Here is a 144,179-nt window from a genome sequence, read left to right as displayed (position 1 = left end):
TGGGACAGTAATGAACTGGATTTGCCGGGACTATTTAGATTTTAGAGATACGATCCCAAAATCCATGGTTTATGTAAACCCTGCCCAAAAGTTCAGACTGGAGGCAATCACGGGTGGATTAGAGTGGTCCTTGGTGGAACGAGAGGAGCAGAAGTTGCACACAAGAACGCTGCATGACTCAGAAGGAGTTAAAATGTTCTTGTAATTTCTTTGCCACGTCTTTGTCCGCTGGTTTAGTCGCAGGCAGCAGGAGTTGATTGTATTGCAGAAATTTCCCCTGCCAAGCATGGCTGGTTCACTAGAGCAGACAGTCCTAACGCCAGCTTTGTATAGGCCGTTGGCACTATCGGAGCGCTGGTACGGTCTGCCAAGAATTATTTCTCTGCAGTACGGAGACTGTTTAAGGTAGCTGTTTTACAGAAAAAGATTACGGCTGCAGCGGAGGGGGATCGTTACCAGATAATCATCTTTTACACAGCTAGATTTCTTTTCACTAGACTCTTTAGAAAACTCACATAAAAAAAATTTACTGTTACTTGAGAATTTTAAAGTGCCCCCGGAGCATCTAAGATGTGGCCAAAACTATGGAAGTATCAGCCATAGCATTGAAACCAAAGGCAAAGTAAATAATATTCACAACCCTGCCGGCTGTCAAGGATGTGATATATCAAGCGGCATCTGGGATATAACAGTCTGTTCTTAAAGACAATGTGTTGGAAGCAGGAAAAATGGGCAAAAGTAAAGATGAGGAACACTGGGACATATTGTGATGACTACATGGTTGGGGGACATCATCTCCAAAACGGCAGGTCTTGTGGGGTGTTACCGGTATACAGCAGGTCTTGTAGGATGTTCCTGGTATACGGCGGGTCTTGTGGGGTGTTACCATTATATAGCGGGTCTTGTGGGGTGTTACCATTATACAGGAGGACTTGTAGGGTGTTACCAGTATACAGCAGGTCTTGTGTGGTGTTCCCAGTATACGGCAGGTCTCATAGGGTGTTCCCGGTATACGGGAGGTCTTGTGAGGTGTTCCCAGTATACGACAGGTCTTGTGGGGTGTTCCTGGCATAGAACAAGTTTTGTGGAATGTCCTCAGTATTCAGCAGGTCTTGTGGGGTGTTCCAGGTATACGCCAGGCATTGTGGAGTCACCTCTGTATTCAGCAGGTCTTTTTGGGTTTTCCCTGAATAGAGCTGGTCTTGTGGGGTGTTCCCAGTATGCGTCAGGTCTTGCGGGGTGTTCCCAGTATACGGCAAGTCTTGTGGGGTGTTCCTGGTATACGGCAGGTCTTGTAGGGTGTTCCTGGTATACGGCGGGTCTTGTGGGGTGTTACCAGTATACAGCAGGTCTTGTGAGGTGTTCCCGGTATACGGCGGGTCTTGTTGGGTGTTCCCAGTATACGGCAGGTCTTATAGGGTGTGTCACACCAGGTGTGGGAAAGACTTAGTGCAACACAGAGGGAAGAGGGAAAAGTAGCCCAGATGCTAGGGAAAGGGGGGAATGGAGACCTCCTAGTCTGGTCCAGTGTCACCCTGTCTCAACTACCGTCCCTATATTGCCTTTTCAGCAATCGCCGCATGCGTGCCTCGCCCTGTCTTTCCCTGGCGTATGGCTACGGCTAGGGATGGGAGGAGATGAGTATTAGTCGATCTCCACTAAACTCTATAGACAAGGGTAGACAAACAGGGGGAGAATGCTTCGCTTTAGAAGACTCCAGAAAAATGCGAACTCGGCATCAAGCTTCAGAGAGGACAAAGTACTGCTCTTGCTAAGCCTTCACAAGTGGAAATAAATAAAGCCGGCACCTCCCTCTCAGACACACCAGGTATATATACACCCAGGCCAGGGAGCTAATTACCAGTGGGAGGTAGCCGCTAGGTCCTAGAGATAGCCTCTCATCTAAGAAGATGTCTATAATGCCAAACATAGAGATCTCCTGCAACCAACTGCGACTGTCTGTCACCTCTGATATACCCGTGACATGGTGTTCCCGGTATATGGCAGGTCTTCTGGGGTTACCTGATATATGGCAGCTCTTGTGTGGTGTTCCCAGTATACAGCATGTCTTGTGAGGTATTCCTAGTATACAGCAGGTCTTGTAGGGTGTTCCCGCTATACGGCAGGTCTTGTGAGGTGTTCCCAGTATACCGCAGGTCTTGGGGGGTGTTCCCGGTATACGGCAGGTCTTGTGGGGTGCTCCCAGTATACAGCAGGTCTTGGGGGGTGTTACCGGTATACGGCGGGTCTTGTGGGGTGTTACCAGTATACAACGGGTATTGTGGGGTGTTCCTGGTACACGACAGGTCTTGTGGGGTGTTCCTGGCATACGGCAGGTCTTTTGGGGTGTTCCCAGTATACGGCATGTCTTGTGAGGTGTTCCCAGTATATGGCAGGTCTTATAGGGTGTTCCTGGTATATGTCAGGTCTTGTTGGGTTTTCCCTGGCTAGAGCTGGTCTTGGGGGGTGTTCCCAGTATACGGCATGTCTTGTGAGGTGTTACAGGTATACTTCAGGTCTTGTTGGGTCTTCCTTGAATAGAGCTGGTCTTGGGGGGTGTTCCCAGTATACGGCAGGTCTTGTTGCGTGTTCCCGGTATATGGCAGGTCTTGCGGGGTGTTACCGGTATACAGCAGGTCTTGTGGGGTGTTTCTGGTATACGGCGGGTCTTGTTGGGTTTTCCTTGAATAGAGCTGGTCTTGGGGGGTGTTCCCAGTATACGGCAGGTCTTGTTGGGTGTTCCCATTATACGGCAGATCTTGTGGGGTGTTTCCGGTGTACGGCAGGTCTTGTGGGGTGTTCCTGGTATACGGCAGGTCTTGTGGGGTTTTCCTGGTATATGGGAAGTCTTGTCGGGAGCTCCTGGTATACGGCAGATTTTGTAAGGTCTTTTCCGTATGCGGCAGGTCTTGTAAGGTGTTCCTGGTATATGGCAGGTCTTGTGGGTTGTTCCTCGTATACAAAAGGTATTGTCGGGTGTTTCTAATACACAGCAGGTCTTATAAGATGTTTCCGGTATAGAAAAAGTCTTGTTTGATGTTGTCGGTATACGGAAAGTATTGTGAGGTATCCTCAGTATACAGCAGGTCTTTTAGGATGTTCCAGGTATACCATGGGTATTGTAGGGTGTTCCTGGTATACCATGGGTATTGTGGGGTGTTCCTGGTATACCACTGGTATTGTAGGGTGTTCCCAGTATACGACAGGTCTAATGAGGTGTTGCCGCTATGTGGCAGGTCTTGTAGGGTGATCCTGGTATATGGCGGATCTTATGGGGTGCTCCCAGTATACAGCAGGTATTGTGGGATTTTCCTGGGTTACAGTAGGTCTTGGGGGTGTTTCTGGAATATGGCAGTTCTTATGAGGTGTTCCCAGAATACAGCAAGTCTTGTGGCGTGTTCGCAGTATATGGCAGCTCTGATGGGGTGTTCCCAGTATACGGCCGGTCTTGCAGGGTGCTACCAGAATATGGCTGGTCTTTTGGCGTTCTCCTTGTATATGGCGGGTCTTGTGGGGTGCTCCCGGTATATGGCAGGCCTTCTGGGGTATTCCCGGTATACGGCAGATCTGTGGGGTGTTCTCAATATACGGCTGGTCTTGTGGGGTGTTCCCTGTATAAATTAGGTCTTCTTGGGTGTTCCCAGTATACGACAGGTCTTGTGAAGTGTCCTCAATATCAGACAAAAAATCTTGTGGGGTGTTCCTGGTTTATGGCAAGTCTAGTGGGGTGTTCCTAGTATACGGCTGAACTTGTGCGGTGTTCATGGAATACGGCAGGCCTGTGGGGTGTTCATAGTTTATGGCAGGTCTTGTGGGGTTTTCCTGGCATAGAACAGGTTTTGTGGAATGTCCTCGGTATTCAGCAGGTCTTGTGGGGTGTTCCAGGTATACGCCAGGCATTGTGGAGTCACCTCTGTATTCAGCAGGTCTTTTTGGGTTTTCCCTGAATAGAGCTGGTCTTGTGGGGTGTTCCCAGTATGCGTCAGGTCTTATGGGGTGTTCCCAGTATACGGCAGGTCTTGCGGGGTGTTCCTGGTATACGGCAGGTCTTGTGAAGTGTCCTCAGTATACAGGTGTTATGATGTGTTTCCGATATACAGCAGGTCTTGTTGGGTGTTTCCGGTATACGGAAAATCTTGTGGGGTGTACCTGGTTTACGGCAGGTCTAGTGGGATATTCCTAGTATATGGCAGAACTTGTGGGGTGTTTCTGGTATACGGTAGAACTTGTGTGGTGTTCCTGGTATACGGTAGAACCTGTGAGGTGTTCCTGGTATACGGTAGAACCTGTGAGGTGTTCCTGGTATACGGTAGGCCTGTGGGGTGTTCCTGGTATACGGTAGAAATTGTGGAGTGTTCCTGGCATACGGTAGAACCTGTGGGGTGTTCCTGGTATACGGTAGGCCTGTGGGGTGTTCCTAGTATACGGTAGGCCTGTGGGGTGTTCCTGGTATTCGGTAGACCTGTGGGGTGTTCCCAGTTTATGGCAGGTCATGTGGAGTCCCCTCTGTATTCAGCAGGGCTTGTGAAGTGTCCTTGGTATACGGCAGGCCTTGTGGTGTGTTCCAGGTATACGAGGATATTTGGGTTCTCCGGGGAAAAAGGCACACGTTATAGATGAAGAAGGCATACTTCTTTAATGGAGTAGATCCTTTTAGGAAGAAGCTATTAAATCCGTCACTGATCATCTGGTTACTGTTTTCAGATGAGGACCAGCACACATCAAAGCAAAAAAGACTATGCTGTTTTTTTTTCCTGCTTCCGAGCCCTGAGTCCTCTTGGCACTTTTCCGTTGTCTGCTGCTCTAGGTCTAGGACAATGTGACTTATCCTGATGTTCAGGACTAGTTGTAGGGCCTTTGTGCATTTTCTAAAATAACTCTCGGTCAAGATTCTAATAAAGGGGGAACCTATGAATGTACTGTCACCTCGTGTGGTGGAGAGTCCTAGTAATATACATTCTTGTCTTACTATCCCCTTCAGGGTGCTGCTATTTTGAGGACTTCAAGTACATAGTGATTTTTATTTAAAGACTGTATTTGTAGATCCATACTTGTTTTTCTGTCGACACAGTCATATAGGGCTTCTTTTTTTGTGGGATGAGTTGAATTTTTTAATGGCACCATTTTGCAGTACATATACCACTGTATATTGAAAACTGTATTATTTGGGGGGATAGAATTAGAATAAAAATCCCCAAAATTCTGCAGTTTTTCATTTTTTTTTTACCTTATGCAGCTTTATTCTACAGGTCAGTATGATTGTGATATTGTATATGCTATAAAGCAAATGAAGTAGTGGTGTGGTGTTCCATATGTGGATGGCGGCCGAAGAGGTGCCGATGCCCCACTACAGTGAGCTGTCCTAGGAAAGAAGCGTGAACTGACACCGTGCACGGTGAGGCTGTTCCAATATTATATTAAATTTGAACGCTCACAACAAATCACTGGTCGTCGGACATGTTGCACGCTTATTGAGATGTGTTATTGAAAGCTCTACTATTTTTCCTGACACTGTCTTGTTAAGTATACAGATGGGATACATCTGGTTTTTATGCCATATAAATTCCTGTTTATAACGAGTGCACATTTATGATAGGGGTCATTATACTATTTGGATGGCTATATGGAGCCTATTATACTGTTTGAAGGACTGTGAGGGGCCCATTATTCTGTTTGGTGGGCTATGTAGGGCCCATTAGTCTGTTTGGAGGGCTGTGTGGGGGATATTATACTGTTTGAAGGACTGTGAGGGTCCCATTATACTGTTTGAAGGACTGTGAGGGACCCATTATACTGGTTGAAGGGCTGTATGGGGGCCATTATACAGTGTGGATAGTTGTGTTGGGTCCATCATACTGTGTAGAAGGATGTGGGGGCCATTATACTGTAAAGAGGGCCATCATACTGTGTGGGAGGGCTGAGTGGGGGCCATCTTATTATGTGGGGGGGCCTGATACTGTGTGGAAGGACTGAGTCGGTCCATCCTACTTTGCATGCGGACCTTCATGCTGTGTGTGGGGGACTGTGGGGGCCATTGTTTGACCCTTGGGAGCCAATCCCTTTTATGTAACCACTTAGATGCCACAGTCATTATTGACCACATCATCTAGGGGGGTTAAACGCCTGGGAATCAGTGTTTTCGCTGACCATATGGGTTAATTACAAACGTATCATACAAGTTATCCACAATTGTCACAAAGTTCTAAGTAAATAGTTTTATTATTGTGGAGTTTACATTTCAATATATCACTTTACTAGAGCTCCATCTGCAGGTCTAATGTGATTAACACATGTGGATAATTTAGAGATCATGTACGTTTAATAACCAGGCAGCAGTCACATCCAGGCTATAAACCCTAACAGAACATATCTATATATATAATCGTCTTATCCCGTCTGTCTGCTGTCTGTCCAGGAAATCCCTCGTTGCTCATTGGTCCGGCAGCGGCCAATCAGCGCCGCGGGATTTCTGAAAAAAGATGGCGGCCGTTAGCGGCTCATCTGCGGGACGGAGCTCAGCGGCGATGCAGCCGACTGCCGGCGCCGCTGACCTCCATGCGGCTAGGGTGTCAAGGGAGGACCGGGGAGCGGTGCTGGGGGAGCGGGATACTTCTGCGAGCGCCCGCTCATGTCCCGGGTTCTCGCAGCGGAAGTAGCCGCACAGGCAGCGGCGCTCCCCGGTCCTCACCAATACGATTCCGCTCCCCGGTCCTCACCAATACGATTCGCTGATTGGTCGCGGTCTCTGCACCCGACCAATCAGTGATCTTGGCGCAAAATTTAAACACCGCTCTGCTGATTGGTCGCGGCCACATTTGAATAGCGGCCACGACCAATCACCGATGTTGACGCCACATTTAAACACTGCTGTGCTGATTGGTCGCAGACGCCAGCCGCGACCAATCAGCGAGATTGGCGCCAAATTTAAACAACGCTCTGCTGATTGGTCGCGGACGCCAGACGCGACCAATCAGCGAGATTGACGCCAAATTTAAACAACGCTCTGCTGATTGGTCGCGACCGCCAGCCGAGACCAATCAGCGATTTTGGCACAAAATTTAAACAACGCTCTGCTGATTGGTCGCGGCTGGCAGCCGCGAACAATCAGCGAGATTGGCGCCAAATTTAAACAACGCTCTGCTGATTGGTCGCGGCTGCCGGCCGCGACCAATCAGCATTATTGGCGCCAAATTTAAACCCCGCTCTGCTGATTGGTCGCGGTGGCCGGCCGCGACCAATCAGCAATTTTGGTGCCAAATTTAAACACCGCTCTGCTGATTGGTCGCGGTCGCCGGCCGCGACCAATCAGCAGTATTGGCGCCAAATTGAAACCTCGCTCTGCTGATTAGTCGCAACCACCGGCCATGACCAATCAGCGATATTGGCGCCAAATTTAAACACCGCTTCTCTGATTGGTCGCGGTGGCCGGCTGCGACCAATTAGCGATATTGCCGCCAAATTTAAACACTGCTCTGCTGATTGGTCGCGGTTACCGGTCACGAATAATCAGCATTATTGGCGCCACATTTAAACACCGCTCTGCTGATTGGTCGCGGCCGTGACCAATCACCATTATTGGCGCCAAATTTAAATACCGCTCTGCTGATTGGTCGCGACCGCCGGCCGCAACCAATCAGCATTATTGGCGCCAAATTTAAACACCGCTCTGCTGATTGCGCCCGGTCGGCCGCATACATATTCTAGAATACCCGATGCGTTAGAATCGGGCCACCATCTAGTGTAAAATGATTGTCTTAATTCCCTCCTGTAGGTGTAGCCAGAAATGGTGTGGGTAACATATACAGTATATATTGGCCCTTTCTCTGGTCGTGTAAGAGCTGTGTGCTGTAACCAATCAGATGTATTCCCCTGCTGCATCACCAAAACAGTTGGAAACTGCAGCTGCATCTCCCTCCTCCCATCATTTTTATAGATTTTTTGAAAATCTCTGCACTTACATTGATTAAAGGGGTTGTCCACTAGGGCAACCCCCTTCTCACTCTGAATGTTTGCCCCACCCATTAAAATTAAAACCCCTATACTCACCTCCCATGCCGGCGCCATTCCAACAGTGTCGGCAGTCAAACTCCCGGGCTCACGCGAGGTTCTTACGTCACGTGAGCCCTGCACCCAATCAGTGCTGGCATCACTGTCCATACCACTCTCTTCCTCTTGATTACTTATATGTCTGAAGGAGTCCTTGTAGTGAACAACCTCTTTAAATAAACAATTCTCTTCTTTTTTTCTCTGGCCTCCCCAGGACTCGAACCTACAACCTCTTGCATTGCAGACTGCAGCTAAATCTAAGAGTCACAGGCTGCACTGATCAGCATGGAAAAATTTGGTAATATTGACCTGTATTTCAGACTCTGAAAGCACAGGCAGATTATACTGATACATAGAAATACATTTGTACATAGAAATATATTTCTATGTCCCTGTATTCTAGAGGTGAAGAAAAAAATCTGATTTTTTTTCTTCCAATAAAATTACTAAAAAATTATGAAAAATAAAAAATGTCATTTTCTCTTTTGTTCTGAGACCTAGTCTTCTCAGGAATCAAGGAATTGAACCCACAACATGTATCATTGTAGGCAACAGTGAAAACTAAGCGCCACAGCTGACATGAGTTAGAGAATTTTGTATACATGAAGCTGCATTGCAGGCTCTGACCCCCAAGGCAGATTATACTGGTACATAGAGATACAGCTGTACATAGCAGTGTATTTCTATGTCCCGGTATTCTAGAGTTGAAGAAAAATTCAAATTTTTTTTCTTCCTAAAAACTACAAAAAAATAATGAAAAATAATTACAATAAAGCGATTTTTTAAAAAATAATACACATCACAAATCAGCAAATAAAAGACTGATTTGTGGTGTTCCTATAATTGTAGCGACCTGCACAACACAGCGATCAGATTATTTATGGTGATCGGTGAATGGTGTAAAAGAATGGCGTGATTGATTTTTTATTCTTCATTAAATTCATAAAAAATTTAATAAAAATGTAACGTTGTATTTTTAAGTGCAGAATCAAAGCTTTTCTGTACTATAAAAAAACAGTATTAAAAAAGCGGCTTCACATTATTTAACGGTAATACACGTGCAGATTTAATGGAACGGTGAGGGCGGGTTATCTAATGAGCAGTGAAGACTCTGCAGACCATGCAATGAAAATATGACACTTACAAACAGAAGCTGACGACTATTCCCTGCAAACTAATTACCGCAGCCAATGTTTACATTTCGTGCCATCTGTTTTCTTAAAAAAAAAAACTCCTATTCTTGTATTATTGCTGGAAAATCAACACAAAGGTGGTTTGGAATTGTCTCAGTGTGATTAATTTCATCCGAAATGTTTGTCACTAATTTAGCTGTTCATCTGGAAATGTAAATATTGTGAGTTATATTCAGTGCTGGATACGGGGGAGATGCTGTGCAAAGAAACTGACCACTAGGTGGCAGCAGCAGCATGTGGCAGCAGCATATACTATTATAGTGGATGATCTGAGATGTTAACCATGTCATGCCAGGAAAGCGACCCATATGTGTATACAGATATTGGGCCCTAGCATTACAGAACCTTTAAAAATGTTCATATCAACCCCATGTAATAATGTCCCCTGTCTCCTTCCTGTAATAATGTCCTCCTCCTGGCTCCTTCCTGATTTAATGTACAACGTCCAGGGCCCCTTTCTGAAATAATATCCCCCTGGCATCCTATAAGAATGTCTCCAATCCTGGGCCTCTGCTTGGTTTAATGTTCCCCATTCTGGACCTCTTCCTGGTATAAAGTCCCCCATCCTGGGCCCCTTCCTTGATTAATGTCCCTGATTCTGGGCCACTTCCTGGTATAAAGTCCTCCATCCTGAGCCCCTTCCTTGTTTAATGTCCCCCATTCTGGGCCACTTCCTCGTATAAAGTCCTCCATCCTGGGCCCCTTTCTTGATTAATGTCCCCCATTCTTGGCCACTTCCTGGTATAAAGTCTTCCTTCCTGGGCCCCTTCCTTGTTTAATGTCCGCCATTCTGGGCCACTTCCTGGTATAAAGTCCTCCATCCTGGACCCTTTCCTTGTTTAATGTCCCCCATTCTGGATCACTCCCTGGTATAATATCCCCCATCCTTGGCCCCTTGTTTAATGTCCCCTATTCTCTGCCACTTTCTGGTATGAAGTCCTCCATCCTGGGTCCCTTCCTTGTTTAATGTCCCCCATTCTGGGCCACTTCCTGGTATAAAGTCCTCCATCCTGGGCCCCTTCCTTGATTAATGTCCCCCATTCTTGGCCACTTCCTGGTATAAAGTCTTCCTTCCTGGGCCCCTTCCTTGTTTAATGTCCCCCATTCTGGGACACTTCCTGGTATAAAGTCCTCCATCCTGGACCCCTTCCTTGTTTAATGTCCCCCATTCTGGACCACTCCCTGGTATAATATCCCCCATCCTTGGCCCCTTGTTTAATGTCCCCTATTCTCTGCCACTTTCTGGTATGAAGTCCTCCATCCTGGGTCCCTTCCTTTTATAATGTCCCCTGTGACGAAACAGCATTTCTTCTTAATTATGCCAGACATAAATTCAGTAGGCCCAGAATGATTGACTATTGAATTTATATTTCTTTCTTCCATTGGTCAAGACACATGGGCTTTTGTCATGAGTTTGAATGTTGACTCTTCTTTGTGGCTGAGTTGAAATTTGCAAATTGATGAATGGCTGTCATTTACATCTTATATCAGCTCCTACAGTTTATTGTACTGTTATCTTTGCAAGACAAGGTCATTGAACAATGCTGTTCACCGCGACCAATCAGCACAGCGGTGTTTGAATGTGGAGCCAAGATCCGTGATTGGTCGCGGCCGATATTTAAATGTGGCGCCCAAATCGGTGATTGGTCGCGGGCAGCGTCGGCGACCAATCAGCATAGTAGTGTTTAACTTTTGCGGCAAGATGAGTGATTGGTCGCGGGCCAAGACCGCGACCAATCACCGATTTGTGCGGCACATTTAAATAGCGGCCGCGACCAATTGGATGTCAGCGCCGCTCCCCGGTCCTCCCTTCACACCCTAGTCGCATGGATGTCAGCGGCGCTGCCTGTGCGGATACTTCCGCTGCGAGAACCCGGGACATGAGCGGGCGCTCGCAGCAGAAGTATCCCGACTAGTGTTGAGCATTCCGATACTGAAATATCGGGTATCGACCGATATTCGCGGTATCGGAATTCCGATACTTAATTCCGATACTTTTGCAATATCGTATACCGGAATCGGAAGTTCCCATAATGCAATGAGCCAGTTTCATTTTATTCAGCCAATGAGGATCCTAAGAAGTGTGGGCACATCGTGTTAGGCATGTAGGCATCTTAACTAATGGCATGGCTGTGAATGGCTGCTGAAATGATGTCATGATGCACTATAAAAGCCGCCGCCGCCATTTTGAGCTCACTCTGCTGTGAATTCAGTTAGGGATAGGACGCTGTTGTTCTGAGGGACAGTTTTAGCTACCTATTTGGTCTATTCTGCTTTACCCAAGCTACTTTATAAATCGCTGTGCCTTGCAGCGCTAGTGCACAGTGCTCTGCATCTGTACTGTTCACCGCTGTCTGCAAGGTCTGGTGTGTGAGTGCAGCTCACCCTGTAGTGTGTGCTTCAACCACGTCTGGTTGTAGTGCACTCAGTGTGTGTCACTGCCTCATACATTGTCCTTTTTTGTCAATTCATAATTTTTCCTGATATCTCCTATTAGTGTGGTGGTTCCATCCGTATTCAGCTAAAATGGTTCCAAACACACTATATAGGAGTAGATAGAGAAATTTTTTTGGTCTTGCAGCGCTAGTGCACAGTGCTCTGCATCTGCACTGTTCACCGCTGTCTGCAAGGTCTGGTGTGTGAGTGCAGCTCTCCCTGTAGTGTGTGCTTCACCCACGTCTGGTTGTAGTGCACTCAGTGTGTGTCACTGCCTCATACATTGTCCTTTTTTGCCAATTCATAATTTTTCCTGATTTCTCCTATTAATGTGGTGGTTCCATCCGTATTCAGCTACATTGGTTCCAAACACACTATATAGGAGTAGTTAGAGGAGCCTTTCTGCAGCATTGTGCCCTGCAGCCCCAGCCAGATTAGTATTAGCCTATTTTTTGCAGCCTCATCTATTGCATTGTAGGTTACCTTCCTACATTGTAATAGCTACAAAAAGTTTGTGATACTATCGGTATTACATCTTTGGGCACATCCAGTGTCTTTTTGTGACAAAAAAACCTAAATAAAGTTCACCAAACACTCCACTTTACAGTTGTGTAGGCCACATTAGCTCATATTAAAGTCTAGTCCACACTTTATAAAATTAGTGTTTCTTATACCTGTTAGCAGCTGTTCAGGAATAAGCACACTAAGCCCTTAGTACTTTTCTGCCTATCTTTATCAGTCTACCAAGATGAAGAAGGCAGGGAGTAAGGCAGGTGGTCGTGGTCGTGGGCATGGGCGTGGAGTTTCTGCAGGGAGAGGATGTGAGGATTCTGTGCCTGCAGGGAGAGGACGTGGGGATTCTGTACCTGCTGCGGGCACCAGTGACTCAGCATCCCCCAGTTTTACCAGGGAACAGTCCTTTATGCGCAGCTTTGTAGGAGCTAGCCGTACCCCACTGCTGCAGGAGGACCAAATTGAAGCCGTTGTCGGATGGATGGCAGCTAACGCATCGACTTCAATTAGTTCCAGATCCTCTCAGGTCCTGAGCACAGAAGAGCACCCATCTGTCTCTTCACCACCTGCCAAATTGCCCAGGCAGTCAGAGAGCCCTGGACAGGAGCCATCTCTACTTCTGTTCTCTGAATCTCTTGGCTTGGAAAGAGGGGGCCAGCCAAGCAGAATTTGAGAATTTGAAGAAGAGGTAGTATGCAGTGATGCGCAACCGTTTTGTCTCTCTGAATCTGAAGAGGCGGGTGGGCCAGTGCCTATGGTCAGCAGCACACCTCAGTACGCATCTGATGATGAGACTCAGGTGCCACTTTCTGGTGCGTACTGTGCTGTCGAGACTACCCAGGAGAAGCAGTTGTTTGAAGAGGGTGGTGTAGATGATGAGGTCCTTGACCCATCATGGCGTGAGGGACAGGAAGGTGGTGGGAGCAGCTCTGAGGAAGAGATTCCCCGAACAGCCCAAAAAGGAGGGAGAGGGAGGGGGCAGACTGGGTTGCCTGTAGCCTCAACTTCGGCACCCATTAGGAGCATGGCTCTTCCAAAATCCAAAGCGGGCGCTCCCAAGACTTGCAGTGCCTGGTCCTTTTTTGACACAGTTGCAGATGACATTTGCTTTGTCAAATGCAAGCTGTGTAATCAGAAGGTGAAAAGAGGGAAAAGTGTCAGCAACCTCAATACCACAAATATGTGGAAACATGTGCGGACCAAGCACGTGGTGGAGTTACAAAAACACACTGAAGATCTAGGCCAACCTACAGCGCCACCTACCACCTCTTCAGCTCGTGTTGTAGCCTCTTCCTCCAGCTCACACACAGCTGGTTCGGCTTCCTCACAGGATCGCCATGGAAGAATCTCTGGCACTGTTGTACAGAGACACAGTGTAATTCCACCCACAGCACCACTTTCCCAGTCATCCTCACACTCCCGGGCCAGTCTACAGCCATCGTTAGCACAGGCATGGGAGAAAAGGCGCCCATACTCGGCAAACCACCCCCGAGCACAGGCTCTGAATGCTGGCATTGCTAAACTACTGGCCCTTGAAATGCTATCATTCAGGCTGGTGGACGTGTGGTTTGTGCCAGCGAATCTCCAGCCAGGCATGGTAGTGTGTGACAATGGCCGAAATCTGGTGGCAGCTCTGGGCCTAGGCAACCTCACTCACATCCCATGTCTGGCACATGTGCTCAACTTGGTCGTGCAGAGTTTTTTGAGGGACTATCCGGATCTTGATACACTGCTTCACAAGGTCCGCATAGAGTGCGCTCACTTGCGGCGTTCCAGCAACGCAAGATCACGCATTGCAGCTCTGCAGCGCCGATTACGTCTTCCGGAACATCGCATCATATGTGACCTACCCACCAGGTGGAATTCAACGTTACATATGTTAGAGAGGTTGTGTGAGCAGCAGGCAGCAGTAATGGAGTACCAGCTGCAGCAGGCGCAAACAAGTCGCAGTGCGCGCCGTTAACACTTCACCACCACTGAGTGGGCCTCTATGAAGGACATTTGCCACGTTTTGCGTGCCTTCGATTATTCCACGCGGATGGCGAGTGCAGATGATGCACTAGTCAGCATGACTATCCCCCTTATCTGCCTGCTTGAAAAAACACTGCAAGCACTAAGGGACGAGGTTTTGGAAGAGGTAGAGGATGAGGAGTCACAAATGCCATCTGCTTCTCTACAGTCTGCGCAACGTGGTTCCTCACAAAGGCCTAGGCAGGGGACACTTTGTGAGGGGGATGAGGAGGAGTCAATGGATGAGGAAGACATCTGTCCAGAGGAGGGAGGTACACAATGCTCTAGTAGTCTGTATCTAGAGCGAGGGTGGGGTGATGCAGAGCAGGCAGAGATCACGCCTCAAGCAGGGGACAGCGTTTCTTGGCCAGTTGGCAGTCTGCAGCACATGGTTGATTTCATGCTGCAGTGCCTGAGAAACGACCGCCGCATCGCCCACATTCTCAACACGGCTGATTATTGGGTGTCCACCTTCCTAGATCCTCGCTACCGGGACAACTTACAAAGCCTCATAACACCGTTGAACCGGGAGCGTAAAATGCGGGAGTACCAAGACGCACTGGTGCTTTCCATCATGTTCTCCATTCCAACCGAGAGCAGTGCTGCTAGTGCTTTACAAAGCAGCTCAGTGCGTCGAGGCAGTGGAGGAAGCTCCGCACAAAGAGGGAGCAGAAGCAGCGCCTCAGCACAAGGCAAGACCAGTATGGCCGAAATGTGGCAAAGTTTTGTGTCCCCGCCGCCACAAATGTCTACACCATCACAGACGGCTCCAGTCAGCAGGAGGCAACGTTTCCGTCAGATGGTGACAGACTACATGTTTTGCCCTCTTAGTGTACTCCCAGACGGCTCTTCTCCCTTCAAGTTTTGGGTCTGTAAGCGGGATACATGGCCAGAGCTTAGTCAGTATGCATTGGAGGTGCTAGCTTGCCCTGCTGCTAGTGTATTATCGGAACGTGTCTTTAGTGCCGCAGGTGGTGTACTAACAGACCGTCGCATGCGACTATCCTCCGATAACGTTGACCGGCTTACTTTTCTCAAAATGAACAAGGCCTGGATCTCTCATGAATTTGCCAGTCCTCTTCCAGAATAAATAATTGGTTGGCAACAGTATCCAGGTCTCCTGTTGTGTTCATGTTTCTACCACCTGAACTGTAATCCCTGAGCTCCAACACCGCCAGTTGGCGCTCGGAAGTGCCATCTGCACAGTCAACACTTGCTGCCGTGTTATTGGGGTTCAGTAACGTCAGCTGTTCCCCTGCTGTGCGGACGGCAATTTCTCCTGCTCTGTCCACATTCTCACTACTACAGATTTTAAAGTTGCTCCAATTACACCTCTGGCTCCTCTGTTTTCAGTATTATCCCTGAGCTCCAACACCGCCAGTTGGCGCTCAGAAGTGCCGTCTGCAGTCAACACTTGCTGCCGTGTTATTGGGGTTCAGTAACGTCAGCTGTTCCCCTGCTGTGTGTCCGGCAAATTCTCCTGCTTTGTCCACATCAACTGTACTACTGATTTAAAACTTGTTCCAATTACACCTCTGGCTCCTCTGTTTTTAGTATTTACCCTGGGCTCCAATACCGCTAGTTGCTGCTCAGAAGTGCCGTCTGCACAGTCAACGCTTGCTCCAGTGTTATTGGGGTTCAGTAACGTCAGCTGATCCCCAGCTGTGTGTCCGGCAAATTCTCCTGCTCTGTCCACATTCACACTACTACTGTACAGATTTTAAAGTTGATCCAATTACGCCTCTGGCTCCACTCTGTTTTTAGTATTTACCCTGGGTTCAAGCACCGCCAGCTGTTTCCCAGCAGAGTCTTTGGCACGGGTACTCCCTCCTGCCCAGCCTGGTTCCAGCACGCCAGCTGTTTCCGGGTAGTGTCAACGTCACTTTGCCTCCAATGTGTTGTCCTGTCGTGTTACGGTCGGGTTAGCCGACTCTATGGTGCCTGCAGTTTAGGTGACTCCTATGTGGGCTGCGGGATCTGGCAATGAAGGCTGGTTCCATAGTGCCAATAGGACAAGCACCCCCTGTAGGACTGTGGGTTTTGGTAACTGCGGCCGGCTCGCGGCCTTGAAACTTTTTTTTACATGGGTACCTTCTGCTACCCATCCGGGTTCCAGTACCGTCAGCTGGTTCTCGGCAGTGCCTTTGGATTAGCTGCCTCCTTCTCGGTATCCAAGTTCCACCAACGTCTGCTGGTCCTTGGTAGTGCTTTCTGGCACAGGTACCTCCTGCTTAGTAACCGAGTTCCAGTACTGTCAGCTGGTCTTCGGTAGTTCCATTGGCTCTTGTACCTTCTGATACCCATCCGGGTTCCAGTACCGTCAGCTGGTCCTCTGTAGTTCCATTTGCTCTTGTACCTTCTACTACCCATCCAGGTTCCAGTACCATCAGCTGGTTCTCGGCAGTGTCTTTGGCATGGGTACTCCCTCCTGCCCAGTCTGGTTCCAGCACGCCAGCTGTTTCCGGGTAGTGTCAACGTCACTTTGCCTCCAATGCCTTGTCCTGTCGTGTTGCGGTCGGGCTAGCCGACTCTATGGTGCTTGCAGTTTAGGTGACTCCTTTGTGGGCTGCGGGATCTGGCAATGAAGGCTGGTTCCATAGTGCCAATAAGACAAGCACCCCCTGTAGGACTGTGGGTTTTGGTAACTGCGGCAGGCTCGCGGCCTTGAAACTTTTTTTTACATGGGTACCTTCTGCTACCCATCCGGGTTCCAGTACCGTCAGCTGGTTCTCGGCAGTGCCTTTGGATTAGGTGCCTCCTTCTCTGTATCCAAGTTCCACCAACGTCTGCTGGTCCTTGGTAGTGCTTTCTGGCACAGGTACCTCCTGCTTACTAACCGAGTTCCAGTACCGTCAGCTGGTCTTCGGTAGTTCCATTGACTCTTGTACCTTCTGCTACCCATCCGGGTTCCAGTACCGTCAGCTGGTCCTCTGTAGTTCCATTTTCTCTTGTACCTTCTACTACCCATCCGGGTTCCAGTACCGACAGCTGGTTCTCGGCAGTGTCTTTGGCACGGGTACTCCCTCCTGCCCAGCCTGGTTCCGGCACGCCAGCTGTTTCCGGGTAGTGTCAACATCACTTTGCCTCCAATGCGTTGTCCTGTCGTGTTGCGGTCGGGTTAGCCGACTCTATAGTGCCTGCAGTTTAGGTGACTCCTTTGTGGGCTGCGGGATCTGGCAATGAAGGCTGGTTCCATAGTGCCAATAGGACAAGCACCGCCTGTAGGACTGTGGGTTTTGGTAACTGCGGCAGGTTCGCGGCCTTGAAACTTTTTTTTACATGGGTACCTTCTGCTACCCATCCGGGTTCCAGTACCGTCAGCTGGTTCTCGGCAGTGCCTTTGGATTAGGTGCCTCCTTCTCTGTATCCAAGTTCCACCAACGTCTGCTGGTCCTTGGTAGTGCTTTCTGGCACAGGTACCTCCTGCTTAGTAACCGAGTTCCAGTACCGTCAGCTGGTCTTCGGTAGTTCCATTGACTCTTGTACCTTCTGCTACCCATCCGGGTTCCAGTACCGTCAGCTGGTCCTCGGTAGTTCCATTTGCTCTTGTACCTTCTACTACCCATCCGGGTTCCAGTACCGTCAGCTGGTTCTCGGCAGTGTCTTTGGCACGGGTACTCCCTCCTGCCCAGTCTGGTTCCGGCACTCCAGCTGTTTCTGGGTAGTGTCAACATCACTTTGCCTCCAATGCGTTGTCCTGTCGTGTTGCGGTCGGGTTAGCCGACTCTATGGTGCCTGCAGTTTAGGTGACTCCTATGTGGGCTGCGGGATCTGGCAATAAAGGCTGGTTCCATAGTGCCAATAGGACAAGCACCCCCTGTAGGACTGTGGGTTTTGGTAACTGCGGCCGGCTCGCGGCCTTGAAACTTTTTTTTACATGGGTACCTTCTGCTACCCATCCGTGTTCCAGTACCGTCAGCTGGTTCTCGGCAGTGCCTTTGGATTAGGTGCCTCCTTCTCGGTATCCTAGTTCCACCAACGTCTGCTGGTCCTTGGTAGTGCTTTCTGGCACAGGTACCTCCTGCTTAGTAACCGAGTTCCAGTACCGTCAGCTGGTCTTCGGTAGTTCCATTGGCTCTTGTACCTTCTGCTACCCATCCGGGTTCCAGTACCGTCAGCTGGTCCTCGGTAGTTCCATTTGCTCTTGTACCTTCTACTACCCATCCGGGTTCCAGTACCGTCAGCTGGTTCTCGGCAGTGCCTTTGGATTAGGTGCCTCCTTCTCGGTATCCAAGTTCCACCAACGTCTGCTGGTCCTTGGTAGTGCTTTCTGGCACAGGTACCTCCTGCTTAGTAACCGAGTTCCAGTACCGTTAGCTGGTCCTCGGTAGTTCCATTGGCTCTTGTACCTTCTGCTACCCATCCGGGTTCCAGTACCGTCAGCTGGTCCTCGGTAGTTCCTCAGCCTTCTTGTACCTTCTGCTACATTTCCAAGTTCAAGCTTTTTGAAATGGTTCTTGGTAATCACTCTGGATCTCCCTGACGAGGACCCTGAAGACGACGACCCTGAAGACCAACCCGAAGAAGACGAGGACCCCGAAGACGACGACCCTGAAGACGAGGACCCTGAAGACCACCCCGAAGAAGACGAGGACCCTGAAGACCACCCCGAAGAAGACGAGGACCCGGAAGACGAGGACCCTGAAGACGAGGACCCTGAAGACCAACCCGAAGAAGACGAGGACCCCGAAGACGAGGACTCCGAAGACGACGACCCTGAAGACGACGACCCCAAAGACGACGACCCTGAAGACCACCCCGAAGAAGACCAAGAAGATGACCCTGAAGAAGTTGACCAAGAGGACAAAGAAGAGAAGACAACCACCAAGATACAGAAGAACAAGAGACAGAAAACCAAGAAGCAGAAGTACAAGAAGCTGCAGAACAAATAGCGGAAGAACATTAAGCATAAGACTAAAAATCAGAGCTAAAGATAATATCTAAATTATAAGCAGAAGATGACTAAGCAGTGTATGGGGGTGAGTCCGTTCCTCCTCGTGGTGCCCCTGGAAAAGACCTGCTGCTGCAGGCCAAACTGAACGCGGACAAATCCTGTTGTAAATCTTTTGTGACGGGCAGAACGAAAGGTGTAATGTCCAACCTTTTATAGATAACAACTACAGGAATGCCTGTCACAAATAAGAATATGATGAAGAAGAAGAATATGAAGAAGATGAAGAAGTAGAATATGAAGAAGAATAATAGTTGAATAAGAAGAATATGAAGAATGTAAAAAAAAGAATAATATGAAGAAGGTGAAGAAGAAGAAGATGAAGAAGGTGAAGAAGAAGTGGATGAAAAAGATGCTGATGCTGAGGATGATGAAGGAGAAAGTGTGGGAGAAGTAAAAAAGAAGGTGAAGAGCATGGAAGTAGTGAAACATAAATATCTGACAAAATATAAAAATATTTAACATAGTCAATATTTCCATAACTCAGAACGTCTTAAAAAAATATTAATTCCTGCTATTCCATTTGATTGGGCTAAACCTCTATGCCTTTATTACATAGTAACATAGTTTGTAAAGCCGAATAAAGACTTGCGTCCATCAAGTTCGACCTGTTAGTTCTTTAATTGCTAAAGTTGATCCAGAGGAGGGCAAAAAACCCAAATGATTTAGCCAATCTTCACCTGAGGAAAAATTCCCTCCCGACTCTGAAACCAGCAGTCAGAATAAATCCCTGTATCAACCTACTATTTTATTTTATTTTTAAGTATATGCTGAAATATGCCTGGTATCTAGAAATGCATCCAGTCCCCGCTTGAACTGGTGTAGTGAATCTGACATTACCGTCTCCTCACTCAGTGAATTCCATATTCTCACTGCTCTTACCGTAAAGAACCCCTTCCTATGCTGGTGCTGAAACCTTTTCTCTTCCAGTCTTAGTGAATACCCTCTTGTTACCGTAATATCCCTCCTTTTGAACAAATCCCGGGCAAGATCTCTATACTGTCCCCTAACATATTTGTACACATTTATTATGTCCCCCCTCAACCTTCTCTTTTCCAGGCTGAATAGTCCTAGTTTTGCCAACCTCTCTGGGTATTGCAGTCCCTCCATTCCCTTTATTAATTTTGTTGCCCTCCTTTGTACCTTTTCAAGCTCATTTATATCCTTTCTATATATTGGGGCCCCTAACTGAGCACAGTATTCCAAGTGTGGTCTGACCAGTGCTTTGTACAGTGGAAGAACAATGTTCTCATCCTTTGCAGCTATACCTCTTCTGATACATCCCATTACCCTGTTTGCCCTTACAGCAGCGGCCTGACTTTGGGCACTCCAATTTAGTTTGCTATCAATCAAGATGCCCAAGTCCTTCTCCATCTCTGAATTCCCCAATGATTTCCCATTCAGTGAGTACTGGTGACTTCCATTTTTCCTTCCCATATGTATGACCTTACATTTCTCCTCGTTAAACCTCATTTGCCATTTAATGCTCCACCTACCCAGCTTATCCAAATCCCTCTGTAGGTCTGCACTGTCCTCTTTTGTATTAATTGTTTTACATAACTTTGTGTCATCTGCAAATATTGATATTTTACTATTTATCCCGTTGACTATGTCGTTAATAAAGATATTAAATAACATTGGGCCTAGTACAGACCCCTGTGGTACCCCACTAGTGACGCTTACCCAATCAGAGTATATTCCATTTATAACCACCCTCTGCCTTCTATCCTTTAGCCAGTTAGCTACCCACTTGCAGACATTTTCCCCCAGCCCCATCATTCTCATTTTGTATACCAACCTATTATGTGGCACGCTATCGAACGCTTTTGAGAAGTCGAGATACACGACATCCATTGGTTCCCCCTGATCTACTTGAGAGCTAACCTCCTCGTAGAAGTCAATCAGGTTTGTTTGGCAGGAGCGATTCCTCATGAATCCATGTTGGTTCGGGATTAAAAGATTATTAGCATCAAGATGCTCCGTAATTGCCTCTTTAATGAAGCTTTCAAAAATTTTGCCCACAACGGACGTCAGACTCACCGGCCGATAGTTTCCGGCGTCACTTTTTGCTCCCTTTTTGAATATTGGCACTACATTCGCCTGTCGCCAATCAAGTGGTACAGACCCAGTCTCAACAGAGTCCTTAAATATAAGATATAACGGTCTGTCTATCACATTACTTAGTTCCCTTAGTACCCGTGGGTGTATGCCATCAGGTCCTGGTGATTTGTTTATTTTAATGTTACTGAGGCGTTTCTGTACCCCAGCTTGGGTTAGATTTGTCATACTTAGTGGAGGATTAAGTTTGTCACTTCTCATTTCGCCTGTTAGTTCTATTTCCTTTGTGAAAGTTGTCGAAAAAAAATTATTTAATAGATTAGCTTTATCCTCATCTTTCTCTATGATTTTGCCTTCCTCACTTTTTATCGGTCCAATATTATCCGATTTAATCCTTTTACTATTTATATACGTAAAGAACAGTTTGGGATTTGATCTACTTTCCCTAGCAATACGTCTCTCTGTTTCCTCCTTCGCTATTTTTATTTGTTTTTTACAGGTTCTCGTTTTTTCCTTGTAACACATTAGTGCCTCCTTACTGTTTTCCTGTTTTAATCTCTTGAATGCCTCTTTTTTGCTATTTAACGCCCCTTTTACGTTCTTGTTCAACCATATTGGTTTCCTCTTATTTCTGGCCCTTTTATTCCCATACGGTATATACCTCTCGCACTGAGTATTCAGAATTCTTTTGAAGGTTTCCCATTTACTATTCATATTCCATTGATTAAGTACTTTGTCCCAGTCAATAAGTTGAAGGTTTTCTATCAGCTGATCAAACTTCGCCCTCCTAAAGTTTAATGTTTTTGTTGTTCCCTTATTGATAACCCTACTGAAGGGCATTTTGAAGTCGATAATATTATGGTCGCTATTACCTAGGTGTCCCCCTATCTGTACCTCAGTTATTCTATCAGGCCTATTAGTCAATATTAAGTCCAACACGGCCTTCCCTCTCGTTGGTTCCTGCACTAGTTGGGAGAGATAATTATCCTTAATATTTGTCAAGAACCTTTTTCCTTTCTGAGATCTACAGGTTTCTGTTTCCCAGTCAATATCCGGGTAGTTGAAATCCCCCATTACAATCACTTCATTATGTTTTGCTACTTTGTCTATTTGTCCTAATAGCAGATTCTCATTCTCCTCTGTTATATTTGGTGGCTTATAGCAGACCCCCAGTAATATTTTATTATTATTTTTTGCCCCCTCTATCTCTACCCACATGGACTCGACCCCCTCTTCTCCCTCTCCTATATCTTCCCTTAGTCTGGGTTTTAGACATGACTTTACATATAAGCAGACTCCTCCGCCTTTCCCCTGTTTCCGGTCCCTTCTAAATAAACTATAATCTAATAAATTTACCGCCCAGTCGTAGCTATCGTCTAGCCAAGTCTCTGTTATACCTACGATGTCATACCTCTCCTCCGATATAAGCGCCTGCAGCTCATCCGCCTTATTGGTCAGGCTTCTTGAGTTGGTCAGCATGCAAGATAAAACTTTGGGGTTATTTAGCATCCTATTCTTCTCTAACGATCTAACTGTACTATCCCCACCCCCCTCTCCACCCTCATTATATTCACTTCTCCCCTTCCCCCTTGCTTGCCTTACATCCCACCTATTTCCTAGTTTAAAAACTCCTCCAACCTATTAGCCTAATAGTGTCTCCCCCACCTCCCCCAATACATTCTACATTATTCTTAGTTGTTTTCCTTCATGTAGAATTAACCTGCAAGGAAAGAAAGGGTTTATTTTCATTCCGATATTTCTGTCCCATTGACTTGCATTGGTTTCCGGTATCGGAATCGGCGATATCCGATACTTTTGGGGTATCGGCCCGATCCAATCCGATACGATATTTGCCGATATCGGAAGGTATCGCTCAACACTAATCCCGACCCGCAGCGCCGCTCCCGGTCCTCCCTTGACACCCTAGCCGCTGATGTCCCCACAGTATCTGCATGGTGTTACAAAGGTCCGGACATTTGCGTTAAAAATCGCTGATTGGTCGCTGGCGCTGGCCGCGACCAATCAGCGATATGGGCAGCAAATTTAAACGTCGCTCTGCTGATTAATCGCGGCCGCTGCCCGCGTCCAATCAGCGATTTGGGCGCCAAATTTAAACTCGCTCTCCACTACTCACTAACACGGTTCGCTGATATGGGCGGCAAATTTAAACGCCGCTCTGCTGATTGGTCACGGCCGCCAGCCGCAACCAATCAGCGAGATTAGCGCCAAATTTAAACATCGCTCTGCTGATTGGTCGCGGCCGCCGGCCAGTCACGACCAATCAGTGAGATTAGCCAAATTTAAACAACGCTCTGCTGAATGGTCCGGGCTGCCGGCCGACCGCGACCAATCAGCGAGATTGGCGCCAAATTTAAACACGGCTCTGCTGATTGGTCGCGGCTGCCAGTCGAGACCAATCAGCGAGATTGGCGCCAAATTTAAACAACGCTCTGCTGATTGGTCGCGGCCGCCGGCCGCAACCAATCAGCATTATTGGCGCCAAATTGAAACACCGTTTAGCTGATTGGTCGCGGTCGCCGGCCGCGACCAATTAGCATTATGGGCGCCAAATTTAAACACTGCTTTGCTGATTGGTTGCGGTCGCCGGCCGCGACCAATCAGCATTATTGGCGCCAAATTTAAACACCACTTTGCTGATTTGTCGCAGTCGCCGGCCGCGACCAATCAGCATTATTGGCACCAAATTTAAACAACGCTTTGCTGATTGGTCGCGGTCGCCAGCCACGACCAATCTGCATTATTGGCGCCAAATTTAAACACCGCTTTGCTGATTGGTCGCGGTCGCCGGCCGCGACCAATCAGCGATATTGACGCCAAATTTAAACACTCCTCTGCTGATTGGTCGCAGTTGCCGGCCGCGAACAATCAGCGATATTGGCGCCAAATTTAAACACCCCTCTGCTGAATGAACACGACCACCGGCCGCGAACAATGAGCGACATTGGCGCCAAATTTAAACACCGCTCTGCTAATTGGTCGCGACCGCTGGAAGCAACCAATCAGCATTATTGGCGCCAAATTTAAACACCGTTTTGCTGAGTGGTCGCGACTAATCAGCAGTATTGGCGCAAAATTTAAAACTCGCTCTGCTGATTAGTCGCAAACACCGGCCGTGACCAATCAGCGATATTGGCGCCAAATTTTAACACCGCTTCGCTGATTGGTCGCGGTTGCCAGCCGCGACTAATTAGCATTATTGGCGCCAAATTTAAACACCGCTTTACTGATTTGTCGCGGTGGCCGGCCGCGACCAATCAGCGATATTGGCGCCTAATTTAAACACCGCTCTGCTCATTGGTCGCGGCCGTGACCAATCACCATTATTGGCGCCAAATTTAAATACCGCTCTGCTGATTGGTCGCGACCACCAGCCGCAAGCCATCAGCATTATTGGCGCCAAATTTAAACACCGCTTCGCTGATTGGTCACGGTTGCCGGCCGCGACTAATCAGCATTATTGGCGCCAAATTTAAACACCGCTTTTCTGATTTGTCGCGGTGGCCGGCCACGAGCAATCAGCGATATTGGCGCCAAATTTAAACACCGCTCTGCTCATTGGTCACGGCCGTGACCAATCACCACTATTGGCGCCAAATTTAAATACCGCTCTGCTGATTAGTCGTGACCGTCGGCCGTGACCAATCTGCGATATAGGCGCCAAATTTTAACACCGCTTTGCTGATTGGTCACAGTTGCCGGCCTCGACCAATCAGCGATTTTGGCGCCAAATTTAAACACCGCTCTGCTGATTGCGCCCGGTCGGCCGCATACATATTCTAGAATACCCGATGCGTTAGAATCGGGCCACCATCTAGTTTTGGTATAATGTCCCCCATCCTGGGCCCCTTCCAGTAATAATGTCCATCACCTCTCTCCTTACTGTAATAATGTCCATCTCCGCGCCCCTTACTGTAATAATGACACCCTCCATCCTGGGCCCCATCCTATAACATTGACCGCCATCATGACCCTCTTCCTAGTATAATGTCCCCCATCAAGACCCTCTTCATAGTATAATGTCCCCCATCCTTGCACAGTGTCCCCCATCCTAGATCCCTTCCTGGTATATTTTCCCCCTTTCCTTGACCCCTTCCATAGTTTCCATCTCCTGACCCTTCACTGTAATAATGCCCCCTTCTATCATGGGCCCGATTCGATAACAATGATCTCCATGCCTGAGCCTCTTCCTAGTATAATGTCCTGGGCCCCTTCCTGGTATATCGCCCCCATTCCTGGGCCCCTTCCAATAATAGTTTTCATCTCCTGGCCCCTTACTGTAATAATGTCACCTTCCATCCTGTGCCCCATCCTATAACAATGTCCCCCATCTTGACCCTCTTCCTAGTATAATGTCCCTCATCCTGGTATAATGTCCCCCATCCTGGGCCCCTTCCTGGTATATTGCCCCCCTTCCTGGGCCCCTTACAATAATAGTTTCCATCTCCTGGCCCCTTACTGTAATAATGCCCCCTTCCATCAGCCCCCTTCCATCATGGGCCACATTCTATAACAATGTTCTCCATGCTTGAGCCTCTTCCTAGTATAATGTCTCCCATCCTGGGTCTCTTCCAGCAATAATGTCCCTCGTTCTTCTCCAGCACATTTTAAAAATAAACAAACGATTATTCTTACCTTCCTCCTCTTCCATGACGGGCAGCATCCTCTTCTATTTTATGATATTATATATGATATTAATGACCAAACCTTGGTATAGGTCATCCATATCAAATTGGTGAAGGTCCAACAGCAAGAACCCCCACCGATCAGCTGTTATGACCTCCGGCAGCGGCCACAGCCCTAGTCCCCGCCGTACACTGATTTGTCGGGTTGCCAGGTGTCAACCCACCACCGATCTGATATTGATGACCTATACTATGGATATATCATCAATATTGATGTACTAGAAAACTCCTAGTGGTTCTCCAATTTCTAATGAGATTTGCCCGCTTTCTGAATAGGTGCATTCATTGCGTGAAATAGCCCCCTGTAGTACAGCGACTAAGGGGCAGCAAAAAAAAAAGATCAGATAGAGTATCCCTTTGTTAAGGAGGCTGACCGACTGCTGATTTCAATGCCTAAACCAGCCTCCTTATCTTGATATTCATCTTCCATGAGAAGGAGGCTGGCTTACCTATTGAAATGAGCAGTCAGGCAACCCCCTTCGCACACAATACTGGTCATGTACCGACACTGGACCACGAAAGAGATTCTCTAAAAATTATAGTGTTGGCCCACTCAAAAACTACCGGCTGGTAAGTGTAACCTCAATTGTGGTTTTCTAGGAGAAGCTATCCTGGAGTTTCTCAAGAAATATGAGATTATGATTGACCGGTCTGGTCAGGCCAATCTGATCGGAATCTATGAGGAGGTACGTACTTGACTTGACCAGGATAAGGTGTGGATCGTGGATATTGCCCATCTGTTGCCTAGTGGGGTAATGCAGAGGTCAGTACTTAGAAGGGTCCTAGTTCCTAGTGGGGTACCGCAGAGGTTAGTACTTGGAGGAGTTTTAGTTACTAGTGGGGTATCACTGAGATCAGTATTGGAGAGGGTCGGTTTTTAGTTGGGTACCTCAGGGGTCGTTATTGGAGGGATCCCAGTTACTAGCGTGGTATCAGAGTGGTCAGTATTGGAGGGGCTCTCAGTTACTAGAGGGGTACCGCAGGGGCCAGTACTTGGAGAGGTCCTAGTTACTAGTGGGGTACCACAGAGGTCAGTATTAGAGGGGGTCAATTATTAGTTGGGTACCACATTGTTCGGGATTAGTGGTGTCACAGAATTTGAATACCAAAGGGGTCAGTATTTCAGGGGTCAGTTACTAGTGGCATGCCACCAAGGTCAGTACTGGAGGGGACCCAGTTACTAGTGGGGTACCACAGGGGTCAGTACTGAAGTAGTCAGTTACTACTGGGTATCACAGGGGTCAGTATTGAAGGCATCACAATTACTAGTGGGTACCACAAGAGTCAGTATTGGAGTATTGGTGGGGTCCCAATTACTGGTGGGATGTTAGAGTGGTCAGTATTGGAGGGGGTCCCAGTTACTAGAGGGGTACCACATATGGCAGTACTTGTAGGGGTCCTAGTTACTAGTGGGGTATCACAGGGGTGAGTATTGGAGGGGGTCAGTTATTATTTGGGTACCACATTGTTCAATATTGGTGGTGTCACAGAATTTGGGGTACCACAGGGGTCAGTATCGAAGGCGTCACAATTACTAGTGGGTACCACAAGGGTCAGTATTGGAGTATTGGAGGGGTCCCAATTACTAGTGGGTACCACAGGGGTCAGTATTGGAGGGGTCTCAATAACTAGTGGGGTATCAGAGTGGTCAGTATTGGAGGGGGTCCCAGTTACTAGTGGGGTACTGCATAAGGCAGTACTTGTAGGGGACCTAGTTACTAGTAGGGTATCACAGTGGCCAGTATTTGAGGGGTCAGTTACTAGTGGGGTACCGCCAAGGTCAGTACTGGAGGGGTCCTAGTGAGGTAATGCCGAGTTCAGTCTTGGAGGGGTGCCTGTTACTATTGGCTACCACAGGGGTCAGTATTGGAAGGGTCCCAGTTACTATTTGGGTACCACGGGGGTCAACATTGGAGGGGTAAAAGAATTTGGATATCACAGGGGTCAGTTACTAGTGGGATATCCACATAAGTCAGTATTGAAGAGGTCAGTTACTTGTGGGGTACCACAGGGATTAGTATTGGGCCATCCTCTACAGGTTTCCTGAAACACAAAAAAATAGAAAATTACATTTTCATCACCCAGGAATATATTTGACCCGATATAAGAATGTTCTTATGCGCAATTCTTTTGGATTGGGCTTTGTCGCTTATTAGAAAGGAAGAAAATGAAGAAGAAACAGAACCTACTCAATCCTTGGATCTTTTCATCATGAAACACAATTGGGTTGTCCCACAGACACAGATTGTAATGGCTAATGACCTCTATAGTGGGGTACCTGTTTATGGTATTACTCCCCTGTGCACTGTCTACCCCTATAAAATAAACCTGGATTTTTATTATGCCAGTTTTATCACATAAATAACAAGTGGGCGTACACATGAGATGACGGGTGACTGTGTGCGGGTCTTCTGTCGATAGAAGATTAATTGTTCACATCTTCAGAGGAACCGCTGATTATAAGGGTGGTGTATGAGCAGAGTCACTGGAGTCTTGTAGAAAATGAACAAACTTATGTAATATTCAAAGATGGTTCAAAATAACAAAAAGGTGGAGTTCCCCTTTAAATGTTAACATAATTACGCATGAACCACTTTTCCTCCCTCTCTAAAAAGTATTTAATTCTAAATTATTTATAATATGTCATCACAACTGAGGTCCTCATTGCACAGAGACAGCTGGGACTTGTAGTGCCTCTATATATATGGATAATATATTTTGCAAACAGATGGAGTTGCCCATAAAAAAACACACAGCACACAGGAGTTGAGTAATATGAGTGGCTTTACTATTGGTTTTAAATAACAGAAGGGGCACCGCCCGCAGGTATAGTGCCACTATATACAACCAAAACTTGTACCAATAGTATAAACAGGGAAGAAACTTTTAAAAACTATGAAAAATATAAATAACACAACAGAAAAACTGCAGAATAAAAACCACAAGAGAAGCCAAGACTAATGGCCACTGTGTGCCATCTGTGTCCCTAAGGTGGAGTGGTGCACACGGATGGGACAGTCTAGACTACTGGCCAGTGCCCACTAAATGCCATCTGGGTTCCTGGAGGTGGAGTGGTGCACAGGGATGTGACAGTTTGGATTGATGGCCAGTGCCCACTCAATGCCATCTGGGGATCTGAATGTGGAGTGGTGCACAGGGATGTGACAGTCTGGACTACTGGCCAGTGCCCACTCAACGCCATCTGGGCTCCTGGAGGTGGAGTGGTGCACAAGAATGTAACAGTCTGGACTACTGGCCAGTGCCCACTCAATGTCATCTGGGCTCCTGGAGGTGGAGTGGTGCACAGGGATGGGACAGTCTGGACTTCTGGCCAGTGCCCACTCAATGTCATCTGGGCTCCTGGAGGTGGAGTGGTGCACAGAGATGTGACAGTCTGGACTACTGGCCAGTGCCCACTCAATTCCATCTGGGCTCCTGGAGGTGGAGTGGTGCACAGGGATGTGACAGTCTGGACTACTGTCCACTGCCTACTCAATGCCATCTGTGTCCCTGAGGTGGAGTGGTGCACAGGGATGTGACAGTCTGGACTGCTGCCCACTGCCTACTCAATGTCATCCGGGTTCCTGGAGGTGGAGTGGTGCACAGGGATTTGACAGTCTTTACTACTGGCCAGTGCCCACTCAATGCCATCTGTGTCCCTGAGGTGGAGTGGTGCACAGGGATGTGACAGTTTGGACTGATGGCCAGTGCCCACTCATGCCATCTGGGCATCTGAATGGGAAGTGGTGTACAGGGATGTGACAGTCTGGACTACTGGCCAGTGCCCACTCAATGTCATCTGGGCTCCTGTATGTGGAGTGGTGCACAGGGATGTGACAGTGTGACTACTGGCCAGTGCCCACTCAATGCCATCTGTACTCTTGAAGTGGAGTGGTGCACAGGGATGTGTCAGTTTGGATTGATGGCCAGTGCCCGCTAAATGCCATCTGGGCTCCTGGAGGTGGAGTGATGCACAGGGATGTGACAGACTGGGCAACTGACCAGTGCCCACTCAATGCCATCTGTGTCCCTGAGGTGGAGTGGTGCACAGGGATGTGACAGTGTGGACTGATGGCCAGTGCCCACTCAATGCCATCTCGGCACCTGGATGTGGAGTGGTGTACAGGGATGTGACAGTCTGGACTACTGGCCAGTGCCCACTCAAGGTCATCTGGGCTCCTGGATGTGGAGTGGTGTACAGGGATGTGACAGTCTGGGCTACTGGCCTGTGCCCACTCAATGCCATCTGTGTCCCTGAGGTGGAGTGGTGCACAGGGATGTGACAGTCTGGACCACTGGCCAGTGCCCACTCAATGTCATCTGGGCTCTTAGAGGTGGAGTGGTGCACAGGGATGTGACAGTTTGGACTGATTGCCAGTGCCCACACAATGTCATCTGGGCTCCTGGAGGTGGAGTAGTGCACAGGGATGTGACAGTCTGGACTACTGGCCAGTGCCCACTCAATGTCATCTGGGCTCCTGGATGTGGAGTGGTGCACAGGGATGTGACAGTCTGGACTACTGGCCAGTGCCCACTCAATGTCATCTGGGCTCTTGGATGTGGAGTGGTGCACAGGGATGTGACAGTCTGGATTGATGGCCAGTGCCCACTCAATGCCATCTGGGCTCCTGGAGGTGGAGTGGTGCACAGGGATGTGACAGTTTGGACTGATGGCCAGTGCCCACTCAATGTCATCTTGGCTCCTGGAGGTGGAGTGGTGCACAGGGATGTGACAGTCTGGATTGATGGCCAGTGCCAACTCAATGCCATCTGTGTCCCTGAGGTGGAGTGGTGCACAGGGATGTGAGAGTCTGGACTACTGGCCAGTGCCCACTCAATGTCATCTGGGCTCCTGGAGGTGGAGTGGTGCGCAGGGATGTGACAGTCTGAAGTCAGAGGGGATGGTCTTCAGGTCCTACTCATCATCAGTATCATGGTGCAACCAACTAGTTCTGGTTGCCATCCTGGCGTCTACCTGCTGAGTGGAATACAGAGGTATAAGTGTTTGAAGTGAAAGGGCAAAATCTTCGGGTGTGTGCATTGCTACCCGTGGCACCACACTGAGGACAAACATAACTCCTTAGGACTGGGCAGATCACTTTTCCATCGCGGTCCTTGAGGCAGTGTGCAGTGTAGATGTTGAATGCCTCCCCATTTTGCTTACAGAAGGAGCACTGTGTAAATTCCAGATCCTTGGTTAGGATGCGTGGGTCACAGTTTCTGGAAGCAAGATACTCTGGTGACAGAGGCCATCTGCTCTGCTTCATTCCTTTTCTGCATGGTTCACTTTCTGATGCTTTCTTGGAGTCTTCCTGACTCTGAGCGCTTTTGGCCACATGTTGTGCAATGCCAGCCCTTGCTTTCTCTGCTTTTAGTGCATCATTAGTAGTGGGTGGTAAAGTGCCATGGTATCCTGCAGCTTCTTGTCTTCTAACACAAGCTGGCCCCAGGCTGGTCTGAGCTGCTTTCTTGAAGGCTTCCTGGCTCTGAGCTGCTCTCTTTGGGATCCTTGTATCATCTTGTGCCAATTGGCATCGTGCCACAACAGTTGTGCGCATAGGAAGCTTCAGTGCATCATTGGTGGGTGGTAAAGTTTCATAGTATTCTGCTGCTTTTTGGCTTCTGACACAACCTGGCACCAGGCTGGTCAGAGTTGCATTCTTGGAGGCTTCCTGGCCTTGACTTCTCTTTAGGATCCTTGTATCATCTTGTGCCCTATGTGACCATGGCATCACAGCTGTGCGCCTAGGATGCTTCAGTGCATGATCTGCTGCTGCTTCTTGGCTACTGGCACATGCTGGTACCAAGTTGGTCTGAGTTGCTTTCTTGGAGGTTTCCTGGCCTTGACCTCTCTTTAGGATCCTTGTATCATCTTGTGCCCTATGTGACCATGGCACCACAGCTGTGCGCCTAGGATGCTTCAGTGCATGATCTGCTGCTGCTTCTTGGCTACTGGCACATGCTGGTACCAAGTTGGTCTGAGTTGCTTTCTTGGAGGTTTCCTGGCCTTGAGCTCTCTTTGGGATCCTTGTATCATCTTGTGCCCTATGTGACCATGGCACCACAGCTATGCACCTAGGAGGCTTCAGTGCATCATCTGCTGCTGCTTCTTGGCTACTGGCACCTGCTGGCACCAAGCTGGTCTGAGTTGGTTTCTTGGAGGTTTCCTGGCCTTGAGTTCTCTTTGGGATCCTTGCATCATCTTGTGTCCTACACAACCATGGCACCACAGCTGTGGGCTTATGAGGCTTCAGTTCATAATTGGTAGGTGGTAAAGTCCCATAATATGCTGCTTCTTGTCTTCTGACATAAGCTGACTCTAGACTGGTCCCCGTTGCTTTCTTGGAGGCTTCTTGACCCTGAGTTCTCGGTGGGATCCTTGTCCTATCTTGCGCCGTACCCATCCATGGCACCACAGCGGTGGGCATAGGAGGCTGCAGGGCATCATCTGCTGATGCTTCTTGTCCGCTGGCACCTGCTGGCACATGGCCGCTGCTTGGAGTTGTATTAATGTCAGCACTAAGGCCCAGATAGTCTCTCCACATGTTGAATGCCATATTTTCCCCTCTTTGCAGCTTCTGGTGTGTCTGCAAGGGGACACAAGATTCAGTACACCATGCACACTCACCTCCTCCCAACCCCCCAGACAAGGGGGAAATCTGATAACTATTAACCCCAGAACTGCCCGTTGCTGTTGTTTGCTGAGATAGGATGCACCAGTTACTTTTAACCCTTTAGTGACGCCCGTGCAATTTCAGGGGTTCACAAACTATCAGGATACAAACATAACTTCTTACCAGACGGTGGAAAAGTAATAGTGCCGATGGGTTCAGTACTGCAGTGCGAACACAAGATGGCGCCCGAGCACCCGGCGAGAGCTGCGCGGAGACGGAATGTTTACATCCTGTCAGTGGATATTATGTAACCCCTTCCTGCCCGCGGAGCCTGTGAGGCGGCTGTGCCGGGGTGAGTCCGGGGTCAGCCCGAGGGTGAGAGCTGCTGATGGTGGCTCTTGCTTACTCATTCCTACATGGGTTATGGTTTGTACTTTCTATTTCATCAATCCCTAGTAATTTCATTATTTTATAAGACCCTAAAGGCTGAGATGCCCCCAATAATGGCTGTGGGTAAAAATGTGTCCGCGATATAAGGGGGGGGGGGGGGGGTTATCCCACCACCCATCTCCCCAGACACCATCATAGGACTCCATAATACTGACCATCCCGCAGAGATGGAGCCGCCATTTGTTGAGTTGGAAGAAGCACGGCCTGTCTGCGCTGTGTGTACTGTGCCTTAAGGCCCCGTCACACTAAGCGACGCTACGGCGATCCCGACACCGATACGACCTGTCAGGGATCGCTGCTGCGTCGCTATGTGGTCGCTGGTGAGCTGTCAAACAGGCAGATCTTCCCAACGATGCAGCGACCCGTAGCGACCTGTATAACGATGCACGCCTATGTGTTTCTGTGTCTGAGTCGCCAACGAGGTCGTTGGTAAGGTGTCAAACACAGCGATGCCTGCTACCCAGCGGGACCGCAACGATCAAAGAAAGGTCCAGACCATTCCGACACGACCAGCGACCTCACAGCAGGGGCCTGGTCGCTGCCAAGTGTCAGACGTAGCGAGATCGCTGGTGAGGTCGCTGTACCGTCACAAAACTTGTGACCCAGCAGCGATCTCGCTTAGTGTGACGGGGGCTTTAGACGACATCAGGCGCGAGGCCCCAATTATCGCACCTCTGTAATAGTAATGGGCGTTACATAAGGGCCCCCTAAGCTCCAGGACCCAGTATTATCTATCTATTATCTGTGCCAACAGGAAGTTGATATCACCAACCATTCCCATTTAATTTAGGTGTATCCATATAAATGGCCCACCCTGTATTATCTATCTATTATCTATCTATTATCTATCTATTAGGGCTCTTTCACATGTCAGTATCTCCGGTATGAGTGGTGACAGTTACTGGAGACACTGACACACGTATGTCAGTGTGTTTTTACGGACCGTGTGTCCATGTGCTCCACACGGAGACGAGTCTGTTTTTTTGCGGATACACGGTCTGCAAAAGTGACTCACGCTGAACACACACGGATGACATCCATGTGTCATCAGTGTGATACAGACTGGCGCCTGGGAATCAGAGCTACAATTAGCATTGTTCTCAAGCGCCGGGTGCTGAACATTTTTGTCATCATGGTTCCCTGCCGGTTCTGCAATCAGCACCAATTTGGGACCATGATGAAGGTAGTAGTAGTCTGATCCCGCAGTGTCTCCATTTGTACAAATAGGAATAAAAGAATAAAATCCACGTACTCACCTCTCTTAGGTGTCCCCCGCTGTAATCCATGTGATCGCTGCTGCCCAGCAGCCAGGGAGAATCAGCGGCTCTGGAGCTGCGCTCAATGAGTGACAGTGACTGCAGCTCCGGCTCATTCTCCCCGCTCCTCGGCAGCAACGGTCGCATGGATTACAGCGGGGGACACCTAGTAGAGGTGAGTACATGGATTTTATTCTTTTAGTCTTATTTTTACAGGTGGAGACACAGCGGGAGAAGACACTGCTACCCTCATCATGGTCTCTGCTGGTGCTGATCACAGCTCTGGCAGGGAACCATGATGAGGGCAGCGTTCAGCACCGGCGCTTGGGAACAGCGCTAACTGTACACTGATTCCTAGGTGCCAACCGTGTGATCCTGATGCGGCACATGGGTGGCACACGTGTGACACACACGGACACACAGGACACGGATATCTCCGGTACCGGAAATATTCGGACTTTAGAAACTGGCCTTACAAGTATGTCATGATTGTCATACGTCACAGGCTCAATAAGGCTTCCTCAGACAGTCTTAAGACAACCTGCTCCATCTGGTAGGTTCCAAAATAACCCCGACCTTCACCCTTAACCCCTTTACGACATTTGATGTAACTGTATGTCATAATCGGGAAGGGATTCCCGCAAAACGACATGCAGTTACATTATGCTGGCACATAAGCTGTGCTCACATGATCGCCACCAGGAGCTCGGCTTAAGTGATAGCAGAACTCCAGCTGTCACAGCCAGTGTCGGAGCCTGCACTGCCCCCCACGGTTTAATTTCCTAAATGCCACGATCAGTAGTGATCCTTGGTAGCTCCTACTGTGTATGAAGGCCCGCTCTACTGCAGAGTTAAACTTTATCGACGAGCTGCACACGCCGATACAGTTAAAGATGGCGGTCTGTCTTGTAGGCCCCTCGAAGTCGCACTATTTGCCCCTCCCCAGTAGCTGCGCTAGTGTTTAAGAGTTGCAGTCCATTGACACTGTTTATGGTGAGTTAGCCACTGAAGACTTAGGCTATGTGCGCATGTTGAGTATATGACTGCAGAAATTTCTACAACATTTTCTGCATGACTAGGAATTATATGGCAGCAAAAACGCTGAGGAAAAAACATGCGTCTTTGGTGCATTTTTGCATGCATTTTTTATGCCTTTTTGTACATCAATGAATGTTTTTTGGAGCTAAATAAAGATATTTAAAAAAATAAATGTGGGACATTGCTTTAACCCTTGAATTATCGTCAGACCTGGGGTGAGTATATTGGTTAATATAAATGATTAAAGAATGTGTCTGTTTTATTTCAAATAAAGTGTTTTATTCTCGGTGTGTGTTTATTTAACTCTTTACTTACAGGTTTAGTAATGAGGGTGTCTGGCTGACACATCTTCATTACTAAACCTAGGGCTTGGTGTCAGTGACACCTAATCCCATTACCCCAATGCAACTGCACCAGGGCATCAGGAAGAGCCTGGGCTAAATGCCAGAATTGGCACTTCAAATATGAAGTGCTATTTCTGGGGCAACTGAGGGCTGGTATTTTTAGCCTAGCAAGGGGCCATTAGGCCAACATGTTCCCTGGCTATTAATAGCAGCTCACAGCTGTTTGGTTAGCCTTTACTGGCTAGTTTACAGGGGGATCCCAGAAAAAATTGATGTAGGGTCCCCCTATAAAATCTAACCTGTAGAGGCTAACCAGACAGCTGTGGGCTGATATTTATAGCCAGGGAAGGGGCCATGGATATTGGCCCCTTCCGAGGCTAATAACATCAGCCCTAATTCGCTTCAGAAATGGCACATCAATAAGGTGCGCCAAATCTGGCGCTTAGCCTCCACTCTTCCCACTTGCTGTGGTGCGGTGGCAAGTGGGGTAATACGGTTGTGGGTTCGTGTCAGCCTTGTATTGGCAGCTTATAAAATAAACTTGGCACTCTCATGACTCAAATAAATGATTTTATACTTTAATTAGGAAAGCAAGTGGAGTACAAAGACAAACGTTTCAGTCCCAATGGACCTTCATCGGTGTACAGTATAGTTGGATAGAAGCACATGGGGCAGAAGACCAGATGGTGCAGTAGCTTAGTAAAAGTGGAGGCAAAGTGAAAGTTCTGGCAAGGGAACGCGGTGTCCACGCTTGTTCCTGGAGGTGCCAATCATTCATTTGAGTCATCAGAGTGCCAAGTTTATTTTATACGCAGTTTTGGGTTGGTACCCTACTTGAACACCTTTATACCCCAGGAGTGCTGTAGTTTTTGATACCACTTGTATTGGCAACTGACATGAAGTCCAGGGGTTAGTAATGGGGGTGTCTATTAGACGCCCCCATTACTAACCCCTTAGTAAAAGTTTTGAAATAAAGACTCTTCATGTAAAAATTCCTTTATTTGAAATAAAAGTCCACATGGTTTTACACATTTATTTAAGGATAAAAAACAGAGTTATACTCATCTAACACCTAATACCAGAAGTCATTGTCCATTGTGAAAAAAAACAGAAAATAAAAAAGCATATTTATACTCACCTAACACATAATCCATTGAAGCCATTGTCCCCTGTAAAAAAAACAAAAGTAAAAAACTACCATATCCCTCACCTTTCCAAAGTGATGAAATAATGCAGAGTGTCCCATGAGGATCTGGATCAGTTATAGAGCAGTCACATCAGAAATCACTGATGTGACTGTTACACACTGACACAGGCAGTGTGTAGCGCTGAGCTGCCATAAGAGAGGTCACTTGAGTTCATCAGCTGATGAACCACGGTGACCTCACGGCACCACCGCTGTGTGAGAACTTTCTCATGCAGCGGCGGTGCTGTAACTGAGATCATCGGAGCTCATCGCCTGATGAACTCCTGTGACCTCTCTCACGGCAGCTCAACGCTATACACTGCGGGAGTGATCACGCTCCTATCAGTGTGTAGCCGGCTGCTGAGTAGAACAGTCACATCTACTGATGTGACTGTTCTACTAGTGATCCTATCGCCATGGAACTGTGTGAATTACGTGAATTACGGCAGATAGGTGAGTACATGGTAGTTTATTATTTTTTCTTTTTTGCAGGTTACATATAGTTACATAGTTACATAGTTTATAAGGCCGAAAAAAGACAAGCGTCCATCGAGTTCAGCCTATTTCTTGTGCACTGCAGCTATTCCGCAGCGTTGATCCAGGGGAAGGCAAAAAAAAACCATGCGGTATAGGCCAATTTACATCATTGAGGAAAAATTCACTTCCCGACTCCAATCTGGCAGTCAGATTAAATCCCTGGATTAATTAACTATCACTAAGCATAAGATGTAATTTTATTGTTCTCAAGAAAGGCGTCCAGGCCTCTCTTGAACTCATTAAGTGAGTTGGACATCACCACTTCCTCTCCCAGAGAGTTCCAGAGTCTCACGGCTCTGACCATAAAGAATCCCCTTCTATGCTGGTGCAGGAACCTCCTTTCCTCCAGACGCATAGTGTGCCCCCTCGTCTTTGTCACCATCCTTGGTATAAACAGGTCATGGGAGAGATCTCTGTACTGCCCCCTGATGTATTTATACATGTTTATGAGGTCTCCCCTAAGCCTTCTCTTTTCCAACGTAAATAGGCCTAATTTTGACAACCTCTCTGGGTATTCTAGTGCCTCCATTCCCTTTATTACCTTAGTCGCCCTCCTTTGTACCCTCTCTAGCTCCAATATGTCTTTCCTGAGCACCGGAGCCCAGAACTGTGCACAATATTCTAAGTGCGGCCTTACCAGAGCTTTATACAGAGGAAGAACAATGCTCTCATCATATGCCCCTATTCCTCTTCTGATGCATGCCATGACTCTATTTGCCTTCGCAGCTGCTGCCTGACACTGGGCACTCCAATTTAATTTGCTATTAACCAAGACGCCCAGGTCCTTCTCCATGTCAGATTTCCCCAACGGTTTCCCATTTAATATGTATAGGTGACTGCTGTTTTTCTTTCCCATGTGCATGACCTTACATTAATCGGCATTGAACCCCATTTGCCATTTTTTGGCCCAACTCCCCAATTTATCTAAATCCTCCTGTAGCTGTGCCCTATCCTCATCTGTATTAACTACTTTACAAAGTTTAGTATCATCTGCAAATATTGCTATTTTACTATGCAACCCTTCCACTAGATCATTAATAAAGCTAAATGATTAATAAATCTGAAATGAGATTTGGGGATTAGGTGTTAGGTGAGTATATGGTTGTTTATTTTTTTATTTTTTACAGGGGACAAGGGCTTCAGGGATTTGATGTTTGGTGATGTGTTTTTTATTTCAATATTTATTTATTTTAACTTTTTTTTTTCTTTACTTTGAGTACAGACGCCGGCTGATGACAGCTCCCATCAGCGGCGCCTGCTCTCGTTATCAGCGACAGCAAACGTAGGCTGATGGGAGTAGTAGTCTCTCATCAGCTGACATCTTTTTTTGCATTTTTTTTTGCATTTTTGCCACGTTTTTTTACCCATTGACATCAATTGAGTCAGTAAAATATGCAGCAAAAATCCACAGCAAATCTGCAAACATTTTTATACCTGCGTTTATGCTGCGTATTTGACAGACTCAATTCATGTCAATGGGTAAAAAACGCGGAAAAAAACGCACAAAGAATTGACATGCTGCAGATTTAACAGCAAAGCAAATCCTGAAAGGAAAAATACTGATCATGTGCACAGCACTTCAGGGTTCTCATTGACTTTGCTGGCGCCAATTGAAAGCTGCAAATCTGCACAGTGTGCACACAGGCTTAAAGGGGCTATTTGGAACATCATTTTTTTTTCTATGGGGCTAAGCACTTATTGGCAGGCAGTTTCTACCTACCTGCCTGTGCTGCCCTGCGACGACCTCTCCGGGGTCATAGCGGTCAGAGGACTGTTCCTGCTGGCGATTCTCCTGCTTCCTGTGAAAGTTCAGCTCCTTCTCTTCCGTTCTGCTCTGTCGATGAACCATCACTGCCGATGTCATGTTGATTGACAGCTGGCTCAGCCTATCACAGCGGGGAACTGGCTGGCAATCAACTTGATACCAGAAGTTCCGGCCCATCGACAGAGCAGAGCGGAAGAGAAGGAACTGAACTGAAAAATTAAGTCTTAGATAACGTGAGTTCGATGAAGCTTTGCAATTTTTCTGATAGATAGTTGCTGATAGTAAAAAAATTAACTTTCCAAAATGGTGCAGAGTTCTCAGTACTGATGGGGTCTAATATGAAACTTTTTTTGTGAAATTTACATGCTTTAATAGTTTAGAAACAGGTGATTGCTCCAGTTTGTTCACCTACCACTAGGTGGTGCTACAGGACTTGTTTATAGAGTACACAAAACCCATATGCACCTTCTGCAAGTAACATTAGCCGTGAGACTAAATCATACACTATAGACAGCACCTAACTGCTGCGCTGGGTTCTGTACTCACTTAGGCTCTGAAGACCTTTTTTTTAAATGCATGTATTTGGGTCAAGAAAAACATTTTTTTTTGCAATTTGGCTTCATTAAAATGTTGCACCATTTGGCTTTTACAAACACATTTAACTTTTATATATTCTATTCATAGTTTGTATTGTAAAGCCGAATAAAGACTTGCGTCCATCAAGTTCGACCTGTTAGTTCTGTAATTGCTAAAGTTGATCCAGAGGAGGGCAAAAACCCCAAATGATTTAGCCAATCTTCACCTGAGGAAAAATTCCCTCCCGACTCTGAAACCAGCAGTCAGAATAAATCCCTGTATCAACCTACTATTTTATTTTATTTTTAAGTATATGATGAAATCTGCCTGGTATCTAGAAATGCATCCAGTCCCCGCTTGAACTGGTGTAGTGAATCTGACATTACCGTCTCCTCACTCAGTGAATTCCATATTCTCACTGCTCTTACCGTAAAGAACCCCTTCCTATGCTGGTGCTGAAACCTTTTCTCTTCCAGTCTTAGTGAATACCCTCTTGTTACCGTAATATCCCTCCTTTTGAACAAATCCCGGGCAAGATCTCTATACTGTCCCCTAACATATTTGTACACATTTATTATGTCCCCCCTCAACCTTCTCTTTTCCAGGCTGAATAGTCCTAGTTTTGCCAACCTCTCTGGGTATTGCAGTCCCTCCATTCCCTTTATTAATTTTGTTGCCCTCCTTTGTACCTTTTCAAGCTCATTTATATCCTTTCTATATATTGGGGCCCATAACTGAGCACATTATTCCAAGTGTGGTCTGACCAGTGCTTTGTACAGTGGAAGAACAATGTTCTCCTCCTTTGCAGCTATACCTCTTCTGATACATCCCATTACCCTGTTTGCCCTTACAGCAGCGGCCTGACTTTGGGCACTCCAATTTAGTTTGCTATCAATCAAGATGCCCAAGTCCTTCTCCATCTCTGAATTCCCCAATGATTTCCCATTCAGTGAGTACTGGTGACTTCCATTTTTCCTTCCCATATGTATGACCTTACATTTCTCCTCGTTAAACCTCATTTGCCATTTAATGCTCCACCTACCCAGCTTATCCAAATCCCTCTGTAGGTCTGCACTGTCCTCTTTTGTATTAATTGTTTTACATAACTTTGTGTCATCTGCAAATATTGACATTTTACTATTTATCCCGTTGACTATGTCGTTAATAAAGATATTAAATAACATTGGGCCTAGTACAGATCCCTGTGGTACCCCACTAGTGACGCTTACCCAATCTGAGTATATTCCATTTATAACCACCCTCTGCCTTCTATCCTTTAGCCAGTTAGTTACCCACTTGCAGACATTTTCCCCCAGCCCCATCATCCTCATTTTGTATACCAACCTATTATGTGGCACGCTATCGAACGCTTTTGAGAAGTCGAGATACACGACATCCACTGGTTCCCCCTGATCTAATCGAGAGCTAACCTCCTCGTAGAAGTCAATCAGGTTTGTTTGGCAGGAGCGATTCCTCATGAATCCATGTTGGTTCGGGGTTAATAGATTATTAGCATCAAGATGCTCCGTAATTGCCTCTTTAATGAAGCTTTCAAAAATTTTGCCCACAACGGACGTCAGACTCACCGGCCGATAGTTTCCGGCGTCACTTTTCGCTCCCTTTTTGAATATTGGCACTACATTCGCCTGTCGCCAATCAAGTGGCACAGACCCAGTCTCAACAGAGTCCTTAAATATAAGATATAACGGTCTGTCTATCACATTACTTAGTTCCCTTAGTACCCGTGGGTGTATGCCATCAGGTCCTGGTGATTTGTTTATTTTAATGTTACTGAGGCGTTTCTGTACCCCAGCTTGGGTTAGATTTGTCATACTTAGTGGAGGATTAAGTTTGTCACTTCTCATTTCTCCTGTTAGTTCTATTTCCTTTGTGAAAGTTGTCGAAAAAAAATTATTTAATAGATTAGCTTTATCCTCATCTTTCTCTATGATTTTGCCTTCCTCACTTTTTATCGGTCCAATATTATTCGATTTAATCCTTTTACTATTTATATACGTAAAGAACAGTTTGGGATTTGATCTACTTTCCCTAGCAATACGTCTCTCTGTTTCCTCCTTCGCTATTTTTATTTGTCTTTTACAGGTTCTCGTTTTTTCCTTGTAACACATTAGTGCCTCCTTACTGTTTTCCTGTTTTAATCTCTTGAATGCCTCTTTTTTGCTATTTAACGCCCCTTTTACGTTCTTGTTCAACCATATTGGTTTCCTCTTATTTCTGGCCCTTTTATTCCCATACGGTATATATCTCTCACACTGAGTATTCAGAATTCTTTTGAAGGTTTCCCATTTACTATTCGTATCCCTTTGATTAAGAAGTTTGTCCCAGTCAATAAGTTGAAGGTTTTCTATCAGCTGATCAAACTTCGCCCTCTTAAAGTTTAATGTTTTTGCTGTTCTCTTATTGATAACCCTACTGAAGGGCATTTTGAAGTCGATAATATTATGATCGCTATTACCTAGGTGTCCCCCTATCTGTACCTCTGTTATTCTATCAGGCCTATTAGTCAATATTAAGTCCAACACGGCCTTCCCTCTCGTTGGTTCCTGCACTAGTTGGGAGAGATAATTATCCTTAATATTTGTCAAGAACCTTTTTCCTTTCTGAGATCTACAGGTTTCTGTTTCCCAGTCAATATCCGGGTAGTTGAAATCCCCCATTACAATCACTTCATTATGTTTTGCTACTTTGTCTATTTGTCCTAATAGCAGATTCTCATTCTCCTCTGTTATATTTGGTGGCTTATAGCAGACCCCCAGTAATATTTTATTATTATTTTTTGCCCCCTCTATCTCTACCCACATGGACTCGACCCCCTCTTCTCCCTCTCCTATATCTTCCCTTAGTCTGGGTTTTAGACATGACTTTACATATAAGCAGACTCCTCCGCCTTTCCCCTGTTTCCGGTCCCTTCTAAATAAACTATAATCTAATAAATTTACCGCCCAGTCGTAGCTATCGTTTAGCCAAGTCTCTGTTATACCTACGATGTCATACCTCTCCTCCGATATAAGCGCCCGCAGCTCATCCGCCTTATTGGTCAGGCTTCTTGCATTGGTCAGCATGCAAGATAAAACTTTGGGGTTATTTAACATCCTATTCTTCTCTAACGATCTAACTGTACTATCCCCACCCCCCTCTCCACCCTCATTATATTCACTTCTTCCCTTCCCCCTTGCTTGCCTCACATCCCACCTATTTCCTTGGTTTCCCCCCCCCGTCTCTAGTTTAAAAACTCCTCCAACCTATTAGCCATCTTCTTCCCCAGCACCGCTGCACCCTCCCCATTGAGGTGCAGCCCGTCCCTACGGTAGAGCCTGTAGCAGACCGCGAAGTCGGCCCAGTTCTCCATGAACCCAAACCCTTCTGCCTTGCACCAACTCTTTAGCCACTTATTCACCTCCCTAACTTCCCGTTGGCGCTCCTGTGTGGCTCGCGGGATTGGTAGTATTTCTGAGAAAACTACCTTGGAGGTCCTTGCCCTAAGCTTCCTACCTAGGTCCCTGAAATCATTTTTAAGGACCCTCCATCTACCACTCACTTTGTCATTGGTGCCGATGTGGACCATGACCGCTGGGTCTTCGCCAGCCCCACCCAGTAACCTGTCAACCCGATCCGCGATGTGCCGGACTCGAGCGCCAGGGAGGCAGCACACCGTTCGGCGATCCCGGTCTTTGTGACAGATTGCCCTGTCTGTCCCCCTAATAATAGAGTCACCCGCTACCAGAACCTGTCTTGCCTGCCCTACACTTCCCCCTCCCCCTCATTACTGGAGCATACACTCCCCCGGCGGTCAGAGGATCTGTCGTGCTCCAATAATGCCGGTTCTGAACCAGCCTTCCTATACTTCTTCCCTCTATCCCTCCTAACTGTTATCCAGCTCCCTGCCTGTTCAGCCTGATTCAGCATTGATTAATAAAAAAATAAAAAAAATGATCAGAGTTCTGTTTATTTTTGTGATACAAAGGTCCAGATCCCCTCCTTAGCCAAAAGGATAAATGCTAAAATCCTAACTGCTATCATTCGAAGGCGCTAAGTAGATTGCTGATTACTGTTTTATTATTGAATTCAATGTATTAACAGTATGCTGCATGCTCCCTCTAGTGGTGACTTTTGGTATTCAGAATTTCATCAATCGTATCTATGTCCATGTAGAGGATTTCTTATAGAGAAACAGAGACCCACGTACACTTCCTATGAAGAGAAAAAGACCCACCTACACTTCTTATAAAGAGACAAAGACCCACTTATATTTCCTATAGAGAAACAAAGAGCCATCCACACTTCCTATAAAGAGACAAAGAACCACCTACACTTCCTATAAAGAGAAAAAGACCCACCTGCACTTCCTATACAGAGACAAAGACCCACCTACACTTCCTATAGAGAAACAAAGAGCCACCCACACTTCCTATAAAGAGACTAAGACGCACCCACTCCTCCTATAGAGAAACAAAGAACCAACCACACTTCCTATAGAGACAAAGACCCACCCACTCCTCCTATAAAGAAACAAAGATCCACCCACACTTCCTATAAAGAGACAAAGACCCACCCACACTTCATATAGAGAAACAAAGAACCACCCACACTTTCTATAAAGAGACAAAGACCCACCTACACTTCCTATAGAGAAACAAAGAACCACCCACACTTCCTGTAAAGAAACAAAGACCCACCCACACTTCCTATAGAGAAACAAAGATTCACCTACACTTCCTATAGAGACAAAGACCCACCCACACCTCGTGTAGAGAAACAAAGACCCACCCACACTTCCTATAAAGAGACAAAGACCCACCCACACTTCATATAGAGAAACAAAGAACCACCCACACTTCCTATAAAGAGACAAAGACCCACCTACACTTCCTATAGAGAAACAAAGACCCACCCACACTTCCTATAGAGAAACAAAGATTCACCCACACTTCCTATAGAGACAAAGACCCACCCACACCTCCTGTAGTGAAACAAAGACCCACCCACACTTCCTGTAAAGAGACAAATACCCACCCACACTTTATATAGAGAAACAAAGATCCACCCACACTTCCTATAAAGAGACAAAGACCCACCTACACTTCCTATAGAGAAACAAAGAACCACCCACACTTCCTGTAAAGAAACAAAGACCCACCCACACTTCCTATAAAGAGACTAAGACGCACCCACTCCTCCTATAGAGAAACAAAGAACCAACCACACTTCCTATAAAGAGACAAAGACCCACCCACTCATCCTATAAAGAAACAAAGATCCACCCACACTTCCTATAAAGAGACAAAGACCCACCCACACTTCATATAGAGAAACAAAGAACCACCCACACTTCCTATAAAGAGACAAAGACCCACCTACACTTCCTATAGAGAAACAAAGAACCACCCACACTTCCTGTAAAGAAACAAAGACCCACCCACACTTCCTATAGAGAAACAAAGATTCACCCACACTTCCTATAGAGACAAACACCCACCCACACCTCCTGTAGAGAAACAAAGACCCACCCACACTTCCTGTAAAGAGTCAAAGACCCACCCACACTTTATATAGAGAAACAAAGATCCACCCACACTTCCTATAAAGAGACAAAGACCCACCTACACTTCCTATAGAGAAACAAAGAACCACCCACACTTCCTGTAAAGAAACAAAGATCCACCCACACTTTCGATAGAGAAACAAAGATTCACCCACACTTCCTATAGAGACAAAGACACATGCCCAATTCCAGTAGAAACAAAGACCTGCCCCAATTCTTGTACAGTGAAAAACAACCACCCCCACTTCCTGCACAGACAAAGATTACCCCATTTCCTATAGAAAGACCTGCACCCACTTCCTGTAGAGGAAAGAAACTATACTCCACTTCCTTTAAAGAGGCAAATACCCGCCCTCACTTCCTGTGGGGAGACAAAGACCAATCTACTTCCTGTAAAGAAACAAAGACAAAACTTCTCTTCCTGTAACCGGCCCCCACTTCCTCTGTAGAGCAGAAGACCTGCCCCCACTTCCTGTAGAAAGGAAAAAACCCATCACCACGTCCTGTAGAGATGAAAAGACCGGCCCCCACTTCCTCTAGAGAAGAAAAGACCTGTCCCCACTTTCTGTAGAGAGGAAAAACCTGCCCCCATTTCCTGTAGAATTAAAGACCCTCCCCACTTCCTGTAGAGATAAAGTCCCTCCCCCACTTCCTTTAAAGAGACAAAGACCTATTTCAGTGTCTCTGCTGTTACAGGTGGATTACACTTGATACCAGGCAGTAGACAGCAAGTTACATAGAAGGGAGACCTGTAGTGGCTGGCACTTTGATGTGATATTTTTGGGGATAATACAACATAATTTATAAATTAAGTAATTTACAGATTGTCCATTTATCACATTAGCTACAAAATATAGAGATCAAGTTGTCTGAAAGTCCAGAGACCCTTTAAGGGATCTCATACCTTCTTTTGGAAACACAGGAGAAAGTAAGGGTTAAAATTAATTTTACTTTTATGTATTATAAGGTCAATCAGTGACATCGAGGTGCCAGGTCCGGGTCATGACTTCTCTGTATCCACTTTTTACATTAGTCTACTTTCATGCATCGTCGGTCCCCCTGAAGGTACGCACATCATTTACATTGCTCTCCTGCACATTTAATTAGCCTCCATGCATACAGCATGATAAATCTTACATTTTCCCGTAACAAGGATGATTCCTGGAGTCATGTGATTTTTTTGCAACGCGCCATTTCTCTATGAATACATCTTTGCTGTAGGCGTCTCACATGAATTTTTTTTTGGAATACATTTTATTAAGCCTGACATTGGCAACGTCGAATCCTCCGCTTATAATATACCATGCTGCTTAGAATATAAAGTTCTCCCCCAGCTAAAGGGCAATGTGGCTGTATGGATAAAAATGTAATTTGCAAGTAAGGAGTGGAGAATTTGCATCGTTGGTCTTGGTAGGATAGACCAAAAAAAATCATTATTGTTAGACATGGAAAATCAACTTTTTTTTCCCACCAGGTTTAGTATTCTGTGCAGATTAATTCCCTATTAAATTTTTATTGCAACTCTTTTTTCTCCTGCATAAATTTAAAAAATTCTGGATTCCTGTAGTCACCAGTAGGGGGAGCTCACTGCATACTGATTATAGAATGAAGCAAATAAAAACTCAATATGCCATAAGCTCCCCCTAGTGGTGGCTGCAAAGCACCAGAATTCTTTCAGCGCTTTTGCAGCGTTTTCAGCCATTTAAATGAATGAAAAAAAATGCATTAAAAATGCTCTTATTTTATCTAGCATTTTTCCTGCCATTTTGGTGCCACTTCCCCCCAGGTTTAGTATTCTGTGCAGTTTAATTCCCTAATATACTTTTATTGCAGTTACAACAACTCTTTTGGATTCCTGTAGTCACCACTAGGGGGAGCTTTCTGCATACTGAATATAGAATGAAGCAAATAATAACTCACTTGTAGATTGTGAGCCCTTGCAGGCAGGGTCTTCTCTCCTCCTGTACCAGTCGCTGACTTGTATTGTTCATGATTATTGTATTTGTTTGTGCTATGTATACCCCTTTCACATGTAAAGCGCCATGGAATAAATGGCGCTTTAATAATAAATAATAATATTTTGCAAAATGTGCGAACAAGATTTAAGAAAAAAAAGAGCATTTGATTTTGTGATTTTGTGTAAAATTTATGACCAGCGGTTGCAATTTTGATGAATTTTGCGCAAAAAACATCAGTGGATACCATAAGGCAAAAAAAAAGAAAAGCAACTGTAAGCTCACACCTAAGGTGACCACATGCCTGCCCAAAGCAGTGCTCCAACAGCAAAATATAAAAAAGGCCCTATGTTCTCATTTGCTCTGCTAATATAGATTGATGCGCATGTGCAGCCTTGTAGTGCCAAAATAAAGTGCAAGTGCAGAGAAAAACATCTTAACAATCTATATAGTAGCATGTCACAAGAGTAATGCAAGGGACAGACACGTAGCATAAACAAGTCCCGGGGGCAGCGCCCTCCCCGATGTGCGTTTCTGCCTTGTCTGGGGGTCTCGGTTATAGACAGTTTATATCAAAGCAGCAGTTTGTATTTAATTGTGCCTGTCGCATTCACAGAGAGGAGCATTCGGAAATTGTCTGAGGAGACCTATAAATTACGAGTGCAAGAAGCCTCATGGTGACATTACTGCTACATTGTGAGATGTGTGGTGATTAGAGGAACCAAACGGTAATTGTCGGAGGCCAAAGGACCGACATACACAAGTCAGTGCTGCCGATTCAGATATACAGAATGGAAAACACAAGCTTCACGCCGTGTTACATCAGTTTCTACTACATCTTCTAAAAAAAAAAACTATAGGATCATCCCTCAAAACCCAAAAAGCTTTAGGGCTTTGAGGCAAACAAGGACCCACTAGACCGAAAAAAAAAAACCCTGAATAAATCTGCTCTTAGTCAAGGAAAAGTTACGCTAGACCAGAGGCCCAGTTTGACTTGTCGTCCAAGGGCCAACAAACAAATCAATCATATATCTATTTTCAACATCTTACAGGTAAAGAATTTGGAGTTTTCAGCCTAATTATAAGGGGTAAAATTGGAGAAAAATTACTAAATGACCATCAACTTTCCCTGTGGAGGTCACTCTTTGCTCCTTGAGGGAGGGTGTTGTGGTCACATGACAATTAGATAGGTTAGATGATTTTCTATTTGTTTGTTAATATGCTGAGAACGGAAGGCCTGTCAAAATTTGTAGAGATTTGTGGTTCACCAAGAAACTAAAATAGTCCCCTGAAAATTTGAACTCCAACTTCACTGAGGTGCCAGCTTTATCTCTTCAGCAAGCTGTCTTGTCTCTGTAGATCATCTCAATGGCTTCATGTGACATCCCACTCACACATGCTAGAAGTTCAGCTCTCCTTACTGGAAGGCGATAGGTCACAGGCACCTCTCCTGTAGCACTCTACTACACTCTAGGAGTGTCTCCACTCAATCATCTAGTCTTGGTGGTGCTGTTCAAGGGTCCTGTCTGGTTTGGTGCAGGGGGAAGCACCACCTGCAGGGAGGATGCACTCAGTATGTAGTCTACTTCCCTCATTGTCCAATGTCAGTACTTAGATATTGCCTCTTTTGTCTTATCAGGGTCAAGTGTCCACATGCTTCTCAGGGGCTGTTCTTTTAAGTGCTTCTTTGGACCAACAGGACTTTCCTCTATCACCCATTCGCCAATCTCTGCTTCACCACTCCCAGGAGCACTCCTTTTCCTCCATCTTCCAGGGCAATGATTCAACTAGCTTCCGATACCTGAGACCCATAATAAATCAAATTTGTTACAAATTGTTCCCAAATTTTGGAATCCAGTTTTTGAGGTATTTGATTGTCACGAATCCAGCCATCCTCAATTTTCCACGTTTCGCTCCTCCTTTGATACTCCAGACACTGAGGTCAATGTTTTGCCTTCTGCAGATATTTGGCTGGTGAGGAATGTCACTTACTGGCCTACATGCCGTAAGAACCTGAAGATCTTTATGGAGGACCCGAGGCAATGCATTGAATCAGGATCTAGGTCAAGTGAGTATAAAGTGTTTTATTATTTATTCACTCATCTTCTGTCAGTAACTTGACCAACGTAAACTGGCTGGTTGGCGCTCTTCCATGGCGTAGCCATGAGGAAGCTGAAAAACAATGGCGCTCTCACCTGTACCTGCTCCAAGGTGGAGCCTCACCTTAAATTTATACTCTTCATTTTCTACCAACTTTTCTATGTTGGTGAGCATAGCCCATAGCTGGCATTACAGCTCTGGCAAAAATTAAGAGACCACTGCACAGTTTTCTAAAAATCCCCATCTCTACATGTCTGACAGCCATTCCATTCCAGTGTCAGTTGAATTCCAACCACAGTCCACCTCATTCTACTTAATGTGCTTCTAATTAGGTGATCACCTGAACCAAATCTTATGTAAAGAGGGAAAGTATAAAAAACACTGCTGTGGTCTTCACAATCCTCTTGCAATAGGTCAAGCTGGATGGCAAAACCAGTGCTAGTAATAGCCCAAAAGTAATTTGAATGAAAAAATAACTTTTAAGCATGCAAAAGGAGTTGAAAAGAAAAGTCTTGAGTGAGGAAAAGAAGGACTCAATTCTGGCTTTACTAGCAGAGGGATACAGTGAGCATCATGTTGCCTCCATCCTTAAAATTTCGAAGACGGCAGTCCATTACAACAGGGTCAAGCAGCAGACATTGGGGACAACAAAGCTACAGACCAGCAGAGGCGGAAAGCGACTCTCCACTGACCGACATGGCCGTCATCTTATTCGAATGTCACTCAGCAGCTGCAGGATGACATCAAGTGACCTACAAAAGGAATGGCCAATGGCAGCTGGGGTGAAGTGCATGGCAAGAACAGTTGGTAACGGGCTCCTAGAGGCAGGCCTCAAGTCATGTAAAGCTAGAAAAAAGCCTTTCATCAATGAGAAGCAAAGGAGAGCCAGGCTGAAGTTTGCCAAAGACCATAAGGATTGGACCATAGAGGACTGGAGTAAGGTAATGTTCTCTGATGAGTATAATTTTCAGCTTTGCCCAACACCTGGTCTTCTAATGGTTAGACGGAGACCTGGAGAGGCATACAAGCCACAGTGTCTTGCACCCACTGTGAAATTTGGTGCAGGATCGGTGATAATCTGGGGATGTTTCAGCAAGGCTGGAATTGGGCAGGTTAATCTTTGCAAAGGACGTATGAATCAAGCGGCATACAAGGTTATCCTTGAAAAACACTTGCTTCCTTCTGCTCAGTCAATGTTCCCCAACTCTGAGGACTGTTTTTTCCAGCAGGACAATGCCCCATGCCACACAGCTAGGTCAATCAATGTGTGGATGAAGGAGCACCACATCAAGACCCTGTCATGGCCGCCCAATCTCCAGACCTGAACCCCATTGAAAACCTCTGGAATGTAATCAAGAGGAAGATGGGTCGTCACAAGCCATCAAACGAAGAAGAACTGCTTACATTTTTGTGCCAGGAGTGACATAAGGTCACCCAAAAGCAGTGTGAAAGACTGGTGGAAAACAGCCAAGACGCATGAAAGCTGGGATTAAAAATCATGGTTATTCCACCAAATATTGATTTCTGAACTCTTCCTGAGTTAAAACATGAGTATTGTTGTTTCTAAATGAATAAGAACTTGTTTTCTTTGCATTATTTGAGGTCTTTTTTATTATTTTGACAATTTCTCATTTGCTGCAAATAAATACAGAATTTTTAGCTTTGAATTTCGGAGACATGTTGTCAGTAGTTTATAGACTAAAACAAAAATGTACATTTTACTCAAAAATAGACCTATAAAGAGAAAAATCAGAGAAAATGAAAATTTTGCAGTGGTCTCTTAATTTTTGCCAGAGCTGTATATACAGAGGATACAGCCTGGCTTCAGTATAGAACATTTTCTTTCCAATTTTTTTCCAGTTCATTTAAGAATTAATTACAGAATATTAATCAGATTAAATTACTGTCGATGTAACGTTGCTCTATCAAACCCACTTTTTTTCCTCTTCTTTCATTAATTTAATGTACCTGTGTATTGTCTAATTGTTCAATTTAGTCCCTGAATGTTGGTAATTCCATTATTTCCACATCGATTTGTGTTGAGTTTAATCAATTTAATAACTATGCATTAAAAATCTATCTGGGGCGCTCATTTCACAATGTGAGTTTTTTGCCATAGACATTATAACAAGAAAGGCAAATGATTTTTGAACGAGTCGGGGGCGCTCATTTCAATCAGTTGTGAGCAAAATACATTGTGATTAAACCATAAATGTAAAAAAAAAAAAAAAAAAAGAGTTTGGAATGGAATCGAGCTGCAATACCAGGCAGAACCTATGGAATTTTGTGGCGCTGTTTCTGGAGGAATGTGAAAGAACAAAGCCAATTTTTCCTTTCAATGCTTTTATTTTTCTAAAAACCTTAACTTTTTTTTCCATGAACATAGCCTCAGAATTATTTTTTTTTCTTTTAATTTTAAATGACACCATTCATTTTACTAAATATAATGGTAAAATGAAAAACGAAGAAAAAGTGAGATGGAAAAAAAAATCCGCACAATTCCGTTTTTGTTTTTTTGGGGGTTTAATTTTTAGAGTGCAGTAAAATTAACTGTTGTTTCATTTTTTTTTTCCTCTTCTTTATGGGTTAAATAATTTTAAATTTCGATGGAGTGGACTTTTAAGGATGTAGAGATACCGAATATGTCAGAAATTGACAGTGACATTTGAGTAGTTAGGCTATGTTCACATGTTGCGTTGTTTTTGCTGCGTTTTTTTTTTCTGCAGGCAAAACCTACTCTCTTAGCAGTAAAGAAGCTACCTACAAAATGCAGGTCTTGCTGCGTTTTTTTTGCTGCGTTTTTCAGGATCCCAAAGTTCAGCTTTGCTTCCACCACAAAAGCATAAACACAGGTCACCAATGCAAGACATATGTGAAACCATAAAACAATTTTTGGGAAAAAAAAGGGCAATTTGATCAAATTATTAAGTGGAAAAAGATTTTTATGTCTGAAAAAATAGTAACTATTCTGAACAAAAAAGTTCAGGAAAAAATACACAATTACAAATGTAAGAGCGGGGGGAGGTGGTCGGGAATAGTTTACCTAATACATTGGCATATCATTGAGTTTGTAGGACACTGTTTACTTTCATACTTTGATCGGCCCTTTAGTTTATCAGGTATTGTTCAATTTCACACCTTGGTCTGCCAATGTTTATTTTGCACAGCTTCAAGAATTTAACTAAACTGTACTAATCCTAACTGTCATTTTCAGGTGAGGAGACCAAGACATTATGGTTTAAATTTGGGAAAATAACAAAAATAAATGATTTTGACATACTGCTGTACCTGCTTTTTTTCAGCTAAAAATGCAGCAAAATCTGCTGTTTTTTGCTGCGTTTTTGCACTTACTCACTGCTTTCTGTGGGTGAAAAAATGCTGAAAGAAGGGACATGCTGCAGTTTTCAAAAACGCACCAGTTTTACAATTCAGTCAGGAAAAAAAAAACAAGGTGTGTGCATGAGATGTGTGCATGAAATCTCATAACTTTTGCTGGTATTGTAAAATGCAGCTTAAAATTTGCATAAAAATTCAGCAAAAACGCAACATGTAAACATAGCCTTAAACAGCAGAGATCGGAGAAAACTGATGGCTGCTGTTAGAGGCAGGTGCTGGCTGTATAACACAGCTGGCACCTGCTACTGAGCCCAATCCAGGAGTAAGCGAAAAGAAGCCAATTTCCCAGCTGCACAATTAACAGTTTTTTTATAACACCATAATCTTGGACGTCATGATATAAAATTATTTCTGCCGTTTTCCTATAAAATCCTATTCGAGCATGTCTTTTGCCCAGCAGGCCACATCTGGAGGCAAAATCTCGGCTTTATTAGGAGAGATTGTGGCATTCAGAAGAGTGGAAGATGCAAGTTCTCTGTATACAGAATTGAGTCGGCAGGTCACGTAGATAAATCCCGCATCCCGATGGGAGAGTAACAAAAATACTTTTATCAGCACAAAATCAATACACGTGAAGGAGGAACGTGGGTGTAAGCAGACAGAAAATTGCTTTGCTGTGCCGTCTGCGAGTCCTGTAGAGAGGATTCTGCTTCCTCCCGGAGAAGATCTAGGAGTTGATATTGGCATCGATAGTAAACGTCCCTGAGATAATGAAGTTTAAGAAAAATAATTGAAACTTTTATTTATTTATTTTTACTCCCATAAGACTAAATGTACTCAATTTAAATTCCTGTGCTCAATAGCAAGATCCTCTTCCAGCTCTAAAGTAGACGCAAACTGTAAGGCTGTGTGCACACTGTGGTGGCCATGTGCACACACGCCTCCCATCATCCTACGGCCGCTCCCGCTGATAATAGCAAGAGCAGGCGCAGCTGAGGGGAGAAGTAGTCTCCTCAGCCGGTGCATGTGTTCCATGTAAAAAAAAAAAAAGTTAAATAAATTGCTATTAAAATAAAAACACCTTATACTCACCTACCCCTGTCATCACGAGTGTCCCAAGGTGTTCCTATCACCTGGCAGCACTCTATACACTGACAGGAGCACGATTGCTCCCGTCACTGGAGTTCAATCAGCTGATGATCAGATGATGAGCTCCGGTGACCTCACTTACTGTATCACTTCGTGAGAATTTTGTCAAGCAACACTGGTGCAGTAAGAGAGGTCACCAGAGCTTATCAGCTGATTGAACTCCAGTGACCTCACTCCTAGAAGCTCAGCACTATACACTGCGTGGAATGATCGCGCTCCTGTCAGTGTATAGTGTGCTGTCCTCTAGAACCAGTGATTGCTGGTGTGACTGCTCTAGAAGTGGCCCAGATTGCCGTGGGACACTGTGGATTATGTCATCACGGCAGACAGGTGAGGGATACGGTTGTTTTTTTTTTGTTTTTTTTACAGGTGACAATGGCTTCAGCAGAATTGGCATTAGGTGAGTATAACGGTGTTTTTTATTTTTAAATAAATTATTAAAACCATGTGGAATTTTATTTAAAATTAAATACTTCATTCTGGCCGTGTCTTTATTTAAATAACTTTACTACACGGTTAGTAATGGGGGCGTCTTTTAGATACCTCTCCATTACTAACCTGGGCTTCATGTCAGCTGCCAATACAAGGCTGACATGAACCCCAATCCTATTATCTCACTTGCCACCGCACCAGGGCAAGTGGGAACAGTGGAGGCTAAGAGCCAGATTTGGCGTATCTTATGAATGCGCCATTTCTGAGACTGCTGAGAGGTGATATTGTTAGCCTCAGAGGGGGCCAAGATCCATGGCCCCTTCCCTGGCTATTAATATCTGCCCATAGCTGTCTGTTTAGCCTTTGCTGGTTAGATTTTATAGGGGGACCCTACGTAAAAATTTTCTGGGATCCCCCTGTAATCTAGCCAGTAAAGGCTAAGCAAACAGCTGTGGGCTGTTATTAATAGGGAACATTCTTGGCTAATTGCCCTTTCCCTGGCTAGTAATATCAGCCCACAGTGGTTGGCTTTCCCTCTGCTGGTTATGAAAATGATGTGGGAACCCACACCATTTTTTTAAGGGTATGTGTCCACAATCCGGACATAGCAGCACTTGGGAAGCAGCATATTTTTGCTGTGTCCAAAACTCTGCATTCTATTGAACGCAGGTAAATCCACATGTGTTCACTGAACCATGCGGATTTACCGCATTTAATACATTGTAGTGGTCAAATTTCTGTTACGGAGACTAGCGACAAGAGAATTTGACCTGCTGCGGTCCTGAAAGACTCGCCGCACGTCAGTGTCCATGGGTGATGCGCAGCCTCAGATGCACGCATAGTGGACATGGCATTTCTAGAAATCCCATCCACTATGCTGTAACATCTGGCTGCTGCGAGTTTGACGCTGCACAAATACGCAGCATCAAGCCAGCAGCATTTCTTGATCATGGGCACATACTCAAACTCACCCGCAGCATGTCAATTTCTGTAGTGGAGACACTAATCTACGCTGGAGATTTTGACTGATTGAAATGTTATTACATGCAGTGGATCCGCATGTACTAACAAAACAAGTGCAGCATTAGGATTAAGGGTATTAGGTAATAGGATTAGGCGTTGCTGATACCTAACCCTAGCTTTAGTAATGAAGAGGTGTCAGCCAGACACCCTCATTACTAAACCTGTAAGTAAAGAGTTAAAAAAAACACACCGAGAAAAAAAACACTTTATTTGAAATAAAACAGACACATTCTTTAATCATTTAAATTAACCAATATATTCACCCCAGGTCCGACGGTAATTCAAGGGTTAAAGCGATGTCCCACGTTTCTTTTTTCAAATATCTTTATTTATCTCCAAAAAGCATTCATTACTGTACAAAAATGCATAAAAAAACGCATAGAAAACATGCCAAAATCACAGCAAAATGCACATTTTTGCTGCAGCATTTTTTCTGCCAAGAGATGCAGAAACTTTGCAGAAATTTCTGTAATGAAATACTGAACGTACGCACATAGCCTTAGAATGGATTTAGTCTATAACAAGCCTATCTAGAAAAGACAGAGGCTTTTTGGTAAAAATGTTATTGGTTTCTGTCAGATTCGATACTTTCTGAATTCATTCCCAAAAATTTCGAATTCATCATAATTTTGGGAAATTTGTGATGAATTTTATTTGTTACGAATCAATTCGCTCATCTCTAGTCCACTCCTATTCCTATTGCTTAGTTTAGCTGCCACCATCTTACCAACGCTAAGACCTAAAGGTCCTGCTGTTCTTCCCTACTTGAAAACAAAAAATAGGTACCATGGTCCTCATCATACAGTTCATGCCAACTTTTCTAAATGCTTTTCTGGCAGATCGACAAAAGAGTTCAATGTGCATAAGTATGCCCCTTTCCCTACTGGTCAGTCTCCATCCATGAGGCTACCAGAAAAAAGAAGAGACCTCTCGAACAACTGGAAAAGTTAGAAAGCCTCTTGGGACGTTCACACAAACATTTTCCCACCCCCTGAATGTGAGTCTGATAGGGTTTGGAAGAGGTTTGTGTGACAGCCCCACAGACTTTCTAAATTTTCCAGTTGTTCAAGAGATCTCTCCCTTTTTTGGTAGCCTCTTGGATGTTCTCCAAGAGTTGAGTCTTCATGCTTGTCCACCTCTAATGTTGTTTTCCAAAGCTTTGCTGCATATGGAAAGGAAGAGCTTAGGCTCACCTTGACTATACGGAAAGTCAGTTTGGCCAACTTGAGTAGGTTCTAGACTACACCGTCCCTATTGCTTCTATAGCATGAACACCCATTGGTGGTTACATGAGGATTGACATAGAAAGTCATTGGCAAGTGATGGTTTTATGAGTCAGGAACAAAATTAGTGTTACATTTATGTCTTAATAGAGCATCTATAACTCTGGCATTTGCCCCAGAGGGTAGGTCTATAAGCTCAGAGATGTAAAGGAAATGACTGCGTACAGTGGATACACCTGAATAGAAGAACGGATGATAAACTCATATCTAACAGCAGAGTCTTGAATCTAAGTTGCTCTGATAAATTGGCTACATTCAGGAATCCTTCGAGGAGTGCATTAGATTGATTACCAGGGCTCCGTGCGAGCACCTCTACAACCACATGCCAGCTTTGATTTCCATGATTAGGTCGGAGAGAATGATTTCAGGTCAGTCTCAGCTGTTCTGTCCTTTGGTAATTCTCCGGCAACTCCATCGTCCTTCATGATGTGATCATTGACCCTTGGAAAGTGGCAAGACAAAATGAAGACAGTACATAGTTTCTGAAGTAAAGGCATGGATTAGGACATGATTTATGTGTTATCCTCATTAGAAGGGGGATGAATGAAGATTATATAATTTTTGAAGTCCTAATCAGTTTGTGTCCTTCCGTGTTAACAGCCTTTTTGTGCACTACAAGGTCTTCGTGTATTTGGTTTTGTGTTTATGGCTCGGGTATACGGCTGGCCATATATATTGCATAAATGTTGGGCCATCACGGTCCTCTCCTAATGTCTGCAACCAGGGAAAATTAGGATTGGTTGGACATGTTGGATTTTACCATGTCCAATACTTTGTTCATATGAGAAATAACCTCCTGCCAGGTATCTGCTCCCCTCATCTTCACTCTTGAGAAGTGAGAGTGACCATAAAGGTGGACATACGCATTAATGTTATTGACCAAACCAACCAATTTTGGCAGAACCACCTAATGTTTATGAGAGCTTCCCGACTCTCCCTATATGGCAGATTGGTCATTTGGATTCCTGCATCCTCTATCCTTTTGTTCTCAGACAATTAGTTTATCATGCTCTCTTCTTATTCCCAAGGCTCTGCCAAGGTTCTGCTCCTCACATCTTTATCCTGCAGAAATGATGATGACACTAAAGATGACATACAACTTAAATTAATGTCGGTCGACCTGCCAATTTGAACTTGACCTTCACACGATCTAATATGTGGTGGGCTTCCTGATTCTCCACTGATTGTAGATGTTGGCAGGAAGAAGCAAGGGGCAGTTGGATTACACTACTGGTAATTTTGTTCTCTGGGGAGATAAGTCACCACCATAAGTGTTTGGCTGTGGCTTACATACGTTTCCCTATTCTCTTTGCTCACTTGGTCCAAATTGTTTGCTTCAGTTAATATTATTCTAAAAGTCATACACATTGGATTAATGTTGACTAGTGTTGAGCGAGCATGCTCGACACTGCTCGGTACTCGCCCGAGCATCACGCTACTCGGGATGTTCGGCGAGCACCGAGCATTTCCGGGTTACTCGGGCGGGAGCTCGGGTCTCCTCCCTGCATGTTTGGCGCTCTTTACAGAGCCAATGAACATGCAGGGATTGCCAGCCAGTCACTGTAATGCCGCAGCCATGTTGTTTGTGGGCATTACAGTGATTGGCTGGCCGCACAGCGTCACCTCGAGTATTTAAAACCGGGCGCCGCCATCTTGGACACAGTCGCTCCGGATCAGACAGTGTAGGGACAGCGCTGCTGATTTAGGGAGAGATATATCCTGCGAAATAGTTAGTGTAGGGTCTTTAAAGGCTGCCAGATCAAACAAACAGTCCTCAGGACTAATATCCTTCCCAGATATCAGGCAGGCAGGCCGGCTGTATAGGAGACGCAGTGGTTATACCAGCAAACGCTGCATTACAGTCCTGTGTGCTCCTGTTGCTGAAATTGCTGGACTTAGCTCCAGGTCTCGGGGGCCAGGAAAAATCCTTTTTTTTCATCTAAATCCTCTTTTTTTTTCCTCCTTCACACTGTACAAATACCCGTCTTATTAACCTTTTGGTGTCCCCACCCCCCCCCCAAAAAAAAAAGTGTGTCTCTGATTTTTCAGACACAAATATATCTGTTGAAAATAGTCTGGTGTATGCTAGAGAAACAGAAGTGTGGTTTTGCAGTTCCACAGTTCAAACCTCTGTATTATCCACTTTTGGGCCATTTGTATCTAAAAAAAACAGTTTGAGTGTGTCGCTCACTGTTCAGCAGCAAATATATATATTTAAAAAAGTCTGGTATACACCAGTAAATTATAACTGTGGTTTTGCTGTTCCACGGTAAAAAATCTCTATTATCCTGCTTTTGCCATTTTTTGCCGTAAAAAAAAAATAATAGTGTCTCCTGATTGTTCAGACACAAATCTATCTGTTGAAAATAGTCTGGTGTAGGCCCGAGAAATACAAGTGTGGTTTTGCAGTTCCACGGGTCAAATCTCTGTATTATCCTGCTTTTTTGCATTTTTTGCTGTAAAGAAAAACAGTTGTGTCTCCTGATTGTTCAGACACAAATATATCTGTTGAAAATAGTCTGGTGTAGGCCCGAGAAATACAAGTGTGGTTTTGCAGTTCCACAGGTCAAATCTCTGTATTATCCTGCTTTTTTGCATTTTTTGCCATAAAGAAAAACAGTAGTGTCTCCTGATTGTTCAGACACAAATATATCTGTTGAAAATAGTCTGGTGTAGACCCGAGAAATACAAGTGTGGTTTTGCAGTTCCACGGGTCAAATCTCTGTATTATCCTGCTTTTTTGCATTTTTTGCCATAAAGAAAAACAGTAGTGTCTCCTGATTGTTCAGACACAAATATATCTGTTGAAAATAGTCTGGTGTAGGCCAGATTACTAGAACTGTGGTTTTGCAGTTCCTAGGGTCAAATCTCTGTATTATCCTTCTTTTGGCATTTTTTGCCGTAAAGAAAAACAGTAGTGTCTCCTGATTGTTCAGACACAAATATATCTGTTGAAAATAGTCTGGTGTAGGCCCAAGAAATACAAGTGTGGTTTTGCAGTTCCACGGGTCAAATCTCTGTATTATCCTGCTTTTTTGCATTTTTTGCCTTAAAGAAAAACAGTAGTGTCTCCTGATTGTTCAGACTCAAATATATCTGTTGAAAATAGTCTGGTGTAGGCCTGAGAAATACAAGTGTGGTTTTGCAGTTCCACGGTTCAAACCTCTGTATTATCCACTTTTGGGCCATTTTTACCTAAAAAAAAACAGTTTGAGTGTGTCGCTCACTTTTCAGCCGCAAATATATCTATTTAAAATTGTCTGGTATACCCCAGAAAACAATAACTGTGGTTTTGCCATTCCACGGTAAAAAATCTCTATTATTCAGCTGTTGGTATTTTTTCCGTAAAGAAAAACAGTAATAGTTTCTCCCTGATTGTTCAGATTGTTTAAAAGAGTCCGGTGTAGGCCAGAGAAATAGAACTGTGGTTTTCCTCTTCCACGGTTCTAATCTACTTTTCATTACCCTTTTTCCATTGATAGTGCGAGTGTAAGCTATTTTACTTCCTTTACAATGGGCAAGGCGCGTGGCAAGGGACGTTGAAGTGGACGTTCTGGTGATGGTGTGTGCAGAGGACGGGGCCGTGGCCAAGGTGAAAATGTGCCACAACCAACAGCCACATCTTCTCGCTCCCACTTCTTGACCGAATTACTAGGGAAGCACAGAACAACACCAGTATTGCGAACTGATCAGTGTGAACATGTTATTAATTGGATAGCAGATAATACTTCCAGTTACCTGGGCACCACCACCTCCGGTCAGTCTTCCACACGGTCAACTCTTTGTAGCCGTGAGTCTCGACCGCATACTCCTCCTCACCCTGATGCTCCTTCCTCCCACCATGCCGAGTGTCGTCAGACAGCAACTGATCCCACACTTGGACACTCTGAAGAGCTGTTCACTGGTCCATTTCCAGATTTGTGCCCCTCGCCTGCTCCGCTTGAAGTGGTGGAAGAGGCCCAAATATTTCAACAGCCACGGCCACAGGAAGTCGAAGCTGGCAATTTGTTACAAGAGGTGGACAATGACGAGACACAATTGCCAGGAAGTGAAGAGGAGGATCGTGGTGCGCAAGTGGAAGAGGAGGAGGTGGTGGATGATCTAGTAACTGACCCAACGTGGCAGGAGGACATGCAGAGCGAGGCCAGCAGCACACAGGGTGAGGGAGGCAGAGTACCCCAACAGGCAGGAAGAAGCAGTGTGGTGGCCGCACACAGAAGGCAGGCAACAGTTCCCCGTAACACCAACACGAGGGACGTTGCCAGTACAACCTGTAGGTCTTCCAGGGTCTGGAATTTTTTTAAAGACTCTGCTGATAACCCCAAAAAGGCCATATGTACCACCTGCCATGCCAGCATCAGCAGGGGTGACAAAACTACCAGCCTGACCACCACCAGCATGATCAGGCACATGGCAGCAATGCACCCGACTTTGTGGGGCGAACCCCAGGGTCCACGACCAGTGTCAGCGGGTGTCACCACTGCTTCCTCCGCTGTTGTGCGTGCAATAGAACCCCCTGTTGTGTGTGCAAGGCAATCCCCTGTCCATACTGCATGCAAAGATGCCCCCTCCTCTCAGTCTTCACTTGTTATGGCAGTTTCTCAAGAAACAGCATCAACGTCCACGCCCACGTCCCACCGCAGCGTTCAATTGTCCATATCCCAGACCTTTGAACGAAAGCGGAAATTCGCAGCTAACGCCCCACAGGCCACAGTCCTAAATTCGCACATTTCACGACTGCTTGCATTGGAAATGCTGCCTTTTAGGCTGGTGGAGACGGAATCCTTCCGCAACCTTATGGCGGTGGCCGTCCCTCAGTACTCGGTCCCCAGCCAACACTAGTTTGCCCGGTGTGCCATCCCCCCACTACACAAGCACGTGTCCCAAAACATCTGCCGTGCCCTCAACAATGCAGTTACTTGGAGAATCCACCTGACAACGGACACGAGGACAAGTGCTTGTGGCCAGGGACGGTACATCTCCCTGACGGCACACTGGGTAAACATAGTGGAAGCCGGGACCCAGTCGGACCTTGGGACTGAACACGTCCTCCCCACACCGAGGATTGCGGGCCCTATGTCAGTCAGAGTTGCCCCCACAGTGTACAGCTCCTGCGCATCATCCTCCTCCTCATGTTCAGCCTCCATCTCAGATATCACCACATCAGTTACAAGCTGGAAGCACTACAGCACTGCCTCCGCCAAGCGGCAACAGGCTGTGCTGAAACTCATAAGCTTAGGTGAGAAACCTCACACTGCTTGTGAGTTGTGGACAGCTGTGAAAGAGCAGGCAGATCTGTGGCTGAGACCGCTGAACCTACATCCAGGCATGTTCGTGTGTGACAATGGCCGTAACCTGGTGGCGGCTCTGAGGCGAGGCGAGATCACACACGTACCATGCCTGGCTCATGTGCTTAACCTCGTGGTTCAGCGGTTTCTTAAATCGTACCCCGAGTTGCCATATCTGCTCGTCAACGTACGCCGCCTGTCAGCTCATTTTCGCAAGTCGGCTACAGCTTCCGCCGCCCTTGCTGTATTGCAGCAGCGTTTGCAGCTTCCGTCACGCCGACTGGTGTGTGATGTCCCCACACGTTGGAACTCTACCCTCCACATGTTGCAAAGGATTTGTGAGCAGAACATAGCAGTTGTGGAGTACCAGCTGCAACAAGGCCGTCGATATTCAGGTCAGACTCCACACATAAGACCTCAGGAGTGGACCTGGATGTCTGACATATGTACCATCTTGACAAACTTTGAGGAGTCCACCAAGATGGTGAGTGGCGATGACGCCATCATTAGCATCAGCATTCCACTTGTCTGTCTTTTGCAACGCTCTCTGCAGAGAATTAAAGAGGAGGCATTGCAGCCAGAGTATGATAAGATGGAGCAAGAAGCCGTTGCGGTCGATTACACACAGCTCAGCCTCATCTCATCCCAACGTGCTGCATTGGGGGACAATGAGGGAGAGGAGGAGGAGGAGGAAGAACAGGAGCTTGTATCATGCGCTGTAGACGGTAGTACCTGTACAACTGTCATACCGTCGGTTCAGAGTGGGTGGCCTGAGGACAGGGGGGAGGAGGAGGAGGAGGAGGAGAGCATGGTCAGTCGTCATCTTGGTGAGGACACGGAAGTCTTGCCCGTTACCAGTCTGGCGCGCATGGCTGACTTTATGTTACGCTGCCTTAACCGTGACCCTCGCGTTGTCAAAATGTTGGGTGACAGTCATTACTGGTTGGTGACACTTTTAGACCCCCACTACAAGGAGAACTTTCACTCTCTTATTCCTGAGGTGGAGAGGTCTACAAAAATGGGGCAGTACCAGAAGGCCCTTGCTGCAGAACTGTTAAAAAATTTCCCATCTGAACACGCTAGCGGCAGAGGTCACAGTTCATTGACCAACCAAGGCGTACAAGCGAGAGAGAGGCAACTCCAATCCAGCAGAGGCAGGGGAACACTGTCAACGTTCTGGGACAGTTTTCTGAGACCCGCCCAGCTTTCAGGCCCTGAGGCGCGGGGTACTCTCACAAGGAGTGGAAAGTTTCAAAAGATGGTGAGGGAGTACCTTGCCGACCGTACCAGCATCCTCCGTGATTCCTCTGTGCCTTTTAATTATTGGGTATCCAAGCTGGACACTTGGAATGAACTCACTCTGTACGCCTTGGAGGTCCTGGCCTGCCCTGCCGCTAGCGTGTTATCGGAGCGTGTTTTTAGTGCCGCTGGGGGAATTATAACTGATAAGCGCACTCGCCTGTCAACTGACAATGCTGACAAGCTGACCCTTATCAAAATGAGCAAGGGCTGGATTGGGCCAGACTTCTCATCACCACCAAATGACAGCAGAGTAACATAAAGTCAAATCCACTGTGTTATTTCGGGAGGTGTATTCACATGCACCGCTTCACACCCACACATGGGTATACGCTTCCTCATTTCGGCTGTTTTATGTTCTTCTCCTTATCCTCAGCCTCCACCACGACTATACCACCAGGGTGACCGTGGTCCGTGTTGCCATTATTGAAAGTTCCTCCGTCCTTATTTTTGTCAGCTTTTGCTTGGAAGGCATAAGCAAAGACTGTGGGAGACCCACTCCCCAATAATGGGAATAATATTTTTAAGATGCTGTACTGTATGGCTCTTGTAAGGGGCATTAAAAGCGTCTTGTTAAGCTACTGTGACCTCCACCACTTTTCCGAGGGGCATTAAAAGCGTCTTGTTAAGCTACTGTGACCTCCATCACTTTTCCGAGGGGCATTAAAACCGTCTTGTTAAGCTACTGGGACCTCCACGTCTCTTCCAAGGGGCATTCAAACCGTCTTGTTAAGCTACTGCGACCTCCACCACTTTTCCAAGGGGCATTAAAACCGTCTTCTTAAGCTACTGGGACCTCCACGTCTCTTCTGAGGGGCATTAAAATCGTCTTGTTAAGCTACTGTGACCTCCACCACTTTTCCGAGGGGCATTAAAAGCGTCTTGTTAAGCTACTGTGACCTCCACCACTTTTCCAAGGGGCATTAAAACCGTCTTGTTAAGCTACTGGGACCTCCACGTCTCTTCCAAGGGGCATTCAAACCATCTTGTTAAGCTACTGCGACCTCCACCACTTTTCCAAGGGGCATTAAAACCGTCTTGTTAAGCTACTGGGACCTCCACGTCTCTTCTGAGGGGCATTAAAAGCGTCTTGTTAAACCACTCTGAACTCCACAGCTCTTCCAAGGGGCATTGAAATGTTGTTTTTAATTAACTCTAACCATCACGACTCTTCAAATTGGCATTGCATTTCCTCCTAATTTTTGGCAGCTTTTGCTTGGAAGGCATAAGCAAATACTATGGGAGACACACTCCTCAATAATGGGAATAATGTTTGTAATATGCTGTACTGCATGGCTCTTGTAAGGGGCATTGCAAGTTCCTCCGTCCTAATTTTTGGCAGCTTTTGCTTGGAAGGCATAAGCAAATACTATGGGAGACCCACTCCCCAATAATGGGAATAATGTTTGTAATATGCTGTACTGCATGGCTCTTGTAAGGGGCATTGCAAGTTCCTCCGTCCTAATTTTTGGCAGCTTTTGCTTGGAAGGCATAAGCAAAGACTATGGGAGACACACTCCTCAATAATGGGAATAATGTTTGTAATATGCTGTACTGCATGGCTCTTGTAAGGGGCATTGCAAGTTCCTCCGTTCTAATTTTTGGCAGCTTTTGCTTGGAAGGCATAAGCAAAGACTATGGGAGACACACTCCCCAATAATGGGAATAATGTTTTTAAGATGCTGTACTGCATGGCTCTTGTAAGGCGCATTAAAACCGTCTTGTTATGCTACTGCGACCTCCACCACTTTTCCAAGGGGCATTAAAACCGTCTTGTTAAGCTACTGTGACCTCCACGTCTCTTCCAAGGGGCATTGAAACCGTCTTGTTAAGCTACTGGGACCTCCACGTCTTTTCCGAGGGGCATTAAAACCATCTTGTTAAGCTACTGTGACCGCCACGTCTCTTCAAAGGGGCATTAAAAGCATCTTCTTAAGCCACTTTGAACTCCACAGCTCTTCCAAGGGGCATTGAAATGTTGTTTTTAATTACCTCTAACCTCCACGACTCTTCCAACGGGCATTGCATTTCCTCCTAATTTTAGTCAGCTTTTGCTTTTCAATGTAAAGGCGAAAACTAAGGGAGACCCACTCCCCAATAATGGGTAGAAGGTTTTTAGTACGCTGTAATCCACGTCTGTTTCAAGGGGCATTGCAGTTCCTCATAATTTTTGGAAAGCCTTCCATTCACTGCTTAGGTCAACAGTGTACAGGAGACTCAGTTGCTATAAATGGAAAAAACGGTTTAGTTAAGGCCCTCTGACCTCCATGTCATTTCCAAGGGGCATTGGAGTGCCTCCAAATTTTTGGTAGGCATTGCACTCACTGTATGCCCTATAACTGTAGCCGAACCGCTCCTTTTGTTACAGAAACATATCCTACAAGACATATGTGCTTGACTGGCCTGATATTGATGTGAATGGTCCCTGTTCCTCCTGCTCTTTCTCCTTTGCCACTACCTCATCCATCATTTATCACCTGAAGCTTTGTTTTAACGGGAGTCATAGAACTGGGATAGTAGCAGGAAAACACCACAATCCTCGGAGGAGGTAGGATATGCGCCAAAACGCTGACCACCTCAGGCCTAGCCGCTGATACATACATGCACTTGCATTCCAAGAAAACAAAGCAGATGCTAACTTCTATCATCATCATCATGCTCCTTACCTTGGCACTCTCAACTCCCCTGATGGAGAAGCCAGGGCCCACCGGAGGAGTCTGGTTCTCTGGTGGGATCGTCCAATGCTGCCCTAAAGCAGGCCAGGCTAAGAAAAGTGTGGGGGGGAGTTGACAGGAGAAATAGGGGCGGCTGGGGACCGTTTATGGACACCCGGCTGCCCCCAGGCGGCTGGGGACCGAGTGTGGACACCCGGCCGCCGGGCGGCTGGGGACTGAGTATGGATACCAGGCCGCCAACGCAGCCATGACGTGGTGGCCAGATTCCACCTCCACATGCCTAAAAGGCCCAATTTCAAGTGCAAGCAAGCAGTATGGTTTTGCAGCCTGGGGGTGGGTGGGTGGCAGGCTGCATACTTGCGCTTGCATTGCAAGGAATGGGAGAGGTACAATTGAACACTGCCCTGGGACAAGGACTTGAACGGGGATAGTTGGAAGTCTGCAACAACAGGTGCAGGGTGGGAGGCATCTTCGCATGTACCATGAACAGGGGTTTGGCATGCACACACTACAGCAGAATAGGCTGTCTTTCCCACTAAATGCACTGGGGAGGGCACAGTTAATGTTTTGGTATGCGCTCTTAATCTTAGGTATAAGGCACACCGGGACAAATAGGGGCGGCTGGGGACTGAGTATGGATACCTCGCTGCCGCAGCAGCCATGAGGTAGTGGCCAGCTTCGGCCTCCTCCAAACTAAAAGGCCCCATTTCAAGTGCAAGCTAGCAGCATGGCATTGCAGCCTGGGGGTGGGTGGGTGGCAGGCTGCACACTTACGCTTGCATTAAAAGAAAACAAAGCAGATGCTAACTTCTATCATCATCATCATGCTCCTCACCTTGGCACTCTCAAATCCCTTGATGGAGAAGCCAGGGCCTACCGGAGGAGTCTGGTTCTCTGGTGGGCTCGTCCAATGCTGCCCTAAAGCAGGCCGGGCTAAGAAAAGTGGGGGGGGGGAGTTGACAGGAGAAATAGGGGCGGCTGGGGACCGTTTATGGACACCCGGCTGTCCCCAGGCGGCTGGGGACCGTGCGTTGACACCCGGCCACCGGGCGGCTGGGGACTGAGTATGGATACCAGGCCGCCAACGCAGCCATGACGTGGTGGCCAGATTCCGCCTCCACATGCCTAAAACGCCCAATTTCAAGTGCAAGCAAGCCATCAGTATGGTATTGTAGCCTGGGGGTGGGTGGGTGGCAGGCTGCACACTTACGCTTGCATTCCAAGAAAACAAAGCAGATGCTAACTTCTATCATCATCATCATGCTCCTCACCTTGGCACTCTCAACTTCCCTGATGGAGAAGCCAGGGCCCACCGGAGGAGTCAGGTTCTCTGGTGGGCTCGTCCAATGCTGCCATAAAGCAGGCCGGGCTAAAAAAAGTGTGTGGGGGGAAGTTGACAGGAGAAATAGGGGCGGCTGGGGACCGTTTATGGACACCCGGCTGCCCCCAGGTGGCTGGGGACTGTGTGTGGACACCCGGCTGCGGGGCGCCTGGGGACCGAGTATGGACACCCGGCCGCGGGGCGGCTGGGGACCGAGTATGGACACCCGGCTACCCCCTGGCGGCTGTGGACCGAGTGTGGACACCCGGCCGCCGGGTGGCTGGGGACTGAGTATGGATACCAGGCCGCCAACGCAGCCATGACGTGGTGGCCAGATTCCGCCTCCACATGCCTCAAAGGCCCAATTTCAAGTGCAAGCAAGCAGTATGGTATTGCAGCCTGGGGTGGGGGTGGTTGGCTGCATATTTGCGCTTGCATTGCAAGGAATGGGGGAGGTACAATTGAACACTGCCCTGGGACAAGAACTTGCACGGGGATAGTTGCAAGTCTGCATCTTCTGATGGGGCAAGGATGACTTCTGATGGGCACACTTTTAGGCAGTGACCTGGGTGTCAGAGATGATTCCAGGGGTCTTCCCCATGCTGTCCCCATGTCATTTGAGCACTGTCACTATCGTTTTGGGCACTTGTTAGGCTTTTAAAAGACTGCCGGGGGTGCCGCCGCAAAAATGCTTGGGTCTCCAATAGACTAACATTGGGCTCGTTGCTCGGGTCGAGCACCCGAGTATCACGGCGAGCTCGGCCCGAGCTTCGAGCACCCGAGCATTTTAGTGCTCGCTCAACACTAATGTTGACCACACTGATTAATTTAATCAGAATCGGTTGACCATAAATCAGCGGGCCCCGACTCTCCACTGCCTGGAGCAGAGAAGGATTTCAACATATTCAATCTGTTATGGGCTCACCTGTTAAGGTGGATTGTCAGAGCCGTAGGTCAGGGTGAGCATCAAGGACTGAAGGCAACGGCAGGCATAGCAGGCATAACTTGCTGAATGGCATGTGGGTCAGCGAGGACCAGGACAGCAGGGTATGTGGGATGGCAAATAGACAGGTGGAAGAGAAAGCTCCAAAACATACAGCCAGGAGTGTAGATATACACAGGTTCTGTAGTTAGGAAAACAAATTGTTCAATCGATAGTTGTCTGTTTTTAGCAGACAGACTGTCCTTTGTAGGGATGACGATAGCAGAGAAGAGCAGGCAAACTAAATACTTGCTGGTAGAGAATACACAAACTGTTGATGCTGCGTTTGTAGTGTGAACAGCACCAGCGAAGAGTTTGTCGTGCTTACAGCAAATGAAGGGTTAATAAGCAGGTCTGAGCCAGGAAGTAAATCCAGATAGTAGAAAGCTTGCTAAAGAAATGATTGCCATAGGGAATGGGGATGAGCTGATGACTTAAAATTCGTTGGTTCATGATGGGTCAAACGGAGTGTGTTTTTGGGGAGAATAGAGAGGAATAACTGGATGTCGTATGAAAATATGGATACCTTCAGACTGCAATAAAGGCAGTGACCAATCTAAATGGAGGGTAGTAGATGTCTGGTTGATTAATGCTGTGTACCAAGGCACCTCAATTCTAGCAAAAAATGCAGTTTCCCAATTTCCACCAATGTGCACTCCAAAGTACAAAGCTGCTCTTTAATAGACGATCAATCTTTGTTTATTCACCTAATGCAAAATTTCAGATCCTCCATGACTTTTTTCAGCTTGAGAAAAGTTCCATGGTGGAGTTAAACCGCTGCATTAGTGAGATGGAGACTTACGGCGGCTATGAAATGCTGTACTTACTGCAGTGCTTACATTGCTTTCCGCAGAAGACGGCTGATTGCTTAAATTCCACTCGTAGAAGCAATTGTCAACACTTATGTTGTACAATATGTTAAATGAAATGGCTCGAAATTACGGCTTTAATGATTCTCCGATGCAACCATCTCCACCTGCACGAATCCACAGGGCTGTGCGGTATAATGAAATAGCGCTTACAGCACAATACTTACTATGTGTCTATAATAGACGCCACTTTACTGAAATATTGCCAGCATTTAAAGTGATGCTCTGGTTTGCAACTACATATATGTATTTTAGCATGCATGAAAATCTAATAATTTAGGGAGGGGCAATCTTGACCTCAAAGGCTTAGAGTGGTTTTGCAGTGCCTTGTTCCCCCCAAACTGTGGATCATTAAAGGGAGTCTGTCAGTAGGATTAACCCTACTAAGCTGGTTATATGTCCAAGTAGGTCCCAGAAAGCTGAATAAAATGATACCTTGATATCTTCAATCCGATGTTTTATTCCAGAGAAATCCACGTTTTTCTTAATATGTAAATGAGCTGTTAAGATCTATGGGCGGGGTATGGATCTCCCAGATGATCTGCTTACAGAGCTTATATGAAATGAAAGGGAGCATGTGAGTCATGTAGATCAGGAGAGCAGACTGTCAGTCATTACATGTCTCACATTAGTAACTCCCCCTACATTTACAATAAGCTGGGGAGACAGATTCTCGGGGAGATCTATGTTCCACCCATAGATCGTAACAGCTCATTTACATATTAAGGAAAATGTGGATTTCTCTGGAATAAGACATCGGATCAAAGATATCAAGGTATCATTTTATTCAGCTTCCTATGACCTACATGTCCATATAGACAGCTTAGTAGGGTTAATTCTACTGACAGACTCCCTTTAATGACCCATAGGTTAGGGAAACAAGGCACTGGAAACCAACTCTAAGCCATTGGGATCGAGAACCCTACTAAGAGGCCAAACTACACAGATTTATTAATGATTCATAGAAATTACAACTTTTCTAAAGTTTAAAAAAAAATTGCAACTTTTGATAAAAGCTATAGCTTTATACCATGCTGAATTTTTTTTTTTCTAAATTTGACATAAATTTAGAAAATCTATCATTATGGAGATCATAGAGATCGCTGTCACAGTCATGTGGTAACTAAGCTGCACCTAAAATGCAAATGACTTTAAAATATCAGTATGAAGTGATGCATTATGGGGTGTCTCATTCATTTAAACAAATGGTTCAGTATTTAAATGGAGCAGAGCTGCAATACCAGATACGTCCATTGGTCAGGGGTGGTGGTGTTACCGGAAAAGGAATAACCACTTATACAAGATATAAATATAGTGTGGTAAAGCGACTTGCTCGGCTCTCCAGAGGCAGACACAGGACACACGGTTTGGGTAAACTTCCTGTGGGTTTATTGTGTGGCATAAACTCCAGCAGCATCCCATAAAAATAAATAGGCCCTCTCGAGGTTAACGGCAAAATAAAAGATAAAGTATAACAGAGTCCTTTAGCCAGGGAGGCTTTGCCCGCTCCAGGTAGCACAGTGAAGTCTCAGCAACACCAGTCCTCCGGTGTTGCTCTCTGGCTTCAGCCCAACACAGCCTGGAGACTTCATATTCCAGACCACACACTACAGAGAGGAAAAATAGTGACTGAGCATTTAAACCTTGCTCAGCCACACCCTGTGGGGAAGTAGTGTGAATGGCTTCTCAACCTCTTTGCCATTCACAAAAAAACACACCCTTTAAGTGAGTTAACCCCCAGCATATAACCTGCTGGCAGAAATTTTGTAGGTTTCAGTTCACACAGGCTAGCAACCTGAGTGACACATACCTCCCCTTGTATATCACACCAGTGACTCTGTCACAATAGATATAAGTTTATGCAAGAAGTTACAGGCTTGTCATACAGAATCCGAAATGTCTCCTCCATATGACTTTTAAGCGAAGGTTTCTATGAAGAAAAATCAAATCTGTCAATTTTTGGGACTTTTATAAAAAAAAATCTAAGACAATCCAATTCTTCATTGTTACAGAACATTTCAGGTTGAAAGCGCCCAGAAGAGTCTTTGAGCTATTGCACAGCACAAAGGGGAACAATACCGTATAAAACATATTTTCCCTCCGGCGAACAAGAATGTAACACTGATGATCTGCTCTAATATTAGTGGAAATACACCTTCATGCTATTCCCATGTGGATCTGCAATTTTTAGCAATTTTTTTTTTCAAATCACTTCCATAAGGATAGAAAAGATTTTCAGGCACCAGACAAAACTAAAAAAATAAATATATAAAAAAATGCAAAAATTGAAACTAGCTCTATAGGGTACTGGTCCTCACTAGGGACATTAAGGTGAAAAATGAAGCAGGCAATGCTCCATGGTGAACTAATATGTTTCTCCTCTAAAAAGCTCAAACAAAAGTCTTAAACAACTCAACAAAAAGACTCCATGTGCACATAAAAACTAAGCGGAAACTCCAAGTTTTTGAGGAGTTTTTGATATTTAGAGTAGGATTTGGACTATGTACACACCGAGTCTTTTTGCTGAATGTCTTTTTAGAAGAAACTGAGCAGAAACTCCAAGTTTTTTAAGAGTTGTTTTGCATTTTTTGAGAATTTGAAGAACCTCCGCTTAGTTTCTTCTCCAAAAATCTCAGTTTCCTCTCAAAACAACTGAACAAAAAGACTCCATGTGCACATAGACACTGAACGGAAGTATTTGAAGAGTTTTGAGATTTAGAGGAGGATTTGGGCTGTGTACATACAAAACTTTTTTTGCTGAGCGTTTTCTTAAAGGAAACTGAGCAGAAACTGCAAGTTTTTGAAGAGTTTTGCATTTTGAAGGAAGATTTGAAGAGTTTCCTTTCAGTTTCTGGTCCAAAACTTCCTTGAAAAACTCAACCTTAGGCTTTGTGCACACAGAGTCTTTTTGCAGTTATTTTTTTTTTTTAGAGGAAACAGCAGAAACTGCACGTTTTTGAGGAATTTTGAGATTTATAGGAGAATTTGGGCTATGTGCATATACAGTCTTTTTGCTCAGTATTGTTTAGAGTAGACTAAGCAGAACCTCCAAGTTTTTTTGGAGTTTTGCATTTTTGAGGAGGTTTTTATGAGTTTCCGCTCAGTTTCTCCCCCAAAAAGCTCAGTTTCCTTTCAAAACAACTCAACAAAAAGACTCCATGTGCAGATAGATTATAGGAGGAGGACTTTTGAGATTTAGAAGACGATTTGGGTTGTGTGCTCACCTAGACTTTTTGCAGATTTTTTTTATTTTGTGAAAACTGAGCAGAAACTCCAAGTTTTTCAAGAGTTTTACATTTCTTTGAGATGGATTTGAAAAGTTTCTCCTACAAAAACTCTTTGGAAAAATGCTTTGTGCACATAGCCCAATACATTGTGGATTTTCCACTAGGAAAATCCAGATCATTTACAAGCCCAAGTTGATTTAGAAGAGTGGGACAAAAGGGTCGCCATTTGTTCTTGACCCTTGGGTTTGGAGGGTTAGGTAGAAAAATGGAGACTCTGTCATCTCAGAGATGCCTTGAGATAGACAAAACCATGGAGAAATTTGGGGGAATTTGCGCACTTTTTTTTTGCGGGTGAGCAGAAAAAAGTCTGATAGATGCTTAGGTGTATGGCTTCAGTTTTTTATTATGAATTACAAGCACAAAATCATCAGTAAAAGCCTGGAAAGAAGAAACTGTGAAGCGTCACAGGTGACATCCGTCCGCCACCTGGGGGACATCTATTCATCCATCTTCTCTTTTCATTGCTTTGTCACAGCGGGCCACTCGCGGTTCAGAGATGGCGACGAGCGCACAATTCAGCAATGTAACACTGTGGATGATTACAGCTCTGTATATTTGATGAGAAGCATTGATCATTTTCATTCAGAAGTTGGAAGCGGGTAACCCGAGAGTGACCCCCGCGCCGGTGATTTTATCTCATCCTATAAATTGCAGTTTATATTGTGATATTTTTTTTTCTCTCTGTATTGGAAACTATAATCCGGCAAACACTGATCAGACACGGCATATATTGTAGTAATAATAATAATAAAAATAAAAGCAACAATAATAATAATTAAAAAAATATTATTATTATTATTATTTATATTGTTATTGTTAATAATAATGAATAATAATACTAATAATAATGAATAATAAAACATAATTATAAAAAAAATAATAAATACAAATAATATATAATATTGCATTAGTAGAATAGGATATTATAAAATATACTTTTAATAAGTGGCCAATCGGCAGAATAAAGAGGCTGCACCAGTTGCGGGATCATTATGGCTCTTCATTCCGGATTTGTCACAGCGCCACTCTCCTCCACATGGCTGTATGTGGTACTGCAGCTCACCACATTGTTACCTCTTTGTATGTTGTCACTGACAACCTGAGTTGCAAATCACATAAATATCTTATTAAGCTTTAAGCTATCCTTAGGATCGCTCCGTTAGTTCATATGTGACTCTAGGATCCGGCCAACACACCCTGCTATGGGATAAGCATTGAAAAGTTCCCCTTTTTTGAAGCAATACCGCCAAATAGAGCCCCAATAAATAATACAGTCACATGACATATAATCAATATAGCAATACAGAGCTATGATAAATTATACAGCCATGCAGCACATAATTAATACCACTATACGGTGTCGATAAATAATACAGCCATGCAGCGCATAATTAATTCCACCATTTAGAACCCTAAAATATAATACATCTATGCTGAACATAATTAATACCGCTAAACAGAGCCCTAATAAATAATACTACCATGCAGCACATAATAAATACTACTGCACAGAGCCTTAATAAATAATACAGCCATGCAGCACATAATAAATATTACTGCACAGAGCCTTAATAAATAATACTGCAATGGAACACATAATAAATACTACTGCACAGAGCCTTAATAAATAATATAGCAATGTAGCACATAATAAATACTACTGTACAGAGCCTTAATAAATAATACAGCCATGCAGCACATAATACATACCACTATATAGAGTGCAAAATATATAATACAACCATGCAGTGCATAATTAATAACTCCGTATAGAACCCTAATATATAATACATCTATGCTGCACATAATTAATACCACTATACAGAGCCCTAATAAATAATACAGCCATGCAGCACATAATAAATACTACTAAGCAGAGCCTTAATAAATAATACATGCTTGCAGCACATAATTAATACCACTATATATAGACCTAATAAATAACATAGCCATGCAGCCCACAATAAATACTACAAAACAGAGCCTTAATAAATAATACAGCCACGCAGCGCATATTTAATGCCACCATATAGAATCCTAATATATAATACATTTATGCTGCACATAATTAATACCACTATACAGAGCCCTAATAAATAATACAGCCATGCAAAACATAAAAAATACTACTATGCAGAGCTTTAATAAATAATACAGCCATGCAGTGCATAATTAATACCACCATATAGAGCCCTAATATATTATGCATCCATGCAGTGCATAATTAATACCGCTATAGAAAACCCAATAAATACCACCATACAGGGCTCTAATAAATAATACAGCCATGCAGCACATAATTAATATCATGTATTAATTATGTATATGTATAGACGCAAGTTTCCATTAATTAAGTAATTCCTGTTCTTGCATATGTTATGGTGCTGTGATACTACAATTTCCCTCTGAATCAAAAAAGTGTATTGTATCGTATCGTAATAAATAACACAGGCATGATGCACATAATAAATACTACTATACAGAGCCTTAATAAATAATACAACCATGCAGTGCACCATTAATTCCACCTTATTTATAATAATATAATACATCAATGCGGCACATAGTTAATACCACTCTACATAGACCTAGTAAATAATACAGCCATGCAGCGCATAATTAATAGCACCATATAGAGCCCTAATATATAATACATCCATTCAGCACATATTTAGTACCACTATATAAAGCTGTAATAAATAATACAGCCATGCAGCACATAATTAATAACACTATACAGACCCCTAATACAGTTGTGCTCAAAAGTTTACATACCGCGGCAGAATTTTTGCTTTCTTGGCGTTGTTTCAGAGAATATGAATGATAACATAAAAACTTTTTCTCCACTCATGGTTATTGGTTGGATGAAGCCATTTATTGTCAAACTACTGTGTTTTCTCTTTTTAAATCTTAATGACAACCGAAAACATCCAAATGACCCTGATCAAAAGTTCACATACCCTGTTGATTTTGGCCTGATAACATGCACAGAATTTGACACAAATGGGTTTGAATGGCTACTAAAGGTAACATCCTCACCTGTGATCTGTTTGATTGTAATCAGTGTGTGTACATAAAAGCTGAGTGAGTTTCTGGGAGCCAGACAGACTCTTGCATCTTTCAACCAGCCACTGACGTTTCTGGATTGTGAGTCATGGGGAAAGCAAAATAATTGTCAATGGATCTATGGGAAAAGGTAGTTGAACTGTATAACACAGGAAAGGGATACAAAAAGATATCCAAGGAATTGATAATGCCAGTCAGCAGCGTTCAAACTGTGATTAACAAATGGAAAATCATGGGCTCTGTAAAAACCAAACCACGGTCAGCTAGACCAACAAAAATTTCAGCCACAACTGCCAGGAAAAATGTTCGGGATGCAAAGAAAAACCCACAAATAACATCAGCTGAAAGTCAGGACTCTCTGAAAACTAGCAGTGTGGCTGTTTCAAGATGCACAATAAGGAGGCACTTGAAGAAAAATGGGCTGCATGGTCGAGTTACCAGAAGAAAGCCATTACTGTGCAAATGCCACAAAGTATCTCACCTACAATACAATAGTAATCTGGAGTGATGAGAACAATATTGAACTTTTTGGCCACAACCATAAATGTTACATTTGGAGAGAGGTCAACAAGGCCTATGATGAAAGGAACACCATTCCTACAGTAAAGCATGGAGGTAGATCAGTGATGTTTTGGGGATATGTGAGCTACAATGGCACAGGAAACTTGGCAAAAGTTGAAAGAAAGATGAATGCAGCACGTTATCAGCAAATACTGAAGGCAAATTTGCACTCATCAGCCCGGAAGCTGCGCATGGGACGTACTTGGACGTTCCAACATGACAACGATCCAAAACACAAGGCCAAGTGGACCTGTCATTGGCTACAGCAGAACAAAGTGAAGGTTCTGGAGTGGCCATCTCAGTCTCCTGACCTCAATATCATTGAGCCACTCTGGGGAGATCTCAAGCGCGCAGTTCATGCTAGACAGCCCCGGAATTTACAGGAACTGGAGGCTTTTTGCCAAGGAGAATGGGCAGCTTTACAATCTGAGAAATTAAAGAACCTCATCCACAACTGCCACAAAAGACTTCAAGCTGTCATTGATGTTAGAGGGGGCAATATACGGTATTAAGAACTGGGGTATGTGAACTTTTGATCAGGATTATTTGGATGTTTTTGGTTGTCATTAAGATTTAAAAAGAGAAAACACAGTAGTTTGACAATAAATGGCTTCACCCAACCAATAACCATGAGTGGAGAAAAAGTATTTTTGTTATCATTCAGATTCTCTGAAACAAGGTCAAGAAAGGAAAAATTCTGCCGGGGTATGTAAACTTTTGAGCACAACTGTAAATTTTACTGACAGACAGATAATAATTAACACTCTTATACAGAGACCAGTTAGCAAATAAAGCCATACGGCACATTATTGAAACAACTATGCAGAGCCCAAATACATAACACAGCCATACATTGCATATATAATAAATGCTGTAATACAGAGCCCCTATAAATAATACAGCCATACAGTATATAATTAATACCACCATACGGAGTGCTTATAAATAATACTGCTATACAGTCCATAATTAATACCACCATACGGTTTATAATTAATACTGCTGTACAGTGTTTCTTTTATATTCTATTCTCTACAAGGTAAATGTGTTGTTTGTGTACTCTTCTCGGGCAGGAATCATATAGATCATAGCCCTGTATACGGACATTTACACTTTTGCGTCAATTGCTAAATCTTTGTAGAAAGTAGAAGTTTTAGGCAAACTTTTATTTGAATTTCCAGTACGTGGATGGCCATTATACCTGCACAGCTTTCTTACATTATAAAAATTGATTTCAATTTGCGGACAATTACAGGTAATGACGACTCTTCTCGCCGTCAACATCATTTGCCCTGGTGGCCGTGAGTCACTAATGGAGGCATAAGTACATGTCCAGGATCCCTGCTGAGATTATTAGTGCTAAAATGTTGTCTGGAATAGCATGGAAAGACACTTTTATAGAGGCGTAATGTGTTTTCTTACATTAAATGAGTCATAAAATAACAGTTTTCAGCCCAAAGGATAAAGATATAGAAATATAAGAAGAGCAAGAAGATCTGTCACAGCTTAGTAATTAACTGGGCTGTCAGTTCTTCTCTGTTTTTGATTATCTTTCTTTGCCTACATTTAAGAGGTTGTCTCATTTACCTCTTTACCTCTACGTGCCCTTTAGAAAAAGGTCTGCAAAGGACTTCCCCTGTTTAGCACCTCCTCTGCTCAGGACCTCCTTTACTGAAAACTTCCTCTGCTCAGTACTTTCTCCACTCTGGAACTCCTCTGGTCAGGACCTCTTCTGCCCAGGACCTTCTTTCCTCTGGATCTCCTGTACTCAGGACCTTCTCTGCTCAGGGTCTCCTCCACTTAGGACCTCATCCACTAAGGACCTCTTCTGCTTAAGACCTCCTCCATTCAGGACAACCTCCATGCAGAACCTCTTCTGCTCGGGATCTCTTTCACTCAGAACCTCTAGTTCTTAAGACCTTCTGCTCTCAAGACCTCCTCCATGAAGAACCTTCTCTGCTCAGGATCTCTTCTGCTCAAAACCTCTTGTTCTTAAGACCTCCTCCACTAATGACCTCCTCTACACAGAACCTCCTCTGCTCAGGATGTCTTCTGCTCAGGACCTCTTCTGCTTAAGACCTCCTCCACTCAGGACCACCTCCATTTAGAACTGCCTCCACTCAGAAACTCAGCTCAGGACTCACTCTGCTCAGGACCTCCTCTGCTGAGAACCTGCTTTGCCAAGCATCTCCTGCTTCTGTGTTCCAAACCCTCCCTTACCATTCCTTAGTCTTATTTACATGTAAGGTCATTTATCTAAAAACACCTTCTTATACTGAGGAAGGTGAAGTTGTGTTATTACCTGGGTTTACACTTTAATTAGAGTCCTAACCTCCTACTCTTTCACAACACCACCAAGTTCATATGCCCAAATAGCATACTGAACAACCTTTGGAAGATGGAATTTTCAGCCATGGTCAAGTCCTCTATTATAGGGCTCACCTTTTCCCCATGCATTCCCCAGAAACTTCACACAACTATCTCATCACTTCAGTCTCTGTCTCCTCTGCCAGGGCAAAAGAAACTGTTATGCACCTGTTCCCGGTCTTCCAGGACCTCTGCTACCTGTTCCCAGTCTTCCAGGAACTCTGTTACCTATTCATGGTCTTCCAGGACTTCCACTACGTGTCCCCCTGCAGCTTCCAGGAAATCTGCAACCAATCTGCGGTCTTCCAGAACCTATGCTACCTGTCTGCAGTCTTTCAGGACCTCTGCTACGTGTCTGCCTCTGGCTTCCAGAATGTCTACTGTCTGTCTGCAGCTTCCAGGGCGTCGCCTGTCTGTCTGTGGCATCCAGAATCTCTACTACCTTTTCTTCTAGGGCCTCTGCTACCTGTCTGTGGTCTTACAGGACCTCTGCTACCTGTTTCGGGACTCCTATTTGTCAGCAGTCTCCTGCACCTCTGCTATCTGTTTCCCGTGTGCCTCAATTGACTGTTGCACCAACGCCCATGGCCCATGTGACCACCTGGACCTTGGGTTTTGAGGATCTATCTCACTTAGTGAGCCTAACAGAAACCTTCCTGAAAATTGATTTTTGGAAGGTTTTACCAGGACTAGGAGATATGCTATTTTTTCCCCTAGTCTCGAAGGTATAAATTTTTTCTAGGATCCTCCAAAATGTTTTGAGAAAGTTGGCAAGTTTAATAGGACATATAAAAAGTTGATGTCCAGAAGGCACAACCCATTTAAAAAAGTTCTATCTTTCGGCTCAAGAGCAAGTGACACAAAGCTTAAGAAAGACTCACTTGCTCTTGAGCAATTTTTCCATCTGTTCACATGGGCCAATAAACACATTAGGTTTTTTTGCATGGAATTTACTAATGCAGTGGATCTCCATATTACTGTACAGAGAGGCCTTTTGTCCTCCTCAGGGCCCAGGTGCTACTGCTACTTCTCCACCTCTATAGCTGTGAAATCATGGACATATCACACAGAAGTCAGACTGTTCTTTTCTCTTCCCTTATGCTATATACAGGCGAGTTTGATCTGTCACCAATAAACATTTTTTCAGTGAAACCTTATGGGATTGGTTTTTGAGGTCTCCATGTCCCTTGATCACCAGTCACCATGGAAACGGGTCTCTTTTAGTCTGTCTCCTGCAAAAGGGGAATTAAGTTTCCTTGCCAAAGAATGTAGGATATTCTCAGATACACTTGTAAGATCCACAGTATAGAATACATGGAGGACGGCGGGGTTAACTGGGCTCAAGGTAAGGTTCTGCGTTCTTCAACAATACAAACATGACAATTATTGCAAAATTCCTCAAACATCTATTTTCGACCATTAACCCCTTCCCATTGCGGTTCATTTTCATTTTCGTGCTTTTGTTTTTTTGCTCGCCTTCTTCAAAGAGCAATAACTGCAGTTCTGGTGTATCAATTTTTTCTTTACGATGTTTACCATATGGGTTAACACAATTAATAATTTTAGGGGAAAAGCGGGGTGATTCAGGCAAAAGTTTTTGTTGTTTTTTTTAATATTTTTAAAAAAATTTCACTATATATTTTTTTTAGTCCTGAATCGGTGATCATTTTTCAAAGTGGTACATATGCAGTGCCTTAAAAAAGTATTCAGACCCCATGAACTTTTCCACATTTTTTCACGTTACACTCACAAACTTAAATGTATTTTATTGGGATAAAGTAGCAAGTATTTGTGAAGTGTAAAAGAAATGGTATAAGGTTTGCCAGTTATTTTAAAATATAAATCTGAAAATTGTGACGTGCATTTGTATTCAGTCCCCCAGAGTCAATACTTTGTAGGACCAACTTTCTCTGTAATTACTGCTGAAGTCTTTTGGGGTCTGTCTCTACCAGCTTTGCACATCTAGAGGTGACATTTTGCCCCTTCTTTGCACACTCGCTCAGTGAGATTGGATGGAGGCGTCTGTGATCGGTAATTTTCAGGTCTTGTCACAGATTCTCAATGGGATTTTGGTCTGGACTGTGACTGGGCAGTTCACACACATGAATATGCTTTGATCTAAGCTATCCATTGTAGCACTGGCAGTATATTTAGGCTCGTTATTGTGCTGGAAGATGAACCTACGCCCCAGTCTCAAGTCTTTTTTAGCCTTCAACTGGTTTCCCCCAGGATTGCCCTGAATTTAGCTCCATCCATCTTCCCATCAACTCTGACCAGCTTCCCTGCCCCTGCTGAAGAAAAGCCTCCCCATAGCATGATGCTGCCACCACCATGTCTGACAGTGGGGGTGGTGTCTTCAGGGTGAAGTGCAGTGTTAGTTTTCTGCCACACATAATGTTTTACATTTAGCCCAAAAAGTTCTCCTTTAGTCTCATCTGATCAGGGCACCTTCTTCCACATGCTCGTTGTGTACCCTACATGGCCTGTGGAAGAAGGTGCTTCACAGGTTATGAATACTATTTCAAGGCACTCTATATAATTTTTTAAAACTTTCTGGGTGCAACCATATTGGAGACATACCCCTTCTCCTTGTATTGTCTGCAAAGATGAAACAGGATGCATGTGCTTTTGTCATGGCTCGACTCTGAGACTCGATCCATTGATCTCTGGATGTGGGTTGGTTTCCGTCTCTGATCACAGCCTGTGTTGTTGCTGCTATGAAGATGTTTTCACTTCCTTGTTTGGTTTGTCCTATCACATCTTAGGAGTGACTATTTATTTTCTCCTGGCATATGCAGTCTTTGCTGGTTATATTCCAAGTCAGATGAATGTTTGGAGTCCCAGCTCTCCAGTGAAGGATTATCTTGCTGAGGTTTTCTCTATTGTTTCTCCTGCGGTTTGTTTGCATATTCCCTTTCTCAGCACTTTTCCCATTTTGTTATATTCAGTGTCTGGGCTTTTTCATGTATAACAAAGGTCTTTTTGGGTTCCTTTTTGTTCCTTCTGTCTTTTATGTATGACTGTGTGAACAGGTCTTTAGCTCTGTGTCTCATTCTATGTTTGTGTGCACTATGATCTGTTGTTGTGGTTTTAGGTTACACTCTGTGTATAGTTGAGGGTGCAGTTAAGGACATTAAGGTCAGCCGATATTGAGTGGGGGAGCATTGCGTAATTCTAGGGTGCCAACGTCCGCGATCAGGCAGGGACAAATCAGGGTCAGGTTAGGGATTTTCCTAGTCTGTATATGAACCTGTGGTGTGCATGTTTAATAACTGCCCTCGTTTGCTGCTCATCCCCATGTAAGTGTTAGGGCTCAATCATAACAGCTTTATGGCAAATGATACGATTGAGAACAAGTTGACAGAGAAAAGTTATATATTATTACACTTTTCCCCTGCATATGGAGGCTTATCTTTTTTGTATCTAGTCTTCCAGTAGAACAACACAGAGCTCTTATTGAATCCTTGCTCTTTAATGAAAATGAGATAACTCTGCACACTCTCTCCAAGTCTATACAGTAAAGCTGAAGGAATGTTTCTGTCTTCATTGGACTCCATGCTTTTTTTTATGAAATGCGTAGGACACTTATAACGAGAGCCCTGGATCAACTTGGTCTACAAAGACTCAGTTATAGCAAAAAGTCAACTCTGTGACTGTTGCTACGTATGTGATTTTCTGCCCCATTTCGCCTGTAAGAGCCATCTCCGACTTATCTGTGGGAGTCTGAAAAAGTGTTAAATACGATGCTTTCGATTTTGCAAAGGAAATAAATTTCCATATTCCCACTTGGGGCTTCCAAATTCACGCTTTGCCTTTTCTTCATAGGATCCTACATGCAGCCCCCTTCTCTGCCTCCTTCTTTTGTCGATTTCTATGAGCAAGTCATTGGAAAAAATGTACCAGACTCGCGAAACGCACAGAGATTGCTCGGGTCCAATAATAGAATCGCCATGGCAACATCATAGCAACGGCAACCCCATGCAAGACCACTGATACCATTCATAGGGAAATTAGAGTGTTATGTATTAGGGGATTTTTCGACAGTGTTGTGCACTTATGAATTGCACTTACAGAAATGTTCAGTTCTGCCCCATCACCCCTCGACAACAAAGTGTCTGATTATACAAGTGCCAAGTTTTATAGAAGCAAAACGTTTTTTAGCCCCCAGCAGAACAGAATAAAACATGAACTGATCCACATTTTAGTTTTTTTTCTATCTTCTCTTTTAACCCTTTCACCACCTTGGGATTTTGCTTTTTCGTTTTTTGCTCCCCTTCTTTTTTTTTTTTTTCAGTCAATATGGCCATGTGAGGGCTTATTTTTTGCGGGACGAGTTGTACTTTTGCACAACACCATTGGTTTCACCATATCATGTACTGGAAAACGGGAAAAAAAATCCAAGTGCGGTCAAATTGCAAAAAGATTCCACAAAAGTTTTTTTTTTTTTTTTTTACCATGTTCATTAAATGCCAAAACTGTCCTGCCATTATGATTCTCTAGGTCATTACAAGTTCGTAGATACAAAACATGTATAGGTTCTTCTTTATTTAAGTGGTGAAAAAAAAAACAAAGTTTGTAAAAAAAATATATATACAGTATATTGGCGCCATTTTCTGAGATCCGTAGCGTCTCAATTTTTTGTGATCAGGGGCCGGGTGAAGGTGTATTTTTTGCACGCTGAGCTGACGTTTTTACTAACACCATTTTGGGGTAGATACGATGTTTTAATCGCCCGTTACCAAATTTTAGTGCAATATTGCAGCGACAAAAAAAAACGTAATTCTGGCGTTTTGATTTTTTTCCTCGTTACGCCGTTTACCGGTCGGATTAATGCTTTTTACATATTGATAGATCGGGCGATTCTGAATACGGCGATATCAAATATGTGTATATTTGATTTTTTTATTTTTTTTATTTTAGAAACATTTTTTTTTAACTTTTTACTTGCTCCAATAGTCTCCATGGGAGACTAGAAGCTGCGATCATCTGATGTGACGGGCGCGCCGATTTGAGGGTCTTATGACGCGCTTCCGGCACATGCATGTTAAATGCCGCGGTCAGAGAGTGACCGTGGCGTTTAACATGTTAACAGCCGGGGGTGGATCGCGATTCCACCAGCAGCTGTCAGGGGCACATCAGATCAGCTGTCATGTCCCCAGAAAGCTGCGGACTCATTGCCAGAGTCCATGCCAAAGAGGGGGATGCGACCTTGGACGTACTGATACGTCTAAGGTCGTAAAGGGGTTAAAGTGCTGTTTTTCCTAGAATGTTTTTTATTTATTTATTTATTTTATTATATTATTTTATTATGTTTTTTTTTTTGCTTTATATTATTTTTATTTATTTTTTACTCTATTTTTATTTTATTTTTTATTTTATTTAGCTCTATTATTTTTATAAGATTATTATTTCCCTACAAAATGCTGTATTTATATTCAGTATAATTTTGAAAAAATTTGTAAATACCAAAAAGAAAGCAAATATATAACTTTTGTATTTTATTTTATATTTTAAGGTTTTTACATTTATTATGTTGAGCAGATGAAGACACTACATTACCATCATCTACTGCTCTGGGTCAGAGAGTACTGATTCACATTTTTGATTTTTTTTCTACTTCTCCTTTGAAAACTGCTTCTTTTATATTTATTTTTCTTTTTTTGCTATAAAATGCTATAATTAAACGTACTTTTTATATTTTAGTAAAAACCGAGAAGAAAGTGTAAATTTGAAAATATTATATGTATATATACAGTGGGCTTAATAAGTATTTGATAAACTGCCGATTTTTTGCAAGTTTTCCCACCTACAAAGAATGGAGAGGTTTGTAATTTTTATCATAGGTACACTTCACCTGTGAGAGACAGAATCTTAAAAAAAATCCAGAAAATCACATTGTATGATTTTTACATAATTAATTTGCATTTTATTGCATGAAATAAATATTTGTTACAATAGAAAAACAGAACTTAATATTTGGCACATAAACCTTTGTTTGCAATTACAGAGGTCAGACGTTTCCTGTTGTTCTTGACCAGGTTTGCACACACTGCAGCAGGGATTTTGGCCGACTCCTCCATATAGATCTTCTCCAGATCTTTCAGGTTTTGGGGCTGTCGCTGGACAACATTGAGTTTCAGCTCCCTCCAAAGATTTTCTATTGGGTTCATTGTCATGCAGGAAGACTCAGCCACGACTAGTGTTGAGCGATACCTTCCGATATCGGGAAATATCGGATCGGACCGATACCCAAAAAATATCGGATATCGCCGATTCCGATACCGGAAACCAATGCAAGTCAATGGGTCACAAATATCGGAATGAAAATAAACCTTTTCTTCCATTGTAGGTTAATTCTACATGAAGGAAAAAAACTAAGAATAATGTAAAATGTATTACATGAAAAGCCGGCAATTCATCAGCGGCATACACCGGTACCCGACAATTTAGAGCAGAAAGAATAAAGCATCACACATAGATTAGATAGATAGAAACATGTCAGTCACATATATAAGAAGTACAGTGACAGTGTTGATTACTGTACTTGTCATTTAGTGTTAAATGATTTATTAAAAAAAATATTAGTGTTTTCATGCACCGTCTCTTTAAAAAAGCCGGCCGGCAATTCAGCATCGGTACCCGACAATTTATAACAGAAAGAATAGAGCATCACACATAGATTAGATACATAGAAATGTGTCAGTCACATATATAAGAAGTACAGTGATAGTGACTATACTTGTCATCTAGTGTTAAAATAAAGGATTTATTAAAAAAAAAATTGGCGTGGGGTTCCCCGTAATCTTAGTCTCTAGCGGAGGTTAAGCAGACGACTGGGGCAGATGTTTGAAGCTTATAATGCCAGCTGACATCAAGCCCAGGTTAGTAATGGAGAGGCGTCTATAAGACACCCCCATTACTAACCCCATAGTCAAAGTTAAAAAAAAACACAAACACCCAGAATAAAGTCCTTTAATTGAAATAAACACACAATTCTTTAATGTTCTAAATTAAACCATACTTACCATCACGCCCATTCCAGCTGAAGCCAATGTCTTCTGCAATAAAAGTAAAATAATAAAGCAACATCATCCTTACCTTTCCATGGTTCCCAGGACAGCTTCAGCTCTGCTACATTGACATGACAGGCTGGATCGCAGCGCTCAGCTGCCATCCAGCTTGCCATGCCGCAGACACTGAGAAGCGCAGGCATGTTTGTGCTCCTCAGTGTCTCGCTGTGACGGCATCCAGATGAGCCGAATTCATGTCCAATGAACTCAGCTCACCTCATGCACGTCACTGACAGCGTGGGAAAATTCTCCTGCGCTTGCAGTCAGCGTGAGAGAATTCTCCTGCTGAAGTGCTGAGCGCAGGAGAATTTTCTCATGCTGTCAGTGACGTGCATGAGGTGAGCTCATGTCCAATTAACTCAGCTCACCTCATGCACGTCACTGACAGCGTGGGAGAATTCTCCTGCGCTCAGCGCTTGAGCAGGAGAATTCTCCCACGCTGGGATGGCATTGAGATGACAGGCTGGATCACAGCTAAGCGCAGCCATCCCGCTTTCATCCTTCAGAGACACTGCAGAGCGCAAGCATGCCTGCGCTCTGCAGTGTCTATGAAGGACGGCATGCTGGATGGCAGCGCTCAGCTGCCATCCAGCCTGTCATCTCAATGCCATCCCAGCGTGGGAGAATTCTCCTGCTGAAGCGCTGAGCGCAGGAGAATTTTCCCACGCTGTTAGTGACGTGCATGAGGTGAGCTCATGTCCAATGAACTCAGCTCACCTCCTGCACGTCACTGACAGCGTGGGAGAATTGCTTGTGCTCTTCAGTGTCTATGAAGGATGGCATGCTGGATGGCAGCGCTCAGCTGCCATCCAGCCTGTCATCTCAATGCCATCCCAGCGAGGGAGAATTCTCCTGCTGAAGCGCTGAGCGCAGGAGAATTTTCCCACGCTGTCAGTGACGTGCATGAGGTGAGCTTAGTTCATTGGACATGACCTCGGCTCATCTGGATGCCGTCACAGCGAGACACTGAGGAGCGCAAGCACGCCTGCGCTTCTCAGTGTCTGTGGCGTGGCAAGCTGGATGGCAGCTGAGCGCTGCGATCCAGCCTGTCATGTCAATGTAGCAGAGCTGAAGCTGTCGTGGGAACCATGGAAAGGTAAGGATGATGTTGCTTTATTATTTTACTTTTATTGCAGGAGATCGTTGGCTTCAGCTGGAATGGGCGTGATAGTAAGTATGGTTTAATTTAGAACATTAAAGAATTGTGTGTTTATTTCAATTAAAGGACTTTATTCTGGGTGTTTGTGTTTTTTTTTTAACTTTGACTATGGGGTTAGTAATGGGGGTGTCTTATAGACGCCTCTCCATTACTAACCTGGGCTTGATGTCAGCTGGCATTATAAGCTGACATCAACCCCAGCCCTATTACCCCACTGCCACTGCTACAGGGCAGTGGGAAGAGCGAGGCTAAGTGCCAGAATTGGCGCATCCTATGGATGCGCCATTTCTGGGGCGGCTGACCGCTGGTGTTTCTAGCCTGGGAGGGGGCCAATATTCATGGCACCCTTCCTGGGCTATTAATATCAGCCCCCAGCTGTCTGCCTAGTCTTTGCTAGCTATTAAAATAGGGGGGACCCCACGTCATTTTTTGGGGGTCCCCCATTTTAATAGGTAGTAAAGGCTAGGTATTCAGCTGGGGGCTGATATTAGTAGCCTGGGAAGCTCCGTGAGTATTACCCCCTTCCCAGGCTTCAAACATCTGCCCCAGCCATCTGCTTAACCTCCGCTAGAGACTAAAATTACGGGGAACCCCACGCCAATTTTTTTTTAAATAAATCCTTTATTTTAACACTAAATGACAAGTACAGTAATCAATACTATCACTGTCATTCTTATATATGTGACTGACATGTTTCTATGTATCTAATCTATGTGTGATGCTCTATTCTTTCTATTCTAAATTGTCGGGTACCAATGCTGAATTGCCGGCCAGCTTTTTTAAAGAGACGGTGCATGAAAACACTGTTATTTTTTTTAATAAATCCTTTACACTAAATGACAAGTACAGTAAGCTGAGCGCTGCCATCCAGCTTGTCATCCTTCAGAGACATTGCAGAGCGCAGGCATTATGGGAACTTCCGATTCCGGTATTCGATATTCTAAAAGTATCGGAACTCAGTATCGGAACTCCGATACCGCGAATATCGGTCGATACCCGATATTTCAGTATCTGAATGTTCAACACTAGCCACGACCCATCTTAAATGCTCTTACTGAAGAAGGAGGTTGTTGGCCAAAATCTTGAGATACATGACCCCATCCATCGTCCTTTCAATACGGTACAGTCGTCCTGTCCCCTTTGCAGAAAAGCACCCCCAAAGTATGATGTGTCCCCCACCATGCTTCATGGGTTGGGACAGTGTTCTTGGGGTTGTACTCATCCTTCTTCTTACTCCAAACACTGCTAGTGGAGTTGATACCAAAAAGTTCTATTTTGGTCTCATCTAACCACATGACCTTCTCCCATTCTCCCTGGATCATCCAGATGGTCATTGGAGAACTTCAAAAGGGCCTGGATATGTGCTGGCGTGAACAGGGGGACGCTTCATCTGGCCAACCCTTGATTTGTCAGAAATTGGCTACACCAGCTGCAGTTTTAGTCTTCTGGACATTATTTCCACCCCATTCCACACTTGCCGCTCACAGTGTGGCATAGTCATCAGGAGGATGACACACCAATCATGGAACGTGATGTTTTCGTAGAAGATAAAGACTGTGGCACTCATTAGTGAGTATTGCAGAGGACTATCCCCCTCCCAAAGATTGTTAATGGATTGGCTGCCAGTTGGTACTGCCAAAGACTGCGCCAATTAAATGGGGGGAGATGTAAGATGTGCTCAAGCCCACTTTAAGGAACCACTTTAAGCTTCACCAGATACTAATGATAGTGCCCATGCTGCCAGTAGAAGTAAAATAGAAGCACCCTTGACTGGGGCATGTGCCAAGTGGTTGATTAAAGTTTTGAAAAAGGAAGCCCCTGCCACCATGTAATCTTCCCCTTAGTAGAAGACACAAAAGAAACTGAGAGCAGTACCGTTAAAGAAGTTGGGCATGTGCCCATGAAGTGACCGCGTCCACTATTGAGGTTGCAGTTGTTTTCCTCTGCTGTTGGCAGGATGGTGCAGGTAGAGTTATAATGAAAGATAATTACTGTTACTTATTTCTGCTCCATCCCAAACCTACACGCTTTGGAAAGAACTGCTTGATGTGGGATGTGAAGACACGGGGTCTTCCATGGGCAGAACACTACTCAGAAAACACAGAGTGAGGGTAAAACAGTGTGACAATACTTTGTTGAACCACAAAATGGACAATAAATAGATAGAACAGTCCCAGCAAATACCCAAGATGGTATAACATTACACAGTACTCACCAGGTGCGTACATAGAAATCATGGGGCCCCATAGAAGAAGATCTAATTGGGCCCCCCTCCCCTCCACAAAAAATCAATAAATGTTTGTCTGTGTCACAGAAGAGCAGATCTCACAACTTTTCAGCCTTTACATAGCAATTTTCCTCCCACTGAAGTCCTAGATTCCTCTTTCATTGCCCCCATAAAGTATGATGCCAATAAAAGTGCCCCCCAAACACAGTATGATACCCCCATGGTGCATTCCTCCACATGCACAGTATAATGACCCTATTGTACTCCACCTCAACTCCCAGGGCAAAGTATGGTGACCCCAACACAGTATGATCCCTCAACTGTGACCCCCACACAGCCCTCCAAACAGTATAATGGCCCCTACACAGTATGAAGGACCCCACACAAACCTTCACACTGTATAATGGCCCTCACTAGCCCTCCAAATAGTATGATGTATCCCACACAGCCCTCCAAACAGTATGATGGATCCCACACAGCCCTCCAAACTGTACAGTATGATGGATCCCACACAAACCTTCACACCGTATAATTGTTTTCATACAGTATAATGGCCCCACACATCGCCCTCAAAATATTATAATGGCCCCACATAGCCTTCCATATAGTATAATACGCCACCCATAATCCTCCATATAGTATAATGCGCCCCCCATAATCCTCCATATAGTATAATGAACTTCCCATGGTCCTCCATAGAATATAATGCACTCCCTAGAGTCCTCCATACAGTATATTACACACCCCATAGGGTAAAATGCAGTCCCCATATAGTATAATGCACTCCACAGTCCTGCAGTATTATGGGCACCACGTACTCACTAATTTTAAAATACTGTATATTTTAAATAAGCCGACCCGAGTATAAACCGAGGCACCTAATTTTACCACAAAAAAATGGGAAAACGTATTGACTTGACTCGAGTATAAGCCTAGGGTGGGAAATGCAGCAGCTACTGGTAAATTTCCCCAACCACATTGCTCCCTCATCACCAATCCTGGTATGTATGGCCTCCTCAACCCCCAATCCTGGTATGCATTGCTCCCTCATCACCAATACAGGTATGTATGGCCCCCTCAACCCCCAATCCTGGTATGCATTGCTCCCTCATCACCAATACAGGTATGTATGGCCCCCTCAACCCCCCATCCTGGTATGCATTGCTCCCTCATCCCCAAATCCTGGTATGCATGGCACCCCTCATCCCCAATCCTGGTATGCATGGCCTCCTCATCCCCCAATCCTGGTATGTATGGCCTCCTCATCCCCCAATACGGGTATGTGTGGCCCCCTGATCCCCCAATACTGGTATGTGTGGCGTCCTCATCCCCCAATCCTGGTATGTATGGCCCAATCACTTTACATATAAAAAATAAACACTTATACTCACCTTCCTTCCTCACCTCTGCTCCAGCGCTGCATCCTGTCTGCCAGCAGCTCATGTCGGCATCTGAGCAACGCGCGCTCTCAGACTCTGATGTGAGCTGCTGCTGCCGGCATATTCATTCCTCTCCACGACGGGACTATGTGCGTGGAGAAGAATGAATATGCATTCTCTTTAGTAGCGGGCACTGTCAGCAAGGGCCGCGGCTCAGCGCTCCTCTGTGCTCACTACTAAAGAGAATGAATATTCCCTCTTCACACCCATGGGAGTGGAGAAGAGGCTACTGCTTGTGCACCGCTCCTCTGCCGCTGCAACCTCCTTCCCCCCAGGAAAATAGAATACTCACCTATCCTCCTCGTTCCCCCGCTGCTTCGGGCCCCCCTGGCTCACGGGCCTTCCCGGCTCATGGGCCCCATAGCAGTGGCGTGGCCTACCGCCATTGGCGGTACGCCACTGGTCCTCACCCTTCCGCTGGCCCGCCTGGGATAGAACAGCTGTGACTTTGGGACTTCCAGGGCCAACTACCTCAACTAGTGTCCCCCAACTTCTGGCAGGCCCCCACAGAGAGAAGGTAGTGGCAAGCTTAGGAAACTAGCAGGCCATCGAGGTGCAAGGCCAGGAGACTCGAAGGTCCCACCCTGGCCTCTCTGAGAGTTTCCATTGGGCCAGATGACCGGCTGGTCCCAATCTGGCTTCTCCGAATATCTCCATGGGTTCCAGGTGACCGGAGGGTCCCTCATGGCAACCTCAAACAACATATCCATGGGGCCAGGTGACTTCATCGTCCCAACCTGGTCTCCCCAAATGTATCCATGGGCTCTCTGATGGTCAATGAAGCAGATCCGTATCTTTCCAGTCAGGGCCATATACCTGTTAGAACCCTCCTGTTAGTTTTTTCTATCTTGTGTTTTGCGGTCACGTGACCATCTGCCTATATATTCCAGCTCCGCCCTTCTGGCTTTGCTGGACTTCAGTGTTGTTTGACTGTTTTGCTAGCCTGGTGCTTCGGTGCCTATCTCTGTCAGTTCGCTTGGTCCTCTGGGACCTCTAGTACATTTTTGTCAGTTTGTCTTTTGTGTTCTACAACAACTTCTGCTTAGGAGGTGTCCCATTTTTGTCCCAGTCCTTAGTTCTTTTAGGGACCCCTCCCTTAATTCTATAGGTCTTCGTTCAGACTAGCCGAGGATGAAGGCGGGTCTGTTCACTAGGAACAGGCAGCCCGCTACATCGTAGGGATTCAGCTTAGTCTTACTGTAGGGACAGCTTTCCCCTATCTTTCCTTAGTCCTTGTTGCAGATCATAACAGTAAGTCCAGCCCAAAAAAACTAAAAGGAAAGAAATTCGGGGATCAGTATGGTTTCCGTCCAGGATTTGACTCAATGCTTGCAGTGATTGTCTCTGGAGGTGGCCGAGCTCCAGCAACACGTGAGTAGCTGTTCTGGAGCGCATTTTGTCGAACCCAAGGTAGGACTGCCTGATGTTTTTTATGGTAAACAGCAAGATTTTTTTTCCTTTAAAAATGCTTGTTTGTTATATTTTCGTTTGAGACCAAGATCCTCTGGGAATGAATCACAGCGCATTGGTTTTATTATGTCACTTTTGCGCAAAGAACCACAGGGGTGGGCCTTTTCTCTCCAACCTAATGATCCGTGTTTAAGGTCTGTTGAAGAATTTTTTTCTGCTATGGGGCTATTATATGACGATCCTGATAGAATCTCATCTGCTGAATCAGAACTTAGATGTTTGAATCAGGGGTCAGATGATGCTGAAAATTATTGCACACACTTTAGGAGATGGGCATCAGAAGTTAAATGGAATGATTCTGCGCTGAGATGTTTATTTCTTGCTGGTCTGAGTGAAAGGGTTAAGGATTTGCTAATTGCATTCCCTGCACCTGAGACTCTGCTGGAAGCTATGCAGTTAGCTGTTCGTGTGGACAGGAGACTGAGGTCCAGGGTGAATGATGTAAAAACTCCTGTAACGTCAGGTCCTAGTTCCCAGAAAACCTGCTCTGACAGCGGAGAACCAATGGAGGTTGGGGCGATGTCACACCGCTCTCAGGAAAAAGACCGGAGATTCGCCGAGGGTTTGTGTCTTTATTGTGGTAAAGCTGACCATTTGATTAAGTATTGTGAGCGTCGTTTAAGTAAAGAAAAAAAAAAGGTCAGTTACACCCGTATAGCTTGTTTACGCTCTGCAGGAGTATTTCTTTCGGGGGTACTACTCTGCAGGGAGATCTGATTGAATTTCAGGTATTTGTGGATTGTGGTTCAACACTTATTGTGATTGATAAAGGGTTTTGGAAAACCTTAAATTGAAATCCAAACCTTTGTCATCACCTATTTCTGTGGTTGCAATTGATAACACTCCTTTGAAATGTATTACTCACAAGACTGCTGCATTTCCTCTCACTATCAATGGAGTTCACCAAGAAATTTTGGACTTGGTTGTTTTGGATAATTTGCCCTCTCCAGTTGTTCTAGGATTGCCTTGGTTAAAACTGCACAATCCTGTATTGGACTGGTCTACTAATGTGATTAAGTCTTGGAGTCCGAAGTGCTATGATAAATGTTGTAATGGTCGCATTGCGGCTCTGGAAAAAGGGGAATTACCAGTACCTATTCAAGATTTTTGGAGGGTTTTTTCGGAGGAGGAGTTGCAAGTTTTACCTCCTCATAGGGATTATGATTGCGCCATTGAGTTTGTTCTGGGTGCTACTCTTCCCAAAAGTCGCTTGTTTAATCTGACTATCCCTGAAAGAAAGGCTTTGGAGGAGTACATAGAGGCTAGCCTGGCTGCTGGTCACATTAGACCTTCTAAGTCGCCGGTGGCAGTTGGATTCTTCTTTGTTAAAAAAAAGGACGGCGCTTTACGTCCAAGTCTGGATTTTCGTGAAATTAATAAGATTACCTTACGCAATTCCTACCCATTGCCGTTAATTCCTGACTTGTTTAACCAGCTAGTGGGAGCCAAGTGGTTCTCCAAAATTGATCTCCGGGGGGCATACAATTTGTTACGAGTGAAGGAGGGTGATGAATGGAAAACTGCTTTTAACACTCCGGTAGGTCATTTTGAGAATCTGGTGATGCCTTTTGGTCTTAGCAATGCACCTGCATTTTTTCAGAACCTTATTAACGACATCCTGAGACCTTTGATTGGTAAGAATGTGGTTGTGTATTTGGATGACATTTTGATTTATTCACCAGATGTAGGTTCCCATTGGCAGAGTGTACGTGAAGTTTTGCAGTTATTGAGTGATAATTCACTCTTTGCTAAGCTGGAGAAATGTGAGTTCGCTGTGCAGAAAATTAGTTTTTTGGGCTACATTGTCTCCAGCGAGGGCTTTGAGATGGACCCTGTGAAGGTTCAGGCTGTGCAGGAATGGCCTAGGCCTATTGGCTTGAAATATATACAGAGATTTTTGGGTTTTGCCAATTATTACAGGAAATTCATTAAGAATTTTTCTGTAATTGTTAAACCTCTAACCGATCTCACCAAGAAAGGTGCGAATAAGGCCCAGTGGACTACTGTGGCCATTGAAGCGTTTGAGTATCTCAAAGAGAGGTTCAGTTCTGCCCCTATCCTTATGCAGCCTGATGAGACCAAGCCTTTTTTGGTCGAGGTCAATGCTTCATCGGTGGGGGTCGGAGCAGTTTTGTCTCAGGAGAACAAGGGTGGAGTACATCCTTGTGCCTTCTTTTCGAGGAAATTTTCAGAAACCGAACTGAATTATGATGTTGGAAATCAGGTGTTGCTGGCTATTAAACTTGCGTTTGAACATTGGCGTCATTTTTTGGAAGGCGCTAGATTTCCTATTCAGGTTTTCACAGATCATAAGAATTTGATCTATCTGGATGCTGCCAAGCGCTTGAATGCCCATCAAGCTAGGTGGGCACTTTTTTTTTTCTCGGTTTCATTTTTCTGTTACCTATATCCCTGGTACTAAGAATGTTAAAGCCTATGCTGTATCTCGCAGTTTCTCTCCTACGGTCGGTGCCGAGGAGGAGGAGAGCATTTTACAGAAAGGAGTTGTGATGGCGGCTTTGGACTCCGTTTTGGAGAATGGGATTCTGAAAGCTCAAGATGATGCTCCATCTAACACTACCCATGGGAGGTTGATCGTGCCTAGAGCCTTTAGGAGAGATTTGTTTGTGGAGTGTCATGAGTCTCAGTTGGCAGGTCATCCAGGAATTTCGGAAACTAAGAGACTTATCAGACGCAGTTTTTGGTGGCCTGGATGGCAGAAGGAAGTCATCAAGTGGGTGCGTCAGTGTACTGTGTGTGCTAGGTCAAAGGCTTCACATACTCCTGCTGCGGGGTTGCTTTGCCCTCTGGAAGTTCCTAGTGCGCCTTGGACGCATCTCACAATGGATTTTATTACTGATCTTCCTGTGTCCGAGGGTTTTACTGTCATCTGGGTGGTCGTGGACCGTTTTAGTAAGATGTGTCACTTTGTTCCATTCATTAAGTTGCCCTCCGCCAAGACACTCACTAAGGCGTTTGTTAAGGAGATTGTCAAACTCCATGGTGTTCCCACAGATATTGTTTCTGATAGAGGACCTCAGTTTGTGGCTCGCTTTTGGCGTGCTTTTTGTGACAGGTTAGGAGTCCATTTGTCATTTTCGTCTGGTTATCATCCTGAGTCTAATGGACAGACTGAAAGAAAGAACCAGGATGTTGAACAGTTTTTGCGTTGTTTTGTGGCGGACAATCAAGAGGTGTGGTCTGAGTTTCTGCCTCTCGCAGAATTTGCTCTTAACAATCATATGTGGCACCCCAGGGGTCTGGTTACCACAATAATAGAAATATTATGTCTGAGAGTGTGACGCCCTGCTGTGCATGGAGTCACAGACCAAAGGGGGGTGCATTTCAGGTTTTCTCCACAAGAGGCCCTCAGAGCATACACTCACCTCCACCCTACCTCAGACCCACCAGAGGGAGCCCTTTAGGGAATATATAAAGGAGGGTGGAGGCAGGAAGAGAGGGAGTTCAGTCAGTTGTCTAAGGAGTGAGTCCAGTCAGGAGTAGTGTTGAGCCACCCCCGTAGTGTTCGAGTTCGGTTCGGTTCGTCGAACACCCGTGTGTTCGCCGAACTGTTCGTCGAACTGTTCGTCGAACACCTTCGAACACCGTTAAAACCAATGGCAGGCAAACAAAAACACATAGAAACACATAGAAAACACCTTCAAAGGTGTCCAAAAGCTGACAAACTGCTCAGAAGACACAACTAACACATGGAAAAGTGACAAGTACATATAGTCATGCGAAAATAAAAGAGGTGGAGGAGTAAAAGGAGGGGGAGACACAGATATAGGCATGTCATGCCCTTCTAAAATCCAAAAAGTGAGAAGCCGACACGGCCAGTCCGCTCCTGCCCGTGCCACCTCCGTGTCGCCGGGTTTGTGCCAGAGCCGCGGTGAACCCTGATGGCCAGCCCCCCTCTCCCAATACTGGTGCCTGTCCGCTGGTGGGTCGAGCGAGCCCCCCTGTGGTGGAGGCAGCTCTAAGCTTTTTAATTTAAATTGTCTCTCTAATTTGAATGAATACACTTTAAATCCATTTACAAGGATCTATTGGAGGGCAAGTCTCATGCCAGCAGCCGCGTAATTCCAGCTCCAGTAGCGTCCACTAAAGCTGCTGCAGTTAAAAAGCTTTTATAAGGATCGAGCTCGGCTGTCCACCGCAAGGCATCCTACTGCCAGTCCCAGCCCCTATGCCTTGGGGTGCCTCCTGATGCTCTTCACTGAGTATCCCATGGTCCCGAAGCATTTCCTTTGAAAAAATTAAGTGTCTAAACTACAGGTGGTGTAGCTTGCTTAACAGCCGGGATAATCCGCTGACTAGCAGACACTGCTACTAGGCAAAAAGTATTTCCTGGGCTAGATGCAGTTAAAAATTTGTAATTAGATACTCTCGTTGGATGCTGAGAAAGCATTCCATAGAGTCTCCTGGCACGCCATATATGATTCTCTTAAAAAGCTTGGGGTAGGGGTCTAGGGGACCCTTTTATAGCCAAAATCACGGCCCTGTATCGCAATACGTCACCTAGGCTGAAGATAAATGGAACTGTAGCACCCTGAGGGCTCGGTTGCTACAGACGTATTGCACCTCACACAGAGGTGTGATATCTCACTCTCAGGTAAGGATGGAGTGTGGATCAGGACCCGACACCTGCATGCATTACACCACATTGCCGTGGGGCAGGGCGACCAATATGCCCCTGAGATGGGCACGACAGTCCCTGTCCCTGGCTGGAGTGGGGGGAGGGAACACTGAGGAAGGGGAACCCTGTAGTGCAGGAGCAGGGAGGAAGCAGTTCCTGGGTGCATTGAGAAGGGAGTATAAAAGGTGGGCAACATCTTAGTTCAGTGCAGAGAAGTCTGAGCAGAAGTGGCAGGGAGCAGGGGCTCTGCATGAGCTCTGCTCCGGAGGCGGGCCTAGTAACAGAGGCCCAGGCCTGGAAGAGGGAGAAGGAAGGAAGAGGAGCGGAGAAGGCTCCAGGAACGAGGAATGAAGGGATCCCAGGGGTGCGGACGGGCGAGTCGCCACCGCACGCCCGAATCCACCTGCGTGGAGGGGTCAGGCCAAAGGGGGAGACCGGTCCCCGAACTAGTGGAGGCAGGAAACGACCCTCAGCTAGAAACCGGAGGCTCTGACATTTTATGTGGCGCAGCCCCTCGCTACACCCGCTAGGAAGGCACCACATAGGGTCAGGGAAACTGGCGCCAAGTTTACCAAGAGGAGGCCCGAGGCAGCCGGACAGAAGTGTTGGTAAGAAAGGCCAGACAAAGGACACACAAAGGGGGTCCTGTGAAGTGCTCCAAAGTTATCTGGGAGTTGTCTGAGCCCCTCACCTGGTGAGCACAGTACGACGTGGGCAGCCGTTACCTGCAGACGTGGTCTGGATAATAAGAACTGTGAGTAAAGGCCCTGGACTGCATCACTGACTCCGTGTCGTTACTGCTGCTGCCCTGCACCATCACCCCTATCCTCCGCATACACTGCCCTGAGGCTATACTCCTCCCGTGGGGAGTTATGCTACGCTCTGCTGCACCCACAACACCAGCCCTGTAGCGGCGGTTCACTCTGACCGCAATCCACGGGTGGCGTAGTCGGACATTTAAACATCAAAACCACATAAATAGTTCCGCCACTGGTTTGACCGCCCTGAGCTACGGAACCGGGTCGCCGCCACGAAGACTACAACCACCAGCATCCACCAAAAAGGGTCCGGCTCCGGGTGTCCCAAGGCCCAGGGGGTGCGTCAGAACATTTTCATCACCTTTCACAATCACCAATGGGACAAGGCAGGGATGTCCTCTGTCCCCTCTCTAATACATCCTAGTGACGGAGCACCTGCTCTCATCAATTCGTCATAACCCCAATATTAGGTGGATTGAGGTGGAAGGCACCGAGTACAAGTGCTCTCTATTTGCTGATGATGTCCTAGTATATATCACTCAATCACATATATCCATCCATGCTGTTATGGCTGAAATAGATCACTTTGTTACATGGTAAAATTTTAAAATCAATGCAGCGAAGTCTGAGGCCCTTGATGTCTCCCTCCCCAAATCCATATAGGATTCCATCCAGTCCAACTTTCCCTTTGCCTGGCCCTCACAGGGTATCAAATACTTAGGAATTCCTATTCATAGAGACCTCTCCCATCTATGTTATCTTAATTTTGGGCCCTTTATTGAACAATTCCATACAGACCACGGTTGGCAAGTTAGAACTGTAAGATTCACTACGTGAACCGCTGGTGTTTTGTGGAAAAGCACATGTACACCGCGTTCCAAATTATTATGCAAAAAGTGTTTAGGAGTGATAAGGGAAGAATTTGTTTGTTTGTCAGTTAAACTCATTGATGGTGATGTGTGTCAGGGCTCTTTATATCACTGTAAGCAATTGCAGACACCTGTGCTAATTAGTTTGGCAGGTGTGTCCAATGAAAGGCAAGACTACTTAAGAAGGCTCTCTCACATTATTAAGCAGCCTACATTTTCTGCCAAAATGGGAAAGAAAAAGGATGTGTCGGCTGCTGAGAAGCAACAAATTGTGGAGTGTTTAGGTCAAGGCATGACTACAATCAGCATTGTGCGATGATCAGGATGAAGTGTCTTGGCAATCAAGAAGTATGTAGCTGATTCACAGTACACACGTGTGCGTGCTGATAAGGGCAAATTGAGGACTCTTTCCTACAGGCAATTACGTCAGGTTGAAAGAGCAGCGGCAAAAAAGCCTTGTCATAGCAGCAGACAAGTTTTTGAAGCTGCTTGTGCCTCCAACGTCCCCCGAACAACAAGATGCAGGGTCCTTCAGAGGTTTGCAGCTGTGCATACGCCATCCTGTCGACCTCCTCTATCCACTTCACACAAGCAGAAACGGCTCCAGTGGGCCAAACATTACATGAAGACTGATTTCAAAACTGTTTTGTTCACGGATGAGTGCCGTGCAGCGCTCGATGGTCCAGATGGATGGAGTGGAGGATGGCTGGTTGATGGACACCCCACGCAAACACGGCTACAGCGCCAACAAGGAGGAGGTGGAGTAATGTTTTGGGCTGGAATCATGGGGAGAGAGATTGTCGGCCCCTTTAGGATCCCTGAAGGCGCTAAAGATGAACTCCATAATGTATGTGGATTTTCTCAAACAGCACTTCCTGCCATGGTTCAAGAAGAAGAACCGTGTATTTCACAGCAAGATCATTTTTCTGCATGATAATGCACCATCTCATGCTGCACATAAAACATCTGCATCTCTGGCTGATATGGGCATAAAAGGGGACAAACTTATGGTGTGACCCCCATGCTCCCCTGACCTCTACCCCATTCAGAACCTTTGGAGCATCATTAAAAGGAGTGTCTATGATGGCGGGAGGCAGTTCACATCTAAGCAACAGCTCTGGGAGGGTATTCTGTCCTCATGCAAAACAATTGAAGCAGAAACCATCCAAAACCTGACAAATTCAATGGACGAGAGAGTTCAGAAGCTCCTTTCGAACAAGGGGTCCTATGTGAAAATGTAACATCACCTAGAATAAAGCTTTGAGTTGAAAACTGTTTGATTTCAGTTTCTAACAACCTGCTAATGCTTATAATTTCAAAAATGACCATTTTTTTGGTCTTTATTAAAATGAAAAGGTTGATCGAAAAGTTTGGGGGATCTAAGAGTGTGGCAACCCAGTAGTCATGATTACTTCGAATTCTGACAATATGAGGGTCATGCTGCAGGTAGTGCAGCAAGAAGGCACTTATGTGTCTTGCGCATCTCGGAGCCCCAAAATTATTTTCCGGGCTAGATGCAGCTAAAAATTATTTTTAATTTTAAATCTGGTGGAGCTTATTATAGATGGCCTAATAGGATCAGTGCTGCACACTGCTACAAAGCCCAAATTATTTTCCAGTCAAGATACAGATAAACATGATTAGTAATTTGAAAGCTTAAAACGTTTGGTAGGGTGATTTTAACCAATCATCAAGCTTTTACTCTCCCCAGGATGACACAGGGGTAGAAAAGTCGTTTCGGATCCATGATTTGTTCATCTTTATGAACGTGAGTCTGTCTACATTATCAGTGGAGAGCCGCGTGCGCTTATCTGTCAGCACACCACCAGCAGCGCTGAACACACGTTCAGACAGAACGCTGGCTGCGGGGCATGACAAGATCTCCAAGGTGTAAGTGGCTAGCTCCGGCCATTTATCCAGATTGGAAGCCCAAAAAGAGCAAGGGTCCAGTGACACAGTCGTGGCTTCAATGTTTACTTGGAGATACTCCTGTACCATCGTCTCTAGGCGTTGACTATGTGTCAGACTTCTTGTCTCCTGTGGCCTTGCAAAGGATGGGCTAAAAAAGTGGTGAAATGATTCCGCAAAATTGATGTTACCAGCAGATACTCTGGTTCTGTTACGGTTTGAGTGCTGAACACTTGACGGTCCCACGGTTGGCAAGTTGGAACTGTGAGATTCACTACGTGCACCACTGGTATTTTGTGGAAAAGCACATGTAAGATTCTGCAACAGTCTCTGCTGATACTCCTGCATGCGTGCATCCCTTTCTATGGCAGGAATAATTTCTGCAAATTTACTTTTGTACCGGGGATCTAACAGTGTGGCAACCCAGTAGTCAGGATTATTTCTAATTCTCACAATTCAAGGGTCATGTTGCAGGTAGTGCAGCAAGAAGGCACTCATGTGTGTTGCGCATCCAGGAGCACCAAGTCCCTGTTGTGTTGGTGGCGAGGTAACAATCATGCTTCCTTCCTCTGTCCTCTCCCCCCAACCTCGCACAACAGAAATGTGATCAAGGTCTCCCTCATCTGATGAGTCTTCCATCAGTTCGTCCTCCACTTCTTCCTGGGCTCCTGCACCTTCCTCACTAGTTTGGCTGCTACCATGCGCCCTGGTAAAACCATCTCCCCCACCCTCACATGCCTGCCGCCTTGGTGCTGCCGACCTTCTGGACCTTGCAGATGTTAGCCCTTCCGCATACAACTCCTCCTCCTCTACTTCCTCCACCTCCTCTTGTGCCACCACCTGACTCCGAATTCTGTTTAACATGTGCTCCAGCATGTAAATCACCGGAATAGTCATGCTGATAATGGCATCGTCAGCACTAAACATCTTCGTCGCCATTTCAAAACTGTGCAGAAGGGTGCATAGGTCCCTGATCTGAGACCACTCCTCCAGCGTGATTTGCCCCACCTCTGAATCTCGTTGGCCCAGGCTATACGTCAGAACGTATTGCACCAGGGCTTGTCGGTGCTGCCACAGTCGCTGCAACATGTGCAGAGTTGAATTCCACCGGGTAGGCACATCGCATTTTAGCCGGTGAAGTGGCAGGCCCAACGACTTCTGTAGAGATGTAAGTCGCTGAGCTGCGGGATGCGAACGGCGGAAGTGAGCACACAGCGACCGTGCCCTCTGCAGAAGGCCATCTAGTCTGGGATAGTGGGCTAAAAATTGCTGGACAACCAGGTTCAACACGTGAGCCATACAAGGCACGTGTGTGACATTGCCCCGGCGAAGGGCCGCACCCAGGTTTGCAGCATTGTCGCACACGGCCTTCCCTGGTTTCAGGTCCAGTGGAGACAACCATTCATGAAATTGGTTCTCCAGAGCTGACCACAACTCCTCAGCTGTGTGACTCACATTTCCCAGACATTTCAATGTAAAAACCGCCTGATGACGTTGAGCCCTACTGCCAGCATAGTAAGGAGGTGTGCAGGATCCCTTCTGCGCAGTTAGAAAGCTTGTGGCATGACCAGACAGGCTTTGGGTGCAGGTGGAAGACCGAGAGGAGGTTGAGGAGGCAGAAGCAGTGGAGGAACTTTGACATAAAGAGGATTGACGCACAACTCGTGGGGACGGCAAGACTTGGACAGCAGCCCCTTGTCCTGCTGTCACCATAGTTACCCAGTGCCCAGTCAGCGACATGTAACGCCCCTGTCCATGCCTACTCGTCCAAGTGTCTGTGGTGAAATGCACCCTGTCACACACAGAGTTTCTCAAAGAAGCGGTGATGTTGTGTGCGACATGCTGGTGGAGCGCAGGCACACCTTTCTTTGAGAAGTAGTGCCGACTGGGCATCTGGTACTGGGGCACTGCGACGGACATAAGGTCTCGAAAATCCTCTGTGTCCACCAGGCGGAAAGGCAGCATTTCTGTAGCCAAGAGCTTGCAGATGGTGAAATTCAACCTCTTAGCTTTCTCATGGCTAGGAGGAAATGGTCTTTTACTTGTCCACATCTGAGGGACCGAGGGCTGGCTATTGTGCTTAGACGGGGTTGATAAGGGTGTCCCCGGCAAACTGCCGGTCTGTGAGGAAGATGCAGGCGGACATGTTAGGTTGCCTTCATCCAAAGGTGGTGCTATCGATGTCGGACAGCGCTCAACACCAGCTGGTGTTACCACCTCCAAAGAAAATGATGACCTGCCAATCACGCTGGCTGTTGCGGGTAAAGAGGTGGCAGGTCTGCGCCCCAAAACAGGTGTGACTGCTGTCCCCCCAGTCACAGAGGATGAAGAGGCCGCGGATGCACAAGATATGGCAGACGGTGGTTGGCCCGGCCGGCTAGGCCGCATTGTAGCACACTGAGCTTCCCACTGCAACTTATGCTTCATGTCCATGTGCCGGTTCATGCATGAAGTACTCAAACTATGTATTTTTTGGCCTCTACTTAGCTTTTGCTGACAAATGTTACAGATAACACGAGTTGGGTCATCTTTATCGATCTGAAAAAATGCCCAGGCTATGCAAGGCTTAGCACCCATGCGACCTGAAGAGCCACCACGACTTGTGGTGAGAGGCAGAGTTGTGTTTGAGGATGCAGTTGTTGACGTGCTTCCAGTACTACGTCTCTGTCCAGGAAGGCGCAACCTGACCTCGTCGTCACTAGCATCTTCCTCCACCTCCTCTGCTGACCTCATCTCTTGGCTGACTGTGGGTTGACAGTAAGTGGGATCTCCGACCTCATCATCATCACCCTGTGCGTTATCACACCCGTCGTCCTCAGACCCAACCTGTTCCTGCCCTGACAAAAAACTAAAGTTGTCGCTCCAATCAGGTATTTGAGTCTTATCATCGTCTTCCTCATTGTCTCCACCAACAGGAGTTACAGTTTGGGAATGAGGGTCTACATTATGGTCAGAACCTTCTGCGTCTGGTCCTGGATCCGACTCATAAAGATTCTGGGCATCAGTGCAGATCATTTCCTCGTCTGGATTCACAGAAGCGCTGGAGTCGACCTCTGATTCCCAGGCTATAGTATGAGTAAACAGCTCTGCAGACTCAACCATCTGTTCTACCTCATACTCAGACGGGCAGCTGGAGATTTGGGAGCTGTGAGGAAGCAAGTGCGATTTGGGTGACACCTTTGAGGACTGGAGTATTTGTGATGTTGAAGTTGATGTGGAGGAGAGCCCACTTAAAGGAGCACTTGATATCCGTTGAAGCACCTGCTGTTTTTGTGCCTCATCTGGAATTTGTAGCGATTGGCGTGGCCGTAAGAAAGGGATCTTATCACATTGTCCGCTAAAAGAAGTAGACATTTTAGTTTGGCTGGAAGATGGTCTTTCTTCTGCAGATGTTACTGTTGCTTTAACACCTACCCCACGACACAACCTTTTTTCCCCTTCCCAACACGCCTATTCCCCTTTCCACCAGCAGCAGGCCTTTTTCCACTCATTTTGGTGGTTAACTAATTCACAACTCTGGAGTTGTTTGCACAAAAAAACAATGGATGGTAACCGAGCAGAGCTGAGTGGCCAAACTGTGGTATTAGGCCAAAACTATTGGCTGGGTTAGATGCAGATAAAAATTAGTTTTAATTTGCAACCTGATGGAGGTCAGTATAGATGGACTAATAGAGAAAGTCCGACACACTACTAGAAGGCCAAATATTTTTTCAGAGCTAGATGCAGAAAAAAATTATATTCAGTTTGCAACCTGATGGAGGTCAGTATAGATGGATTAATAGAACAAGACCCACACACAGCTAGAAGCCCAATATTTTTTCAGAGGTAGATGCAGAAAAAAATATATTCAGTTTGCAACCTGATGGAGGTCAGTATAGATGGACTAATAGAACAAGTCCCACACACTGCTAGAAGCCCAAATATTTTTTCAGAGGTACTGTAGATGCAGATAAAAATTAGTTTTAATTTGCAACCTGATGGAGGTCAGTATAGATGGACTAATAGAGAAAGTCCCACACACTGCTAGAAGGCCAAATATTTTTTCAGAGCTAGATGCAGAAAAAAATTATATTCAGTTTGCAACCTGATGGAGGTCAGTATAGATGGACTAATAGAGAAAGTCCCACACACTACTAGAAGGCCAAATATTTTTTCAGAGCTAGATGCAGAAAAAAATTATATTCAGTTTGCAACCTGATGGAGGTCAGTATAGATGGACTAATAGAGAAAGTCCGACACACTACTAGAAGGCCAAATATTTTTTCAGAGGTAGATGCAGAAAAAAATATATTCAGTTTGCAACCTGATGGAGGTCAGTATAGATGGATTAATAGAACAAGACCCACACACAGCTAGAAGCCCAATATTTTTTCAGAGGTAGATGCAGAAAAAACTATATTCAGTTTGCAACCTGATGGAGGTCAGTATAGATGGACTAATAGAACAAGTCCCACACACTGCTAGAAGCCCAAATATTTTTTCAGAGGTACTGTAGATGCAGATAAAAATTAGTTTTAATTTGCAACCTGATGGAGGTCAGTATAGATGGACTAATAGAGAAAGTCCGACACACTACTAGAAGGCCAAATATTTTTTCAGAGGTAGATGCAGAAAAAAATATATTCAGTTTGCAACCTGATGGAGGTCAGTATAGATGGACTAATACAACAAGTCCCGCACACAGCTAGAAGCCCAAATATTTTTTCAGAGGTACTGTAGATGCAGATAAAAATTATTTTTAATTTGCAACCTGATGGAGGTCAGTATAGATGGACTAATAGAGAAAGTCCGACACACTACTAGAAGGCCAAATATTTTTTCAGAGGTAGATGCAGAAAAAAATATATTCAGTTTGCAACCTGATGGAGGTCAGTATAGATGGACTAATAGAGAAAGTCCGACACACTACTAGAAGGCCAAATATTTTTTCAGAGCTAGATGCAGAAAAAAATTATATTCAGTTTGCAACCTGATGGAGGTCAGTATAGATGGATTAATAGAACAAGACCCACACATAGCTAGAAGCCCAATATTTTTTCAGAGGTAGATGCAGAAAAAAATATATTCAGTTTGCAACCTGATGGAGGTCAGTATAGATGGACTAATAGAACAAGTCCCACACACTGCTAGAAGCCCAAATATTTTTTCAGAGGTACTGTAGATGCAGATAAAAATTAGTTTTAATTTGCAACCTGATGGAGGTCAGTATAGATGGACTAATAGAATGATGCTATGCCCAAAAGATTTTACTTCACTAGGTGCAGTAAAAAAATTGGTATTCTATACACAGGTGGTATATCTTGCAACACAGATAGGCTACTCCACTGACTAACACACTCTGCAATAGGCCAAAAAGGATTAGCTTTGCTAGATTCAGCCAAATGCTGTGAAAAAAACTTGCACAGCACTGGCACAGACCTGCCTGGCAAAAACTGATAGGAATTGATGTAACCTAGTCCTGAAAAGGACTCCAATTACAATTAGTCTTTACTCCCACAACCTATCTATTTAAGAGCACAGACCTCCCTGATAAAAGTCGTAGGAAATGCTGTAACCTAGTCCTTAAAAGGACTGCAATCACAACTATTCCCTACTCCCAAGCTATCTGTATATTTGTGCGAAAATTGGCTTGAAATTAACAAGGTATAGCGCACACAGCAACAGCGGTGCCGTCTAACACGCAGCTGCAGCAGTGAGAAAATGGTGGCGACGGGGGAAATGGCTTGGTCTTATAGGGCAAGGACATGTGACATACACTGCCAATCACACATGCCCTTGCTTGTGTGAAAAAAAGCACTTCGCTCCGTGTGTGCGCTGCTGATAGGCTGACAGACTGCACCTCCCCACTGCAAATGCGGGAAAGAGAAAAAAAAATGGAGATCTTCATTGTTCCTGCAGAGATCCATCCCCTGCCCCTCCCCCCACCCCGCTGTACACTCAAACTGCGTATTAACATTAATTTTCATCATTACTGAGAAAAAATCCAGTTATGATTTTGGTGCACGAACAGTTATCGAACATAACCTCGAACAGCCGAATTTTTCTCAAATTGTTCGTGTTCGCCGAACGGCTCGAACACCGCCCAAAACAGCTCGAATTTGAGATTGGCGAACAGTTCGAGTAGAACAACGCTCATCTCTAGTCAGGAGTCTCTGCTGAGACACAAAATGTTAGTGACTCAGCAGGTTTCTGCTGAGAGGAGCTGTTTGGAGTCTGCTGCAAGCAGCTCAGAGAGAGACAGCTAGGAGCATTGCCGACGCTCTAAAGAGCGGCAGAAGAGGCAGCCAGCTTACTGCCAGTGTGTATAGCCTAGTGAGGGCCCAGAGTAGGCCGAAGGCTAGTGGAACAGTAGCATCGGGGACCGAGAAGCTTCATAAGCTCACCCCAGAAATATACCGGACACCGGCTCCGAGTCTGCTGAGCAGTATACCCTCTGTGGAAAACAACCGGATCTTTCCTGGAAGACTTCAGGTCTCAGGATAGCCCAGGAGCTGACACGTAACAGGACCAGGAGGCACGGAGGCTCCGCCATACCAGGAGCATGCTCTTCAGCAAAAGGCCCTAACACCAGGTCAGCCGGCGCAACACAAGGACTAAGTTAGGCCTAGTTTCAGACAGGCCATAAACTACAAAAGCGGCAAGGATACAGGAGGCCCTATACCTGCTCACTGGGGAGAGACCTGCAGTGCACCCCTCACCCTACAGTGCTCCGGGCGGTACCGCAACTCCACCAGTAAAAAGGTACTGAAGCCAAACGTGAGTGTGTCTCCCATTTTTTCCTTGGACCCGGCTGGGTCACCGCCATATAGTGCACCTTACCGAACACCGCTGTCCTGAGGCCTAGCTCCACCTGTGGGGAGCTACCCCATCATAGCTGCCGTAACACCGGCCTCAGTGGACTGCCGCAGCGCTGGTGGTCCTCACAAGACACCACAGGTGGCGTCACGAACTTTCATTTTCCATTTAACCCCTTTTTTTTTAAGAGAGACCCCAGGGTACGGGCCCAGGAGCCGACCACCGCGACATCCCCCAAGGTCAGCCATTAAGGCCCGGGCGCCGAGTAGTCCCCATCCCCTGGGTGCCACATCTCTCTAACTGGCGTCACGAACAGGATTGCGTGCCCGCGGCAACAGAAGGAGTTCTGCCCGTTGCCACTGGGTACTGTGCGCCTTAAGAAACTGTAAAAAAACTCACAGTGGTGAAGCTTTTCCCGCCATTTTCTGGAGTTTCCCACCAGTGGCCGCCATTTTTCCGGTCGCCATGCAAGAAGAAGGGCGTAACCACGGGAAAACTAGAGGGCGTAACCGCTGAAAGCGCGCGAAGTCGAGGGCACGCCCCACGCACTGACGCAGCATCAGTTCCTGGCAGGAAGCCCAAGCGAACGCTCTGACGTGGAACGTAAGCGACGCAAGATCCTATCAGAAGACCTCCGCCTGCGGAGCTGCGGCCTACAGAAGGAAGGTAGGCCACGGTTTACTAGGGGGGCGCCAAGATGTTGCAGCAACAGCCCAACGTCGCTGACCAGGCTGACTGCCCCGATGATGCGCCCGCAGCCGCCGCCGCGCAAGACGGAGCAGCCGCCCCATTACCAGGGCCTGTAGCCCCTATTGTACCATTGACTTTACCGTACATGCCTGGAGCAAAGTGGCTCCCCCAGTACAACGGCAAGCCGGACACCCTGTCCGGATTCAAGCGCAAAATATGCAGCATCCTGGACATGTATTCTATGACCGGCAAACAAAGAGCTGCAGTAGTTGTGGGACAATTGACTGGTGCTGCGGAGAGAGAAGTAGAGACTTGGTCGGCCGCAGACCAGGAATCAGTGTCCACAATTTTCAAAAAGTTACAGACTACCTTTGAGGACCGCACTGAGGCAGACCTCCGGATGAGGTTCTACCAATGCTCTCAGAAGCCGGAGGACAGCGTTCAGGACTATGCCTGCCGTTTACAGGTGGCCCTGCGAGCTCTAAAACAGGTTAGTCCAATTAGCATAACCAATGAGAGTAAAATGCTAAAAGAACTATTTGTCCGGGGGCTGAGGTCCCAAGCGGAGAGCAGGACTGTGCGTTGGCGGTCCTTGGACCATCCAGATGCTACCTTCGACACCCTTAAGGACATGGCTATCAAGGGACTGCAACCCCTGGAGACAGCAGATACGTCTATCCAGCGTTACCAGGGTGGGGCCACTCCAACGCCAGCAGCACCCATCTTTTCCCCGCTGGCTGCTGAAGCCAAAGTGCAGGCAGCGCCCCCTACTGAGCTGGACTGTCTGCGCTCAGAAGTGCGCCAGCTGACCAAAAACCTGGCCACTGTGATGAGTGCCCTGCAACTACGGACTGAGCCAGAGACGGAAGGAAAGATCCTGCTAGCCGACTGCCCTGAGGATGTCCCCTGGATGAACCGGAGGAGAAGGAGGACGTCGCCACCCCGGAGGAGGACATCGCCACCCCGGAGGAGGACAACGCCACCCCCAGGAAGGACCAACAACCAGCGCCATCCTCACCAAGAGTTCGTCTGCCACCGCTGCCAGAAGGCAGGTCACACAGTGCACCAGTGTCCTTTAAACGAGCAAACCCTGGGTCCGAGGGCCAGCACCCAGGAATAGACTCAGCAGGCCCCTCAGACTGGCACCGCAGGTTCGTGGGAGGAAGACCTTTCCTATCCATCATACTTGACGGCATTGCGATACCTGCCCTGCTGGACACCGGATCCCAGGTAACAATCATACCTGATATCCTCTATAGCAAATACTGGTCCATGGACAGTCTCCAACCCCCAAACCCAGACTTTTCAGTATATGCCTCTAACGGCCTCCCTCTTGACCTACTCGGGTTAAGAATGTAGCAGTAAAAGTGGGGAGAGTGGAGTTAAAGGACCAGGGACTCATTGTAGTGAAGACTGTCAATGAGGAAAATCAACTGAATATGGTACTAGGCACTAACATTGTTGGTAACTGTTTGGAGGAGGTTGTGTTTTTACTCCCAACAGCTCGCTGACGTTGCCAGACCAGGGCAGAGGAGAGCGATCCAGAAGGAGATCCGAGCCCTGACGTACCTGCAGCAAGCGAAGCTGACCGGCGGTGAGATTGGTAACGTGCGGGTAACTGACACGATACCCATTGTAATTCCCCCAATGAGTGAAATGCTTATCTGGTGTAGAGCAGCAATAGGTCTTAAAGGACAGGGCTACCAGGCGGTAGTAGAACCCCTTAGCTCAGAGCACAGACCTACACTCTTAACCGCCAGGGGGGTAGTAGATGTACGCAATGGGAGGGTGCCCATCCGTCTTCTTAACTATGGGGAAGACGAGGTTAAATTACCACGTTATGCCACTATTGCCAAACTCTACACTGTAAATAATAACTGTATTCACACGGCGGAGTCCTTAACCTCCCCAGACCAAGTGGAGGATAATGACCCTACAACACAGGAGGGGGATTGGTGTCAACAGCTCCACATTGGGACAGACACCACTCCTGCCCACCAGAAACAGGGAGTACACCGGGTGGTTCAGGAATACGAGCAGGTATTCAGCAAACACCCGCTTGACTTTGGGAGGATTAAGGGGGTACAACATCACATCCCCACAGGCAACCATCCCCCCATCAAGGAACGGTACATGCCAATACCTCCAGCACACTACCAGAAAGCCAAGGAGATGTTGCATGACATGAAGACGGCAGGGGTAGTAAGGGATAGTTGTAGTCCCTGGGCAGCTCCCCTAGTTCTAGTCAGGAAGAAGGATGGAAGCATGAGAATGTGCGTAGATTGCCGTCAAGTAAATTGCATTACACATAAAGATGCATACCCTTTACCACGTATTGAGGAATCCCTGGCTGCCTTGAAGTCTGCAAATTACTTTTCCACCCTTGACCTCACTAGTGGGTACTGGCAAGTAGCTGTGGCTGAGGAGGATCGGGAGAAGACGGCCTTCACCACCCCGATGGGACTCTGCGAGTTCAACAGTATGCCGTTTGGACTCTGCAATGCCCCCGGAACGTTCCAGAGATTGATGGAGTGCTGCCTGGGACGCCGCAACTTCGAGACTGTTTTATTATACCTGGATGACGTGATTGTGTACTCCAAGACGTATGAGGACCACTTGAAGCACCTGGCGGAGGTATTTGAGTCACTGTCCCAGTATGGGATGAAGTTGAAGCCCTCCAAGTGCCACCTGCTCAAGAAGAAGGTACAGTACCTGGGACACATTGTCAGTCCAGAAGGGGTAGCACCAGACCCGGAGAAGGTCACTGCCATCCAGAAATGGCCGGAGCCGAAGAACCTCAAGGAGGTGCGTCAGTTCCTGGGACTGATAGGATACTACCGGAGGTTTGTAAAAGATTACACCAAGAGAGCAGCACCTCTGCAAGACCTCCTGGTAGGACAGTCCCCCAAGGGCAGAAATCCCCCGTTCCACTGGGGTAAAGAACAGGCTGAATCATTTCAAGAAATGAAGGAGATCCTGACAGGTGATGAGATCCTAGCCTACCCTGACTACAGCCAACCGTTCCTGCTGTATACTGTTGCCAGCAATGAAGGATTGGGAGCTGTCCTAAGTCAGAAGCAGAATGGCCAGGAGAAAGTCATCGCGTATGCAAGCAGGAAGCTCCGCCCGACCGAGAGGAACCCAGAGAACTATAGCAGCTTCAAGTTGGAGTTTTTGGCCTTGGTCTGGGCCATTACAGAAAGGTTTAAGCACTACCTAGCCTCCAGCAAGTTCACTGCCTACACTGACAATAACCCCTTAACTCATCTTGAAACAGCCAAGCTGGGAGCCATGGAACAACGATGGATGGCTCTCCAAGCAAAGCATCTGTGGAATGAGAGAAGCCGGCTGTTTATCTACCGTGAGAAGTTGTGCTGGAGGTACGTCAATCCCAAAACCCACGAGATGGTGCGGCAGATAGTGGTCCCCAAGACGGACATCCAGATGGTGTTGGAGGCCTACCACGATCAAGCGGGGCACTTTGGCTGGAAAAAGCTAGAGACCCTGTTGAAGTGCCGATTCTACTGGGTGGGGATGCGCAGCTCCATTGAGAGATGGTGCAGAGACTGTGGACCCTGTGGCCTCAGAAGAAGAGACTACAGCAGCCAGAAGGCACCTCTGCAACCCATCAAGACGACTCGCCCTTTGGAGATCGTGGCCCTGGACCATGTCAAATTGTCACCTAGTCGGTCAGGATACTCCTATGCCCTGACCATGGTGGATCACTACTCCAGGTTCCTGGTGGTCGCCCCTGTCAAAGACCTGACAGCAGAGACAGCAGCCAAGACGTTTCAAGCGTACTTCTGCAGACCCCATGGATACCCTGAGCAGGTACTGACTGACCAAGGCCCGGCCTTTGAGGCTGAATTGTTCAAAGAGTTCTGCCATCTGTACTGGTGTAAAAAGATCAGGACTACACCGTACCACCCCCAAACTAACGGTCTCTGTGAAAAGATGAACAACATCATCATCGATCTACTGAAGACCATACCACTAGAAGAGAGAAACCAGTGGCCAAACCTACTACCTGACTTAGTGGATCTGTATAATCACATACCAGTAAGCTCCACCAATTGCACTCCGGCATATCTAATGCGGGCAAGACCTGGGAAGTTGCCCATGGACCTGGAGCTTGGTGTGGTAGAACCTGAAGCTGATGCGACCACTGAGGACTGGGACACAGCCAGACAGGAGCAGTACAGAAGAGTACAAGCCTGTGTCGAAGACAGTCTCACTCGGGTGAGGGATAAACAAGAGGCGCAATACAACAGAAGTGCACCAGCAGAACCCTTCACACCAGGAGAAGTGGTATTGAAAAGGAAGCGGAGGAACCACAAGCTTGATGACCAGTGGGAGAGAGAACCCTACACTGTGTTGAATTCAAGGTTTGACAATAGGAAGACGTGTTTGATCAGCAAAGATGGAGGGAGAACCACTGCAACAGTATCTCGGGACCATCTAAAGTTGTGTCCGGATCTGTTAAAACCCCAAGAAGAAGTGCCCCTCATCATCCAGGAGGAACCTGAAGAAGCAGTAATCCATACTGACTTACGTGACTTCCCGGCAGATTGGTCTCAAATAGGAGGAGCGGTGATCGTCCCAGTACTCCACTTCTTCCAGCAACCAGAAAACTCTCTACAGCAAGTTGGACCTGTAAGTGCTGCTGAAGAGCCAGCTCAAGAAGGATCTCCGGCTGGAGCAGAGCAAGAAGGCCCAGCCAATGGTACACTTGCCAGTCCCATAGAGAGGTTAAGGCAATTTTACAACTTACCCACACGAAGGGCAGACAGGGTAACTGATGATACAGACATTGATACCCCACAGACCACTGCATTATGCAGATCAGTACGCAGCACGAGAGGTAAACCCCTTGCTAGGTACATTGAATAAAATAGTACAATTTCTGAGAATGTAGATAGTTACCCCTGAGGTATTATGTATTATACTACTTATTGTATTAATGTGTGTAACTTATATTTCTTCCCTTTGAATGGACAATTCAAGTGATATGGACACTTTAACCCTAACCTGTTTATTCCTTATATATGAACTCTGAGGCTGAGGACTTTGTGCAGCCCAAAGATTGTATTTGTAAATATTTGCGCTCCCTGGAGTGCCCCTTTGAGCAACCTCTCCGGAAGAGACTTGGACTTTCTGGTTGCTCACTGCCTACTGCTTTTGCAATGTATATATATATTTTTATTCATGTTTTGTTATGCAACGTTCAAGTGTTCTAACCTCCCATAAAGGGAAGCTTGTTATTTCTATTGTTTACAAAATGTGCTTCAGCCCGGGAGTGCTGACTTTAACTAGGGGGGAATGTGACGCCCTGCTGTGCATGGAGTCACAGACCAAAGGGGGTGCATTTCAGGTTTTCTCCACAAGAGGCCCTCAGAGTATACACACACCTCCACCCTACCTCAGAACCACCAGAGGGAGCCCTTTAGGGAATATATAAAGGAGGGTGGAGGCAGGAAGAGAGGGAGTTCAGTCAGTTGTCTAAGGAGTGAGTCCAGTCAGGAGTCTCTGCTGAGACACAGAAGGTTAGTGACTCAGCAGGTTTCTGCTGAGAGGAGTTGTTTGGAGTCTGCTGCAAGCAGCTCAGAGAGAGACAGCTAGGAGCGTTGCCGATGCTTTAACCCCTTAAGCCCCGGAGCATTTTTCGTTTTTGCATTTTCGTTTTTGCTCCCCTTGTTCCCAGAGCCATAGCGTTTTTATTTTTTGGTCAATATGGCCATGTGAGGGCTTATTTTTTGCGGGACGAGTTGTACTTTTCAACGCCATTACTAGTTTTATCATATCCTGTACGGGAAAACGGGAAAAAAATTCCAAGTGCGGTAAAATTGCAAAAAAAGTGCAATACCACAGTTGTTTTTTATTTATTTTTTTTACCATGTTCACTGAATGCTAAAACTGACCTGCCCTTCTTATTCTACAGGTCATTACGAGTTCATAGACACCAAACATGTATAGGTTCTTTTATATTTAAGTGGTGAAAAAAAATTCCAAAATTTGGTAAAAAAAAAAAAAAAAAAATAGCGCCATTTTCTAAGACCCGTAGCGTCTCCATTTTTCGTGATCTGGGGCTGGTTGATGGCTTATTTTTTGCGTGCCAGGCTGACGTTTTTATTGATAACATTTGGGGTAGATCCGATGTTTTGATCGCCCGTTATTGCATTTTATTGCAATTTTGCGGCGACCAAAAAACGTAATTCTGCCGTTTAGAATTTTTTTCTCGCTACGCCGTTTACCGATCGGAGTAATTCTTTTTTTATATTGATAGATCAGGCGATTCTGAACGCGGCGATACCAAATATGTGTATGTGGGTTTTTTTTTTATATATTTTATTTTGAATGGGGCGAAAGGGGGGTGATTTAAACTTTTATATTTTTTTATTTTTTTTTATATTTTTAAAAACTTTTTTTTTTTACTTTTTGCATGCTTCTATAGTCTCCATAGGAGACTAGAAGCAGCAACTGTCCGATCGCCTCTGCTACATACAGGGGACGAGCAGGTCCCCTGCATGCAGCAGAAATGGTCCTGTGCTATGAGCGCCGACCACTAGGTGGCGCTCATAGCGACAAGATCATGACAACCACAGGCGTCTGCTGCAGACCCTGGGTTGTCATGCACGCCCATCGGCGACCCGCGATCACGTGACGGGGTCGCCGGTGGGCGGGGCTTATGACGCGCTACCCGGAAGCGCGCGTTAAATGCTGCTGTCGGAGATTGACAGCAGCATTTAACTGGTTAACAGCCGCGGGTGGATCGCGATTCCACCCGCGGCTGTTGCGGGCACATGTCAGCTGTAAGAATCAGCTGACATGTGCTCCGTTCAGTGAGGGCTCAGCGCAGCAGCCCTCACTGAACGGGGGGTACGCAAATATGCATACTAATACGTCCCCGGTAAGTAAGGGGTTAAAGAGCGGCAGAAGAGGCAGCCAGCTTACTGCCAGTGTGTATAGCCTAGTGAGGGCCCAGAGTGGGCCGAAGGCTAGTGGAACAGTAGCATCGGGGACCGAGGAGCTTCATAAGCTCACCCCAGAAATATACCGGACACCGGCTCCGAGTCTGCAGAGCAGTATACCCTCTGTTGAAAACAACCGGATCTTTCCTGGAAGACTTCAGGTCTCAGGATAGCCCAGGAGCTGACACGTAACAGGACCAGGAGGCACGGAGGCTCCGCTATACCAGGAGCGTGCTCTTCAGCAAAAGGCCCTAACACCAGGTCAGCCGGCGCAACACAAGGACTAAGTTAGGCCTAGTTTCAGACAGGCCATAAACTACACAAGCGGCAAGGATACAGGAGGCCCTATACCTGCTCACTGGGGAGAGACCTGCAGTGCACCCCTCACCCTACAGTGCTCCGGGCGGTACCGCAACTCCACCAGTAAAAAGGTACTGAAGCCAAACGTGAGTGTGTCTCCCATTTTTTCCTTGGACCCGGCTGGGTCACCGCCATATAGTGCACCTTACCGAACACCGCTGCCCTGAGGCCTAGCTCCACCTGTGGGGAGCTACCCCATCATAGCTGTCGTAACACCGGCCTCAGTGGACTGCCGCAGCGCTGGTGGTCCTCACCAGACACCACAGGTGGCGTCACGAACTTTCATTTTCCATTTAACCCCTTTTTTTTAAGAGAGACCCCAGGGTATGGGCCCGGGAGCCGACCACCGCGACATCCCCCAAGGCCAGGCATTAAGGCCCGGGCGCCGAGTAGTCCCCATCCCCTGGGTGCCACAAGAGCATGTGGGAGGTTTCTCTGGTCAGGAGCCCTAAGCATGCAACACCGCCCGCCCAGACCTGGGAGGGGAGGAATCTGCCCTTATAAACTGGGTCTGGGGCGGGATTAAGTCAGTCAGAGCCTGGAGACAGTTCTAGATGCAGGGAAAGTGTCAGCAAGGAGCTTTGTAGGAGCAGGAGCGAGTGGCAGGGGCTGGAAGCTAGATAGCTCGACCTGGCTGAAGACATTAAGACCGGACACGGAGTCCGAGGCTGTGGGGACATCCAGGTCCAGCAGCAGAATCCAACCGGCAGGGGATTCCATGTCCTCTGGCCAGAGAAGCCCGGAGGCACGGTCACAAGCAAGGGACCAGCACCGCCATCGTGAAGCGGAGGCTAACAGAAGGCCCCAAGTCGCCGGCCGTACGGGTGAGCACCACACGCTATACTCAGGGACGTGGGCTACTTCTACCCGCACACAGCAAGGTAGCCAGGAAAGAGTACAGATAGACGGGGAGGCCTACAACTCCACCTGGCCAGGGGAGATCCTGCTAGCTCTCAGACTGACCAGGCCTCTACTGCTAGCCAGTACTCCCGGGAGGGTCTGCTTTATAACATCAGTAAAGACCCTGAACTGCACTGCACGGACTCTGAGTTATTCCTGCTGCGCTCGTGCACCATCACTCCCATCATCCACATTAACTGCCCTGAGGCTATACTCCTCCCATAGTCTGCCTTGCAGCGGCGGTCCCCACTGACCGCAATCCACGGGTGGCGTAGTCGGACTATTATCTCACTAATAAGACTGCCACTGAATTGACCACCCTGGGCACGGACCGGGTCAGCGCCACGGAGACTACAACCCCCAGCGATCCGGCTCCGGGTATTCCCTGCGCAACACAGGCCCAGCGGGAGCGTCACATACATCCTCCTCTGCTGGGTGTTCTCCTTTTTTTTGTTGTACTGGGAGACATCCGTCTTTTGGTTCGTTCTCCAAATTAGGGTCGGCGGTGCCGGAGGAGGAGAATTTTTCCAGTGATTTGGAGAGAGTTTGGACTAATGTGCGTTGCAACCTTCAAGAGGCTAACAAGAAATCCAAGAAGTATTTTAACAGGAAACGTAAAGAGGTTTTGTTTACTGTGGGTGACATGGTTTGGTTGTCCTCGAAGAACCTGCAGTTGAGGATTCCCTCTAAAAAACTGGGTCCTAAGTTTGTGGGTCCATTTAAAGTGCTTCAGGTTGTTAACCCGTCTGCTGTTAGGTTGGATGTCCCTACTTCCTGGAAGATTAATCCTGTGTTTCATGTTTCCTTGTTGAAAAAGGCTGACGTATCTGATAGGGACGCCACTGTCACAGTTCCTCCTGTGGTGGAAGACGGCGAATTTGAGATTTCGCGTATCTTGAATTCTAGATGGCATAGAAGGAGATTACAGTATCTTGTCTCCTGGAAGGGTTTCGGTCCCGAAGACAACTCCTGGGTAAGGACGGATGATGTCTCTGCTCCTAGGCTTGTTAAAGCTTTCTACAGGAGGTTTCCGGATAGGCCTGGGTCTGGAGGATCCTCATAAAAGAGCGGGTACTGTTAGAACCCTCCTGTTAGTTTTTTCTATCTTGTGTTTTGCGGTCACGTGACCATCTGCCTATATATTCCAGCTCCGCCCTTCTGGCTTTGCTGGACTTCAGTGTTGTTTGACTGTTTTGCTAGCCTGGTGCTTCGGTGCCTATCTCTGTCAGTTCGCTTGGTCCTCTGGGACCTCTAGTACATTTTTGTCAGTTTGTCTTTTGTGTTCTACAACAACTTCTGTTTAGGAGGTGTCCCATTTTTGTCCCAGTCCTTAGTTCTTTTAGGGACCCTTCCCTTAATTCTATAGGTCTTCTTTCAGACTAGCCGAGGACGAAGGCGGGTCTGTTCACTAGGAACAGGCAGCCCCCTACATCGTAGGGATTCAGCTTAGTCTTACTGTAGGGACCTCTTTCTCCTATCTTTCCTTAGTCCTTGTTGCAGATCATAACAATACCCTTATGCCGGAATCATGTAGAATCCAAATCTGTTTCTCTTTGGTTAAAGACATACTACCAAGCTGATTGTCTGAGAGAGTCTCATCTTCGATTCTCCCTGTAAAGTCTCCTTCAATTCTCTGTTTACAATCTGCCTGCTACAAGGAATATCTTCCTTTTAAGTATACATCCACAGGTCAAGGGTTAGGGATCATATTATTCCACAGGGCTCATTGTTTGTGCATTTAATCAATTTACATAGTTGGTATAGCAGGGGGCTCTTGTAAACAAAGTAGCTAGCTTAGTGTAATACAAAATTAGCATAGTAACAAACATCATTGTTCACAGAACCAAGAGAAGACAACATTCAGTGTCATACTAACAGTTTGGCCTTGACCATCCACAGAAATTCACATACATTTACAAATCAACATAAACACAATAGTGTATTTCTCTTGGCTTAACAAATCGAATCGTCTGGCTGGGACTATTATAGCGGCTTCCTGCTTCCTGCATCCACCACTAGGGGGAGCTCACTGCCTACAGAGTTATACACCTCCCATAATAACTGTATAAATTCACATGCACCATAGCTCCATCTAGTGGTGACAGCATGCAGCCAGAATTATGCAGTTTAGAGTTGGGCCCGTCTTATGAACCTATCATTCCAATGGAGGTCCCAGCTCTTGAACCTTCGCAGATACTATTTCTAGGATGGTATATTAAAATTAATGTCGATGGTATTTATGAAGGGGGCTCTCAGGATCCTTGGGGGCGTGTCTTTAGGCTGCTTTGCATAACCGCACCTCCTTGGTAAAAGTAGCATTAAAAAAGGGCCCATATCTCTGGAATTGTATGGTGGATTTATTTAAAAAAAATAAAAACCTGAATACTCAGGGGAGCAGCAGGAATAAAAAAGCACAAAAACTGGGTACTTTTAACCTGATGACAGGTCCTCTTTAATAAGACAGTTATGCACAGAGTCACAGGGTAACATGTAGAGATAAGATTAATTCTACTTAATAAAAACCACTCTATGGTTGAGAATGACAGCTCCGCTCTTTAATATAAGCTACTGTAGCGTGAACTTTACTTTCTAGTTTTTGCTCATCAAACTTAAGATAGAAGAAAAGAGGAAAAAAAAAGAAATTGCCCGATGCCTGTCGCGAAATAACAATTCACAATTACATCTCCTACCTCACTGAGATTTGAATGAAAGCCCAAAGGGGAAAAGGTATATATTCCAGTATGCCAATGTGATCAGAGAACGAGGCGATTCTATCCGCGGCACATTTTATTTTCATGATTTCTCGTATACATCTGAGAATCTCTCTCCCATGGAAAGGGAACATTGGATTAATTGGAATTTCTCCATATCCAAGAGTTAGCTCTGAAAAGACTGCCAGCTACTTTGCACATCACTGAACCAGATGATTGCCAGACGGGTAAAAGCTGGCAGAAATATAGACATGAAGGCGACTTAAAATAAAATATTACTTATGTCTGAAAACCATTTTAAAACAATCTTCCGCTTTTAAAATCCCCATTTTCTAGAAGGGTCCCTTGAAAAAATCATATGATCACAACATGTTTACCTGCTAGGACCTAGAGGAAACCTGGTAACAAGTGTTTATCTTCCCTACAGCACCACCAGAGGGGAAATAAAGTATTACACCCTACACATTCAAACTAATGGACAGGATGGGTCCTCCAGAGTGAGAGACTCTCTTTGTAACTGTGTATAGATGTAAACTAGGTTGAAGGGGTCTAACCCCTTTAATTCCCAGATATAAAAAGGTCCAAAAAACATTTTCATCCAGAGAGCAGGACGAGAATGCATTATCCCTCTCGATAAACATAAATTAAATTATTAGAAACAGACTTCAACAGAGACTGAAAAATCTGATTTTGTTTGTGTAAAAAATTTCTATATGGGACCCCATAAAAAAAATCTAAAAATAACTAATATGTAGAGGTGATTAAAAAGATTTGCTTTGCCCTGGTCCAGCGTCTAGACTGGTCCTGCCCTCATTTCTTCAACCGGCATCCTGGGTACCTCTCGAACGCTGCAACATCAGTATGTGCCAAAGGTGCCCATAATGCCGAATCAAGGATGCCGGCAGCAGGAGTGAAGCCTGAATCGGCAGCTATAGAGGGCCGGACTGGATGCCAGGCTAGGGTAACGCAAATTTTTTTGCTCAGCTCTACTAATAATATTTTTTTTACCTTTTAGGGAGAACACCAATTGGGTGAATGGATCAATTATGCAAATTTACCGAGTTTCGCTGACCTGTACTCCCTCAGGAGTCACCCATCATGCCCAGTGCTGTTGATGTCATATTGGAGCTAGTAAGGTCTGGAGGTTTCAGCCTGTTTCGTGGGAGAGTTTGGAAGCTTGGTATCAGTAAAGCTGTGAAAAAAGATGTGCTTCCTAAGTGGACTTATAATTTTTTAACTTTTTATTACATAATTACAAAAAAATGTTTGCAGCTTCTAACTTTTTACTAATTAAAACCAATGGGCGACCTTGGTGATCGGTGAAGCTGCCCATTCAACTTAGATAGCTGTCGATGGGACATTTGACTACACTGCAAGGCCGGAGTATTTAGGAAGGGTGAGGGCATCAAATTTAATTGTTTCCCCATGTAGGTTTTAAGGAAGAAGACTGCATTTTTACTGCACTACAAAACTCCTTTCTGAACTTCACTATCGGAATATTTCAGCGAAGCGATGACTAATGGACTGAAGTATCTGTACTGTTGTGTCATCGCTAAGTAGGGAGGCAGCAGGTAGTAGTGTTGTCTAGATGAAAGCGAGGTTGGATGTTCAAGGCACCTATAATAAGAAACAGGCCTTTCCATCCCATATAATCCAGGACTTAGTCACCGCACTCCTGAGAAATATCCGTCACATCTATTCTTAAAACTCAATCCGTCCATCCACCGTGATGAAGCCATGACCTTGGTAAGATTGACGCTAATGCTTCCTTCATTGCGGATTCGATTGGCCAAACGGAAGCGTCACACATACAACAAGAATGCATCTTGATATTTATTAAATCAGACTAAAATATTAAAAATGTACTTGTCCTTGTCTTGCTGTCCTTATCTAATATAAAGAAGTGTACTGATTCTCATGCTCTGTAACTTGGCACCAAATCTGTTTCTGTCAACAGTTCCACATCAGCATTCTGCTAGCACTATAGGTGCTGGAAGTTTCTCTCCCCCACTTCCAAGAATGAGTTGTTCGTGCCACTGTCCAATGTTCTTGCCTGCCTGAACAAAAATCATGCCTCTCTTTCATGCCTGTATGTAAGACAGGAAAGCAGGGACAGAAAGATAAAGATCAGCCCCCACTTCTTTTACACCTGATAAAAACCCACCTACTTCCTGTATAGGCAAAAAAGACCTGCCCCCTACTAACTGTAGAAAGGCAAAATCCCACCCCCACTTTCTTTATAGATACAAAGACCCACCCCCACTACCTTTAAAGAGACAAAGATCAACCCAACTTTTTTAGGGTGACAAATACCCACCCCCACTTCCTGTAGAAAGACAAAAACCCTGTCCCACCTCCTGTAGAGAAACAAAGATCCATCCCCACTTCACGTAAAGAGACAAAGATCTAGCCCTACTTCTTGTAGAAGCGCAAAGACCCCCCCACTTCCTGTAAGGAGGAAAAGACACCCCCCACTTCCTGTAGAAAGACAAGGACCCACCCACACTTCCTGTAGAGAGAAAATACACGCCCCCACTTCCTGTAGAAAGACAAGGACCCACCCCCACTTCCTGTAGTGAGACAAAAACCTGCCCCGACTTTTTTTAGAGACACAAGAACCCACCCCCACTTTCTGTAGTGAGACAAGAACCCACCCCCACTTCCTGTAGAGAGACAAATACATGCCCCCACTTCCTGTAGAGAGACAAAGACCAACCTCCACTTCCTGTAGGGAGACAAAGACCTGCTCTGACTTCTTTTAGAGAGACAAGGACCTGTCTCACTTCCTGTAGAGAGACAAGGATCCACTCCCATTTCCTGTAGAGAAAAAACAGTTCCTGTAGAGGGACAAAGACCTGCCCCGACTTCGTGTAGGGAGACAAAGACCCACCCCACTTCCTGTAGAGAGTCAAAGACCTACCCCACTTCCTGTAGAGAGTCAAAGACCCACCCCACTTCCTGTAGAGAGTCAAAGACACACCCCACTTCCTGAGGAGAGACAAAGACCTGCCCCGACTTCCTATAGGGAGACAAAGACCCACCCCACTTCCTGTAGAGAGTCAAAGACCCACCCCACTTCCTGTAGAGATTCAAAGACCCACCCCACTTCCTGAGGAGAGACAAAGACCTGCCCCGACTTCCTGTAGGGAGACAAGGACATGTCCCACTTCCTGTAGAAAGACAAGGATCCACTTCCATTTTCTGTAGAGAAAAAACACTTCCTGTAGAGAGAGTGAAAGACCCCCCACTTCCTGTAGAGAGATAAAGATTCCCTCCACTTCCTGTAGAGATATGAAGATCCTTCCCATTTCTTGTAATCTGTCTCAGTGTCTCTGCTGCAGATTACACTTGACAGCAAGCAGTGTAAAGAAGGGAGACACCTAGTAGCAGGCACTTTGGAATAAGGTAATTTTTTCAATAAAGTGATTTGAAGATTATTTATTTAGCATATCTATCAAATGAGGTCAAGTCATCTGAAAGTCCAGGGACCACTTAAAGTGAATGTACCATAAAGTTTAAAGGGGTTGTCTGTTTTAGACCATTTTTTAAATATCCTATTTACGTTTTTTTAGTTTACTAAAGTTTTGTATTTGTTTAGGACCCTAATATGTGAAGAAAAAACACCAGCTCTTCCTTTCTGTTCCAAAAAGCGAGGAAGCACAAGGCTCTGACACTGCCCAGCGTTTGTAGATGCAAGTTTAAGAAAAAAAAGGGGTTCAGCTTTCAGATCCAATTGCAGATAAAATCATCTATATATATAATCGTCTTATCCCGTCTGTCTGTCTGTCTTTCTGTCTGTCTGTCTGTCCAGGATATCCCGCGTCGCTGGTTGGTCCGGCTGCGGCCAATCAGCGACGCGGGATTTGAGAAAAAGATGGCGGCCGTTAGCGGCTCATCTGCAGGACGGAGGTCAGCGGCGATGCAGCGGGGAGATGAGCGGGCGAGGCGCTCATCTCCCGACCGCTAGCTGAACAGAGGACCGGGGAGCAGCGCCGCCGGTCGGGATGCTTCTGCTGCGAGCAGCCGCTCATCTCCAGGCTTCTCGCAGCAGAAGTAGCCGTACAAGCAGCGCCGCTCCCCGGTCCTCACTAATACGACGCTGATTGGTCGCGGTCGACGCCCGCGACCAATCAGCGATATGGAAGGAAAATTTAAACGCCGCTCTGCTGTTTGGTCGCGGTCGCTGGCCGCAACCAATCAGCATTATTGGCGCCACATTTAAACCCCGCTCTGCTGATTGGTCGCGGTGGCCGGCCGCGACCATTCAGCGATATGGGCGGCAAATTTAAACGCTGCTCTGCTGATTGGTCCCGGTGGCCGGCCGCGACCAATCAGCGATATAGGCGGCAAATTTAAACGCCGCTCTGCTGATTGATCACGGTGGCCGGCCGCGACCAAATAGCATTATTGGCGCCACATTTAAACCCCGCTCTGCTGATTGGTCGCGGTGGCCGGCCGCGACCAATCAGCGATATGGGCGGCAAATTTAAACGCCGCTCTGCTGATTGGTCGCGGTCGCCGGCCACGACCAATCAGCATTATTGCCGCCAAATTTAAACCCCGCTCTGCTGATTGGTCGAGGCTGCCGGCTGCGACCAATCTGCGATTTTGGCGCAAAATTTAAACACCGCTCTGCTGATTGGTCGCGGCCGCCAGCCGCGACCAATCAGCGAGATTCGCGCCAAATTTAAACAACGCTCTGCTGATTGGCCTCAGCCGCCGGCCGGCCGCGACCAATCAGCGAGATTGGCGCCAAATTTAAACCCCGCTCTGCTGATTGTTCGCGACCGCCGGGCGCGACCAATCAGCGATTTTGGCGCCAAATTTAAACAACGGCAAATTTAAACAACGCTCTGCTGATCGGTCGCAGCCGCCGGCCGGCTGCGACCAATCAGCGAGATTGGCGCCAAATTTAAACAACACTCTGCTGATTGTTCGCGACCGCCGGCCGTGACCAATCAGCGATTTTGGCGCCAAATTTAAACACCGCTCTGCTGATTGGTCGCGGCCGCCAGCCGCGACCAATCAGCGAGATTGGCGCCAAATTTAAACAACGCTCTGCTGATTGGTCACGACCGCCGGCCGGCCGCAACCAATCAGCGAGATTGGCGCCAAATTTAAACCCCGCTCTGCTGATTGTTCGCGACCGCCGGGCGCGACCAATCAGCGATTTTGGCGCCAAATTTAAACAACGGCAAATTTAAACAACGCTCTGCTGATCGGTCGCAGCCGCCGGCCGGCTGCGACCAATCAGCGAGATTGGCGCCAAATTTAAACAACACTCTGCTGATTGTTCGCGACCGCCGGCCGTGACCAATCAGCGATTTTGGCGCCAAATTTAAACACCGCTCTGCTGATTGGTCGCGGCCGCCAGCCGCGACCAATCAGCGAGATTGGCGCCAAATTTAAACAACGCTCTGCTGATTGGTCACGACCGCCGGCCGGCCGCAACCAATCAGCGAGATTGGCGCCAAATTTAAACCTCGCTCTGCTGATTGTTCGCGACCGCCGGCCGCGACCAATCAGCGATTTTGGTGCTAAATTTAAACACCGCTCTGCTGATTGGTCGCAGCCGCCGGCCGGCTGCGACCAATCAGCGAGATTGGTGCCAAATTTAAACCTCGCTCTGCTGATTGTTCGCAACCGCCGGCCGCGACCAATCAGCGATTTTGGTGCTAAATTTAAACACTGCTCTGCTGATTGGTCACGGCCGCCAGCCGCGACCAATCAGCGATTTTGGCGCCAAATTTAAACCCCGCTCTGCTGATTGGTCGCGATCGCCGTCCGCGACCAATCACCGATTTTGGCGCCAAATTTAAACACCCCTCAGCTGATTGGTCGCGTTTGCAGGCCACGACCAATCAGCAGTATTGGCGCCAAATTTAAACACCGCTCTGCTAATTGCGCCCGGTTGGCCGCATACATATTCTAGAATAGCAGATGCGTTAGAATCGGGCCACCATCTAGTGATTTTATAGTATCTTATTTATGGTATTTTTGTAATGTGTATATCATTTTAATGGATTAACAATAAGTCCATAATTGTATCTGGAAGCTGGACCCCTTTTTTTTTTCCAAGGACCCTAATATACTGTACAATGGAGAACAACTACATATAATATCTCTTCCTCTATAGGACAAAATGTGTTCATTACATAGGAATAGTGTAATATTTTATTTTCCCTGTAGAGGCACTATAGGAAAAGTAAATACTTGCTCCAGTGGGACAATTTGTGATCGGCTTATTCTTAAGGAATCTTTCTAGCAAAGCAGGGATAACAGCTTGATCTGTACAGATGGTGAAATATTTCAATTATTTTGCTTGTCATCAGGTCATTTTTAATAGTATGCAGAGTTTCCGTTTTCCCTGCAGATGTTATTGTTTTAATTAGGACTCACTTGAGAGAAATGTATGTAAAATATTCATAACTTTATATAACATAATTTCTGAGAACACGGGTTGGTGACCTTGGAACCTCCCTGATTTTGAGACAAGAGTTAATTAAAGGGGCTGTCCAGAACTACAATATTAATGACCTATCTGTTGTATAGGTTATCAATATGAGATTAGTAGGGGTCCGAAACCTTATACCCCCAACTGACCAGAAGCAAAGATTGGGGTGAAACACCTCAGCTTCGTACATCATTAAGAGACTGCTGCCAGGTACTACAGCTTATTATTATTATTATTATTATTATTATAGCGCCATTTATTCCATGGCACTTTACATGTGAAGAAGGGGTATACATACAAGAACAATTACAATAATCTTGAACACAATGTGACGGCGACTGGTACAGGAGGAGCGAGGACTCTGCCCGCGAGAGCTCACAGTCTACAAGGGATGGGTGAGGATACAGTAGGTGAGGGTAGAGCTGGTCGTGCAGCATTATTTGTGGAGTGGTGGTTACTGCAGGTTGTAGGCTTGTCGGAAGAGGTGGGTCTTCTAGCTCTTTTTGAAGGTTTCCACGGTCGAGGAGAGTCTGATGTGTTGGGGTTGAGAGTTCCAGAGTAGAGGGGAAGCACGGGAGAAATCTTGTATGCAATTGTGGGGGGAGGAGATTAGAGGGGAGTAGAGAAGGAGATCTTGTGAGGATCGGAGGTTGCGTGCGGGTATGTAGTGGGAGACTAGGTCAGAGATATATGGAGGAGACAGGTTGTGAATGGCTTTGTATGTCATGGTTAGGGTTTTGAACTGGAGTCTCTGGGCAATGGGGAGCCAGTGAAGAGATTGACTGAGAGGAGAGGCCAGGGAATAGCGGGGGGACAGGTGGATTAGTCGGGCAGCAGAGTTTAGGATGGATTGGAGGGGTGCGAGAGTGTTGGAAGGGAGGCCATAGAGCAGGAGGTTGCAGTAGTCAAGGCGGGAGATGATGAGGGCGTGCACTAGTGTTTTTGCAGATTCATGGTTGAGGAATGTGTGGATCCGGGAGATATTTTTGAGTTGGAGTAGGCAGGAAGTGGAAAGGGCTTGGATATGCGGTATGAAGGAGAGTTCAGAGTCCAGGGTTACCCCAAGGTAGCAAGCTTGATGGACTGGGGAGAGTGGGCAGCCATTGACTATGATGGATAGGTCAGTTGGGGGGGTTGAATGAGATGGCGGAAAGATGATGAATTCTGTTTTGTCCATGTTAAGTTTTAGAAATCTAGCAGAAAAGAAGGATGAAATAGCAGACAGACATTGTGGGATTTTGGTTAGTAAGGAGGTGATATCAGGTCCAGAGAGGTAGATCTGTGTGTCGTCAGCATAGAGGTGATAATGAAAGCCATGAGACTCTATGAGCTGTCCCAGGCCTAAGGTGTAGATGGAGAAGAGCAGGGGCCCTAGAACTGAACCTTGGGGGACACCGACAGGTAGCGGGTGAGATGAGGAGGTGGTCTGTGAGTGAGAGACACTGAATGTCCTGTCTGTTAGATATGAGGAGATCCAGGATAGGGCCAAGTCTGTGATGCCGAGAGATGAGAGAGTTTTTAGTAAGAGGGAATGGCCCACTGTGTCGAAGGCAGATGACAGGTCTAGGAGGAGGAGGACAGAATAGTGTCTCTTAGATTTGGCGGTTAGTAGGTCGTTGGTAACTTTGGTCAGTGCAGTTTCAGTAGAATGGTGCGGTCGGAAACCAGATTGTAGGCGGTCGAAGAGGGAGCAGGAAGAGAGGTGGGAGGACAGCTCAGAATGGACGTGTTGTTCCAGTAGTTTTGAGGCATAGGGGAGAAGTGATATGGGGCGATAGCTAGACAGAGAGGATGGGTCAAGGGAGGGCTTTTTGAGGATGGGTGTGATTGAGGCATGTTTGAAGCATGAGGGGAAAACACCAGTTGTTAGTGACAAGTTGAAGAGGTGGTCTAGGGCTGGGATGAAGATAGTGGTAAAGTTTGGGATGAGGTGGGACGGGATTGGGTCAAGTTCACAGGTGGTGAGGTGTGATTTGGAGAGTAAAGAGGAAAGTTGATCTTCCGTAATGGTGGAGAATGTGGTTTTGGAGGAGGAGCGTTGAGTAGGTGTGGGGAGGGGCAGTGGGGGCTATAGGCAAAAGCTTTGTCTGATGGTGTCAATCTTCTGTTTGAAGAATGAGGCAAAGTCTTCGGCTGAAATAAGAGGAGAGGGAGGAGGCACTGGGGGACAGAGGAGAGAATTGAAGGTGTTGAATAGTTGTATGGGGTTGTGAGACAGGGATGATATGAGAGATGAGAAGTATGTTTGTTTTGCTGCAGTGAGTGTGGACTTGAAGGTAGTGAGGGACTGTTTGAATGCGATGAAGTGCTCATTGGAGTGGGACCTTTTCCATCTACGCTCAGCAACCCTGGAGGCCCGTCGCAGTTCTTTAGTTAGGCTGGTGTGCCATGGTTGTCTGTTGATTGTGCGAGCTTTGGTATGTGTGAGGGGGGCGACCGAATCGAGAGCTGCAGCTGTTGTGGTGTTGTATAAAGTGGCAGCAACATCTGCATCATGTAAGGAACTAATATCTGTAAGAGGGAGAAGGGATTCAGAGAGTGAGTGTAGGTCAAGGTGTTTGAGATTTCTGCGAGGGTATGCAAGTTTGTGAAGTGGGGATTGTTGCCCTGGAGAGGAGAGGGTAGAGAATGTAAGTAGGTTGTGGTCAGAGAGAGAGGGAGAGGTGAGTTAGAGAGGTTAGATAGGGAACAGAGGCGGATGAAGATGAGGTCCAGCGTGTGGCCGTCTTTGTGGGTGGGTGTGGAAGACCACTGGGTAAGACCAAAGGAGGAAGTGAGGGATAGAAGCTTAGAGGCGACTGAGAGGGAAGTGTCAATGGGGATGTTGAAGTCGCCCATGAGGATAGTGGGGATGTCAACGGAGAGGAAATGAAGTAGCCAAGTGGTCAAAGAAAGTGGTGGCTGATCCTGGGGGGCGGTAGATGACAGCCAGTTGGAGGTTGGAGGGGGAGTAGATGCGCACGCAGTACACTTCAAAAGAGGGGACAGTAATTGAGGGCGGCAGCTTATCTCTAGTTCACTTGATTGGTGAAGGTGCAGAATGTCAGCTGATCTGTGGTGGTGCCGGGTGTCAGACCCCCATCAATCTCATACTGATTACCTATTTAGATCATCAATATTGTAGTCCATGAACAACCCCTTTAAGAAAGCAAGAATATAATACTAAGGCCCTACTTTTTCCATCCTTCTTTTGGTGACTAGCCTAATTTTTAGGATTGTCCAAAAATGATCACTATAAGGCACCAGACAAGTTATATTTTTTGAGCAAGAGCAAGATCTGTGGAGGCCCAGGGGAAAAAAACTTAGTGAAGGTCTGATATAATATTTCTCCCATTCTGTCCACCAATAATAATGTTATGTCTTATTATAGGAATATATCTTAAAGGGAAACTGTCACCCCCCTGGGTGATATCAGACCTCTTCTATGACCATACAGGTGATAGAAAAGTAAATCTATACTTACCTGTATGGCCCATAGCAGAGATCTGATTGCAAAGAAATCTGGTTTTATAAAGTCTGTTTTCCAGAGGCTTGGCGTCCGGGTGGGGGCTCTGCCTTCCCTCCCGCGCATGTGCAAAGCGACGCTCCCATTGAGTGCGCTTTGTTTCCCTCTGTCAGTCAGAGGTTAGAGTCTGACTGATTAATTGAGTTTGTGGACAGGAGTCTTTATACAGGTGACTATGTAAGATGTAACGGGTCAGGGAGGCGGAACCTCTGAGCTACTATACAAGGGGGCGGTCCTTGTAAGGGAGCGGGTGGCGACCAGGGTGGACGGGCAGGCAGTCACAGCAGGTGACTGGGACAGTCTCTGAATGAACGGACAGGAGGTCACGGCAAGTGACCGGGGCAGTCTCTGGATGAACGGGCAGGAGGTCACGGCAAGTGACCGGGGCAGTCTCTGGATGAACGGGCAGGAGGCCACGGCAAGTGACCGGGGCAGTCTCTGGGTAAACGGGCAGGAGGTCACGGCAAGTGACCGGGGCAGTCTCTGGATGAACGGGCAGGAGGTCACGGCAAGTGACCGGGGCAGTCTCTGGATGAACGGGCAGGAGGTCACGGCAAGTGACCGGGGCAGTCTCTGGGTAAAGGATTGGTACGACCTGTGGCGGCAGATGATAGACGTGAGCTCCCAGGTGAGCAGGCGAGAGTCTCTGGATAATCGGGTGGTCACAGCATGTGACGGCAGAGCCTCCAGGAAGACCAACAGACAGGTAGCAGATGAGCGCTCCCAGGTGAGCGGGCAGGAATCTCTGGACAGGCGGGTGGTCACAGCACGTGACGGCAGAGCCTTCTGGTAGGCAAGCAGGCAGGTAGAAGATGTGCGCTCCCAGGTGAGCGGGCAAGCTGGTCCTTAAACAGACTGACAGAAGTTGGAAGGCAGACCGTCGGACCTCAGGCTAGCAGGCAGGTAGCAGGATATCAGGCAGGAATTAGCAGACTGGCAGGTAACTGGCAACGGGACCTGAGGGCTGAAGCAGAGTAGTGAACAGTGCTACAACATTGCTCGGGCACCTCCATTTTGGAGGAGGTGCCTTTTATATGGGAGGTCCTCCGGCAATTGGCCGGGGACTCCTTAGGACGGCGCGCGCGCGGTCCCTTTAAGAGAGGGGGAGCGCGCGTGCGTGCGCCCTAAGCACACTGCCGGGGAAGGAGCGCGTGCCGGAAGCAGCGGGGAGAGCAGCGCTGGAGGACGCCGCGCCAGGAGCGGGGAGGTGAGAGGGACGGCGTCTCTGCCTAGAACGGGGCAGAGACGCCGATGCTACAGTACCCCCCCCTTTAGGCCCCCTCTTTTTTTGGCCAGAAAGAAATTTCTCAAGGAGAAGCGGGGCGTTGATGTTCTCCCTGGGTTCCCAAGTTCTCTCCTCAGGACCAAACCCCTTCCAATCTACCAGAAAAAAGGTTTTTCCTCTTACCCTCTTGGAGGCCAGAATACTCTCTACCTCAAAGATGTCATCAGCGGAAACTGGAGCAGGAGGGGCACCTGGATTTTTGGAAAAAAAGTTAAAGACAACGGGTTTGAGGAGAGATACGTGGAAGTAGTTGGGGATCCGTAGGGTGGCCGGGAGTTTTAATTTGTAGGCCACAGGGTTAATTTGCCTGAGGACTTCGAAGGGGCCGATGAATCGAGGACCCAACTTGTAGGAGGGTACTTTGAGCCGCACATGTTTGGATGAGAGCCAAACCTTGTCTCCCGGACGGAATTGGGGCGGATCCAGACGTCTCTTATCAGCATATCTCTTCATCCGCTCAGAGGAGAGAAGAAGAGCGGACCTGGTGCTCTCCCAAATAGTAGAAAATTCACTGACAAGAGACTCCGCAGCAGGGTTGTCCACAGAAACGGAGACAGGAAGTGGAATCCGGGGATGTTGGCCACCGACTATAAAGAACGGGGATTTGGAAGAGGACTCGCTCTCATGGTTGTTATAAGAGAACTCGGCCCATGGTAGGAGATCCACCCAGTCCGAGTGGTGAGCATCAACGAAGTGCCGGAGGTAGCTGGACAAGATCTGATTGATCCGCTCCACTTGACCATTGGACTGAGGGTGGTAAGCGGAGGAGAAATCCAGGGTAATGTCCAGCAGCTTACATGTGGCTCTCCAGAAGCGAGAGGTAAACTGAACCCCACGATCCGACACGATGTGGAGGGGCAGACCATGGAGACGGAAGATGTGGCGGATAAAGTCTTTAGCCAGCTCGGGTGCAGACGGAAGACCAGGCAGGGGAATGAAGTGGGCCATCTTAGAAAAACGGTCAGCGACAACCCAAATGACAGTACAACCGGCAGAAACTGGAAGGTCGGTGATAAAGTCCATAGCGATGTGTTGCCAAGGAGCAGCAGGTACGGGAAGGGGCAGGAGATGGCCGGCAGGTAGATGTCGAGGAACTTTGTTACGGGCACAGGATGAACAGGCCGCGACGAAGTCTACCACGTCCTTACGCAGGGTAGGCCACCAGTAATGCCGGGTAATAAGTTGGAAGGTCTTCTTTTGGCCAGCATGGCCAGCTAGTTTAGAAGAATGTCCCCAGTGTTAGAACCTTGCTGTTAGGTTTTTTTTTCCTTTGCTGGTCACATGACCTTGTTGGCCTATTTAATCCTGCTCCGCCCTTCTGGCTTTGCTGGACTTCATTGTATATCTACTTTCTAGCTAGCCTGTGCTCTGTATCTAACTCTGTTAGTTTGCTTGGTCTACTGACCTCTATGTTCTATATATTTTGTTTGTTCGTCTGTCTGCTACTATTTCTGTTAGGAGGTGTCCCATATTCCTCCCAGTCCTTAGTACTTGTAGGGATTCCCTCCCCACATCTATAGGTCTCCGTACAGACTAGCTTAGGACTTTAGCAGGTCTGATCGCAGGATCAGGTCCCCTGTTACATCGTAGGGATTAAGCTGAGTTCTATCGTAGGGACAGATCTCCTCTCTTTCCTTAGCTCTGGTAGCAGAACATAACAGTAAGTCCAGCCAGCAAATTCTCTAAGGAAAGATTTTTCTGTTCCATCATGGTGTCGGTTCAGGATTTGGTTCATCGCCTGCAGGGACTCTCTCTGGAGGTGGCCGAGCTCCGTCAGCACGTGAGTAACTGTCCTGGAGCACATTTCTTGTAGCCTAAGGTATGTTTGCCGGATTTATTTTTTGGTGAACACCGAGAATTTTTTTCATTTAAAAATGCTTGCTTATTGTATTTTCGTTTGAGACCTAAGTCCTCTGGGGATGAATCCCAGCGCGTAGGGTTCATAATGTCACTTTTGCGCAAAGAGCCTCAGGAGTGGGCCTTTTCTTTGCAACCTAGTGATTCATGCTTCAGATCAGTGGATAGTTTTTTTTTCTGCTTTGGGACTATTATATGATGATCCTGACCGTGTCGCATCAGCTGAGACTGAGTTGAGACGTTTAAAACAAGGATCAGGTAATGTTGAAAAATATTGTACTCATTTCCGTCGTTGGTCGACTCAAACAGGGTGGAACGATTCTGCTCTGAAAAGTCTATTTCTTGCTGGGCTCAGTGAAAGGGTTAAAGACCTGCTAATTGCTTATCCTACACCTGAGGATTTGCAACAGGCTATGCAATTAGCTATACGGGTGGATAGAAGACTGCGTGCTAGGGTTAATGAGAGCAAATCCTCTGCTATGTCAGTTTCTGGTTATGATAATGTGTGTACTAACAGTGGTGAACCGATGGAGATTGGATCGGTGGCACCTCGCTCTCAAGAAAAAGACCGTCGTTTTTCGGAAGGCTTGTGTTTCTATTGCGGAAAATCTGGTCATTTGATTAAAGGCTGTGAGCTTCGTATGAAGAAAGAAAAAAAATGGTCAGTCACGCCCGTATTGCCTGTTTAAATTCCAAGGGTATATTTTTAGCTGCTTCCACGATTGCTCAGGAAAAATTAATGGAATTTCGGGTGTTTGTTGATTGCGGGTCTACACTGAATTTAATTGATGGGGGATTCGTGGAAAAACTCAATTTAAAACCTGAACCTTTATCATCCCCCATTGCTGTGGTTTCTGTGGATGGCTCCCCTTTGAAGAATATTACTCTCAAGGTCAGTGAATTTCCTCTCACTATTAATGGTGTTCACCATGAGAAATTGGATTTGGTAGTGTTGAATAACTTGCCTTCTCCAGTAATATTGGGTTTGCCCTGGTTAAAATTTCACAATCCTGTACTGGATTGGTCTACCAGTGAAATTAAATCCTGGAGCCATAAATGTTATGACAAGTGTTGTAACGGGCGTATTGCAGCTTTGGATAGGGGAGAATTGCCTGTTCCTATTCAGGATTTTTGGAGAGTTTTTTCTGAGAAAGAATCGCAGGTTTTGCCTCCCCATAGAGACTATGATTGTTCTATTGAATTTGTCCCTGGAGCGACTCTTCCTAAAAGTCGTTTATTTAACCTTACTATTCCTGAGAGGAAGGCTTTGGAGGAATACATACAGACAAGTTTGGCCGCCGGTCACATTAGGCCCTCTAAGTCTCCTGTGGCGGTTGGATTTTTTTTTGTAAAAAAAAAAGGACGGCGGTTTACGTCCTTGTCTGGATTTTCGTGAGATTAACAAAATCACGGTACGCAATCCTTACCCACTGCCATTGATTCCTGATCTGTTTAACCAGTTATTGGGGGCCAAGTGGTTCTCTAAAATTGACCTTAAGGGGGCATACAATCTGTTGCGCATGAAGGAGGGTGATGAATGGAAGACTGCTTTTAACACTCCTGTGGGTCATTTTGAGAATCTGGTTATGCCTTTTGGTCTTACTAATGCTCCTGCATTTTTTCAGAATCTGATTAATGACATCCTTAGACCTTTGATCGGTAAAAATGTGGTTGTGTATTTGGATGACATTTTGATTTATTCGCCAGATCTGGAGTCTCATTGGCGGAGCGTGCGTGAGGTATTACAGTTATTAATGGACAATTCGCTTTTTGCTAAGCTGGAGAAATGTGAGTTCGCTGTACAGAGAATTAGTTTTTTGGGCTACATTATCTCCAGCAAAGGTTTTGAGATGGATCCGGTTAAGGTTCAGGCTGTGCAGGAATGGCCTAGGCCTATTGGTTTGAAATCGATACAGAGGTTTTTGGGTTTCGCCAATTACTATAGAAAATTCATAAAAAATTTTTCTAGTATTGTCAAACCTCTGACTGATCTCACCAGGAAAGGTGCTGATGCGGTTCAGTGGTCTTCTGAGGCCATTGAAGCTTTTGTGTATCTCAAGGAGAGGTTCACCTCTGCTCCCATCCTTATGCAGCCTGATGTTACTAGGCCGTTTTTGGTTGAGGTTGATGCTTCCTCTGTGGGGGTTGGCGCAGTATTGTCTCAGGATAACGGGGATGGATTACATCCCTGTGCCTTTTTTTCAAAAAAATTTTCGGAGACTGAATTGAATTACGATATTGGTAATCGGGAATTATTGGCTATTAAACTCGCATTTGAACACTGGCGCCACTTCTTGGAAGGTGCGGAATTTCCCGTTCAGGTTCTTACGGATCATAAAAATCTGATATATCTTGATGCTGCCAAGCGCCTGAATGCCCGTCAGGCTAGGTGGGCACTGTTTTTCTCGCGGTTTAATTTCTCCGTTACTTACATCCCTGGTACTAAGAATGTTAAGGCGGATGCCTTGTCTCGCAGTTTTTCTCCCATAGTCGGTGCTGAGAAAGAGGAAAACATTTTACAAGAAGGTGTTGTGATAGCTGCTTTAGACTCCATTTTGGAAGATGAGATTCTTAAAGCTCAGGAGAATGCCCCATCTAACACTCCTCATGGGAGGTTGTTTGTGCCTGGGACCTTTAGGAGAGATTTGTTTGTTGAGTGTCACGAATCTCGGTTGGCAGGTCATCCCGGAATCTCTGAGACCAAGAGACTGGTGGGTCGCAGTTTTTGGTGGCCTGGATGGCAGAAGGAAGTCATTAAGTGGGTGCGCCAATGTACTATATGTGCTAGATCTAAGTCCTCACATACTCCTGCTGCAGGGTTGCTTTGTCCTTTGGAGGTCCCCAGTGCTCCTTGGACACATTTGGCTATGGACTTTATAACTGACCTTCCCCCCTCTGAGGGTTTTACTGTCATCTGGGTGGTCGTGGACCGTTTTAGCAAGATGTGTCACTTGGTTCCCTTCGTCAAACTGCCCTGCGCTAAAACTCTCGCTAAGGCCTTTGTCAAGGAAATTGTCAGACTTCATGGCGTTCCTACTGACATTGTTTCTGATAGGGGTCCTCAGTTCGTGGCTCGTTTTTGGCGTGCCTTTTGTGACAGGTTGGGAATTCATTTGTCGTTTTCGTCCGGATATCATCCTGAATCTAATGGCCAGACAGAAAGGAAAAACCAGGATGTTGAGCAGTTCTTGCGTTGTTTTGTGGCAGACAATCAAGAGGGGTGGTCTGAGTTTCTGTCACTTGCCGAATTTGCTCTGAACAATCATACATCTTCTTCTGCTGGTTGTTCGCCTTTTTTTTGTTGTTCTGGGAGACATCCGTCGTTTGGGTCGTTCTCCAAGTTGGGATCTGCCGTGCCTGAGGAGGAGAATTTTTCCGGTGATTTGGAAAGAGTTTGGACGGATGTGCGTGGTAATCTTCAGGAGGCCAACAGAAAATCTAAAGACTACTTTGATAGGAAACGACAGGAGGTTTTGTTCGCTGTTGGTGACATGGTTTGGTTGTCCTCTAGGAATCTGCGGTTGAGGATTCCTTCTAAGAAATTGGGTCCCAAGTTTGTAGGGCCCTTTAAGGTGCTTCAGGTTGTCAACCAATCTGCTGTTAGGTTGGAGGTTCCTACCTCCTGGAGAATTAATCCGGTCTTTCATGTCTCTCTGTTAAAAAAAGCTGTTGTGTCGGATGGTGACGCCTCTGCCTCTGTTCCTCCGGTGGTGGAGGACGGGGAATATGAAATTTCTCGCATCCTTGACTCTAGACGGTATAGAGGTAGTTTGCAGTATCTTGTGGCCTGGAAAGGTTTCGGACCCGAGGATAACTCTTGGGTGAGGTCAGATGATGTTTCCGCGTCCAGACTTATCAGAGCGTTTCACAGGAGATTTCCTGATAAGCCTGGTCCTAGGGGATCCGGAGGATCCTCTTAGAAGGGGGGGTACTGTTAGAACCTTGCTGTTAGGTTTTTTTTCCTTTGCTGGTCACATGACCTTGTTGGCCTATTTAATCCTGCTCCGCCCTTCTGGCTTTGCTGGACTTCATTGTATATCTACTTTCTAGCTAGCCTGTGCTCTGTATCTAACTCTGTTAGTTTGCTTGGTCTACGGACCTCTATGTTCTATCTATTTTGTTTGTTCGTCTGTCTGCTACTATTTCTGTTAGGAGGTGTCCCATATTCCTCCCAGTCCTTAGTACTTGTAGGGATTCCCTCCCCACATCTATAGGTCTCCGTACAGACTAGATTAGGACTTTAGCAGGTCTGATCGCAGGATCAGGTTCCCTGTTACATCGTAGGGATTCAGCTGAGTCCTATAGTAGGGACAGATCTCCTCTCTTTCCTTAGCTTTGGTAGCAGAACATAACAGTAAGTCCAGCCTGCAAATTCTCTAAGGAAAGATTTTTTTTTTTTGTTCCATCATGGTGTCGGTTCAGGATTTGGCTAAACACCTGCAGGGACTCTCTCTGGAAGTGGCCGAGCTCCGTCAGCACGTGAGTAACTGTCCTGGAGCATATTTCTTGGAGCCTAAGGTATGTTTGCCGGATTTATTTTTTGGTGAATATCGAGAATTTTTTTCATTTAAAAATGCTTGCTTATTGTATTTTCGTTTGAGACCCAAGTCCTCTGGGGATGAATCCCAGCGCGTAGGGTTCATAATGTCACTTTTGCGCAAAGAGCCTCAGGAGTGGGCCTTTTCTTTGCAACCTAGTGATACATGCTTCAGATCAGTGGATAGTTTTTTTTCTGCTTTAGGACTATTATATGATGATCCTGACCGTGTGGCATCAGCTGAGACTGAGTTGAGACGTTTAAAACAAGGATCAGGTAATGTCGAAAAATATTGTACTCATTTTCGTCGTTGGTCCACTCAAACAGGGTGGAACGATTCTGCTCTGAAAAGTCTATTTCTTGCTGGGCTCAGTGAAAGGGTTAAAGACCTGCTAATTGCTTATCCTACACCTGAGGATTTGCAACAGGCTATGCAATTAGCTATACGGGTGGATAGAAGACTGCGTGCTAGGGTTAATGAGAGCAAATCCTCTGCTTTGTCAGTTTCTGGTTATGATAATGTGTGTACTAACAGTGGTGAACCGATGGAGATTGGATCGGTGGCACCTCGCTCTCAAGAAAAAGACCGTCGTTTTTCGGAAGGCTTGTGTTTCTATTGCGGAAAATCTGGTCATTTGATTAAAGGCTGTGAGCTTCGTATGAAGAAAGAAAAAAAAATGGTCAGTCACGCCCGTATTGCCTGTTTAAATTCCAAGGGTATATTTTTAGCTGCTTCCACGATTGCTCAGGAAAAATTAATGGAATTTCGGGTGTTTGTTGATTGCGGGTCTACACTGAATGTAATTGATGGGGGATTCGTGGAAAAACTCAATTTAAAACCTGAACCTTTATCATCCCCCATTGCTGTGGTTTCTGTGGATGGCTCCCCTTTGAAGAATATTACTCTCAAGGTCAGTGAATTTCCTCTCACTATTAATGGTGTTCACCATGAGAAATTGGATTTGGTAGTGTTGAATAACTTGCCTTCTCCAGTAATATTGGGTTTGCCCTGGTTAAAATTTCACAATCCTGTACTGGATTGGTCTACCAGTGAAATTAAATCCTGGAGCCATAAATGTTATGACAAGTGTTGTAACGGGCGTATTGCAGCTTTGGATAGGGGAGAATTGCCTGTTCCTATTCAGGATTTTTGGAGAGTTTTTTCTGAGAAGGAATCGCAGGTTTTGCCTCCCCATAGAGACTATGATTGTTCTATTGAATTTGTCCCTGGAGCGACTCTTCCTAAAAGTCGTTTATTTAACCTTACTATTCCTGAGAGGAAGGCTTTGGAGGAATACATACAGACAAGTTTGGCCGCCGGTCACATTAGGCCCTCTAAGTCTCCTGTGGCGGTTGGATTTTTTTTTGTAAAAAAAAAGGACGGCGGTTTACGTCCTTGTCTGGATTTTCGTGAGATTAACAAAATTACGGTACGCAATCCTTACCCACTGCCATTGATTCCTGATCTGTTTAACCAGTTATTGGGGGCCAAGTGGTTCTCTAAAATTGACCTTAAGGGGGCATACAATCTGTTGCGCATGAAGGAGGGTGATGAATGGAAGACTGCTTTTAACACTCCTGTGGGTCATTTTGAGAATCTGGTTATGCCTTTTGGTCTTACTAATGCTCCTGCATTTTTTCAGAATCTGATTAATGACATCCTTAGACCTTTGATCGGTAAAAATGTGGTTGTGTATTTGGATGACATTTTGATTTATTCGCCAGATCTGGAGTCTCATTGGCGGAGCGTGCGTGAGGTATTACAGTTATTAATGGACAATTCGCTTTTTGCTAAGCTGGAGAAATGTGAGTTCGCTGTACAGAGAATTAGTTTTTTGGGCTACATTATCTCCAGCAAAGGTTTTGAGATGGATCCGGTTAAGGTTCAGGCTGTGCAGGAATGGCCTAGGCCTATTGGTTTGAAATCGATACAGAGGTTTTTGGGTTTCGCCAATTACTACAGAAAATTCATAAAAAATTTTTCTAGTATTGTCAAACCTCTGACTGATCTCACCAGGAAAGGTGCTGATGCGGTTCAGTGGTCTTCTGAGGCCATTGAAGCTTTTGTGTATCTCAAGGAGAGGTTCACCTCTGCTCCCATCCTTATGCAGCCTGATGTTACTAGGCCGTTTTTGGTTGAGGTTGATGCTTCCTCTGTGGGGGTTGGCGCAGTATTGTCTCAGGATAACGGGGATGGATTACATCCCTGTGCCTTTTTTTCAAAAAATTTTTCGGAGACTGAACTGAATTACGATATTGGTAATCGGGAATTATTGGCTATTAAACTCGCATTTGAACACTGGCGCCACTTCTTGGAAGGTGCGGAATTTCCCGTTCAGGTTCTTACGGATCATAAAAATCTGATATATCTTGATGCTGCCAAGCGCCTGAATGCCCGTCAGGCTAGGTGGGCACTGTTTTTCTCGCGGTTTAATTTCTCCGTTACTTACATCCCTGGTACTAAGAATGTTAAGGCGGATGCCTTGTCTCGCAGTTTTTCTCCCATAGTCGGTGCTGAGAAAGAGGAAAACATTTTACAAGAAGGTGTTGTGATAGCTGCTTTAGACTCCGTTTTGGAAGATGAGATTCTTAAAGCTCAGGAGAATGCCCCTTCTAACACTCCTCATGGGAGGTTGTTTGTGCCTGGGACCTTTAGGAGAGATTTGTTTGTTGAGTGTCACGAATCTCGGTTGGCAGGTCATCCCGGAATCTCTGAGACCAAGAGACTGGTGGGTCGCAGTTTTTGGTGGCCTGGATCGCAGAAGGAAGTCATTAAGTGGGTGCGCCAATGTACTATATGTGCTAGATCTAAGTCCTCACATACTCCTGCTGCGGGGTTGCTTTGTCCTTTGGAGGTCCCCAGTGCTCCTTGGACACATTTGGCTATGGACTTTATAACTGACCTTCCCCCCTCTGAGGGTTTTACTGTCATCTGGGTGGTCGTGGACCGTTTTAGCAAGATGTGTCACTTGGTTCCCTTCGTCAAACTGCCCTGCGCTAAAACTCTCGGTAAGGCCTTTGTCAAGGAAATTGTCAGACTTCATGGCGTTCCTACTGACATTGTTTCTGATAGGGGTCCTCAGTTCGTGGCTCGTTTTTGGCGTGCCTTTTGTGACAGGTTGGGAATTCATTTGTCGTTTTCATCCGGATATCATCCTGAATCTAATGGCCAGACAGAAAGGAAAAACCAGGATGTTGAGCAGTTCTTGCGTTGTTTTGTGGCAGACAATCAAGAGGGGTGGTCTGAGTTTCTGCCACTTGCCGAATTTGCTCTGAACAATCATACATCTTCTTCTGCTGGTTGTTCGCCTTTTTTTTCTTGTTCTGGGAGACATCCGTCGTTTGGGTCGTTCTCCAAGTTGGGATCTGCCGTGCCTGAGGAGGAGAATTTTTCCGGTGATTTGGAAAGAGTTTGGACGGATGTGCGTGGTAATCTTCAGGAGGCCAACAGAAAATCTAAAGACTACTTTGATAGGAAACGACAGGAGGTTTTGTTCGCTGTTGGTGACATGGTTTGGTTGTCCTCTAGGAATCTGCGGTTGAGGATTCCTTCTAAGAAATTGGGTCCCAAGTTTGTAGGGCCCTTTAAGGTGCTTCAGGTTGTCAACCAATCTGCTGTTAGGTTGGAGGTTCCTACCTCCTGGAGAATTAATCCGGTCTTTCATGTCTCTCTGTTAAAAAAAGCTGTTGTGTCGGATGGTGACGCCTCTGCCTCTGTTCCTCCGGTGGTGGAGGACGGGGAATATGAAATTTCTCGCATCCTTGACTCTAGACGGTATAGAGGTAGTTTGCAGTATCTTGTGGCCTGGAAAGGTTTCGGACCCGAGGATAACTCTTGGGTGAGGTCAGATGATGTTTCCGCGTCCAGACTTATCAGAGCGTTTCACAGGAGATTTCCTGATAAGCCTGGTCCTAGGGGATCCGGAGGATCCTCTTAGAAGGGGGGGTACTGTTAGAACCTTGCTGTTAGGTTTTTTTTTCCTTTGCTGGTCACATGACCTTGTTGGCCTATTTAATCCTGCTCCGCCCTTCTGGCTTTGCTGGACTTCATTGTATATCTACTTTCTAGCTAGCCTGTGCTCTGTATCTAACTCAGTTTGCTTGGTCTACTGACCTCTATGTTCTATATATTTTGTTTGTTCGTCTGTCTGCTACTATGTCCCATATTCCTCCCAGTCCTTAGTACTTGTAGGGATTCCCTCCCCACATCTATAGGTCTCCGTACAGACTAGCTTAGGACTTTAGCAGGTCTGATCGCAGGATCAGGTCCCCTGTTACATCGTAGGGATTAAGCTGAGTTCTATCGTAGGGACAGATCTCCTCTCTTTCCTTAGCTCTGGTAGCAGAACATAACACCCAGCGAAGAACCCTCTCCCGATCTGGCACAGCTATGAACGTCTTACCGGGTGGAAGACGAGTCAGATCCAAGGGGGCCACATTCATCACCTTGGAGGAGTCGATGATGTGCGTAGGTTCCTCCTCTTGATCGGAGGACAGGAAGGACCGGGACAAGGCATCAGCTTTGACGTTCTTGTCCGCCGGACGGAAATGAAGAATGAAGTCGAAGCGGGCAAAAAACAACGACCACCGGGCCTGGCGAGGATTGAGTCTCTGGGCATTTTGGAGATATGCCAGGTTTTTGTGATCCGTGTAGATAATTACCGGGTAGAGAGCCCCTTCAAGCAGATAGCGCCACTCTCCCAGTGCCAATTTGATGGCTAGCAATTCCCGGTCTCCAATGGAGTAGTTGCGCTCCGACGAGGAGAAGATTTTGGAGAAGAAGCCGCACGTTACCATTCTCCCGGTAGAAGACTTCTGGGTGAGCACCGCTCCGGCTCCGGAGGAGGAGGCATCCACCTCCAGGTAGAATTGTTTATTACAGTCCGGACGGTGCAGGACGGGAGCAGAGGCGAAGGCTTTCTTTAGGGAAAGGAAGGCCTCCTCGGCTTCAGGCGACCATGTCCTGGGGTTAGCCCCCTTACGGGTAAGTGCAGATATGGGAGCAGTCCGAGACGAGAAATGTGGGATGAAAAGACGATAATAATTAGCGAAGCCCAGGAATCGCTGTATCGCCTTCAAACCTTCAGGACGAGGCCATTTTAGAACGGAAGAGAGCTTCTCGGGATCCATTTGCAGACCTGTTTGGGAGATGACATAGCCCAAGAACGGAAGGGAGGTCTGATCGAAGAGGCACTTCTCGTATTTGGCGTAAAGGTGGTTCTGCCGAAGCCTAAGCAGGACCTGACGAACATCCCTCCGGTGTGTGGGGAGATCCGGAGAGAAGACCAAGATATCGTCCAGGTATACCACTACGCAGGAGTACAGGAGGTCACAGAAGATGTCGTTGACTAGTTCCTGAAAGACCGCGGGAGCATTACAGAGACCGAAGGGCATCACAAGGTACTCGTAGTGACCGTCCCGGGTATTAAATGCCGTCTTCCACTCGTCTCCTTGACGGATACGGACCAGATTATACGCTCCTCGTAGATCCAGCTTGGAGAAGATCCTGGCGCCCTTGAGACGGTCAAACAATTCGGAGATGAGTGGCAGGGGATATTTGTTTTTTACCGTGATGAGATTGAGTCCTCTGTAGTCAATACAGGGACGTAGCGAGCTGTCTTTCTTTTTGACAAAGAAGAATCCGGCTTCAGCCGGGGAGGTAGATTTTCGGATAAATCCCCTAGCCAGATTCTCTTCAATGTACTCAGACATGGCTCGGGTCTCGGCTGCAGACAACGGGTAGATACGCCCACAGGGAGGAGTGGTGCCAGGTACCAGGTCGATCGGGCAATCGTATGGCCTATGGGGTGGCAACGTCTCAGCTTCCTTCTTACCGAAGACGTCCGCATAGGGCCAGTAGGGAGCCGGGAGACCAGGTAAGTTAGCTGGAGTAGGCTGAGGGCGAAGTGGACGGACCGGGACCAGGCAGGTCCTATGGCAGTCAGGACCCCATCAGAGTACTTCACCGGACCGCCAGTTCAATACGGGTTCATGTGACTGGAGCCAAGGTAGACCTAGCAACAGGGAGTGAGAAAGTCCGGACAGCACATGGAATGAGATCTCCTCAGAGTGCAGCATTCCCACCTGCAGGGTTATGGGTTCGGTGACGAGCAGGATGGTCTCCGAGAGAAGTCTTCCATCCACGGAGGCGACTGACAATGGTTCAGCCAGGGACTTGGTGGGAATATGGTATCTCTCTACCAGAGACTGGGAGATGAGGTTTCCAGCAGCTCCAGAATCCAGATGGGCGAGTTCAAAGAGACGGTTTTCTCCCCAAGCAATAGAGACCGGTAAGGTCAGAGACGGAGAGGGCTTACTTTTGTCTAGGACGACCTCTCCGAGTGGTCCTAGACACTGGCGTTTCCCGGCTTTTCCGAGCAGGAACGGATGAAGTGCTTCATACTGCCACAATAGAAACAGCTTCCCTCGGCTCGGCGAGATTCTTGGCGAGAACCGACCATCTTGGTCTGGTCGACCTGCATAGGCTCAGGAGAGATGGAGGGAGTGACGGGTTTCTGAAAAGTAGGAGCTAGACGTGGAAACCTCCTCTCACGGGTGACCTCTTTGGCACGCTCCTGGAACCGCAGGTCAATCCGGGTGGCAAGAGTTATTAGGTCATCGAGAGTGGTAGGAATGTCCCGACCGGCAAGTTCATCTTTAATACGGCCGGACAGACCCTCCCAGAAGACGGAAACCAGAGCGTCATTATCCCAGGCCAGCTCCGAGGCAAGGGTACGGAACCGTATGGCATGTTGGCCCACGGTGAGACTTCCCTGACGGAGGCGTAGCAGAGATGATGCGGATGAGGTCTTCCGTCCGGGTTCGTCGAAGACTTTCCGGAAAGCCGTGAGAAAGGCAGGCAAGTCGGACACCAGGGGGTCTCCTCTCTCCCATAGAGGATTTAGCCAGGCCAGGGCCTCTCCGGTGAGATGGGACATGATGAAGGCAATTTTGGCCCGGTCGGAGTTAAACTGGTGAGACAGGAGTTCAAAGTGCAGGGTGCACTGATTTATGAAGCCCCGAGCCTGGGCGGAGTCGCCTCCGAAACGAGGAGGTGCAGAAAGCCGGGGTCCGGGGTAGGATACCATGTTATTAGTGGGCAGTGGAGCTGCCGGATTGCGAGTCATGGCACTGGCGGTGGTTGCAGGCAGAGCAGTCAGAGTGTCCAGGCGAGAATTGACATTCCGCAGGTGACCCAGGATGGACTCCTGTTGGGACCTCTGACGGGACAGTTCATGACACAGGTCCGAGAGCGAGGGAGCTTGGGTGCCACCGGGTTCCATGGCCCGAGCAAACTGTAACGGGTCAGGGAGGCGGAACCTCTGAGCTACTATACAAGGAGGCGGTCCTTGTAAGGGAGCGGGTGGCGACCAGGGTGGACGGGCAGGCAGTCACAGCAGGTGACTGGGACAGTCTCTGAATGAACGGACAGGAGGTCACGGCAAGTGACCGGGGCAGTCTCTGGATGAATGGGCAGGAGGTCACGGCAAGTGACCGGGGCAGTCTCTGGATGAACGGGCAGGAGGTCACGGCAAGTGACCGGGGCAGTCTCTGGGTAAACGGGCAGGAGGTCACGGCAAGTGACCGGGGCAGTCTCTGGATGAACGGGCAGGAGGTCACGGCAAGTGACCGGGGCAGTCTCTGGATGAACGGGCAGGAGGTCACGGCAAGTGACCGGGGCAGTCTCTGGGTAAAGGATTGGTACGACCTGTGGCGGCAGATGATAGACGTGAGCTCCCAGGTGAGCAGGCGAGAGTCTCTGGATAATCGGGTGGTCACAGCATGTGACGGCGGAGCCTCCAGGAAGACCAACAGACAGGTAGCAGATGAGCGCTCCCAGGTGAGCGGGCAGGAATCTCTGGACAGGCGGGTGGTCACAGCACGTGACGGCAGAGCCTCCAGGAAGACCAACAGACAGGTAGCAGATGAGCGCTCCCAGGTGAGCGGGCAGGAATCTCTGGACAGGCGGGTGGTCACAGCACGTGACGGCAGAGCCTTCTGGTAGGCAAGCAGGCAGGTAGAAGATGTGCGCTCCCAGGTGAGCGGGCAAGCTGGTCCTTAGACAGACTGACAGAAGTTGGAAGGCAGACCGTCGGACCTCAGGCTAGCAGGCAGGTAGCAGGATATCAGGCAGGAATTAGACAGCAGACTGGCAGGTATCTGGCAGGTAACTGGCAACGGGACCTGAGGGCTGAAGCAGAGTAGTGAACAGTGCTACAACATTGCTCGGGCACCTCCATTTTGGAGGAGGTGCCTTTTATATGGGAGGTCCTCCGGCAATTGGCCGGGGACTCCTTAGGACGGCGCGCGCGCGGTCCCTTTAAGAGAGGGGGAGCGCGCGCACGC

The 144,179-nt window shown here is 46.2% G+C and overlaps 1 long non-coding RNA gene across 1 annotated transcript; it reads left to right on the top strand.

Annotated features, from left to right (window-relative positions):
• The first annotated feature begins 32,794 nt into the window (after window positions 1-32,794).
• On the top strand, window positions 32,795-120,032 carry LOC141164198 (uncharacterized). Its single transcript, XR_012250871.1, has 3 exons — window positions 32,795-32,876; window positions 49,158-49,262; window positions 119,211-120,032. It is a non-coding gene; the product is annotated as an uncharacterized lncRNA (long non-coding RNA).
• Window positions 120,033-144,179: the final 24,147 nt, after the last annotated feature.

The sequence above is a fragment of the Phyllobates terribilis genome, unplaced genomic scaffold (genome assembly GCF_046119375.1).
Source record: "Phyllobates terribilis strain yellow unplaced genomic scaffold, ASM4611937v1 Scaffold_10__3_contigs__length_209671492, whole genome shotgun sequence".
NCBI lineage: Eukaryota > Metazoa > Chordata > Amphibia > Anura > Dendrobatidae > Phyllobates > Phyllobates terribilis.
The sequence above is the reverse complement of the archived record's forward strand: the minus strand, read 5'-3'. Positions and strand labels throughout refer to the sequence as shown.